This window comes from Malurus melanocephalus, unplaced genomic scaffold, assembly GCF_030028575.1.
Source record: "Malurus melanocephalus ecotype Western Australia unplaced genomic scaffold, MMel_1.1 scaffold_3, whole genome shotgun sequence".
NCBI classification, from domain to species: domain Eukaryota; kingdom Metazoa; phylum Chordata; class Aves; order Passeriformes; family Maluridae; genus Malurus; species Malurus melanocephalus.
In genome coordinates, this window is record NW_026623235.1 from 3,987,854 (window position 1) to 4,111,402 (window position 123,549).

The 123,549-nt window shown below is 40.5% G+C and overlaps 2 protein-coding genes across 6 annotated transcripts; one reads left to right on the forward strand and one right to left on the reverse strand.

Annotated features, from left to right (window-relative positions):
* Positions 1 to 22,401: 22,401 nt before the first annotated feature.
* On the forward strand, positions 22,402 to 28,708 carry CCN3 (cellular communication network factor 3). The gene is made up of 4 exons (XM_057367923.1): positions 22,402 to 22,938; positions 23,194 to 23,445; positions 25,327 to 25,535; positions 27,542 to 28,708. Exons 1-4 carry the CDS (start codon positions 22,545 to 22,547, stop codon positions 27,836 to 27,838), a joined length of 1,152 nt encoding a protein of 383 aa, XP_057223906.1. The 5' UTR covers positions 22,402 to 22,544; the 3' UTR covers positions 27,839 to 28,708.
* A 36,045-nt stretch (positions 28,709 to 64,753) lies between these two features.
* ENPP2 (ectonucleotide pyrophosphatase/phosphodiesterase 2) lies at positions 64,754 to 121,681 on the reverse strand. 5 transcript variants are annotated; one of them, XM_057367909.1, is made up of 26 exons: positions 121,316 to 121,409; positions 120,916 to 121,018; positions 115,020 to 115,175; positions 112,901 to 113,026; positions 110,826 to 110,886; positions 109,517 to 109,614; positions 108,406 to 108,485; positions 107,103 to 107,222; positions 98,473 to 98,528; positions 96,191 to 96,256; positions 95,357 to 95,429; positions 90,511 to 90,663; positions 87,256 to 87,367; positions 85,806 to 85,931; positions 82,361 to 82,392; positions 81,419 to 81,546; positions 79,330 to 79,417; positions 79,100 to 79,187; positions 78,007 to 78,179; positions 77,689 to 77,737; positions 75,064 to 75,200; positions 74,456 to 74,591; positions 73,572 to 73,649; positions 70,909 to 71,041; positions 70,177 to 70,333; positions 64,756 to 65,375 (listed from the first exon to the last, which is right to left on the reverse strand). In XM_057367909.1, the coding sequence occupies exons 1-26, from the start codon at positions 121,346 to 121,348 to the stop codon at positions 65,205 to 65,207; spliced, it is 2,733 nt and encodes a 910-aa protein (XP_057223892.1). In that variant the 5' UTR covers positions 121,349 to 121,409; the 3' UTR covers positions 64,756 to 65,204. The 5 variants fall into 5 exon arrangements, with proteins under 5 accessions (XP_057223868.1, XP_057223883.1, XP_057223876.1 ...); XM_057367885.1 differs by lacking the exons at positions 90,511 to 90,663; positions 121,316 to 121,409 and adding an exon at positions 121,459 to 121,681 and having other exon boundaries at positions 64,754 to 65,375; positions 77,689 to 77,740; XM_057367900.1 differs by lacking the exons at positions 90,511 to 90,663; positions 121,316 to 121,409 and adding an exon at positions 121,118 to 121,224 and having other exon boundaries at positions 64,754 to 65,375; positions 77,689 to 77,740.
* Between the last annotated feature and the right edge of the window lie 1,868 nt (positions 121,682 to 123,549).

Consider the following 123,549-nt stretch of genomic DNA (forward strand, 5'->3'; position numbering starts at 1 on the left):
AGCAATGAGCTAGAGCTGGGACTTTGCTGGGGTCTTAGGGCAMACTGGACATACTGCCCCTGCCATCCCTGTAGCCTGAGTGTCCTCAGCCAAATTCAGGAAACCACACTGGTCACATCCATAAACCACACATGGCCAAAATGCTGCTGGTTGGCAAGTCCTGGCTAGCACTGGCTTTGAAAGAGGTGGCACAGGTCTAGCCTTAAATTCTTATCATCTCTCTTAGTGTCTCCTGGCCTCCTTYACCTTCCTTTAACTCTCATCCATTCCCCAACTGGCTTCACTTCAGAGGCAGAAACTGAACTGTGATAAATAATTCATTGGTCATTTACTTCTTGTCACACAGGTATTTTTCCTTAGAAATTGAACTAATATTCCGTGTGGGAAGAGATTCATCTCCTACTAAATTTCTGGGTCAAGTTTGATAAGACTCAAATACGCTAAGACATATCACATGACCCCCTAGAAGGAGGGAAAAAAACCCAAAGATTTTGAAGTTTGGTGCTACACACGTGGTCAGAATGGGACTTGGAAATTCTGACAACTTCATTTCAAGCAGTTAAGATGTACTGTGATTGCAATTTGAAGGTAAACTTCATGGTGAACATCCATAAATGAATTTGGATATCAATTTAGACATATTTACACACACCTATTTTCAAGGACAAGGATACTGATCTTGGCAAGGCACTAAATTCCAGTAATATCTCTCTGTAGGATAAGGCCAAGACAATTCAAACACAATTATTTTTTGTCTTCACAACATTTTGCCAAAACTATGATATTGTTGGACACATAATTCTGAATTATATTCAACAAGAGTAGTAAAAAGATTTTATTGAGGAGACAGCCAGAGTGACATTTTCCTATAAAGCACAATGMTTTTTACTGCCACAAGATCCCATGGCTCAACTTCAAATACAATTGTGCTGTAAACTGCATGGGTAAAGCTGCATTCCTTATGAATGAGAACCATGTTTCCCTTTCTCAGTGACTCCACATTCCTATCAGTRTCTAGCAAATACTAACAATACCCAAACAAAAGCAGTTTTTAAAGCTGATAGAGCAGTGATGGGAAAACATGTTTGAAGTGGTGTCGCTCTATAGCATATCACTCTTAAAAAGAAAAGAGATAAGCAAGGTGCATACCAGACAGTTCTTTCTGTCATTGTCTGTTTGTTCTCCTCTGGGATAAATTTTCCTGCTGATAGAATATGGAAGACTAAAACTAGAATGAGAGCAGTATTTAACTACTGAACTGCAACATGGTACTCCTGATCTTTTATGTAATCCTCAAGTCACTTGAATCAGGTAAAGGGAATTGGGAAATACCTATATTCACTTCCTAGCCTAACAAAGGAAAATCTGTTAAGGACTGTTGAAAATAGCACTAACCTCTTASATGCTGTTAGATATTCCCCAAGGAAGTCTGGCATTTCTGTTCCACAGTTCTTCTATTTTCTCACTTGAGARCCGTACTCACCAAAGCTATGTGCTTGAAGCAGGATTAAGGGTGCAGTGTTCTGATCTGACTCTGGATTAGATTTAGATAAGATTTCCTAGGCTCAGGATATGCTCTTATTGTTCCAATACCTCACTGAGAGCTGAGATGAGCATGCAGCCAAAACAGAACCTGAAAACTGTTTTATTGCAGACCACCACGTACCCTTTATCTCCTAACTCTCGACATCATCTCAGCTCGGGTGGCAAGGGTTCCTGCTCTTAGATTATTTTTTCCTCAGGACTCCCAGTCACTTCTGAGACCTTACGTTCAACCTGGTCATGACTCTGTCCTGTGCCAGGAGGAGGGCTGGGTACCTSTCCTTACCTCTGCCTCACTTCCAGGATGTGGAAACCAAAGTGACCACTCTCCCTCTGCACCACTAATCCAGGGCCACACAAAGGGCAGCCTCACTCCAGAACTGCAGGCAAACACAATTTTGTCATTGACCTCTTGCTTCATTCCTTCAAGCTGCAGCTTTGGGGACAGCTGGGTCCATGGATCATTTGCTACATGGTATAGTCGAGTGAAAACGTGAATATAAAAGACACAAGTACAAGAAGGCACAGAATAAACATATTTTCTAGTGAGAATACAAAAGCCACTTACATAGTTGGTGGTGCATGGATCATGACTATTCATAATTTAAATCCAGGGGATGGCAGATCTGAATTTCCTCTTCACAAMACACTCTTCATCCCAGGCTTTCTCCAGTGCAGTGGAAGAATGGGAATTGTGTGGGAGTCAAAGCTCAGGATCCTCTGAAAACTTCTGTGCAAATAGAAGTTCAGATTTAAATCTCTAGTCATAGACTATTTTGGGGTGGGGAGGAAATGCACTTATACCAGTGTGCTAATWAAAATATATCAGCTGTAGATTGCTGGCATATGCAGAAACTTGTTTTTCCACAGCTCTTTAAAAGAAAGAGCCCCTTCCCCTGCTCAKGCCAGAGTTATCAACACTAAATATAGACAGGGATAAAAGGCTTTTTATGATTTGCACCTCAGTATGAAAAAAAATCTGCTTTCTCTTTTGAAAGAATTTATTCTCCACTTCTATGACTATAAATGCATCCAGATCAGGAAAATCTTGCAGGGTAAACTACTCTTGTGGGGGCCAAGGAAAAAAAACCTCTTAACTATCGAGCTATGGATAGTGGGCTTGCAGCATGGCCAGGTAAAAAAAGTRCAGCTACCTCAGTCAGCTGTGGGGTGTGCACTGAGCTTCCCATGCAGCCCTGGTATTTCTGGTGTGCTCCAGAAAAATAGCGAGTTACAAATTAATAATGATGGTGGCCATAGAGGAATGTGAAAATGTTCATGTTCAGCTTGTGCAGACCTGCCAAAGAGTAATCACCTCTCACCCCTCAGACCAAACTGTTCTCAGTCAGTTTTCCTCCCTCATTGCTATTCAGGAAAGAGGATTGGTAGAAAATAATGGTCCTCTGCAGCTTAAAAAGACAACAATGACATCAGTGGACTCAATTGTGTTGCTTTTACCTCCACTTACCAAAAACAGCCTTTCTAGAGGGTCTTTGTGATCCAGGGGGCCAATTTAGGATGGGTTGGAGTTGACACTGGAGGAGTCAGTGCTGTGACACAGCCTYGTGGTGTACCCAGCCCATTCCCCTACAGCTGAAATGTTGGGTTCCCTCAAGCCCCCGTGATTTCAGAGAGGTTTTTTCCTTGGGCCCCTTTCCCACAATGTTCCTTGCAAGCTGCCTGCCCTTTCCTGCGTGAGTGCAGTTGAGAGACACTGAGATGGTAAATGCAGGAGCAGATCCTTGCAGAGGGGCTGGCTCAGTCTGGAGAAGGGAWGGCTTTGAGGGGAGGTAACAGCAGCCCCCACCAGGGCCAGGAGACTGCAAGGACACAGAGAGCCAGGCCCTTCACTGCTGTTCCTGGTGGGTGGATGAGAAGCTCCGGGCATAAGCTGAAGGAGGAGAGGTTCAGATCTCTGGAATTTTCCCCCTGAGGGCAGTGAGGCACTAAAGCAGATGACCCAGAGGCTGCTTGGTCTCCATCCTGGGGCTTGGGGAGTCAGGCTCGGCTGGGCTTGCTCAGAGCCTTCTGGTCTGACCCCCCGGCTGAGCAGGAGGTTGGCATAGAGACATCCTAAATATCCATCCAATATGAGCTTTTTCATGATTCAATGATTTATTTTTCCCAAACTATACATAAAAGAAAGGAGATAATAGTTTTGCCTAATCTTTCAAAACTCTATTTCATCTAAAGTGTCCAGCAAATTCCTTCCTTTGACCGCTGAAATTTGTTGATAAGCATGTCATTTATCGGCGAATTTTTATGATTTGGCACCACCTTCACAACAACCATTCAGAAGCCATTTTATATCAAAGCAGGCAGSCATACACAGTCATTTCAAATGGAAACCACAGGTCATGGTGAACTGGACTGTTCTCTGACTTYTGTGAATGAGAAATGAAAATTTAAATCATCACCACCAAGAATTTAGTCTCCACATTAAATCAATCAGCACTTCTGTTTTCTGTTTTATTGAATAAATAGCTYGCTTGTCTGTCTTAAAGAGTTTTAGTCTAACTTTTTAAAGACTAGCAAACTAGCAAATTTATGACTAGAAATAAGGACAAGGACTCTGATGCCAAGAAATGCTCCCAAAGTATTAAGCTGTTCTGAATAATATTTCAATACAATTGAAGCTGCTGTTTTCATGTCCCTGAAACAGCAAAACCAGAAATATTTGGAAGCTGTTTTGACATTCTTGAACATAACATTAAGCAACAATAAAAGAGGTTGTCATAGCTGCTGTGTCATAACGGAATGAGTTYGTCTCTCTTCAAACTGCTAGTGGCATTTTGCTAGTCAGAACATCAGGAAAAAATGTTAAAATCAGAGCTGGGGAAAAAAATATTCACAAGACAGTATAAATCACTATTGTTTTATATTCATTCAAGACTTACTCCTTTTTTCTTTCAATCTTCTAATCCTTCTTTGAAATAAAAAGCAGAGATGTCAAGTCTAAACCAACYAAGATTAGTCACACAGATAAAAGAAAATATCTGTAGTTATTATTTCTATGTCTTGTACAGCTTGTCAAGAGAAAGCTGGTAAAGCAAAGTTTGGTTTCTGTACTTTACARCTGGGTTTGCATCCTGTGCATTACCTGCTGCTGTTTCCAGGCCCCACCAGAAGCACCTCACATGATTTGCCCTTAAATTGCATGTACCTCATGTYCCACTCTCTTTACAGATTACACAGAATATCTAAATATTAAATACTCAGAACTAAAATATAAACATTTAGCAGGGAGTGATTTTGATTACATTATTGATATAATGTTGTATAGCACTGGGTTTTTCATCAGAATTGGCTAAAAACTGTAAATAAATAATAAAATAATAAATAAAAAGCTAATCCCAAGAACAACATTATGTCTGCTATGAATAAGTAGTGATATGGAAACAACTACAAATATGCACCCTTCGCATCTTTGATTACATTCACCTACAACACTAAGATGYTTATTTCACTGCCATGATTTTCATTGTCATTGTTCTATAACCAAAGTGGAATGAAACACTTTTGCAGAACTTACAGTGCACTGAAGGCAGCACCTTTCCAGAAATAGGTTTTCCAGGAAAACAACAYCTGATACCCATAATATTCATGCACACCTGTAAGCACAGCTGTTACTAGAGAGGTGTCARACAGGACAGAAATGGGCACAAGATTTATCTGTTAGCTGTACCACAGGACAGGTTTTAAGACATTATATATATAACAAGTGAGGTCAATTTGAGCTATTAGGCTTTTCAAGATCTTGGTAATGTATAAAATATAATCTATGCATTCTCAGAACTGTACAAGCACAGACAAAAGTGTCCCTGTCCTGATCATTCCTGCTTGTGGATGGATCATAGGAAGCAGTGAGCAGAAACAGCCTTTGAATTCAATTAGCCTATTGATGTGATGAAAATTCTCATAAAAATGCCCTCAAATGGGCATTGGCTCTGTCATCCATCACAATACAGAGTACAGACAAGCCTAGCATGAAATTCTTCAAAAGAATTTGGATTTTGATCTYTGCTTTGATCCAGCTCTAAGATCTACAGCATTTRCAACATTGAGGATGAAGTTATTCAWCAGGCAGCACTTTGGCCAAAACTGGATAGAGAAGCAGAGACTGCAAAAGTTGAGAGCACAGATGTGAGCCCRGAGGGAGAGGCAGTCATGGTGACTKCAGRTGTGAYAGCTGGAGATTACTACTTGCAGGTAGTATCATGTRCTTTTGAGAAAAATCAGCAARTACAATATTTAATAATTTCATCTTATATTTCCAAGTATCTCTGGCACAGAGCATATTTGTGGACAAATATCAATTTCTTATACTTCAGCCCCAAGGGGAAAAAATATATCTCAAGTTCTTTTCTTTTCTTGGATTCTCACTGCAGTGATGCTACCAATTCTCTCTACTTTCGTCTTTGGGCATTAAAAGTGTTAGAAAAATAACCAACAACCTAATATTAATCCTCATTTAACTTCCCTGTATTTCCCTATTTTGCTTTCTGCTGCATTTCTGCATCTAACTAACTTGCCACAACAGTTAAAAAATTCATTGCAGAGAATTTCTTTCTATGGTCACAATTTAAAAAATATTATCAAGCTGTAAGGCAGTGTCTGTCTGGGCACAAGAATGAAAAGGCTGAGGAGACAAATACCTATTATGACTTGTTTCTAAACACCAMCACTGACTGCAATTTCACAGTTTACTCAGGCAATCTGCCCAAATACTTCACAATCATTCCTGTTAAAAAGTTTATACCAATGTTAAGCCAGAACATTTCATGCTGATTTAGACTGATCATTTCTTGCCCTATTCACTACAGATCCTACCTTACATTTTGGAACTAACTCCTACATACTTGGAAGTCTGTTAACCTGCCCTCCATGCTCAGCCTTGTCTGTCTCCAATTAAAGAATCCCAAATCAGTTATTCTATCCCTATACATTATTGTAGCTCTCTGATAAATTCTTGCTGCTGTGAACTTCCTCCCATTGCCTATACATTGCTTCAAAGGCAATGCCCAATGCCCGACACTGTCTGCCCCCTGTGAACAGAGCACCTGGATTATTGTATTTTGGAGGCCATCTCACTTGAGGTTTGCCTTCTCCCAACACTGACATGACACCTTCGGGTCAAGTTCATTTTGAATCTCTGTCCCTTTTTTTTTTTTTTAATCAGCCACCTATCCAGCTGTTCCTATATTGGATTTAGATCATCAGTTGCTCCTGGTGCTAATCTGCACTGTTTCCACTGAACTTTGAACCATCATTTGGATGATTTCTCCAATCTTTCACAATTTCTTTGAATCTTTACCTGAGGCCTTTTTTTTCCCTGAAGTCTCTTCCAGTTGCTTGTCTGTGGCAAGCTTAACAGTGCAGGTCTCTGCTTCATCAGTGTAATTTATTCCAGTATTGGAGATTTCACTCAGCATATTGATACTTTCCCTTTGGCTTCTAATCCTATATGTGGGCATAACAGTTTCAGTGAGATTACATCTTCCTAGCTTGCTTGTCATTAATACAATTCAAATTGTCTCAGAGTTAACCTATGTTATCTTTCGCTTCACTCATCCAGAATGACTTTTCCATTGTATAAGGAAATCTGATGAGCTGATAGTGAACCTTCCTTGGAAAAACACATTGCTCATACTTGTGTTATCTTCCAAATGCCTACAGATGGTTTCTTTCATTATCTATTTGTTCTAGAACACTTAACTAGAATTTCCCAGCTCTTTACTTTCCAAGCTAAGTGCTGTATTTGCTATTTTCATAAATCCAGCACTAAACTTGGTCTCTACAAATTCCCAAAGATAACTTAATTTTTTCAAGGCTTTCTTCATCAAGTTCTTTAGGCACTTATGGTTGACTTCTGTCGAGTCCACATGATTTAAAACACTCAGCTCCTAAGGGTTCTCTAATTTGTTTTACCTTTATTCTAAACTGAGGTCTTATCCAGCACTGGATTAGTTACCAATTAGTTACTTTTAAATTACTATGGATGCAGAAAACACTTGTACCTTCTGGGTAACATATTTTGTGGGCTCTCCTCCCCAAGGAACAGCCAATTGGAAATGCCATCCTGCTTCCTCTTAGAGTATACATATCTAAATTAATGTCAATGAGTTAAAACGTTAATAWTAAGGAATAAAATTATAATAAAACATTAATAATGTTAACTTTGAAGAAATCGAATATCAGCRAGTTACTCTGCTGCCCTTAGCCAAATATTTTGGTTAGTGCTATTGGTTTATAATTCATTTATAGCCAACCCTATTTCTATCTGATTTCCTGCATGCTTCTTTCTAGAGTTAACCTTTATGTCCTTAAGTCCCTTTACCTTGKTTTACATATTTATGAAATCTTAACTACAAATCCTGAGTTTATTGTTTCCTGCTCTTGGGACACCTCTCCTCTTCCTAAGAACAGGGAAGTCACTAGCTCCTAGCCACATTTACTGCTTTTCTCCTTCACATTCATAACCAGCTCCTCTGTTTTTGATTAGAATCAAAACCAGAACAGAAACCTCTATTTAATTTATTTCTTTATTTAAGCATTCAAGCAAATATTTAAATGTATTCTGTCATGAGAACCAATTTTTTCAAGCAGTTGTTAACTCTGGATATAACAATGTTGAAGCTTCACTGTTTTCTCTTGCACTGTTAGAGGGAATGTCTAGTCTGGTTATCTATGCACTCCAGATTATGTACTAAAATGTCAGACCAKTGTTATTGTCCTATTTTAAAGGTTTCCATAAAAATAGTGTAATCTAGTTCTTCAGTCATGAGAAAGGGTTTTATTTCTCCAGTGTTTGACTTTCAGAGACCTTTTAAATATTTTGGCAATTGGAACCATCATTACAGATTGGAAGTCTGTTGAAAAGATACCTTAGAGACTTTTGGCTTTACTTTGCATTCTTACAGAAAGAAATCATTCAGAAGGAAAAGAAAAAGGAAAAGAAAAAAAGGAACTTTACTGTCCTGCTGAGAGTCACTTYACCTACTTTTCCCCTGACTAGGCTTCCTATTGGAAAAGCATTGCAATGGATACCTGGACTCCAATGTCAYCTCAAGCAGAAAATGGATTTTGACATTTCTTGTCAAAGTTTTCTTTTCTTTTGCCACCTTCTGATAATATCACAATAGAATGGTCCCTTGCCCAGAACAGTGGGACACCCCATAGTTACCATGCTATGGGACTGTCCTCAGGAGGAGTAATACTGTCCACAAGCTTTATACCTTTTTATCATTAAGATCTTAATTGCTTGATTTTGGAGAGTATCATCATTAGTATGAGAATTGTAGGACATCAGGGTGCCAAGTTTTTAAGTGATTTGCTTAAAAAGAAGTCTGRAAAAGTCAGGATTTTTCCCCTTGGTCTAAGAGTTGTGCTTCATACATGTGCCTCCTACCTACCGTTATTTCATATCCTAGAGAACAAGCCTGCCCCAAATCTGCTGATTTTGATGGAATTTTTCTCTGTTAACATCACTGGGTATTGGATAAGACTCAGAGTGGTGTGGAGACAGGACTGCTATGAAGCAAAAAAAGCAGAAAGTTAAAAAATTTGGGAATGTATTATTTTTGAATTAAATATGAAATAACTGAAATGTCAATTAGGAAAGAGAGAGGAAAACATAAAGAGATGTCCTGAAGTTAATAAATGAATAACAAAATGACTGAATTCTAAGAAGTAAAAAACTAATTAAGAGATTTRTAATCCTAATTACCTTAAATTACTTAAGCAACAAATATGGCCACAGACTATGAACTATACTCTACATGGTTGCTGGGAGGAGAGGCTGATTTTCTCCAGATGAGYAGATGAACCGGGCCTGCCATCTGTCAGGTAAGAACGAGCATCAAAGCCCAAACCAGCCATTATTTATAAATGGTTTGGGATGTTTTTGTTTTAAGTCTGTGACCTTCCTTTGGAAAATGGATTGGGTTTTACAAAATATGTAGATCTCTATTTTGCTGACTTTTGTATGGAAAACTCAGACAGCTGCATCCCAGTATTTGGCCTCTCCATCTCTTTCCCTCATCTACACTTCAGTGGTTTGGCTCACACCAAAGCAAGTCAGCCAAGGATATGCTTGATGGAGCTCTGAGCTGGAGTTCGTTTTCAGACTCTAGGAAAGGATTTCCCAACTGCATCCACAAGTAAAAAAACTGATAAACTAGGTTAATTCTCCTCACTGCCCTTCTTTCTGTCCTCCCTTATTTTTAACCTACTTACTTTCCTCMTTCTCCTTCCTCTAGGCTCAAGTATTTTATTCTTTTGTTTTCAAAAAGGCTTTTGTCTCCCCTGAGTGCAGAGATCTCCTTGTTAATGTGGGTGACCAAGATGTTAAGCTCCACAGGTCAGGGTAATTCTGAATGTATTGGCTGAGCACTCACACTGAAACTGGGAACAGGACCAGYACTGACTTCATTGGGAGAAGCATTAAATCCTGGGGACAGCTATAGAGGATTTCCATATCTAAAATTTTCCGGTGACTTTGAAACTTACAATGAGGTTTGGATAACCAAAACATTCACAGTGAGATATAATAATACTTTATCCATGCCCCCCTGCAATTACTGGAGAAGTACTCTGAGAAAAATACCTACTTGGGTAAAGATAAAATCTGAAAAGAACAAAGAATAAAATAGGTTGTGAAAAATTTTGATTGAGAACCTTGCAACCTGAGCACCTTAAAACTACTGGTCTTTAAAGCAGACTGTTCTGTGTTTTGGAAATGATATGGGAAAAAAATAGAAATTTGTATTATTAAAAATAAAATACTTTCCTCAATCACTGCATGATACTGAAACAATGTCAATTATGATTATTTATATYTGTTATTGTAACTGTTAAAAACTAGCAGTTGTTATTAGATGAGACACTTTAATGCTAATTCAATTTTAACTCACAKAATAATATTGTAGAATCATAGAATGGTTTGGGTTGGAAGAGATTAAAGATTATCTATTTCCAGGGTTTTTTGTAGTAGGGCTGTACCCTACTACAACAGCTTCATCAGGTCATGCTACTGGAAATGAAGGTTCTTTAATTTCACAGAAAGATTTTCTTTTTTATTAAATCAAGCCTCTGAATCTTTTAAAACTACCAAATATTCAAGCCATCACATACTTTGTGTGAGAAAAAAGCACATTTTTACTTGGAGGAAAAAAACACAATGGTTTTGGGCTCTGTTCAATGCAGAATCAAAACTGACCTGAGAGAATAAAATCAAGACACTGGTCATATAACTGCATTACATTATAATAAAAAAAATCCTTCAATAAAAGTATATTTATGGGAAACCATTTCTCTTGTCCTGGGATTCCTAGGCAGCTGGGCTGCCAGGGCAGCATCCCCTCTGGGGCAATGAGAATGCTCAGGTGAATCTAGTTTTGGATCACTCYGTATGTTTAAACAAAGCCACAAAACATTGGCATCTTAACCCATTCTTCTAGATTTGGCRAGATGGAGACAGGTTACCAATATTTCTGGACTAAAACCCAGCCCAGATTTACTASTCCAGGCCTCATCTTTCATTTTATTATAGCAAAGCTAAGCAAAATAAAATGTGTTTCTTTGATTTGACATTTAAAAGCAGAAAAACTACCTAAAGTACAAGAGATAGGAGTACATTTTGAAGTAGAATTATGACACCTATCTGAGTGTAGTGGGAGCTTTTTTCAATAGTTTAAATGAACCTTACATACAAACCTTATATTATATTGAATGCATGTACTAGGACTAAAAATGTATATTCTCCAGTGTCTTCTCTYTGTCTCCAAGTGCAAATTTTTCTTGTTCCAGTGATGGAACATGGTGTATTTACTAAACAAAAGCTGTCTTTCCAGTGTAGTGAACTGTTGAAATCTGGACAGGTATTTCAGGCTTTGCCTGCACTGCTTTCTTCCTTGTCTTGTCTCCTCTAATTGTTTCTTTGACATATTCAAAGMTTCCTTACCAGGTACTAAAGACCAAGATGACCCAAGAAGGACTGTAACTGGCAAAATCTGACAGTAAGAAAAATCTGCCTAAATTGATGAAGAGGTGCTATAGCAGATTAACACTTCTGCTCGTGGGTTGTTCAGTTAAGCTGTGGATCTTTGAAGCTTTGTGAACTTTGTCAACTTTTCACCCAGACCACAGCACAGAAGCATCTGGATGAGCTTACTCACTATGAAAATACACAGCTGAACACTCATGTACCTTCTTCCTCATGTCCGTGGCTGAAAGTTGAGCTGAAGTGTGAAACAGATTAAGCAAGCCACTGGTTTTTAACCTCTCTGGAAAGCTGATTTTCATTCTTTCTGCAAGACAGAATCCTTATTGCTTGATGATACATTTCTCCATTCGCATTTAACGTGTTCATAAATATTTTCATACCTTGTTTCCAAAGATTTTAATAAAAACAGTGCACAGAGAACCCATGAGATGAGCTTTTCCACCTTCCTTAAGATAAATCATAATTTGAATGTTTCTGAAAAATCACTGTATCAGAGGAGCAGAGAATTTTCACTGCTGCTCAGCCTATGTACTTCCCTGTGCCAGCTGCCTCCCACTCCTTTGAGCCCTGTTCTGCCACTGCTGGTCACCACACCATTTCTTATAACAGTGGCTGTGATATCATTACTTGTTCCATGGGTGATGAATGAGAGATGTGTCTATTGTAATGTATTTCCATATCATTATTATTATCAACTAAGATAGATCATCAAACACCACCAAAACTTACTTTTGAATTACATCTGCTACTCCTGCATAAAAAAGTTAATGCCTATATTTTTCTCTTAAACATTAAGAGCATAAAAATGATTACAGTTTTTCTGACAAATTGCTGCTCCATTAAGCCTTTTTACAAGTTACATGTTTAATTGCTAATAGAATCCTTATTTACTAAAGRAGATATTTTATTTAGTAATTTGCTTGTTAATTTTTAAATGTAATGTTTACATAATCTAGGCTACTAATTTTTATACAACCTAGCACCTTTCCACTTATTTACTGGAAGTAGCACTATCTCTGCAGTTTTAGTTTCATTGGCCATTTTTGACTAATTTTGATGTTTCAGAGAAAAAGAATTTTCTGATAATGCTATCAGTTTCTCCTATTCACTAGAAAGGTTTTAAAGGTTTAATTGGACTTTTTATTTAAAATTGTCACTCTTACATACATATTAAATGTTCTGAATTATGCAACAGGAGATGTAATTAAATTACTCAAATGAAAACATTTTAATTCATAAAAACTGAATCAGAGTAGAAAAGCAGGAAAACATGTTATGCAGGGAAGAGGACATATTTTGTCAAAAAGAGGAAAATAGGTCATCTACTCAATAAAGAACTCACATTTGTTTAAAAGGAGGTGATATTGCTGAGACAATGTTTGGATGAACAATATTTGGAGATGAACTAAACACATTTTTTAATCTTATACTGTGAAAGAGTTATGAATGGAACAATCTAAGAATGCTTTGCCAAAAGTATTTAACATAGTCAACATCTGGTTCCAGCTTCCACTAATATGATAAAATAGGCTTCTTAATTTTATTTAGGTCAAAGCTGTCAGGATCAGGGTTTGTGTCTTTTTCTATATCTGTATTGTGCATACCAGATAGTATTCCAGGAATCTACAATATTATCTATTACAAAAAATATAATTATTAGTTAATAATTATAATATATACCATATCACTGAATTACTTCTGCCAAGAACTGAGGTTTAAAGTCAGCTTTCTTGAAYTTATTAAGATCCCTGCATTAACCTCCAGTTTCATCATTACTGTTTTTGGACATAAGGTTTGAATTTCWTAGCAATTGATTTAAAAGTTGCATTATCAATATAATACATGTCTCTTTTTCTACTTGTATTTCTGAAGCTTTTCTTTTCTTTTTTTTCTGGTTTGTTCCTGACTTCCTTTCATTTCTTTTTCCAGTTCATAAATTTTTCCTCTTTTCTTGGCAACAAGAACAAACTTGTGGCCTGGAGACTTTAGAACATACTCCTGTAGCCATGGATTTCACATACCTAGCCTKCTGTCTGCACCACATTTCAACTGAAAAACTATACTGAAGGAAATATTTCTGGAAATTTTTATGAACTAAAAGAACTTTGCAGCCATTTCCAATTGCCTGGCACTGGTACTGAAAGATGAATGGGTGTCAGTAGGCAGGACACACCAACAAGCTGTGGCCAGTCTTGTGAACACCTGCATGAGCCACTGCAGAGACTCGAGCAGAGAAATCAGATGAAAAGAAACAGGTCAAAGCACAGSTCTGCTTTGCTTTACTATCCCCCCCTTTTTTTTTTTTTCTCTCATTGTCAAACAAAGGGAAAGCAGCCTGAAAGACTGTGCTTTCCCTTTCAGTAAACAAACAACTGAATAGCTTTTTGTTGGCCAAATGTTTGAGTCTTCCTCACCAGGCAGAGCTCCCCTAACTCGRGGCCAGCCGCCTTCACAGGGTGCTGGTGCTGCACTACAGGAGCACCCAGCAGCAGCWGCTGCACTTGCTSCACAGAGAATCATCCATTCATGGATCTGAAGTGCCACACTCCTCTAAAGGAAATCTGCATTCAGGTGGATTGGCTACATCCCTACGGATCGAGTAATGGATTACTATTTCATTGCAGCAGTGCAGTGGTAAAGAATGCAGTCCCTGACGATCTGATTTGATATATAGGGTATGATTTTACACCGTTAGATCTTGTGACCCCATCTACACTTCAGAATTCCTCATTTCTTCCAACAAAACTGCCACCTAATCTTGCCTGTTAGAGATGTACAAAGTCATCAAACTACTGTCTTGCCAATATTTATTTGGATTTTCCTCCTTTTTTTTTTTGGCTTTCAATTTAGATTTCATGATAAACTAGGCACTAAACAGCCAGACACTGAAATTCACAGTGAAACCCCTGTTCTGCAGTTTTTGAAGCATTGTTTGCCCATCACCACGGAAGTTTTAGATTTTTGTATTTTGCAGGACTAGCCAAGAGATCTCTACAATGTGGCAGAAGGAGACAATTATACTGCAAATGCCCTGAGTACAGCTGTATATGAATACTACTGAAGGGTGCTCCAGAAGCTGAGGTAATGTGAAAGTCAGGAATTAAGTAWTTTGCTACATTATCAGAATGCTTTTCAATCTACTTCCTCAGCTGTGTGGACTCACAGAAGATAATGGGTGATAACACTTCCAGCACATTACAAAATTTACTTCTATATGCAGTAAATCTAGAAAATTTAMCATTCATATTTGCTTAGTATTTGATTTAATTTAACTTTGTGCTAAAAAACTCTTTAAATAAATTAGATTATGCTTGATTTCAGAAATGTTGTATCTTACTGAATGTTTTTATGCAAAAAATTTGAGGTTATAGTGTTCCATACTAGATGGTTAGTCTGTTAGGATATCAGTTTTTTCAAGGCTGGAAGAAGTAGGTAGATTTCACAGACCCAGTATTAGCACCAGATCAGATGGCTACCACATCTCCAGGCCTTTCACCTTGGTGAATTCCCTCCAGTGCTCTCTCCAGCTCTGGCAGAAGCAGCARTTTGAGGTTAGGAACACTGCCCTGGAGCTTCTTGTCACACCACTAATAAAACAACCAGCTGGTTGATTTTTGTTCCTGGTAGCAACACCATCATTGTTGCATTTGCTCTGCAGCTGAACAAGCTGCAGTGGTGCATGGTACTTACTGTCAGGTTGAGCCATGAATGGAGTTTCACTTTCCAGTGGAACAGRACCACTTTTACTCCAGGACATCCTGCATCCCTCCTAAATCTCTTCTTTGAAAAAAGACTAAAAATTAATCTCAAATTACACCCATGGATTTCTAAACCTGTCAATTCCTGGTAACTTGCACAGGGCAAACGAGGGCCATGCTTCAGTGAATATTTGCACTGTTTATTTTCAACTTACAAGTACATACATCATATCTTATCACGGAAGGAGTATGAGGGGGTAAAAGTAGCATTAATATCCATCTTCCATCTCCACAAAAGAGAAAACAGAGGGAGTCTGCCCTGGAAGCCTTTTAGAAGGACCAAAAAAGGAACATGGAAGAGGGCATGAACTGTKTTAAAGCACTCTTCATGAACAAGCCCCCGAATCTGATTTAGAAAAAAACGTAATGCTTATCTAAATAGACTTCTCCTATAGGGATATCTGTAGGAAAATTTGGATTGAATTTTCTGAGAGAAACTCAGAAAAAAGCCTGAACAGATAATTTACAATAAATATTGAAAGTATTAAATTGTTTGAGCTTGGCTAAACAACGACACAATAATATTTTCAGTTCACAAGTATTTTTAAACTTTATTTTTAAATGCTGTTTTTACGACGAAATGAAGCTAATATGTGGACCACTCCTTTTAATACAGTATCTCCTTGGCAACCAGACCAGCAAAAACAGAAAAAGAGATTAAATGACCAATCATTCCTTCCATCTCTCATGTCTTCGATTTCTTTGCTGGATGGCTGATAAAGTGCTCAGACTCTGTGCTTCCTCTGGGTGAAGCCCAATGCAGTGTTTCCTTTGGCAAGACTGTGTGCAGTTAGATGTGTGCTGTGCTGGTATCACATGGCTGTCTGAAAGGAGAAAAAAACTCTTTGGAGTGCCAGCAATAAAGGCTTGGCTATTTGAAGGCCAAAACTGCACTATTTCCCTAAGAGTATTCTTAAACTCTAACTTTCAGAAACATCAAGGAGATTTTGGGAAGGTCAGACAACTGGTCCAGGAACTATGGATGGGAAGAGTTCCCTGGACGGGCATCCACCTTGCCGGCCCAACATGAGTTACTCACAGCAATGCAGGAACTCAGAACAGATGATGGAGAAAATGCAGATGTGTTAATGRCAGAGAAAAATGAGAGATCCTCAAACTCATATACAGCTGAACTGAAATGCGTGGTCTTCAAAATTATTCCAGGCAGAAGAAGAAACACCTTTGCCAGGCATGTCCCTGATGCAGTCCCCTTTGTGTCTACTCAGTGTCCCTGCCCTTCTCAGTCTGAGACAGGATAGCTCAGGCACTCTTGAGATCCCTTGCAGTGTGCAGCTGCCTCTGTCAGGAAGGTATTGCTGCTACACTTCTCAGTCTTTTCTGGCTATTCATTTGCTTGATGAGCAAAAACTAGTTTTAACCTTAAAAACTTAACTCATAGGATTTACTTCTGAGACTGCCTTCATACCTGCAGTGCAAAGAACAACAGAGACAATGAAACCTGCTCAATCTAACAGGATCCTGTTTATTTGTACTTCATTTGTTTTCCTCACCTCACATTCTCAGAAGTTTACAGTTTCTAATTCAGAGCTCTCATGATTCAAAAGCCTCTGGAGCTGCTCATTCCCAGGACAAGTTCTTTCTTATTCAGTTACAACAAAAAAAAAAAGACAAAAACATATTGGAAAATGAAATGAAAACTATAAAGTATGTTCTTGGTACTTATGGCCAGATTATTCAGCACTTGGCAAAGACCAATGAGGATATGGGAAACAGGCACAGAGAACAGCCCTAAATTTGGTAATAAAACTTACTTGGAAATGTTTGGAACTCTCAGTTAGCTGAATTAGGACCTCATTAGCCATACCCCTTTCTGTCACACATGCTCTGAAAAATTAYTGTTCTTTAGTGAAGGAAAAAAGATATGGAAATCCCACTCAGCTGAACTTTCTGATTGCAGAACACCCATTTTAATACCATAAGTTCTTCAGTTTGTCAGTATTTTCTTCCTGCCTGTGYTCACTCAGAAAGGTCTTATTCTCAAAAGCAATCTGTGAGGCAACTATTTAACAGTTGTTTCATCCAGGAAACCCCACATGGTTAACATGGGTCTCTCACTGAAGCTCTTGAAAGAGAAATTAGGTGACACATTCCTCAAGGACCTTATTGACTCTCTGCACCAAGTTAGTTTCACTCAGTGAATAAAGAAATGAAAACTTCCTCCATTCTGTTTATCCATTATGATCTCATGCAGCAAAATGGGCCCGTTTARGATTCTCAGTAATGTTAATCTTGTAATTTTAGATAAAAAGCATAATTATAAATTGAGACTTAAAAAAAAATTAAAATCAAATTAAGCAAACAAGTAAAGACTATCTTATTTATTTTAAGAGCAAATATTCGTGACCTTTCTCTGGCACAAGTGTCATCCCTTTGCTTCCCAACAGAGCAGAAATTGTCACTAGGGAAAGTGAGTTAATGTTCCTGAATATAAACACCTATTTCCATCCTGAACAGAAGCAAGCATTCATACCACAGCAACACCTACCCTCARGTTCCTTGTAGAAAAACATCATTTTGGAGAGCTGTAGCATAGCTCTTRTATGGCTTCAAGCCACATAAGTTGGCTTTGAACTTATGTTCAGTTATCCCACCCTTACTAAATAATAATGGTTTATGGCCATAAGGGTACAGAGATTTCCTGGGGTATAAAAACCAAAAGCTAATTAGTGTGTACAGAGTTATCTGCTCTAAAGAACGCTAGCTCTGAGCATTGTGCACTTGACCCATTCCTCCCCTACTATTTGTACTGTGTCTAACAGGATGGACATCATGTGTCTGCTTCCCGTCTTTGTTCTAAAGTCTCAGCCTGAACAAAATCACAGCAAACACTTCCATCTGCCATTTTCTGACTAAAATGGCAAAAAATCTCTTGCCATGCACCATGACATTTTGACATAAGAATCAATTAAAAATGAGCAAATAATAACAGCTTTCTTTAAAAATCTACTTTTCTTCTTATCTTCCCCAAAATAATAAAGTCATAACAAAGACATATGTAATAACTTCACCTGCTGAATGCGCTATAAGTGTTACCAGAAGGCTTTATAGCTAAAACAGATGTGGAGGAAAGAAACTTTTTTGGTGGAACATGCAGATTAAAATAAACTGGAACTTGTGAATTTCTTTTGAGCACATAGAATTGTCTGACTCMTAGATAGTGATGCAACTCCCCATCCCCACATAAATCCTCACTTTCAAAATTTTTTATTTTAAATGCAATGCTATTTCATTCCAAAGTTTTCTTCAATTCTATGCAAAATATTAAAAAAAWAATGCTTTAGAGTACTTTACTTTCAACAATGTTTTTCCAAATTTCTTATTTGCTAAAGCGTTCTTTCTTTTACAGACAACACGGGAAGCATATTTCATAAAAGTAAAATCCAAATCACTGTCATTTGCACAACTCTTAGGTATTGCTAAACTGACAGTAACACAGCATAAGTTCAGTGGAATTGCAGAACACCACACAAAGTACTGTAGAAAATAAAAAGCTGTAGAATTCTTCTATCAGCAAAAGGATAATTCTTTTTTAATCTCATTGCAAAAGAATGAAAGTCTGTGGGATTAATTCTGATAATGACATTAAAAATAATTACAACATAAATCCTACTTAAAATAACGGTAGAGTTACAGAGTTAATCATTGAATAAACCAGTTGCTTTCCTGGAATATCCATCTCTCAGCTGATGCAGAATGTCTTTTGAAGAGGGAAGACGCTGGGTTCASTACATGCACTGTGGAGAGAACTCAGTGGCCTGGATTATTCAGCAAGAATGGACCCGCCCATATGTAACCCCAGTGGCCAGCGATAACTTGGTGTCCCTGTTCACACAACAGGAGTACCAATCGCCGGTCTCTGCTTTTCACAGAGCCGTGTCTCGGGCTCATCGCTGCTGTCCTTCAGCACTGGGTCCTGGAGCCGCAGCTCAGAGGAGCAGAAAAAGGACCAGAAAAAGGATCAGAAAAAGGACCAGTGATGGAGGGACARGGGCAAGGTCCACAGGGGCTGATCCCGACACCTTCCCGCTGGAGGACGCAGGACAGACGGAGCACTCCCTCTTCTTCTCCCTGGCCTTTCCTGACAAAACCACACCCCCAGAAGTGACGGGGGTGGTGTGGAATAAACAATTTGGTCACACCACACAATGACAAAACTCGACTCCTTTTCTCTGTAACCAGCGCAATTCTCCGTGTAGCTCATGCACAATATTAATAATAACAAAAGATGTTAGGATTTTGGAGCTGTCACCTAGGCTGAGAAGGGATGGCTAAAAATCAAAACCTGCAATATTTTCTAGAAAAATATTGCCATTTACTAGGTGAACTACTCAGAGAGGGCATTGTTTATGAGACGGTGCAGAACAAGTGCTGAATCATACACTTTATATTTGTGTCAGTAAAGTACTGTAAGACAAAAGAGAAGGGAAGGATATCGTGTTTATGACAATTTTGCTCTTTAAAAATAGCATCACTTGTCATMCATGAAGAATGGAAGATAATTTTGTGGGGCTACACATTGTGAAGCAGTGACTTTCACAGGCAGCTAGCTTTAAAGAGAGGGATATTACCATGAATGCTTGAATTTTTGTAATGTTCGATATATACTCTGACACCTCTGCATAGGTAAAGAATCTACAACCAGAAACACTCTAATAGTTGAGGCAGTTTTATTTGTAATCTCTGTTTCCAAGCTTTTAGAAACAGCTTTCTTCAGCATTTTAGTGGTGCAGAAAAACCTTTAAGTATATCCTTAATCCTGGGATTCTGCTGCTGGGCTCTGTTCCTGAACTTACACCTCTCAACATTAYTCTCCAACTGTGTTTCCCTGCAGAGCGCAGAACAGAGGTTAATTTCTTTACATCTTAGGAGGGATTACTCCTTGCAACAGCTACAGCCAAGGTGGCAACGCAAATATTAACTCACTTAAGTACAGTTCTTTTAAAAAARCAAACACAGAGAAACTAAAATATTTATTTGTACTTGCTAATTTTATATCATGAATAAATGCTATTCATTGCCAGCTGAGCCAGCATGAAACCCCTCCACTGATCATTATTTTACTTTATGAGAAGTAACAAAGGCTACTTTGATATGATAAGGACTGTATGGCGCAATTTAAAAAGTGGTAAAACAAGTACAAACAAAAAGATTCACAGTTAGAAAAATCCAAGAACTGGTAGTTCAATGGACTCCAAATTCTGCATGGAGGAGCTGAAGTGTCAGGGAAAGGATATTTGGTCCTACTATACCAAAGTATATTATAATCTCATTTTCATAAATAGGATTTCATAAACAAATATAGCTTTAATAACTCTATTAAATGCATATAAAATAGGGGCTTTTCCAAAATTAAGYATGTTGGCAATTTTATTTCTCATTTCTTTGATTTTTTTTTTCTGCAGTTTTATATGGTGAAACCTTTTTTAGACACCAGAAGATATTTAMGAGTGGTGTGAAGTAACCTCATTGAAAGGTAAGGAAACTTTCAGTGACTGTGAATGATTATTGGCACTGAAAACCTCACCAGATTCACATAAAGCAGGATGGGCAAAAACAAGCCTTGTATGTGCCCTCTGCCTTACAGCCTTGCTTCTGGGAAAACTACAGGAACAGCCTTGCTTCTTTTTAGCAAATMTTCATGGCTGGCCAAGAGCATTGATTATTCTGTTCACAAGAAAAGTGCTGTAAAAAGTGGCTGCACTGAGTGCCTGGGATGAAGAAACAAGGCAGGAAAAAAAGGAGATAAGGAAGGCAAAATGACCTGTCAGGCAGTGGATGACTTAAATAACCTCAAACCCATGCCCAAGCTGCTAATCATGTTTGAACAACCCAGTGTTCCCCTTGGCTGGTCATGCTGTTTGTGATTGAGAAAATGAAGGGCTGCTACATGTCCAGAGATTGCCTGTTCCTGCACCAGTGAAGTCTGCTTTCCCCAGAATGACAGGCTTTTCCAGAAATCCTGCTCTTGTCACTCAGCATCAAGAAAGGAATGGTCACTTTCATCAAAACCAGAACTTCTATCTTGCCATTTCTGGGTTTTGTGTTGACTTTTGCTTTGGCATAGAGCTATAATAGCCTTGTAAATTCATGAGTACCACTTATGTCATGTCTTAAACTTAAAACACACCTTGTTTTCACTAGTCTGTCGACAAGTTTTGTTTATTTTTCAAATATTTTCTCTTTAACAAGCCATAACAGAATCCAGTGTGYATTATCTGCTTCAGATAGCTGAAAATAGAGAATATCTGTATCCCAGCACGACCCAAGGAGGCCTGCCTCAGGCAGAGGGCAATTCCTTATGRGCAAAACCCATCAACCGATTTAGTCTCCCTTACACTTGGCCTAAATCTGTCCTGCACATGCTAAAATAACAGCACAGACTACTAGAGTTACTTCTACAAAGCATTCCTGAGGCCTGGCYCGCTGTCTCTGTATCCCCTGCGGTTGCACACACCATGCAGGCTCTGAATAGTCTGTGACCGCTCCAACACACTGCTGCACAGAGCAGGGAGGACTCCCTATGCAACTCCCTATGCAACTTGGGTTTCCCATCAGCTGATACACCTGTACCGCTCTATAAAGAACAGTGCCTGTCACTTGAAACTGGAGAGTTCATTGCCTACCAAACCCAAAACGCTTGAACGCCAGGGCCAGAAGCAGTGTAGCCCCGAGAGGTGTTTGGCTTTGGGGCAGCGGGTCTCCAGCGCCAAGCATTGCCCAGCGGTGCCAGGGAGCGCGGAGGAGCCGCCCAGAGCCGCGGGCCAGCAGCGCGCCCTCCCTACGGCGTGAGGCCTCAGCACGGCCCGTGTGGGGATGGACACCGCGGGCACACGGGGCGAGACAGGAGCCGTAAGGGCTGCAGCCCCCTCGGGGGTCGCTTCTCTCCTTCAAGCACTGGGCCAGGCCCGCGGGGCCCTCGGGGCTCCGGTCCCCGCTGCATGTGCCGCCCCCGGGCAGAGGAGTCGCGCCCGGCGCCGGGCAGGGCAGGGCAGAGCAGCGGCTCGGCGCCGCCGGGGCAGGTGCAGGGGGGAGCGGGGGAGCGGGTGAGGGGAGCGCCCGGCCCGGCCCCGGCTCCCCCGCTCCAGCTCCCCGCCCCGGCCCCCGCTGCCCGCCGTGAGGGGGTGGTGGCGGAGGGGGGACCCCGACCGCCTCTATAAAAGCGGCTGCAATGGCTCTGCCGGCACAGCCGAGCGGGCGGCGGGCAGGCGGTGGCGAAGACCATGGCGATGGGCGGCGGGCAGCACCTGCCCGCCTTAGTGCTGCTGTTGCTCCTCCTCCGGCCGTGCGAGGCCAGTGCGGGGCGCCCGGCGGGGCCGGCGGCCGGGGGGAGCCGGAGGCCGGTCCGGCCCCGTGAGCCGGCCCCCGGGGCCGCTGTGTCCCCGCAGGTGAGCGGCCGGGAGCCGGCGTGTCCCCGTTCGTGCGACGGGCGCTGCCCGGCCGAGCCGCCGCGCTGCGCCCCGGGCGTGCCCGCCGTGCTGGACGGCTGCTCCTGCTGCCTGGTGTGCGCCCGGCAGCGCGGCGAGCGCTGCTCCGCGCTGCTGCCCTGCGACGAGAGCGGCGGCCTCTACTGCGACCGCGRCCCCGAGGACGGCGCGGCCGCCGGCATCTGCATGGGTAGGTGGTCCGCATCTGCTTCGGCCCTCGGGGGACGGCGGGGACATCTCCCGGGCCGGGCCCGCTGCGRGTGCCGCTGCCCCGCGCTTGTCCCGCCTGCCCTCCGGCGGAGCGGCCGATCCTCAGCATCGCCAGCGCCAGAGGGGACCGGGGCTGCCSCTGATGCTGCGGGAGTGCGGCCGCCGAGGGGTGGGAGGGCCGGGGAGTGTCCGAGTGCCCACTGTCTCAGCGAAATGCCTCCCCTTTCCCCACTAGTGCTGGAGGGAGACAACTGCGTGTTTGATGGGATAATTTATCGCAATGGGGAGACGTTCCAGCCCAGCTGCAAGTACCAGTGCACCTGCCGCGACGGCCAGATCGGCTGCCTGCCCCGCTGCAACCTGGACCTGCTGCTCCCCGGCCCCGACTGCCCCTTCCCCAGAAAAGTCGAAGTCCCTGGAGAGTGCTGTGAGAAGTGGGTCTGCGACCCTGACGATGAAATGATTTTGGGAGGYTTTGCTATGGCTGGTGAGGAAACTAAAATTAATTATCATAGTGATAGTGAGGAGGAGGTGATAATCATACTGGAAATATCCACAGGGGTGCCAGATTTAAGGCACTTTGCTTGCACGGTCGAGTTTTTTTCCCAATCTTTTTTCTCACCTGGAGTGACTAGTAGGTATACCAGTAGTTACGAATAAAGGCAGAGCTCAACAGGTAAAAGGAAAGGGATCCAGAAAAATGAATGTGCATAGCAATTATAAAAGTTAAGTTAGTTCCAAATTTTTAAATTTCTGTTTATCTAGTACACATTAGTTCTGTGACCAAAATAAAACAGGGACAAGATCCTAATCCTCTAAATATTCCCACGTACAAAAAAAGCCCACAAACAAACAAACAAAACAACAAAAAAAAACCACAAAAATCAAAGCTGCAGTCTTCCTAGTCGCTCTGCAAGAAAATGTTACAACATAAATGTGATTATAACAGTTTAGTCTACAAGAGACTTTCCCCCTGAATTCTGCAGCTTGTACAAGTGGTCAGCATGGTAGCTAAAATGCCAATGAATTTCAACCTGTCTGTGCTAGAGCACTCATGTTTATTGTCAGCATTAAAAACATTAGAGTACTTGGAGAGGCAGTGGTTCTAAACAGTGGATGAATTATTATAGTGAATGAATTTGTAAGAAAGCCCAACCCATTCCAAAGTGCAGAACTCAGGCTTTAAAAAAAGCTACGTAATATTTTCCCCATTTTTTTACTGAATTATTACTCCATCCCCTTTAAATTATACTATTAGTTCAACATGGATTTTCATGACTTTCTACTGTGAGTAGAGGGCGATGCATTCTCTTCCAGTCACTGCTCTTTGTGATCTTAGGGAGTTAGTTTTGCCAAAAYTCAGCTAATCCATTTGAAAAACAAGTGAGGAAGGATTTAGGAAGAAAAGTTCTAATAGCTTTTCAGTGTGCTATGAAGTGTCAGTTGTAAAGCACATAAGGTATAAACAAAAAGATTGATACCTTTCTATTACCTTTTCTTTTCTTGATTTGTCTGACAGTRGCAGGCTAATCCATGAAATGCCTACAGACAAACTGTCTGCATTCTTTCCAGCAATGGCCATCCCTCTTGGGGGGCCCCCTTTTTTGGATCTTTGCCATTCAAAAGGCAGAAAGGCCATTGTAGAGGAGCTTAAAAACAAGAGCTGAGACTGAGGSCTCAGTTGTGTTGTCTCCTTCTGTTTGTTTCTGTGCTAATCAATGAACCAAACTATGCCTTAGCAATATTTGCATAGTGCAGCTTAACACTGCCAGGAGGGCAGGACTTGACTGTGGCTTTAAGTACCTGTGATAGCTCCTGGAAACGACTTCTCACCATCATTCTGGCTATAGTCTGTCAATAATTGACAAGATGGGGTGACTTTATGACTCTCAGGAGTAAAAGGATTTTAGTTCCACCCTGTTTATTAGTGTAGATAATTCTGCCTCTCAATTCATGCCTAATATAAATATTTTATGACACAGCTTTAGAACAGAGTTGTGATATATTTCCATTAGAAAGAGTGAGGAATGAAAATCTTATTAGGTTTTTAAAGTTAAACTGGTTTAAAAGTTGGTAGCAATTCTTCCAGCTGTGGACTTGAGTGAACTGAATGTAAATGCTTTGCTGATTACACAGACACACACCTTCCTGATTTGGGTTTGTTTTTTTTTTTTAGATGTAGGAAGTTGCCATTCAGGATTCCTAAAATGATAGCTTTTAAAATTTCGAAGTCCTTCAAAAGCATGGATTTTGAACTTTGATTTGACTCACATATCTGTTCCTTCCCAGATATGATAGAGTTCTATTAGATACTGAGGTTTCACGTGAGTTTTTCTTGTAATAAACTTCTATGGGGTTTTGTCTCCAGCCTACAGACAAGAGGCCACACTTGGGATYGATGTGTCAGATTCAAGTGCCAATTGTATTGAGCAGACAACAGAATGGAGTGCTTGTTCCAAAAGCTGCGGAATGGGTTTTTCGACCCGCGTTACCAACAGGAATCAGCAGTGTGAAATGGTGAAGCAGACACGGCTTTGCACRATAAGACCTTGTGAAAATGAAGAGTCATCTGATAAGGTACACTGCAGAGGGTGAGGCAAGGCAGCAGAATCTCTCCAGCTCTAGTTCCAAGGTTGTGATATTACAGTCTGCAGTGCTCCAGATGCAACTGTACATGAATACACCTTTTAGCACATGGGCAGCAAGCTGAGTGGTTTTGGTAAAGCATTAGACTTGTCATGTTTGCTCAGTAGCTTGAACTCCACCTCCAGGTCAAGGGAGGTGATTCTGCCCCTCTGCTCCATTCTGGTGAGACCCCATCTGGAGCACTGTGTCCAACTCTGGGGCCCTCAGGAAAGACATGGACTAATTTGAGTTAATCCAGAGGAGAGCCACCAAGGTGATCAGAGGACTGGAGTACCTCCGCTATGAGGTAAAGCTGAGAGAGTTGGGATTGTTCAACTCTCTGGAGGAGAGGAGGCTTTGGGGAGACCTTACAGCACCTTCCAGTACTCAAAGAGGGCTGACAAAAAAGATAGGAACAGACTTTTAGTAGGGTCTGTTGGTTTAGGACAAGGGGTAGTGGTTTTAAACTAAAATAGGTAGATCCAGACTAGATATAAGGAAGAAATTTTATACCATAAGGGTGGTGAGATACTGGAACAGATTGTGCAGGGAGGTGGTGGATGCCCCATTCCTTGAAGATTCAAGGTCAGATTGGACGCTGCTCTGAATAATCTGATCTAGAGGAAGATGTCCCTGCTTATTGCAGGGGAGCTGGACTGGATGACCTTTAAAGGTCCTTTTCAACCCAAGCTAGTCTATAAATCTATAATAATTTAAGTCATCCCAAAGAGACCACATATATTGCATATTCAGGTTATTTTGACAGTTCACACAATCTAACTTCTTCCACAAATGCAACTGTACTACCTGTACATATACATCAGAGTTGCTTCAGTAATGCAGAATGGATCGATCATATTTTTAGTCTGTTGGAGCATCTGCATCGGCAGAGAAATGTGTGAAATATCTGCTTGGGAAATTAAACCTTATCCTAATTTTTATGATGCTTTTCTTCCAAAAGCAAACCCACTACTGACATTTCTGATGTAAAGAAATATTGTATCTAAGGGAGACAACTTTTTAGCTGCTTTTACACATTATACAAGTGTTTTATATMGGGAGAGTAACATGTAGCTAGGTAAAAGGCCCGTCCATTTGTGTAATGTTCTTAGTGTTGCTAAGCATTTCTAGGGCCTTTGCTGAACCGTCTACAGTTTTAAATACAGTTTTGTAAAGGAGATGAAACATGGAAGGAGATGGGGAGATTAACAAAAATGATCGGAGGTCTAGAAAACATGTTCATCTAGGGAAAAACAGACAGGACTGAACATCTGAATGCATGAGAAGAGAGAGATGCTCTTGTGACTGTGTTCAGATACTGCAGCTTGTTTTGGGTCCATGGAGAATATAATAAGTAATGGTGAGTTTAGACTATGTGAAAACTAAGACATGAGTGAAAACATTCCAAGCAGTAAGAATAGTGAACTCACAGAGCTGTCTGGGGCAGTTGTGCAGTCTCTGTCATGAAAGACTTTCAAGAGCAATTTAGTCCATCATTTGCTAAAAGTTATATGRCTAAAGCTGGTTCTACCTTGAGTCACAGGAATGGGTGATAACTTTGTAGTTCATTTTACTCCTCTTTTTCCCCCAGAATCTAATTCTGTAGCTTGCTCATTTGATTTCCTGATTCTCTGATGGAACTACACTAGCCTGAGAAGTTTTGCAGTAGACTATACTTTCTCAATGAATGTAGACCGGGTTTGTCTGGGATGACAAGAGTGGACTTTAATTATTTGCCTTTTATCACTGATCCAGTAACACACTGATGCTGAAGGGCAGATCTTGCAGGTGTTACCTGTAAGTTACTATTGAAGCAGTTTCTGAGTTTTCTTGCAGTTGAATGAATAAAGACAACAAATTTAATTTTTCACAGTAAACCTACATCTTTGCACGTCAATTGTTAAATGCTGTCTGTCTTGTGCAATGATATATCTGTTGTCTGTTCATGTTTCTCTTAGAAAGGGAAGAAATGTATCCGCACCAAGAAGTCGGTGAGAGCTGTTCGCTTTGAGTACCAGAACTGCACGAGTGTGCAGACGTACAGACCCCGTTACTGCGGCCTCTGCAGCGACGGGCGCTGCTGCACCCCACACAACACCAAAACCATCCAGGTTGAGTTCCGCTGCCCCCAGGGCAAAGTCCTAAAAAAGCCAATGATGTTGATCAACACCTGTGTCTGTCATAACAACTGTCCTCAGAGTAACATTGTTTTCTTCCAGCCATTAGATCCCACATCTAGCGAAGCAAAAATATGAAAAGCGTGAATTAGATAGGATAAAAAGTATAAGCAGTTGATACAAAACTTGACCCACAATCAGAGGAATGTAACAATGGCATATATGAAACATCTAAAATAAATGTTTTTCAGAATGGTCTTTCAAACTAGGTGCTTTTTTATCCCCATAGTTTATTAAATACCTCATTTTACATTTGYCCCTTCTGAATGTCTTTTATCCGCTTGAAGGAAATTTTGTACCTTGGACAGAGCCTTTTTTTTTCTTGATGGCGGCATAAAGATTTCAAAGCCAGCTAGACTTTCCCCTTGAGTTAAGGGGATCATGCTGCAAATATCAGTAGGTGCAAGACTGGGCTCTTTGAGGCTAAATGTGTTCCTTGTGGAATGCATGATACTGTATCGCATAAGCTTCCAGGCTCTTAACTTCACTTTCCATATTGCATATGAACGCTTCAGAGGGTTCTTTTTCCTTTTAGTGAAACTCTGTTTTTTGATGAGAGTAAAAATCTTACTGATGAAAGTGTTGCATTGTTGTGGCTTGTAAAATACATTCTGTCAATACCTCTGACTGAGGATTAACTTTGCACATAACCCCTGAAATGACATAGGTAAGATCTCTTACCCTGAAGCACAGCAGGCTGATAGCTGACAGCAATTAAATTTCTCTTTGGTAACTTCACTAGCAGTCTAATTCAAAACCAGCTGAAGTCAGTGTTGTATAAGAATTTGGTTCTAATACATGTGTGTCTATAGATATAACTATTTGGATGCAAAAATAATGTATCTGTAAAGTCCTCTAAAATACTAACTGTATCATATGGTGCTTCATTTCTTASGTATATATGTAAATAGCAACTGTACATATTGTAATATAACTTTACTAAGTAAATAAACTTTATGTGATTCAAAATATTTTTTTCTACAGTGTTTTTTCTTAAACTACCAGCTTTTAACAGCTAAAAGCAATGGAAAGAAAAAGGGTCTCCAGACTCCTAAAAACAAAAGGTGCTACCTTGAGTTATTCTTAATGTATCTCATCCTAATCGCTACCTTAAAAGTCATGCAGTGTCTTTCTACCAAGAAGGATGAATATTTTGTGAGGCACAAATTAGAAAGGAGGTTTCTTTCAGAGTAAGTTAGCATGGGAGATAGTAATATGTAAATGAAGTTAGTGTGCCCTGAAACACAGTTGTAGTGAAGAATATTTTACATGATTCAGAGTTCCCATTTGGGTCTGAACAACTAACAAAGTATTTCATTTGAGTGGTGCAACACTTCAGCCTCACAAAATCAGCCTGTGACCATGTTTGTGTTAAATACAGTATGGCCATACCCTCAAGGAATATAGAGCCTGAGGGTGGCAGTTCCATGTATATTAAATTATATATGTAGCAGAATTGTGCCAATCAGTTGCAAGTACAATTGTGGAGATATTCAGCTGCTTTGATGAGAGACCAGGTTTATTATCTCAGTGCCTGTCCGTCCCTGTTAGTGACAGCAGAGCTGCATTTGCACCACAACTGTTCCATTACCACATGGTTGGAAATACTCTGTCTTGACAAAAAAAGCAGAAACCCAAGTCTTAACATATATGGCCTAGTGTAGTTCTCCTCCTCTGAAGGGGCTATCAAACTCTGATTTGGCAATTCCTGGAACACAGGGTAAACACAGCTGGGGGTTAAGACTCCTCATTTTAGCCAATGAAGCGTAAGGTGAAGATAGCTATGAGCAAGCATCAACAGCTGATAGGTTTTTTAGTAACTTTTAGGTTATCCCTGAAATTATGAGGCCCTTGTCCTAAACCCATGCTGATTCAGTTAAGGTTTAGATAGACTGGGTCCTCACCTGGGCTCTTGCATGTCTTTCTCCACTAACTGCACCAATGATAAATTTCTCTGCAGTCATTGCCATTGTTACCAGTGTGTTCCTGCCTGCCTCATGCTTTTCAAACAGCTGGAACAGGAATTGTCTTGCCCCTCATCAGGAGCATGTTTGTGCATACATGCAACACTGCCTGCCCTTGCACTGTTCCTAATCATAGAACCRTGGAATAGTTTGGGTYGGAAAGGACSTTTAGGGGTCATCTGGTCCAASCACTCTGAAATGAGCAGGGACATCATCCACTGCTTCAGGTTGTTCAGAGTCCTGTAATGTGACCTTGAATGTTTCCAGGGATGGGAATCTACCACCTCCCTGGATAACATGTTCCAGTGTCTCACTACCTTCATTATACCAAATTTCTTCCTTATATCCAGTTTGAATCTACCGTTTTAGTTTAAAACTCCTCTCTCTCAGCCTTTCTTCAGAGGAGTGGTACTCCATCCTTCTGACCATCCTTCTGTGGTCTCCTCTAGACCTGGTCCCAAAGATCCTTATCTTTCTAATGTAACACTTTCTGTGCTAGGAAATGCCAAGACTTAGACAGGACATGGCCAGGACCCCTTGAAGCAGCAGAGAAATGGTTAAGGAACAGATCAGAATACGGGAGGGATGGAAGAAGGGGTCTTTTTAAACCACTTTCACCCCACATCTCCTCTTGCTTCCCACTTCCACCCCAAAAATCAGGCTGCTTTATACAATGCTTCTCTAATATAATGCAAGCCATCGAGTATTTCTCAGGATCACCTTGCAAATTACAGGCATCTTGATTTACAAGAGATGCATCAACTACTGAGCAATGCAGCAATAATGTCTGGACAAATTTAAGATTGTTTTTGGATTCATAAAACCCAGCTAATCCTGAGCCAAATGAAATTAAAGAGGAATGCAGTCAACCACTAATTTCCTGTGAAGTAAAATGGTTCATTTGCTTCATCTTGACACTTCCTCTATTCCATTCACACCCAAAGTAATTTTTACTTGTACATCAGGTTATCACTGTTGCATTGCTTCTCCTCTATCTCTCTGCTTTCCCTTAATGTTTTCTGGATTTTCATGTTATTCCTTAAGTTTTCCTTTTATTGGATCATACAAGCAAAGCAGAGGCACCAGGGAGAAGCAGTTCAATAAGTAGCTTCCACTTTGCAGGCAAGTTAAAAAGCTCATCTGGGATATCAACCCACCACCCTTTGTATGTTAGGATCAACCACTTCTCTTAAGTTTGTGTCTTTTCTTCCCCTCCAAAGGCAGGACTTTTATTTCTGATATTTTTGAAGAGATATAAATGCAGCTTCCTACTGGTATTCGTCTTGTGGATGGTCCATCACTTCCTCTGAAAAAAGAGGAATATGTGCACTATGACATACGAGTTCAAGTGCAACTTCAGTAACTCCTTTTGCCTGTACAATTTCCTCAGCACTTTAAACTACAGTCTGTACTTCAGTAAACCAGTGCCACATTGCCCCCATAACCTTTCTTAGTGCTGCTCTAGSTGATTTCTAAATCTTTAACCCATTGTATGTAAAGGGTTGTATTGTTATGAGCACTGCAACCTCCACAAAAGAGAAGTGYTACAGTGTTCAAATCCTTAGTGGCCATCTTTACAGATACCAGAACTACAACAGCCCCAATGTCTCCTTACGTTACTATAGCATCTCAGCAGGGAAGAATATCCTTTGGAACAGATCAKAAATGTTTCCTCTGGACAAAAAGAGCCAAAGATCTGATACAGTTTTACTGTCTTTTAGACTATACATATAATACCAGTTCAGTGGCTATTTTTACCTCAGCTCAGTTGCTATAGCTTTTCATCTGCTATCAGTTTGATCATATGCATTTAGATTCATTTTACTTTAATATGGACAGTTACTACCTTAATCTTTGGGCTAATTTCAGCCTATTCCTGAAAAAGCTCTTGACACTGATTTAATTAAAACAAAACAATGGTGTGTCAAACCTGTGACATTTATACAAGTAAACTTCAGTGGTAAAATCCTGAACATTTCTCATGTAGAGCTGTTATTTCCTAAAGAAACAAAGTTAAATTACTCAGATTGAGAAAAATTAAATTATTCAGATGTCAGCAATTGCTTTTCATGTCTCCAAGGATTTATATCTGAGCATTTCAGGGAACATCGCGCAATATTCTATGTGTGGGTCCATACAGCTATGTGTACTGAGTACTGTGTTGATGAAACAAGCACAAAATACACTGGCTGACTTTTTCATCCCATGTTCTCTGAATAAATGTACCTTTCATTTGCTAATACCAGTGAAGGACTGCCCCAAAAATAAGTAATTGAATGTTTTTTGGTATTAACAGTTGGTAGACTGAGTGCACCTTCAATAACTGATGTTGGTGATACCCAGTGTTACACCCTACAGCACAGGTGGCCTGAGAGATGTTTATAGCTACTTCCAGGACCCTTTCATCTCTAGGCCTTCATCAAAGCAGCACACTTCTTGCATTTAATCTGCTTTGAATTTCTCTAGGGCAGCAAAGACATTGAAAAGATGTCTTTTTTTGCCTTCACTGACTATGTAAGGAGACCAGCTGACAGCCTCTTCAACTGAAGCCTGACACCAGAGTGAAAACCTCAGAATGAGTAGAATTCCACAACTGATTTCACTGAGATAATAATCTCCCCATTTCTGTTTTCTAGTATAATTCTGGGARTAGTATCATRTATAAAAAAATCTTCAGGAAAAATRGAAWKKTKSYWWTTTTWTTCTTTCTAGTCCAAGCTATAATTTTCCTTCACTCTATTTTCAATAATTTCCAGGTGTGTGGGAAGATGGATGGAAAAAATTTATTTACTGTTTCTAGTCCTATTATTTACATATTATGACAACTGTGAACTTCATGAAATAACATTTTATTTTTCTCCTCTGAGAACTCACTACACTGAAATTTACATTTCTTCTTTTTTTAAAGCAATAATAAAATAATTCTTTTGTACCAAAGCTTTCTGTATTGACTCTTGTTTCAAACAATCATTCTCCACCATGCTATACTCCACCATACTTATGTCCACCATGCTAAATTTTGTAACATGAGCTGTCTATTGCAGGCACGAAATTTAGTGTGACCTGAGGGAAAATTGTGCTGTGATTTTYCCATTATCATTCCCAGTTTATGCATTACACCTGTTCTATGACCAGATATACTACACTGATATCAGTCCAGAGGCCTACCAYGCAACTGCAACAGGAGGAGTTTAGTTGCAAATAGCTAGTAAATATTTTTAATATTTGTTTAAATCCCARATGTTACAATTTTTATTTCTATGAATGTATAACATTACAGCTAATTCTGTTTCTTTATCATTAAACATGTTTAGAATCTCATGTCTTCCATGGGCTGTAGAGRGAGCCCAGCAGATTGCCTGCCAGTGAGCTTGCTGGAGAACACCAAATTCATCTCATACTGAACCTCTCCACTCAGAGAAACAGCACTGAATGGTCATTGCTGGTCAATTGATTTAATTGGATCATTCGTATATGAGCAAACAGGCAACCCCCAYCACTTTTTTGTATCCCAAGAAGATTTCTTCTGCCTTGGACATACAAATGGTCACACTAAAATAGTGAAGAAAAGTGCTCCACTGTCCTAAAATTCTTCAGTGTTCATGGATGTTAATCTGGTTGTTGTTTTGCTCAGTGTTAGAATTGAGTATTTCCCTCACAATACAGCATTTCAGTTCACACAGGGGGACTTGGATCTCTGGTCACATGTGTTGTTTCTCCTCTTCGTTAGCCCCTCATGCAATCACCATTTGCCAGGACTGTTTCCCACCCTCTTCCACATTTTTCCCATGCTTTCCTTATCCTACTCCTTATTATTTCCTTCCCCTGTGCCCTCAAGAGGCAAATCATGGGTGTTCCTGCATGTCCCATTGCCAGAGGCCTTCCCCATGCACCCCATGTGCACCCCAAGCACCTTCTGCCTCCTCCCCTTCTCCACGAGATTTGCAGCCTTCAGGATGTGTTGCATCCATTGCAGCCCATTCTCTTGGAGCTAATTGGAGCGTTTTTTAAAGCATGTCAACTTTAATTTTTCTGAAGGTTAAAGATAAAGGATACTGAGAAGTATATAATAAATTACATAGAAAAGAGAGGACAATGTGTTAACTGAAGGAGATTTGCTCTCCAACACCTCTGGGTCTGGCTCATGAAAGATCCAGGCTCAGCACCTCCCATTGCTTGATTCATAGAAATTCAGAAAGAAAATATCCATTAACCAACAAAGACTTGAGGCTGCACATACCCAGGATTGTGCCCTGATCATCAGGAAAGAAAAATAAACATGTTAGACCCTGTGGGAGGATTGCTAGTTTGGGTTGGTTTGGCGTTTTTTCCTCTCTCTTTTTACTTAAAGAATTGCACTTTATAAAGTTGAGAGGTGGTGCAAAGAGGAACAACCCAGAAATCYTTATCTAGATTGAGGATAGATTCTTTGAACTGCCTTCATATACAAGTGTAATCCTTGAAACGCTTGGAAAGTTGTACCCTCACTGCTTTGYAAAAACTGAATTTTTTAGACTGTCACATGTTAGACTGCCTGCGTCAGAAACAAAATGCACCTTCTTGGGGAAAAGAATCAGAATTTTAACATATGAAGGTATATACCGTTAGCATTCTGCAGCTTATGTTCTCACTCTGGGCTGTGAGTTTGCAATTGTACATTAAATTCTGCTGTTCTCATAACAGGACTGTCTGCCTTTGTCACCGCTGCATTGCTTAGAGGAAAGACAACAGAGTCTATCACTTGGGGCCAGAATTACAAGCACTATTTCACTTCAAATTTACAATGAAAAACGGATTTCAGCGGCGTGGCTGAGCTCTCCTGCAAACCTTGGCGAAGGGGGACACCTGGCGGCTACGGCCCATTTGGACTTGTCAAGGAAAACCTTGGTGGCTGCTGCTGAAGGCAGCGATGCATCCAGAAAGGATGAGACCAACTGGAGCTGCTTATGAAAAGTGCCACTGGTTAGGGGGACAACAGCAGGGGAGGACAGAAGCCAAGTTTTTTAAGGTATCTAAATTATGACTGGCATTATGGCAGGCTCCAGACTCCTCCAGGACCTTTGTTTGCTTTGTGTAGATACACAATGCAGAAGAAAGTTTCTCATCCCAGACTTTCCAGTTAAGTRGGAAAGGTACAAAGGATGAAGGGAAGAAGAGGCCCTTTTCTCTGGTTAGCACACAAGGCACTAAAAGCTCAGAATMTWTGAGCAKCTTCCTCCCCACCACACACAATTAGTGGCAAACCCAGGAAATGAGCCATTTCTCTTAAGTCACCATCCACAGCCTTACCACAAAGGCTCTCCTCCTGCTCCTCCTCCTGCTCCTCTCAGCTTTACCCTTTCAAGTCCTCTCTGCACTTCAGAGGATCATGTTGCAGAGGAAATGAAGCAATATGCTTTCTTTTCAGGAACAGGAGAGGTCTCAGGCCCTACAAAAGGCCTTTGGAGAATAGAAGGAGCCCAGGGAAAATGATGGTCTCAGGAATGGTGACTGTTTGCTCCACCGAGAAGAGGTTGCTCTCTGTGTCTGATGCAGATGTACTCAAAACAGTCAAACTTAATCTGATTACAAACCACCTTGCTTTGGGTTACACAGGGCCTGGTGGAATATGGCTCTGCATCCCTTGCTTGGGATGTTTGTGAAAGAAATAGCCATCCCCCACTTGCACTAACCATTATTCAATGTGGCTGCCAAATCTTTCCTCTTCCAAGCTGTAGCRAGCATTTTAACTTCCATATCAGAGTGAAAAAACCACAAAGGGATCAGTATCTGCAGCCCATGCAAAGTGACAAGACCCCAATTCCAGGAGACAGGAAAGACCAGGAGCCCTGGGGCTTGGCAGTGAGTCCCTGCACTGCCTCCCTGGCACTTGGCACACAAAAAAAAGTTTTCTCCTGCAGCCTTCAGGCCTGTGGGAAACGGGAGGGGAGAGGAAAGGGCAAGAGCATTGTTTTGAGAAATAGGAAAAGCCTCAAGGCAGCTGCAGCTGTTACACAAAATTATTTGAGGTATCTGTGTTCTTCAATTTAAGCTTATTTGGGCTTTTGGTTCCTGGAATGAACTGATACGTTCTTGCTTTAATTCACATTTGTTCAGCATTTCAAACCCTCTCCTCAACTGAAAAAAAAGAAACCAACCAAAAAACCTCTTGAAATGCAAGTGGTGAGCTTTACCCAGCTTTTCACCGTTTCCATGAAAAGAGGTTTTCTAGAGGTTTACCAGATTTACCACGAGGGGGAGGCAGCTGAAAAATTATAAGACATCTGTTCTTGGAACTCATTTATTTATGAAAAAAACAGTGACATCACTAAAGGAGTGCAAGTGAAACTGTTTTCAGCCTTAARGAAAATATTAACTTTTTATGTCTGTTATCAATTCATATCCTTTTAAGTAAAGTTTATTTTTTGTAGATCTTATTAACTGCAGTTAGAATAAAATTCAGCATTTCCCAGATGAAGAATATGTGCTAATGGAAGTGATGCTCTTGYTTTTATATATAGAGTGAAATAATATAAATTTCTTCTCCAGAACTCAAATCAACCCACAAACACATGCTGCATGATTCATATTAAGTAGATAAAAAAAAATCTTTTAAATTTCAAGTGTCTTATACTCTTATACATCTCATACTTGTGTTGAAAAAGCACAAGTACAGCTCTTTTCTCTTTCTAATAAAATATTGCAAATCTGTTCCTCAAACTAATTAATTTCCTGTGTGTCTGAAGCAGAATTTTTAAGGACATAACTATCAAAACCTAAGAACATGAAAAGTCTCAAAGTGATAACTAAGATCATCAAAAACCTTCTACTGCCCACAGCATGACCAGACAAGGCAGAGAAGAAAGCCAGATGAGGCAGAGAAAGGTCAGGTCTCCAGCAGAGCAGTGGCAGATCCAAAATACAAGGTACTGGTAATGTATCTCTTGGATGACTTTTCTTGTCGAAATGATGCAAATAAAAGGAGGTTTGTCCCTCAGTTTCTCTGATGACTGTATTTCAGCAGCCATAGAGAATTTGAAGTCCAAGGTCAATGTGAGCACAGAGCTATGAAAAGCAGCTGGGGAATCCTTTGGGAACACTAATTATGAGCCTGTGAGAAATGGTGTTTTCCCCTGTGTGACATGAATCTATCAAAGATTGGCATTCAATAGCACGTCTTCAGAATAGGCCACCTTTGAAAGCTAGAATGAATAACCTCGAAAGAAGCCTTTATAAAACCTTAAACATGCACAAGATACTAGCCAAGGGCTTAATAAAATACACAAGCCCCGCATGCAAAAAAAACAGGCAAAACAAACACAAACCTATGGCAACTCCAAACATAACAAGATGGACCTCATAAGGAGGAATTAACAGCAAATCTCTCAATAACTTGCCTTTTGTGGCCAGAGGTCTGCTATCTCCCCAGGGCACAGAGCACACAGAAACCAAATTAAACTGTGGTTATCTGATGTCTCTAGTGAGATTCACTCCGTCSCACGTCAGAGCTCAGTGGGTAGCTGAAGTCCAGGACAGGGAGTCACAAAGTCTGCCTTTGGTTCCCAGCTCTGCCACAGGCTTGCTGTGTAGCACTGCTCTACTTACTCAGCCTCTGTTTGCCTCAGTTTCCATGGCACAAAGAGCCAGGGCTGCCCCAGTTTCCATGGCACAAAGAGCCAGGGCTGCCCCAGTGCTGCAGCTCAGGGAATGCTGCCAGCCCAGAGCGGGGCTGCTCACACACCCACCGTGTCCATGCGAGCTTCTAGAGCTTCAGCAGCACGGATTTTTGAGTTGCTAGGATTCCTGGCAAGGATGGATGGCTTTCAGAGCAGCCTCRCTCACGGACAGTGGATAAAGTGATTGCTGGAAGATGTGGCATTTCTTAATTGCAGGAGGTTAGCGTGCCCCGATGTGGAGCAGTGTGGTGGGGGAGACCACACGGCAGTCCCATGTCCCAGGAGCCCGAGGCCACATTGCACAGCACAGCACTAACAAGGCTGGGGAGGGGCTGTGATCCATCAGAACCCCACTGAGGTGCTGGACTCTGTTTTTCCAGATATTAGTGCCCATGAGTTGCTCAAGCTGTAGCTGTAGGAGCATCTGCTGAGCCAGAGAAATGGGTCCATATCGGATGGCAGTGATGACAGGGAACAACTCTGCAATCTTTGTAACATGTCAGCACTGAAAAGGCATTTTCATCCCCACTGTTATGGGGATGAACATAAAACATCTGGGACAACATCTGCATGTATGTGTCCCAGGCCCAGACAATGCTCATTTGTGGCCTCCTGTGATCCCTGCAGTTCACACATGGTGTACTCATGGCCTGGGACAAACCCAGTTTCATAGAAAAGTAAGCTTGGAAGAAACTCGGAGACCCTGGCACAGATCTATAACATTGCTTGACAAGGTCATTATGGGCAGTCGTTTTCCATATTGCCATGAAACAAGAATCCTGCATCCACCCTGGTTTCTGATGGAGGTGCACCTAACCACAGAGAGAGGAATTTGCAGGAAGTCTGTGGGAAAAGAAGGCTGCAGCCAAAGGCAATGGGMATGCACTTGGCATGTGGGAGCATGGGATAATGGGGAGTTAGATCCTGGCGCAACACTGGGATTTAGCCCAATTTGTATTTACTGCACATGGAAGAAAGACAACAGAGCCTCTCCAATGCCAGGAGATCAGGCAATCAGCCTGCAAAAATTTCTTCTACAAAAGGAAATAACTAATTAAAGATTAAATCCATTTTAAAAGGGAGCAATTAACATTACTGCAAATTCAATCCTTCCCAGCCTAGAAATGTCACTGATAAAGCTGCCTGTGTGGTGGGTGATTCAAACAGGTTCCCTTATCAKTCTCACTCTTTATTTGCTTTAAGAGTTGAATCATCACCATGAAAGGGTCTGTGTTAGAAGAGGCCCTCAATATCATCCAGTTCCAACAACCTTCCATTAGAAGGTGTCTTGATGCCATGAATTATGAATTATATTATTAATCTTGTTACAATCCCCACAGAAGAAAGTAACCAGTACATCACATTTTACCTGGGATCYGTGGTCAAAACAAGTGCTGTGAAACCCAAGAGCCCACCTCTGAAGAGGCTGGGTGTGCTGGTTCCAGCAGCTGGAGGAGGCTCCATGTTGCCAAGGCAGTAGGAGCTGTTCCACTCACAATCACACAGGGAACTAAAATGTTTGAGCCAAACAATCAATGCTAACTCTGAAATAAGGTGAAATCAGCCATGCAGGGGGTGGAATGGCTGCAGTGGAAATGTGTACCTTCTCTACAGASCAAATATGGAAAGGTCAGTGGATGYTACARCCACTWTGGRTCATCATAGGAACACCATCMTGATTCYTCTAGGCATTTCTCTGTGCCAGATCCACACTTTGTGCATCCAAGGTCTTCACTTCCTACTAACCCTTAGAGGAAGGGTTAAAGGAAGCTCATGAGTAACTCATTTACAATGCTCTCCTCATCATCCTCAACACAGGATGTGTACACGGACCTTACCTGGCTCAAAGCACTTCTAGATTCCACAGCTTTGAGAATTATGTTCTCTGAAGGGAATATAAATTAAGGATTGAATTTATCCCTTGGGAAAAAAAATAATGAGTGAAGTAACTTCAGACAGTTTTCTTGCATTTAAATAGCCAAAATTACTTGCAATGATTAATAATAATTAAATAGGCAGTGGTTATATGGACTGTGATTCAACAACTTGTGTCACAGGAACTGCTTTCCTTTTACTTAAAATATCAGCCACCATCTTAGCTTATGATCCCTCAGACCCTCTTTTTCCCCTCTTGTGTTTTTGACATGAGCTGTCATAGAAGCTGCCCTGGGTTTTTGCTTTCACAAGGTCATTTCTAGCTGTTTTTGTATTTCAGATGAAAATGTAATTTACATTTCACTTCTAGGAATACAACAGGACAAGTACTGGAGTACAATAAGACAAAACAATACAATAAGATAATAGGAATACAGTAACACAAGATAAGGAGACTGGGAAGCTGGAAGTGACAGAAATTTATTAGTAAGATATTTGGGTCACGACCCAGCAGAAAAGATCCCAAAGACCAGTGGAATATTATTTTTTTTTCTGTATGCATAATGGAGCTCTGCACAAGCAACAGTTCCCATATATGACTTTGGCAGCTGAGATACAGGCAGTGAGGACCAGTCTTCCAGCCTACAGGTCTTTCTCTGCTGAGTGCCATTTGCAGGTCTGTTTTCCACTGTTTGATTTCATGTTTTTGAAGTTGTTTGAAATTTGCATCCAGAAAATCATTGCAAGAGAATTGTATCAAGATGTGTTTTAATAGTCTTTATTTTTCCAGGCAATCCTTCTATCCACCTCCAAAGTCCCACAGTTGTACTGAATACATAAATAAGAAASAGGGTTGTGAAATCACCTCCAATGWGATGCAGCCCAGGCCAAGGCTCTAAAGACTGTGTTGTTTAGTCTGACCTACATCAGAAGGAAATGTAAAACCTGATTCCTSATGCCCTCACTGTGCTGTGGGCAGAGTCTGACCACAACCTTGTCACTGTACCTTACAATCTCTCTGCAGAATGGTACTGCTTTTGATCTGCTTCTTGTAGGTCTTGAGAGCTCTGAATAAAAATCAGTTTTACCAAAAGTATTTCTTTTTTTTGTGAAAAAAGGGTCAGTATTTTAATTGTGGTAAAGATAAAGACAACAGCATAAAAAACAAAAAATAATCWGTGTTCTCTTAAATTATACCTGCAATACATAGCCAGAAAACGTTCCACAGCATCTCACAGGCTTCAATGAAATTGCCACCAGAAGCCCCTAATATGAACTTGTTGCAGACACTTCTAAACTTGGAACAATTTCAGCTCTGAGTTCTGTTTCCATTCTGAATTTTAATATTTCAGATAGAGAATCAAGAAGTGTCAGATGGCACACACAAAACAGGYGCTTACCTGAAACAAAAATTGTAAGACTTAACAGCAAATGGTTTCTGACTAGGAGAAAGGTTAAAACCTCAGCATAAAYTTTCTCCAGGTATTTATAAAATACTTGTATCACCTCTTGGAAAAAAAAACTGATTACATGATGGTGCCTAGCATGATGGTGCTTGTACTTATAGCTCTGGTACAATACAGATCATGATGAAATATTATAATAATAATGATAATGATAATGATAATGATAATGATAATGATCATGATCATGATAATAATAATAATAATAATAGATACAATGTGTAATTAGCCTCCACACAAACACCTAGCACTCTTGGAAATGGGATAGCACTTGTGCCTAACAAACAGCAGCTGAGATGCCCAACCTCTGGGACTCTGAAAGTTGCAAGGCCATTCAGATCCAGCAAGAAAACCACTGTGTTTTGGCCACCAAAGAGCATTTGGGTTTGGGGCAAATGAAAAAAGATRCTGGTCTACAAGGGGAGTCCATACAAAGTGGTTCCATACTGCTTTGCTTTACTGTCCCTATATGCCAGGACATGCTGCTGGTTTTTTTATGGCAGGAAGGTGCAGATGCTGGAGGAACTGAAACAGGCTGAAACTTTATGGTATTGTGATTTGAGAACAGAAGAGGAAAACGATTGATGTATTCCAGCTGCTACTGTGAGGCAGCCAGGCATACACATGGCCTAGAAGGAGAAATATTCCTGTGAGTGMAGAATATAACTGATATTCCAGGTTTCAATCAGAACAGGTAAAGGATTTTGTTTGGAGGAACAGTATTTGATATGCATTTTTTCTTAAATATCCATTTTCATAGAAGTTGATTTTGAGCTAGAGGAGCTATGAAGGGCACAGGCAACAGGAATGCCTGCCTTACAAGACAATATTGGAAGCATCTGGCTTAGCCTGGAGCAAACACTCATGGAGAAAAACTGTGATTATGCTCTGTGAACACAGAGAAGTAGAAGAGCTCATTCAAGAGCACATGGGCACAGGCTGGCAATGAAGTTTAGGCTGGAGGTTTCCAAAAGGATTCCTAATGGAGGAAGTCACCAATGTATTCCAGTAGGAAAGGAAAAAGCACCAAACCAAACTTATTTCTAGGACAGTGCTTGTTAAGATCTCTGAACCTTCTSTCTTACTGCAGTGGCAAAGGACTTCAGTTTGAAGTTGGATTACTTTACAGACCTAGACATTGTCAGTCCTGGATGTGCAGTCTTACAAATGAAGGTGCTGGACACTTCACTGACACTGCAATYGACTGGGATGCCAAAACTGGGGTTTGCACCTCCTAAACCGTTTCAGAGGTTCAGACTGAGGTGCCAGCTTTGCTGTGGRAGCACCAGACAGCAGATTCAGCCACCTCCACACACACAGTAACAATTCTGCTTTCCTTCAGGTGACAAGAGSAGGGATGCTGCTGCCTCATGAGTTATATCTTAGCAATAAAAACATTTTTCTGGGATGCACAATATCAGGACCTGGTGGGAACTCACCATGTTCAGTGAGGGATAWGTAAATCAAGAGGAGGTCAGAAGTCTCTGGGCAGTCCCTGCTGTCCCTGTTCCTGTCCCTGCTCTGTAACGTTACCAGGCACTGGATAAAATATGAGAACAGCTCTGGAGGAAGAGAGGCCAGGCCACTTCCTTCCCAGCTAAATGCCCTCTGCCCTGAACTGAGAGGTCATGTTTGTGCTCTTCCTCTCCTGCAAGGATTGCTGATATTTTTCCTGCAGTTTTCCCAAGAGCAGTGCAGCTTGCACAGTCAACAACAGTCTAGAGCTGGTCACTAAAAAGCTGCTGTTTGAGGGGAGCCATGGTTTTGATAGATGGACATTGTGGTAATCACCAGGGTGTGGGAGGAGAACCAGCCCTAGCTGGAGGTAAAGCCTTAGGCTGCTCCCTTTTGCTGGATGGCAAAGCTGTAAACAGCTTTCTTCAGGGTTGTAAGCCTCTAGACCAGAGCTCATGAAGATCAAACAAACCTTGCCTTTGCCTAATCTTAAATATCCAGTGTAAACTGTGGTATTTTACCTTTTAAACAATTTTCCAGTATTTAACCTAAGGAACAATAAAAGAGCCAACAAAACTTCCCCAATAAAATAAGAATCATCTCCTTTTTTTACCCAGCTTAACATCTGGGAACAGACTGGAATGACTGTCTCTAAATCTTTCTGCTTCTCAGCTCTATACTCTGCATCTGCCCAATTCCCACTTAACTGAACAAAATGTGAAAAACATCCCTCTTCTTCCCAAAATACTGCAGGTTTTTGAACGAATACTTCTGATATGTGAATACAGTAGTACGTATGAAACCATGAGATAAACAAATCATGAACTGGGAACACAAGACCACARAGAAACATTTGTCATACTTCACGATACTTTTATTTTTCAAACTGACAAGCAGACCAGGCAACGTAGCTCTCAACAATGAAAGGAGAGGACATGCTGTAACATTTAACTTCAAACAACATAACACAAATAGACTGTTGATCTGCATAATTGTTTAAGCCAGTGTTTCAAAACTTTCAGAGTAATGGGACCACCATTAATGTTAAGACCCTCTTGTGGACCACCATGTACCTTGTATCATCAAACTTTTAATTGAAAACACAACTGAAAGCTGTTCAGCCTGGTTCTGCAGCCCAGCTGTGGACCACTTACCATAAGATCATGGACCACCAATGGTCTGCAAACCACAATTTGCTAATTATCGGTCCAACTGACTCAAGACCAGGCATGTGCCAGAAAAAGCAATGGAGGGGTACTTATGCCATTACAAAGATATTACACATGTGAATACAGGGCTCTTCATACCACCCGCAGCTTTCCATGTGGGAACACTATTCCAGTTCCTGATTGTCTTCTTGCTRATGTCTCCCATACAGTGTGATTTTTGCAGCATATTACTTTGTGCCACTGCCAGTAGCTACAATTAAGGCATAATTATAAGTGGTAGGAAAGGGAGGAAAACTTGGCTACCAATAAATTTCACAATCAATGGTTCTCCTGCTACTCATTAAAAAGTTTAATTGCTCGCCTTCTTGTTTGCTTCATTGTTTAACTAGTTATGGGCTGGGCTGCTTTTTCAAAGTCTCTGAGTTTGTGAGTCTGGTTCTCCCCCTCAGAGGAGGTGGAGCAGTGCAAACCAGAGATCTCTAGCCACAAATGACTACTTAGAGTCTTGCCCAAATACAGTTTTCTTATATGTTTTGGGCAYCCTTAAATTCTTGGTTTATGTTTTTAGGTTCATCCAAACTCTAATTACACACTGATCTTTGAATAGCAGATACTTGTTTAATCTGCTGTAATGCATGTACACACACGTACTCACAGACAGAGGGTTTATCTGCAGGACACAGTGAGGTGCTGTGCTAAAATGCCTTAACTATCTATAGATGACCTTGCTGAGGACTACACAGCACTGCACAGAGCCATGCTCAGAAGCYCAGTGCACCTTAAAAGCCAATCCTTTTTTTGGGGTGTAGGTGGATACCACAAGGTAGAGAAGACCAAGCTGTCTCTACACAAGTTTACTCAGTTACTACAAATAGTGCAGCCGTGACCCCATGTAGCAGTGTAGGCACACTGTAAGGGACATATTCTTTAATACTAACAGGCTTGAGGCTTCCATGGTGCCTTTGGAAAGGAAAACYCTCATTCTGTCCTTATTCTCTCATGGAGAAGTAGATAAACACCAGGAAAGTCCGCAAAGCAGCAGCAGGCCTAGAATATGCAAAGACCAAAGAGGCGAGGAAGGAGGATTTCAAGCTGCCAGAAGGAGTAAGTGGGCCTCTTTGGAGCTCCTTGACCATCCCTAAGGTGAACCCTTGCAAATGCATTTAAAAGCTCAGAAGAAATTGTATGTGAAATTCATCTTTGGCACTTTCCAATTTGGACTAGGTAAGGCTCTTGGGACKGCATTTGTGGCTGCTTTGGAAGCAAAATGCACGTTATTGTTTGGATACAGAAAGGTTGGGTCAGTTGCTCTAAATTGTACAGAAAATCAGAGGCAGGGCCAAAAACCGAGGCAAGGAGTGATGATTACAKGTTCTGTTTGCTTGACCCTACGCCTCCAGCCCAGGGCTGCAAAAGGCATCTCACTAAGGAAAACACAGAGAGAGAGGGAGCAAGGAAGAGTAAGATTCAAAACTCTGGAAAAGAGATTGCAGAGAGAAAGATGTTGTATACCACCCCTAAAAAACTGTTTGACACATGGAAACAGCAGTGGTACTCCCAGGCCAAGCCTGTGGAGATAAATTTATCTCTTGTGCAACATCAGTGAAGGAAAGAGACTGTTATTTCAAGAATGGATTTGAGCCAATAAACCAACGCATTTTTGCTGTGTTGTAGCAGAAATTTTTCTTATTCTTCTTTATCTTTGACCTTTCATTGGGGGAAAAAAAATAAAGCTGAGCAAAGCTGTACTTGAGAAAAGAAATGTATCAGTAGCACGTGGTTTCATGAAATAGAAGAGCCATGRATGTTTTTTATTCAAGGAAGATCATGCAGATATATTTGGTTTACACAAACACTATGCTGATGGTAATGCTTGCCCATGGCACTCCACACGATATGCTGTTCCAGCACTGCTCAGCCTCCGTGTCTGAGAAATGAATGTGACATCTGAATGAAAAAACCCTAAGCCCCTCCAGGGCAAAAGAAAAAAAAAAATCTCTCATTTTTGTCCCAGTGCTTCAAAACGTATGTGAATGTAACCATGTCAGAGGCACCCACAGCCCCGCTCCGTGCTCAGAGCCGGGGACAGCAGGGGACACAGAGATGGCCCCCAGGACACACGGAGCTGGCCAACAGGATGCTGCTGGTGCAGGCACAGCTTTGTCACACGTGGGCACAGCTCAGGAGCTCCTGAGCACAGTCCAGCTCCCACAGCGGGGCTGGCACAGCTCTGGGGGGCTGAGGGCACGGCAGCTCAGCTTGCAGGGAGCTGGTGGCTCCGTGTCCTTCTGCAGCCTTGCAGATCTCAAAGAGGAGACAGCCAGTTCTTATCTTCTTGACAGGGGTGCATGTGTGAACAAGGATTTATACTCTTTTTTTTTTTTTTCATGTTTTTCACAGATTGTTTTTGGAATCTGGGAGCTTATGGGTCTGAAATAACACAAAGTCTGTTTTACTCATGATACCTCAAGTCCTGCTTGGAGGAAGTATAGAAAGAAGACCAGAACTAATCTAATTTTATTTCATCCTGGAAGATCCTTAAGGAATTCAGAAAGCCTGTGAAAACCCAAAAACAGAAAGATAAAAACCCACAAACAAAGATACCCAGCTTTATTTGGGTTCCCCCTAGACAAGTTTGTCAACTGCACAGCACTGCTCACTGAGATGGTATTTCATCAGCTATCTTCCTTGTTTCCCTGTGAGGAAATTTCCTCAGGTACCACTGAGCTACATAAACTGTTTGCCAGTCTCTAGGGCACTAAGTGGTGCATATTTAGTTCACCTCTATCCCCTTGCATTCTTCTCCCTACTTACTCTTCCCAGTTTCCTTCCATCTCTGACTATGTCCATCATGACCTCTCAGATAAAGAGACTTAAACTATTTTTTGTACTGTTTTGGGGCAGCTTTTGGATGCAAGTTTCTTTCTCCCAACTTGTCTCAGCAGCTGATTTGGTGTATGGTGGGATTTCCCCACATTTTCTCCCCCACAAACAGTTCCTCTGAGACCTGCCACAAATTTTCATTCTAGTTTCCCCTTGAATTAGTTTTTATCCAGACAAAAAAAAAAAAGTCTATTTCAGAAGAAGCCATGGATTGAACTCCCAAGCTCCACTTAGTTTTCACTCCACTAGAGACCTTAAAAGGAACTCTTATTTTAAAGTTCCTCTGTGGGACCTTCTGTCCCCATCAGTGTAGACAGGGTCTTCAGATACATCTCCAATCCCTAACACTGGGAGGTTAACACACTTCACTGATGTACTGCCTTGCTTGCACTGATCTCCTACTGTATCTGAAATTGCATAAATACCCTTGAACCATGTGTCCAAGAGGTGCTGCAGCTGAAGGACCACTCCAGGGAGTCAACACTTCTGGGACTGAGCCCACCAAACAAAGCTGTGGCCTGGAGCCCCTGGGCACTGCCCCATCACACTGTGCTTGTCCTCACCTCGGGTCTGTGGCAGTCCAAGGCAGCAGGGAGGACCTTGACCAAGGACCCAGTACTCCATGTCTTTCCCAGAAATAGCAGTGGTGGTCTGCCCCTCCATGCCAGACAGAAAAGTTCAGCAACCCCTGACACTGCCAAGGCTTGGTCAGCAGTCAGGGACTCAAGAGCCACAATTCAACCCCTGCAGCTGCTGTGGTTAAACCATCTTCTTAATTACACAGGAAAATGCGCTAGAAATCATGATTTTCCTTGGTTMAGTTCACCCTGCCTGAAACCAGAGTAAACTGGGCAAAAGGAAATCATAGTTCAGAGCCAATTTTGCCTATCTGCACCAGCCTTATCAGGATGTGGGGACATTATGGGACTGGGAGCCAAAGACTTTTTTCTGAAACAGAGAGAGTCATAACCAAGACATTTCTTGAACAATACAGATTTTTTTTTCACAGTATGTTGTGGTTCCTGTCAGTTGTTACTTTTTTACCCCACTCTCTAAGGAGCTACAGCCACTGATATCTGTGTTTAGCAAGCACTGAAGGTTTCTCTATCGTATGCAGAGACGATTAAAAAAAAATTTGTCACAGGTAGCTRTGTCCAGAAATTTGGAACTAAGAACAAACTCTGAGACGGATCGATTTGTAGCTATTAGAACAAGTGCCCTTGCTGTGCAATGATGTTTAAACCACACAAATTAATCTTTGTAAATGTAGGGTACACTGCTTCAGCAGCTGTGCTTATGAAGGTATTGTAGACTTCTAGTGCAAGAAGACTGAAAATTGCTTTCATCATACTGTTTGGAAAAAATAGTCAAACCTCAGGAACTACTAATGGTGTGTAAATAAACCAAAGTTAGCATTCTGGGGAAGGAGTAAACAGCAGCAGTGCTTGAGAATAAACGTGGCAAGCCAGGCAACGATACTGATCAATGCCTTCCCGGAGGAGGAGAAATTAGCGTAGAACTAGAGACACGATTCATTTCAAAATGAATACAGCCTAAAGCAAACAGAAAGAAAGTACCTTATAAGGTTGTAAAGGGGCTTTTTGTTCACCCCATGCCATGCCTCCTTTCATTGTGCAAGGCTCTTATCAACTTTCATAAGTGGCTCTTTTGGCATAAAAATTTTCTCCTATGAAACACGCAGACTTTTATGGACCAAATTAAGATTATTAAATTAAAATCTTGGATGTTTGGCAATGAAATATGGCTGAGAAGTTTGAAAGCACACMAGGAACAATCAAGTTCCTTGGCAAAAAGAGTAACCAAATAAATACTTTGTGGCTGGATAAATGTTACGTTGTGTTAGCTTTCAGGAACATCAGGGACATAAACTCACAACAGACACGGGAGAGCAAACAAATTCTCTTCTAACTCAGGGGCAACCATGTGAAGCTTTAGATTGGGGTCTCATCTTTTCTTTAAAAACATGTCCATTTATTTTACTGAAACATTCACTACATCTGGAACCCAAGACAAGGAGCCCCAACTACTAAGATGGCAAATGCTTATCGCTTCCTCTCACTGCAGGATTCCTGTAGGATCCCTGCAGAGGGAATCAGAATCATCAGGAGCACAGGAGACATCCTACRCTGGTCTGGCCATACCGTGAGAGCAGCTSCATGTGCCTGCAGAGGAGTAACAGAGCTCCTCAAATGGAAGAATGAAGTGAACACGGCTCTTCTCGGCCTCTGCAGTTCTCTCCACACCAATTCRCAGGGACAGGCTCCCACACTGACCCCTTTCCTGCCTTCTGTGGGTGTGTCGTTCCAGACCACACTTCCTGTGGTTCTCCTTTGTGATAGATTATCAAAAGCGAGTAGGAAGAAGGTTCAGCCCCAAAATCAAACCAGGTTAATACAGCAAAACATAATGATAATAATCACTTGGGCAAGTCTCATGGCAGGYCCTGCTCCCCTGCCCCAAAAGGCTGTGCAAAGCTGGAGTTCTGAGAAGCAAAACCTCACAATTTCACAATTTCTCTTCTACTTTGCCCACAATAAAGCAAGGAGAAACAGTAATTTGGCTTTTATCACAGATCATCCACTCTTCTCTCACTACTCCTTACTGATGATGGAAAACAGGCCACCATCATGGCAGAGAGCATCAAGAAACACCTTCAACCTGAGATACAAGAAAGGATATCCTGGTCCAAAGACCAGAAATAAAATACAACATGAAGGCCGAGAGAGCAGACAGTTCTTACAGAAATAGACAGAAACTTACATAAGAAATACAGACCCAACTGGAGGCAGTRGGGACACTGGGGTTGTCTTGACAGTCACAAAGGAAGGAGTTGGAGAGTTTGGTTTGCGCTAATTGCATGCAGACAGAATGAAATCCACACCCCCAATTCTCTGTACTTAGGGCTTTCAAGAAGTCAAATTACACAAAGCTGAAAACAATTAGGAGCCAAATTATTTCAGAGGAAGAATTTAAACAGGAAAAATGTGAGTGATAATTGGGAACTATTTAAACACAATTTACAAAGTGCCCCAAAAGGCACAATCTCACATTGCACARAAGAGGTCAAGTGGAGTTAAAAACAAAAGCAAAACAAAACAAAAGCACAAGCTGGCTTAGAGAGGAAATTAAATCAGCTTTTGCAAAAACTCCACAAACAATCCCCCTCCACAATTCACCCAGCAACAAAATATTAAACAAACAAAACCYACATATATCATTATTAATAAGGAAGGAACTGCTGATAACAACTGTGTATCAGATACCAGCAAAGGCAGATGAAAGGAAACAATGGAATACAAARGGGGGTGTTTGGCCATTGGAATGAYAGTAGGGAAGGCCTCTTTTTTTTCTAAGCATAACAGAGGAAAAAGGCCTCCTAAGAGTAGTAATTGTTCACTGTTAGAAGGCAAAAGTGGAAGAATCATAGAACCACAGTTCTAGGAGTTTCTGTTGTCAATAGAGGTCATAATATTGCCACTGTGTACTTAAATCTCCATAAGGAGAATGGGGAAAAATAATGCAAAAGTAAAAATACACTTGCTTGTTAATCATGTTTAGAAATGCTGACCCAAAGGAACACTACAGTGCCTCTGAGGCAGGCAGCAGGATCCAGGGGACAGTGCATGTCAGGGAAGGCGTTAAAATGGACCTTTCCTGGCTACCTGCACAGCCCTTTCCCACCATAGACCCCAAGYTGGGCATACAGGTCTCCTGGGGTCTCAGAGGATGAGTGTGAAAAGGCCACATCATCAGTTGTGCAGGATGATGGAGATGCTCAGCAGGAGATCCCCCTCCCATGTTGCAGATTTGCCAACCCCTGCACCACACCCACAGCAGCACAGACTTGGTTCCAAAGCTGGACTGTGGGCACCTCCAGAGCCCAGAAAGCAGCACAGGTATGATCTGACTGAGGCCACGTGTGCTGAACCCTGAAYCCAGGCCTCTGGATGGCATCCCAGTGCCTGGACAGCMRCAGATCAGGCAGAGATGGACACATYAGTGGGGCCAGCACAAAGTGGCTTCCACCCTTCATGTCCATCTCCCCCAGTCTCCAAACTGACAGGACCTGGGACCTTACATGGACACCCTGGGGTTTTGTAGGCTTTCTGCCAATTCATTTAGCCTCTAATACAGCCTGATATCCCACCCTTGAAAAATTATTGATATCAGTGCTGGTGCCCCACAAGAGGCATCCTTAAAGTGACTTCCAAGTCCAGACCCCTATGGTAACTTAAACCATGGCATTCATGATGATTTCCAAGAAGTCAGGCCATGAGAACAGTGGTTTTAAATTGCTGCTTGGTATGTGTTTTGCTCACAGCTGGTTTAATGGGAATATGTTACATTCTTCTGAAAGGATTTGGCTGARCAACAGAGAGAAATGCTACCAGTCTGCCTCACATGGCAAACGTCCCTGCTGTGCTGTGGGTCAGGCAGAGTCATTTGTGGGGAAGGCAGATGGGCAGGTGACATTTTCTCTGAAAATCCTGGGAAGGGGAGAAAGCTATAGGCAGAATATGTGGTGAGCAGAGGGAACATCCTCCTCTGGCAAAGCAGGAGCCCTTCAACAGAGCAGAAGGTGGGATGTGCAGCAAGGTGCTGCTCCCAGATGCCCAGAGCAGACTGGAAAGGCTGGATGCAACTGGAGAAACTGGCACGACATGACAGGACTAAGCCTAGGCTTGAAGGAAAGGACCTCTCCATAAAGTCACAATGAGCAGGAGTGAGATTTGTTTACAGATACTTTTGTACCTGTATAATTTGTTACAGATTACTTTTTAAATTTAATCCCAAATTTCCTTGAAGCTTTCTTGTCTTGATTTCTCTTCCAATAAAGCGTGGCCACAGAGTTCACAAGCTCCTCTGGCATCTGGATGCACTGATTTTCAGAAAAAGGCACAGATCCTCCAAGAACACTGGGTATCACCCACTCTTCTCACACCCATCATCACCCCAAGACAAGACTCAAAACCAGACCAAGGGCAATGCTGCAATTCCACCCTCTTCACACAAGTTTTTTGCATTGAATGTCACTCACAAATGAAGAAAAAAAAGAAAATTCCACCTATGAAAAGCCTTGAAATAATATTTTCATGGAACATCCTCCTCAGGCTCAAAAAAAAAAAAACAAACAAAAATTATTAAGATAGTTGCTGGTTAGAAAAGGGAGAAATGGAACCATAGACACATTTCTGTAAAACAGARCTTTGCTGCCTGTTTCTGCCACACTTAAGGGACAGACCAGAGAGAAATAATGGGGAATTGCCATTGTGTTGGACATGATGATCTTAAAGGTCTGTTCCAACCTAAATAATTCTATGATTGTATGACCCCACAAATCAAAGCTGAGGCTGCACTTGAGGCTGTACCAGGCTAAAGCCCTTGCCCTGTTTCTTCACTGCCCCCAGCCAATAATGGCCTGGAACTGTGGATTTCATTGAGGTTGGATGTGAGATTCTTTTTTCCTTTTWGTATAGAAGATGGGATTTCCAAACTGTGGTACAAGCATCTGTAGAGATAATTTTCAAACAGGTACCCAAGCATGCCTTCATCTACCTCCTCCCTGCCCTACTGCCCGRTTGGTCCAGGAGCTGCTCCTGCTGCTGCACCCCAGCTCCCGTGGGGACCCCTGGAAGGTAAAGGGGGAACTTCTCAGGGGGGCATGAAAGCCCTGGAAAGAAGGGGATCTGCATATTTAACCCTATTTCTACAAATTCCTACACAGAAATAAAGACTGGAGAAAAAAGCTCACTGAGCTTTTATTTGAAATTTCTGTGTTGCTCAAGGAGTGATGCTTCTGGTGGGCTCCACTGCAGGGGATTCCCTCACCTCTTGGGATTTTCTTCCTTTCTTGTGACTGGTCCCTTCCGTGAGCTCTCTAATCGCAACCTTGCAGTCTGCCAAGGTGGCTGCAGCAGCTTTTCCCAGAGAAAGACAAAGAGATGTGGGAGCAAAGTAGCTGGGCATCTCTTTGGAAACTGTTCAGACATGTTTCTGGGTTTAAGTCCTATCTAGGAATATTGTTATTTCTCACTCTAAGAATTATTTCAAGCAGCATTACTAATGAAAACTTATTACTTTAAAACATGCCTTGCATCGCTTAATAAAATTTTAGCTGTGAGACTTTCTCTATTAGAAAGTTTAGGAAAAAAAAAAAAAAAAAGGATTTTAATGTCCTGAATTAATCTTTTAAGGTGGGAAACAAAAGGGACTTGATTTGAGCCTCCCCGCTAAGAAAAAAACCCCATGAGCTGCTGCCTGATTTTTCTGATCTTCTGAAGTCATCTTGTTTTCCTAGCACTTCAGCTYTACTGGTACATTTGAACACACCAGGTCAAAAATAGACTGAGCTGTATATGTAAAACAGATTAACAGGTACGTGAAAAGATACCAGCATAATATTTATATCTTTGGCCTAGATGCTACTTAACATTTTACAACTTTAGTAGGTCTCATGAATGTATTTTAACTTTTACCTCATTGAAAAGAGAAATTTTAATTCAATGTTTAAAGATYATTCAAGAACTATTTTAAGTGTTGAATGTTTAAAAATCTTCAAAGGTTCAACATGTAAAGTTTCATTTATACTACGAAAAATCAGCTGAGATGAATGTACCACTTAAAATGCAGGGTAAAACCATATTTTGTAAACTGCTTGCAAGTAAAGTGTGCGGGTTTAAGAGAGATAAAGAGGTTCTTTAATAAACTTTGAAATTTGTGAGTTAAATAAGCACTAGCACAAACACTACAGAGCCCATAACAAGATAGTAATTAAAATGCAAAGATCTATTTTACCCTTTCCTCCCTCCCTCCTTATTTTSCAGAAACATTTTTCTCAGCTTCCAGGACTTCAGACCAAGGCACTTAATCTAATCAAAATAAAAGTAAATTTTGATATTTTTGAACAATTTATAATACCAAACAACCCATCAAGAGACAAAGATTGCTTGCTGTGTTTGTTTCTTACTGRAAGTTCACAACCTGATAGATCATGAAATACTAAATTCACTGAACACCAATCACTGCTAATTTGCAGTCACTCTTAGAGACCCAACACTGTTTTCTCATTTCATTTATATGCTATTTTGGATAATCAGCAAAGGTAAGACTTTATTGCAGGTGACCATACTTCAAGAACAAAATAAACAAACAAGAAGCCCCCTGAACTCAATCATTTTGGAATAAAGCTAATGGAGCAAACAATGACTATTCCAGCAAGCTGAAGTTATACAGAAATGCAATGAGCGAGTACCTTTATACATATAATCGGTAGATGACAGACATAATACATACTTATAAAGATCAAGGTTGCTTTCAATGATACATTACCATTCCTGGAAAATGAATCTACATTATTTTTAGCACAGGTCAGGAACTGGAGTAATGATTAAGGTATTTGCCAAGGACATGGTTAGACAGACTTGGAAAACTGGAAACTGTGATTTCTTTCCAAAGGGAACATGCATTACAGTCACAGMAGGTATCACCATGTAGAAGAGTTCAGTCTTATAATAATTCCTGGTGTAAGAGATCAAACAGATTTTAATACAAAGCCTCCTAGCAGATGGAAGRTGTGGCACGCTCATCCTGTCACCAGGGAGGTTCTGGGGTGCTGCATCGATGGCTTTGGCATGTTCAGAGCATCCAAGAGTCACTGGGTGTGCCACAKCCAGTCTGTCTCTCACTGCACCCATCTTCTCCAGAGAGACTCCAGAGTTTTGAGTAACTGGCYAGGCCAGAAAGAATCAACTGTTATTTAATATGATTCTATCTGTTTTGCTGTCCCAGTGAGAGATCATCTATCCTTGCAAAAAAATTATGCGGATATTAAATACTCATCCTCCCTAGAAAGGTCTGGAGCACTGAAATTCCTTTTGGTTTGAAAGGAACTTCTTKGGGCTGTTTTACATTTATAAATTTACTATTTTGTACAGCTTGGGTAACCAGGACAATGCCAAGTTTAAACCACTGTAAGACCCAGTGTAAAACTAATCATTCTCCCTCAATAAATTTATTTGTAAATGGCTTGACAATGTTTTACCTAGACAGGGAGAGCAAAAAATAATTCACAGTGGAGAGTCATGATCTAACGATGATTCAGCATGAGACCAGGATGAAAGGCAGGAAGAGATTAAGCACCTTTCAGAGGGAAATACTGCATTTTACATTGCAAATAGAGGGTATCAAAGAAACCACACATGAATCAGATGATGGCAGGAGCTTTTTCATTCACATGTTAAAAGCATTTTGAAGAAGAGATCCCGAATACACTGACACTTGCAGTGAAGTGCTGCTAAAAATGGATTCCTCTGTTCTTTCAGCCTTGAAAGTACACCCACTGAAAAGCAAAAAAAGTGAGCAGGAGAAATGGCATTGGGTGAAATGGGCTTTCGAGGTTTCAGTGAGAGGATCTTCAGCTGGAAGCAAGGTGTGAAGCATCAAAGACAATGTCTGATGCAGAAATAAAAGCTCCAAGAAGGAGGCCTTTGGGAGAGGGGAACAAACTCCAGTGAAGTGGGTTAAAACAGCTCTTGGCTCATTTAAAGTGAAGTGAGAACAGCAGATATTTGCAAAGGCAAGAATAAGATCATCTAACATTGCTTTTCCATCAATAGTGTCTGGTGTGATGGAGGATACTGAAAYTGCCTTTCTACCAGGCCCACATCTCCTCAAGGCTGGTTGTTTCCTCTCAGAAAAGTGGCATATATACGACTTACAAAAATGTGTAGATGCCAAAATATACACCCAGTATTTGCAYCTTCTGCTTTCTCCTGATTGGCAGGTCTTTTGATGCATCTGTGAAGGTCCCCTCTGAAGGAAAACACCGGGCAAAGCATCACTTCTATTTACTGCACCTGTTGGGCCCAGATTTTTACACAATGACCTGTATGAGTTGAAATAAGTTCACGGAGTCAAAGTTTGTTGAAGGTAGGAGATCACACAAATGATTCAATCACATCACCAGGTCAGAACTATTTGTCACTCCYGTGAAGAGTGTATTTTTCATGCACACATCATCAGCAGTTGCATTAAACACATACCTGGACTTAGGGAGCACCTCAAATGCTTTGCTGAATAGAGCTGGGCAGTGATAGAAYCTTATTTTCAGGCCTATGAGCAAGTAAGGAATCCTATTGTAGTTCACAGAAATAGTCAGTGCCATTAAAATCAAGTCTTGTGACTAATTGAACAATTAGGTATTCGKGCAACTGCCTTAAAATGATTATTTCAACACATGCAAAGTCCTCTTGCTTTGGACCAAAGCTCACTTAAGCAAGAGGTACTTAGAATCACAGAATCATAGAATCATGAAATCACAGAATGGTTTGGGTTGTAAGGGAACTTTAGAGATCATCCCWCCTGCACAAGCAGGGACAGAGCTATTTAGAAGAAAGCACAGCAAACCAGAAAGTTGCTTAGCTCTGGCCAGCTAATAACACTGCAGCTGACAACACCTATCACAGTTATAGAGTATTTTTCTTCAGAYGCCCTCATTTCTGCTTTTCATGAACAACAGTAGAGGTTCCCTTTGTTAACACCCAACAGCCACTCAGTTGAGCCCCCAGTCACTGCTTTTGGGAGCAGACCCAGGATGAAGTGCCAGGGGATGGAGACACAGGTGCCTAAGTGATAAAGATGTCCTTTTGGGTGGCAATGCATCGTTTAACAGACTCAGCTACCCCATATAGGACAGCTGCCACTACAGGACCTGAACCAATATGGGTAACCGGGTTTGTCTGAAGTGTTAGTAAAGGTATTTAAAATAATCAGGCTGCTTTGTGATTTAAGCAGGTAAAGGCTGTGATGTATCATCTCACCTAATTCCATCTCTCTCCAATGAAAATATCTTTAGTCCCCACTAGATCATCTCAATCACTCCATCATGGATTTCCACTCTTGTTTTCTTGGCATATCCTGTGCTGCTTCCTAACCCCTTGCAAGTAAAATGAGCCACATGAGTAGAACTCCAGTATTTCAACCCTTTAGTGAAAYAAACTATTCCTTCTCCTGGAATGAGTTACAGGCAAGCAATTCTGCAGCCACTGAGGAAACAAAAACCCTTGCCAGGAGAGGAGGCAGTTCCTTCTTCAGCCAGTTCAGTGCAGCTGAGGGTCTGTGCCCAAAGCCCAGSAATATCACATCATCTGCCTTTGCCACAGCAAGAAATTTAACCTTGTGCTGGAGGTGGTGGCTTGTTAAACCACTCTAAGAAGTCCCATAAGAATATATCTTCAGGCAAAAACTAACACTAAATTATGTGGGGATGGACTGAAGGGCTGCTAAAAATCATTATCTTTGTGCAAGCTTTATTTGCTAGTGTACATTTAATTATGAGAATGGAAAATCCTCTCTATGACATCCACATTATGAAACTAGAATTAAATAAGGGTACTCAGGGCATAAATGTAGCCATGTGCTCACATAAATCTAAATCCATAAAATAAATACAAATATTAAATGAGTCTCTTTTTCAGGAATCWGTTGCAACAGCTTCTTTTCTTATTCAGAAGAAATGTGCTTGCAGGTTAAAAAAATAAAACAACACACAAAAAAAGGAAAAAAAAACAACCAGCCAAAAAAATATTTTGGAAAGGAGTGGGTGGATTATTTAAATACCAGTAAGGAAGGCAAGCTTATTAGGATAAGAATGATGTTGACACAGAAGGGATAAGGAGGATAAGATATAATCTGACCATGAACACATTAAGGGTTGCCATTTTTTTATCATTAAAGTTCTGGATTTAGCTTTCACTCAGAGGAGTGAGGCCAAAAGCTTAACCCCAGCTGCCTGTTGCAGTTCTTACTAGAAGTTTCCTAGAGCAGCTACATTCAGCATCAGTTGGGATGCAGTGATCTCAAAAACTCATTACTGAACGTTATTTGTACAGTCCTTTGAGTGAAATTCAGAAATGCAGCCTTTAAGACTGTGGAGTTTAGGGTACTTTTTTTTTTTTTTTTGTCAGGTAAAATTTATGATAAAAACAAAGCTCCAAACTCTGCCCCATCCTAAGCTAGCCTTGTGAGACTTAGTGCATACTTGATGCTGAAATTTTGGGTGGGATTTTCCATGATCCTCTGTATCTTCAAATGTTGTAACTAGTACAAYCTAGAAGCTTCAAATCCTTTTCAAGCCCTTGTGGTGGTATGTGCTGTATTATCTTACAAATGGCAAGCCTTGAAAGTATTTACCCTCATGAATACCCAAGTGCCTTACAAATTCCAGGGCAGAGAGGGAAGAGCTGAGGCTCTCACCCTTCTCTGCAGCCACTGTGGAGTGAATCCAATATCTGTAAGGGACCTGCTGGGATCTGGTGAAGGGTGCGAGACAGCCCAGCTCTGTGGGTGCTCTCCCCTTTAGTTACACAGCAGGAAAGGAACACTCTGTGTCAGCCCCACAAGGCAAAAGCAAAGGGGCTATTTCTCCTCTTGCCCTTCCTCATTTTTACCTCATCCTTTCCCACTCCCTCACAAACCTGCTCAAGATTCCCAGCAGTTTTGCTTCTCATGTGCAATGAAATGCTGTTAAAAAGGAAGCAATTTCCCTTGTGGAAACAGAATTTTCCTGAGGGGCTCTACAAAGGCCACAAAATGACATCTCRGAGGAAATGCAACACTTTTTCTACAACTCCAGCACAACGTTAACATTGAGCACTCCAAAGCCCTCTCAATCATGTATTTCCCCAACCTGCAAGACAGTAAACTTGGAGTTTGTGTGGATTACACTATTTAATGCACAACTGGAAGGTTCTGAGACAGACTGATGGTGAGAACCTAGATCAGAGCAGAGAGAAGCCTACAAAGGACAGCAAGCAGGGAAGAGAAGTATGGAGGGAAGAAAGATGAAGTAATAGGCAGATTGTCAGGCAATATGTCAGTCTTGGAAGAGATGTGGACAGCACCCGACAATGGCCAAGGGGAGTGAGATGTAATGAGATTGACCCTCACAAAACCCCAGGAAASCATCTAAGCTTTTTTGTTCCTGAAGTGGCTGAACTTTTCACAATTAATACTCCAAGGAGGAAGTTTAAAATGGAATTGACTTCATCAGATTTGGGGTAACAGCCAGAAGAATAGCTCATGATTTTGACCACAGGAGGGCTCCMAGGTTTCATGAATGCATATGGAAACCTTTTGAGAAAGGTTAGATTAGATCATGAGGCATAGACTGTGAAAGCCATGAGGTGCACTCTTAGTTCACTCTAGACCTCTGCTGGCCCAGATGATCCCGCTGCATTTGATGGCTTTCTGCATTTTTCTGCAAATTTCTGTTTCTTTACTGCATTTAAAGGATTGTTATAAAAATATCACTTGGTAGATCCCTCAAACAACAGTGTTTCTTTTGGTGTTAGTAAGGAGAATCTTAGAAATTAATTTTTTTTGCTAACAAATAATGTTTGGGGATTCAGTGTTTATCACATGGGAAAAGACTGTTCACATCTGCCCAGGCTGTAGTCCACACAGGTTAGATACACCCCAGGAGATGATAACACATCATCTGTGACCTTCTTCCTACTGTCTTTTCCTCTGGACTCTGCAAAGGGGTACAGTGTTCTACAGTCCTGAGTCCAGCAAGGGGCCCGTGGGGAAGCAGGGACAACTGTTTATGTGGTAGTACAATGGAAGAGGAAGAARAGGTTGTAGTTACTGTTGACCCAGAACACCATGTCCATGAACCCCGAAACACATCCCAAAAGCCAGCTAGAATCATGGAAAAGACTGTAAGTACAAATGACAGAGAGCATCCAGCAGGGAGCAGGTGAAACCTGTCAGAGTCAGTGCTGAGATAAAACCTGAACTCTGGTTCATCTGGATTGGGTCTGAACTTTCTAGTCCCAGAGGAGAAAATATTGACATTATTAATAGCTAATTTTCTCAGTTAGTAATGATCTAGTTRGTCATGGCCTCTGTGGAGAAGTTCTGGTTGATTCATGAGAGCTTTGGCATTCTACCCTCAGTGACTTTAAATGCCTTCAAACAAAGACATGCACCTGGGTAAAGGCCACCAGCTYAAATACACTGAAGAGGGTTTTTATCTGCAAAAACTGCCCCTGGGTTTTAACTGCACTGGAAATGAAAATGGGGATATAACAGGATCATTTCCACATCCTCTTTTCTGCAGAAGAAGTGTGTAAGACCTGACAGAGATAAGAACCAGTTGGCCAGACTAAAGCTATTTGCAGATGATTAACAGATCAAAGCTGAAATAAAACAGGAAAGTCAACAGAAAAAAAGTCTGCTGTGTAAGGACATAAGAGAAGTTTCCGACTTCAGGAGACAGAGGGGTTGAACAGGTTGAAGGTCCAGGAGATGATGCCAGAAGAGGACTGGGGCTGGAGATTTATTTGGCATGTTTACAAAGTTCCTGCTTCCTCTGCATCCAGCCTCTTCTGATAGATCAGTCTTCCACATAGTAAAGATGAAACAATTGTGAACTTGCTGCACACAGGCAGGAAAAACAAAATTGAGGAAAACATCCCCTGAAAAGGATTTAATTTTTTTTTCTGTTGAGGGTTTATGATGTCAAATAATGCCACCTCTTTTCTAGTAAATTCCAGTTTTAGGGTCAATCAGTTACAGCTGTGCTAATCCACAGTTACTAACTTTGCCTGCTGCTGTCTCCATGGTGAAACTGCACATGAAACCTGGGTGACCTCCATCTGCCTCTCCCCACCGGGTTTGGAGAACAGCAGATAAGGTAACGCAGGAAGGTAAGGCTCAAGAACAACTGGAGCACATACCATGGATGCTGCAAGCAGGGCAGGGATTTTCCTTTGCGAGGGCAGGACCTGAATAAGTTACATCCCAAACTTTTGACTTGTAAAGGGAAAGAAACCTGTGGGTTTTTTTTTTTTACCACAGCGACTGCAGCAATGCTGTTTTTTATGTCAACATACATTTTAGTAAATGTTAGTTTGTACTCTGTAGTGACAGGCTGTTTGCAGTAACCTTGGGAATATTGCTCTTATCTTGTATTTACACAACAAGTGCAAAGAAATGAGATTAGGTATTTTTCCACAATGTTTAAAAATGCCTTTTTTGCTCTTCTCTTGAACAAGGGCTGAACTTCAAACATTTCAAACACATTTCCCCCATTTGGAAGATGCACAGTAATGTGGTATTAGTCATTTGCTGGCAGATCTATCGTGGTCAGAGTATACTTGTATTTTCATGGCTATACCCTGTCTCTCAGGTCAAGTGCAACAGAGTTCTGAGATGCAGTAAGGGAAATTGAAGCTGGTCAAAAACTGACCTGGACTAGGACTAGAGACAGAAGGGACTGACAAGTACTGTAGCATCCCTCTGGGACACAGAAGGACTCTGCTAAGGAACAAGGACTACAAAAAGCATTTTGATGCATGGGATTAATAGAAAACCAATTCAGCGTTATTTATTGCCCCCAAATGAAGGGAGTTTTGCTTATTGTCCTGCATTCAAATGCTATTTCAGCCACAATTCTGAAGCTTTTGCATTACAGAACTTACCCTGTGCTGTCCCATCAGTGATAGCACTATCAGAAATTATTTCAAAATGTCACCTATTAAGCCCCACATAGGAGCACCGTGACCAGCTTTACATACTCTATGCATGCCCTTAAACAGACCATCCAACCTCTCCCTGCCACTGTTTCATCCACGCCTGTGGCAAGAGCAGCCTCCCAGGAAGATTGTGAAGTTTCATTTGTCTCTCTCTCTCTGCCAAACCAGCAGAATAAAYGCTGCTGCCATACTGGAGCAGAGAGAAGGTGGCAGCTCTGCAGCACCCACTCTGCCCTGCTCTGAGAAAGCCTGGTTTTATCCCTCTCTCATAGGGCAGAACAAGTGAATTTGCCCCTCTGTTGGGCTTGCATGTTTTTTAAAAAAGTATTTAAAGGAAAAATTTTCTCAATTACACTGCAAGCAGCATCTYCTCTGTCTCCTGCAGAGAGAAGCTGAGGTAATTTGCACACAAATGTAATACAAATTTAAAGGTAATTAAAGGTGTTTGATGTGGATGTGAGACTAAAGGGAAGGATTGCTGGATTATCAGCTCCTGCATAAAAAATTCTTTCTTTCAGGTCAGGTCCTGTACTCTGTCCTCACTGTCCAGGCTGGACACTCCCCAGGTTCCTGTTCTGCTCCTGCAACCAGCAACACCTTCAGAGTGAAACTCCTTCAGCTCTCCTGGAAAGTTATTTGCTTCCTGGCTGTATGCATGAATTAGAGAGCCATTTTCACCTGTTGTGCCAAACAGATTGATGTATAGGAAGAAGCCAAATGCAAGGGGGACACGGGGACTTCATAAACCTGCCAAATAAATCTTCTCCAGCCATGGTTCCCTCCTAGCAGCATCTCCTGGACTGTTTAATCTCTTCTSTCCCCTGAAGTGTCACTTCCTCTCCTATCTCTTCATCACTGGTTTTGTTTTCTGGACTCTCCTACAAGAAACGCATGTGTGTTTTCATTTGTTAAAGTCTTAAATCTTCACACATTCAGTTGACTGACTGCATATAAAGCACTGAGAAGCAAGGGATCATGGCAGGATTGCTTTAGAGCAGCCTCCAGGGGCACAGCAAGACTGGCCTAATTAAGMATAGTTACTACTCACACTACAYATCTGTGAATGCTAGAAAACCTTCACAAGATGGCACAGACCTGACAAACCTTTTCATCTTGYTCATCTGGAGCTGAAACTGCTTTAWAACAYAACACAAACTGMTCTGCTATTACAACAGAACCAATGTTCAAATAAGTGCAGAAACTGTTGAATATTGTACCTAACCCCATAAAGAGGCTAAAGGCTGGACATGGCAAAGAGGGAAACAGCAAGTAGAAAGTACCAATCTGATCAAGCTGTTAACAGAATACAACATAATCATTAGTCATTAAGTACTCTGGTACTGCCAGGACAGGATGGTGACTTGTGCTGTAATTTCACTATCATGACCATTCTGTTGGTGACATTACTTGACCTGCTTCCAGGGCTCATCTATTAAGGATGTGTGACTRTGGAAAAGGGGTTAAAAAAAGTGACAGTTTCCTGTAGCAGGGTTATTCCAGTTGCATAACTGCCTCTGAAGGATTTCTCCCAGAGCAAGAGGACTTTGCTAGGTGTGCAGGACAACTACAGTTTCTGTTGTTGTGGCAATTGCTCAACTGAACTGACTCTAAACCACTGAACATGCCTCAAATTTTCATCACTACTCAAACCCTCAAAAACAGTGTTTGCTCGACAAAAAAATTCAGTGCTTGTTCTTCTCAACAGACCTCTTGCTGAAGCCAGAGWAATATCAAGAAAAGGCAACATCTAACACAAACAAGTGGTATTTCATCTTTCCAAAATGGTCCAACAGGAYTGGAAAGCAGAGGGGCTCCTTCCCTCTGCCCTAGGCTAACATTCACCCTAAAGAATACCAAAGGCAAATTACAAGTTTCCTTTAAAGTATCTGTTATTCCTGCAGAGCTCATGTTGCTTAGAGGGCTTTACAATGCTTTAGCYTTGCATTAGAGCTTTTGTGTTGATAAGGCATCTTTCAATGGGAAAAGTACCCCATGTCATGCACAGAAGTCACCACAAACATTTCTCAGCAGTTATTTCTGCTAACASAGTAAAATAAAACAGCAAAACCATGCAAGAGCACGGAGCCAAAGGCTGAAGAGAGGTAGGCAGGACAGAAGTAAATTACTAGTATTTACTGTCACAGTAACAAACTTCAAAATGTCAAAAAAATGACATTTCCCTCTACATTAATCATCATCCTTTAGTGAAACCAAGAGTTAAACTGTCTTACCCAACAATTTTCAATTCCTAAGTGTATTTCAGAAGCAAACTTCTCTGAATGCAAGATTATTTTCCAGAGCTTAAATGTTCCTTTGGTATAAATTTAATGTTATTTTGGGAGAAAATAAAATAATTACATAATTTGTTCAATTTAATAAAAAGTCCAAACAGAGTGATTAATGTCAAAGCAAAACAGCAGTGGTGGTCTTTACTTTAGTTTATGAACCACCACATTAAATCATCCCTAAAGTTCATGCTGAAGGAACTAGGTCTTAAGAAAAAGCTCTTTTAAATCCAAAGGAAATACCCTTTGTAGTACATGTAAGAACATGAAGTTGATAATGGCAAGAAGCCCTGCTGAAAGCTCACAGGAAAATATTTCCGTGCTACCAGACAACCACAAGAGACAATTTTTTAAGTTACAAGAATAAGATGTTTCCCGTAGCTTTGTGCGGTTATCAGAACTTCCATTCTAACATTTTGGAGGTATTTTAAAACCTTCATCTTTTGTGCTTTTCTAAATTAAATAGAATTTGGCACCTGGAACAAAAAAATTTTTACCTACTGGTCATAAGAACTTTATTATCTATGTTAACATAATTCTAGTTTACTACTTTCTCTCGGATGCTCAGGGATGCAAGTTGCTGAAATTTCACCAGATTAATTTTACTTAAGAGACCTGGCTACTCATCTGTGTACATGGCTGAAATACTTTCCAGCCTCTCTCTCTCCAGCCCCTCCCCTGCAGCAGTTGCAACACTCAAGAAGAAAACAGACACAAACAACTTTCGTGGAGAGAAGGAAATCTACAACCCCAAAAGGCTTTACAATAGCACCATTAGTGGGTTCAGCCTCAAAGGTACTCTAAACAATAACTTCTCTCTTACATCATCTAGCTACTCTAGCGTTCCATAGCACATGTCTTCTGTAAAAGCTGTCCAAGCCATATCAGGCCATTACCCAGATACCAGGACACAACAGTGTCTGCTCCATTCTCCTGGGACTCTGCCCTCAATGACAATTGTAGGGGCTTGTCAAGATGTGAGGAGACTGTTACTGCACTGAAGTAGCAAACAGAGGCTTGACTCATTTGACCATGCGGGTGATGGCTCTAAATCACGTGCACTGTACCAGAAGCTGTATTTGTGCAATCAGGCCAARGGACTTCCTCTGAGGATGAGGTTTGGCATTAAGCCTCAGACTCAGACTTGGGGAACACGTCTCAGACTCTGTTCATGACAACAAGATGACAAAAATTGGATTTTCTCTTCCTAGCTAAAAGCCCACTGCTACATGTTAGCAATGTCACCTCCTTCAGTATCGGTCTTAATTAAATTTCCCCCAAAGTCAAAGCAAAGGATGACAGAGCCAGCCCAGAGCAGCTGCGGTAGAGGAGGGGTGTGACACAGTGACAACAGATGTGACAACATCTACAAGTGACAACAGATGTTATCATCTTGAATCCCCTCCACAGTTTCAGAGCAGGGCCAAGTGGCCTCAAGCATGGGGTAGCTCATGACAGCAAGCATCCTCCCCTCCCAGCTCCCACTGTGTGGCAAAACCAAACCAGTAATGACTGCTGTGAGTGTCTATTTTATGGTCTCGCTGCTGAGTACCAGGGCAGGGCACCTGGGCCCCTGGCAGTCCTCTTACCTAAGCAAACCTAAGCTCCTGAGAAGGGCTCTGCCCAGTAAGAGATCTGTCAGCACTCAGCAAGCCCCTCTGAACATCCCTGTGAAAGGAAATCAAAACACATTAAAAAAACTGAATGTGTGGTTTATTATATTTAAGATGCTATTTGTCTATAGTGTTTAAATATGTCTGTCACACAGTTATCAGTAAATGAATGTAATTTTACATGTTCAGTATTTTGATATACAGTACAGGACTACAAGTGTGGTAAAGGAGCATGAGAAATTAGTATTTCCTTGATGCACGCATCAAACCTTGCAGCACCACTTAAAAGCTCAGAGTAAGGACTCAAACTGCAGTATTACAAGCACTACTAAATCAACCAAGAGACATACCTACATTAAACATTAGAGAAACAAAACAAATGACACAAAGGTTTAATGTTTAAGATTTGATACGGGATTAAAATACTAATATTTTTAATGTCCTGGCTTCAAATTAATAAATATAAAAACAATATAAAAATATACACCAGTTGATAAAAGGATGCACTGAGTAAGGTTAGAAAGCTAAATTTCACTTTCAAACGTATGCAGGTATGTCTTTAGGGAGAGGATTTCTGTGTAGCTGCGACTGGTCTTGCGGAAGAAGTCCAAGCTCGTGAGCTGTTCGATGTCACGCACACGCGCAGTGTGCATCTTAAGAAGATCTTCAACCCACTTTGATTCATCCTCTGAACTCTGAGGAAAAAAAAAGTTTTATAACAAGTCTTGTCAAAAATCATCTCCAAAAGCGAATGCAACTTTTCTACACATTTGTTCCGTTTGAAGAAACTCTGTGCGTTATTCAAGAATGAATAAGGTAAATGAGTTTCAAGATAACAGCTTTGACATTTAAGATGCAAGATGAATTCTAGTTTTATTTTCAGTACTCATTTTAGGAGGGGGTTGGCACAATGACCATAATCATCTAGGAAAAGCTAGCCTAGTGTTTCAGAAGAACAGCTGCACATTTTTAGAAGATCCACTGGTCATTCCATGTTTTTTTAATCTCATATTTTTTTATCTCACAGAAAAGACTCCATATTAATCACTTTGGTATCACCAAAGCCCAAGCTCTAGGCTGTTCGACTTTGAATCCTAAGCCTACACATTTTTCTCAATTGACCACCACATTATCTAACACAGTATTATTTTAATCTTTCCACTCTACTTYTAGGAGACCTTTACAATTCATTACACAGTTGGGACAATGGTCTATTAGGTACCTAGAAACTCTTGTTATTGAAACATACGTTTTATTCACTGACAGAAAAAAGAATTTCACCAAGCATTTCTTGATACCCCCAAAAAAAAATTCAGGAAGGTCATGCTGCCAGAATGATTTGGGTCAGGTTATATTCTCTTAGGGGGTAGCTGCTGCCTCATGCCTTGTGCCAGCACCAGCACATGTTGGAGCCATCCATAAACTAAGGTAACTCACAAACACATSAGAAAATCAGCCCTGCAAAACACTGCAGTGACTGGCTGTTTGTGTGCCATAAGCAGTCCAGCAACATGTGCCACAAGCATTGCCCCTGGCCTGGGGACTGCACGACAGGGAGCAGACGTGGGAAAAGGGCAAAGCAAACAGGACTTTTCCCCCTTTGGCCTCTCTGGCCACTACGTCTCCACCACTGCTACAGAAGCAAGTTAGGAATGAAGGGTTGTAACTCAGGTTACAACCTGATATGTTCACATGTGTGATATGGAAATTGCTGATAAAAATCTCTTCCTGGGCCTRTTCCTGGAAATGAACCCTTTTCTGACTGTCTCAGCAAGGTCCCCCTACAAAGTGATCCTCTCATGGATCAAGACCAAGCTSCAGCACTGCCAGAGCCTGTGCAATGCAGTGGTTGTGCCACAGAGCAGGAAGTGGGTCACCCGACACCRGGAGGGAGGGTGAGCGTGCTGGTTTGCACAGAGAGGACGCCAAGTACCAGACACATCACAGCTGGCTGCTCTAAAGCAAACAGCCATGACCCAGTCAGAGCTTGTTTGGTTCAAAGCTCTCAGCCCCAAACCAGCTTTCTTCTCCATATCTCTAAAAACCTGAGGCCCAAAACCAGGTCTGGAGCAAGAAAAGAAAGAGGCAAATTAAGAGGGAAGAGAAGGAGGTGCGCCCTGTTCACTCCCCTTTGCCTACAGTGCCRTGTTCCAGGAATGTCACCTGGCAGCATGCAGCCACTGGAAGCCCTGCTCAGCCTTCAGCCTGGCAATCAGGAGCTGCAAACAGGCCTCAACAGGGTTGTTAGATCAAATGCAGCCACTGTGACATTTTTSTTTTCTTCAAGCCTTTCTTCTGCACAAGAAATCTGAAGAGCTCAAAAGAAAGTTGTGAGCGAGATACAAAGCTCGCTTTATTTGAATACAAGCAGTTTGCAGTGAATAAATCACTGGACTGTGATGCTTCTTAAACCTAATCCTGCAAGACAGCATTTGCACAGCTCCAGAAATTCAATCAACTGATCTACATTTTGTTTTTTCCTGGCCCATGAAACCACAGGTCCAGCAGCAAGGATTTTAAATACAATGACCAACGAACACAGTAATAGATTGCCACATAACAATGAACAAGGTGTATACATTTAAAATGACAGTTTTCTCCAACTATAGTGCTTAGTCTCACCTCAATAATAAAGAGTTTTAGAAGGAAGAAATAACAATTGAAAACATGGAAATAAATAGACATAGGCAATCAATTAGRATGCTAATCCAAAATCCAGTGAAAAAGTACCAGGACAATAGTATCTCTGAGTATCAAATGGAAAGCTGAATGGAAAGCTGAACATGATGCATGTAGACATCATGGGTGAGGAACTCACTTATGAGAAGAAMTTTAAAGGTTTTGCTGAAAAGGAAAACAATGGCCTGGACGAAGTTTCTAGTAATTTCTAGAGTTCCTTTAATTTTAGTCTTGGAAAGGATTTTGTGTAATATTTTCACATGTGCTTCTTGTGCCAAGGTCATTATTGTGATAGGAAAAAGCACCAACAATCAGAAACTCCTSTCAGTGCAGAGGAGACTGGAATAGCACAGTGGAGGATGCAGACACAGAAGCCTCCAGTAAAGCATGAAATTGGGTTATGTAAATTGACACAGAGAAGGACCTGAGTGTACCAGTTGTGCATGAATGTGAGCCACCATTATGACAACTCTGGAAAAAGCAAATTATTGGTAGCATCAGAGGAATTATGGCCATTGGAAAGAAAACCATTTGCATGTTGAGACCTCAGCTGCAGTACTTATTCATGATCCAGCGGGGGAAAATGTTCAGACTGGATGGAAAAYGTTCAGACTGGATGGAACACATAAGAAGTCTACCAACAGGCTCATCCTCTCTTACAAGAGCAAAAAAGATCCTGGGTGTTCCATGAATAGAGAGAAGTATATGCCTTGAGAATCATCATAAATAATTTTTAGGGTAAAACCCAAAGAAGGGCTATTTAAGCCATAGAAAAATGTTGACAGAAGAATAAACGGGCATAAGCTCACCATGAATAAACACAGTTTAGAAAAAGAACAAATTCAGATGAGAARAGTAGTGGTGTTCTTCAATAGCTGTGTGAAGAGGGAGAATGTCTGTACAGTTAGACCAGAGCAGAGGAAAAGCTAGTATTTCTTAGATTTTTAAAAGAAAACCTTGGAGAGGTTAAGGTAAAATTCCTCTATTATCCCATGCATTTCATCCATGAAGCATGGGGAGGTTTTACACAATCATTTCTTTGAACAAATAAGATGGGAACACCATGTGCAAAAGTAAGACTGGCGCTGGGTTTCAAAGGCAAAAAWTTGCCTGTGTTTTCATTCAAGAGCAACATTTTAATATTTTTGGARTGGTTCTTTGCTATATAAAAAGCATGGACCAATATCTGCTAATGACTTTGCAGTAGCACTTAAGTTCCTCTCAGAACTGTAAATACATACACCATAAGTACCATGACCTATGTGACCTACAGAGAAAAGAAGCGTGGTTTGAAATGTAAGAAATCAAAGACTAAAAGAGGCCATTACTGTAAAGAGCTCATAAAAATTATTTCAGCAGTTTAAGAGGATTAAACATGCAATATAAGGAGGAAAAAATAAGTTATTGYCATAAAATTACATATGGGCAGAGTTACAAGGGCAGAGACACTAATAACTGCCAAAGTAGTAATTTCCAGATCACTAACTGGATCTTGATTCAGAGAAAAACAGTCCAAAGAAAAGCCACAATTAAATATATGTAGGACTTTCCGAGACTTCTGGTGGAAGACATCTCTGCCCAAAGCAGTTGAGAGTCTAAACAGGGAAAGCCAGACCTGCTCAAGAGAGAGGGATACTGCTCCAAAAGCATGGATTTAAAAAGTGGCCCTGAAAGCAGGCAATGTTTGATGAATGAAAAAGAAACAGTGTTCCAGGTCAATTGTGTTCAGAGTTGGAATGACTATTTCTGCTTATAGCTGGAATAGGAGTCTTAACTTTTTCTGCCAATACAAAATTTATAACATTAATGTGTTCATTCAGGAAACCATTGTTTGATGAGTGAGAAAAAAACAGTGTTCCAGGTGAATTGTGTACAGAGTTGGAATGACTATTTCTGCCTGTAGCTGGAACAGGAGTCTTAACTTTTTCTGCCAATACAAAATTCATAACATTAATGCSTTCATTCAGGAAACAGTCTCCTGGCAGCCTGTAGTGAAGTGTCTGTGTGCAGGAATCCACACAGCTGTGTAATGGGAGAACAAGTTCAGGCGGAAGGACAAGTCTAAATACAGCTGCCTGGGAGCTCTGCTGTCCTTGCAGAGAGCTGGAACCCACAGGGGACCCAGSSYCCTTCTGCCACACCATCACCTGCCRAGTGTGCATGYCACTTYCTGCAGTGCTGGCMAAACCAAAGCCTTCATCAAGACTCTCACAGTAGAGGAYCTTGCATCCCAATGGAATATAGGAAAGAAACCAGGAGGGTGTTTGGCCATTTCTGTAATAAGAACCCAAACTCTTCCCTTGAATCAAGGTGTTCTGGAAACAGCAAGWATTGCTATTCTACCATTGGAAGGTTATAGCATATACTTTTAATACAGTGTGGGTTGGATATAAACATGCTGACTGATGCACCCCGACTGCCATAGCAATCAGATTGCACTGTACCTGCATATGGAAACTGCCCTCCATAAAAACATCAGGCTGGCTGCCAGCACAGAATGTCTATGCACACAACCTCCCCCCAGTCTGCTCTGAAGTTAAGACTGACAAATGTAGAATGCTATAGGCAACGGAGAATACTGCCAACCTACTGCACATCAGCTCTTCCAGATAGTTTTAGGTGCAGGAATAGTTCCATATTTTTGCTGGTATCATGGAGGAATGCTTCTGTCTAATGAGCTAATGATACTTAACAGAGGTACTACCTTGTGCTTTCATTCAAGACATATCAGTGAGCACTTGCTTCTAATAGTATTGGGTTTTTACATGTCCCAGGGACGTGTTTACCACAGGGCTGCAGTAGTAAAACAGAACTTACATTGCAGCTCTCATCATTGTCAGGCCTGTGGGGAAGGATGTATGAGAGAACGGAGAGCGGTCCATCACACTTGTCGGCTGGCTGAGTGAAATCCAAGCAGCTGGTTATGATGGCATAGTAATGAGTTGGAACAGGGATTGCACTGCCTTCCACAAACCTGGGGAAATAAAGCAAATATTTATCCACAAAGGATGAACTTGTTTGGAAGGTTACACAAACAACATGGTCTTTCCTCTCCTACGTGTGAGGACACACATACATTGTTGAGATGTGCTTGATTCCYGAACACTATTGAAACTGAGCATCCAATTAGATCATACTGTGCTACAAAAAGACCTCATGCAGTGCTGAAAGGCTTCTTCAGCTCAGACACATGGAGAGAATGCCTTACTGATTTAAACAAAAGACTTGAGCATGTAACTCATAGCACTGCTCTTAGGTTCTGGAGAATTTTAGAGACAATAGACTGTGCAGAACCTAATTCAGCTTTGTCTCAAGGAAGAGCACAATTTCAAAGTCAAAGTGAACAGTTAACTGCTGAATTGTCAATTCCTTATTTTTACCGTTGTCGTTGGTAATACCTACATGGGCATTCAGTCCCAATAATTTAAGAAAAGCTAGAAAATTATATACCCTTCCATAAAATCAAATAATGCACAGATAATTAATMGTTTAAGATAAAGCCACCATTAAGAGAAGCAACAGCAAACCAATTTAAAGACAAACTCTTACTGTTTAATTTTGTCAGGTGTGTCATGTAAACCATCATAGTCATAGTCAAAGAYTGGTCCACTTATTACATTGACTCCATTTCGTTCAGTGGCATATCTCTTCACCAAAACCCTTTGGAAATAGTTCCATACCTCTGTGAGGAAAAATATCAAACCAACCAATCAACTGAAAGTAATAAGAAAATCAAAACCCCAAACAAACAAAAACACCACAATAGACCRAGATTTGGATAAGTCAAAACATGTCAAGATTATAAAGTTTTTCCTTCCTTCCTGAGGATAAAAATTCAGTGGAYATTATTCATATGACRGTGGGGAAATCAAAGACTAAGCATKACAGAGTTACTGTAGCTTCATTCAGTTTTGTCAATAAAGCCTATTCARACTTCTTTGTTCTCTGCTGGTTTTTTTTTTCCCCAACCAGTGATAAAGGATATCCACTGTACCACTCCCTGGCTGGCATTGTCATAGGCCTTGCACAGAGATTAGGCTGTTCCTTCACCAAGCTGTAGAAACATCTATTCACACATTTTTGATATCCCTGTAAACACTGCCTTTGTCTTTGTTATCTGCTTACAGGCARTTGTGCTAGGGTGGTAATGTTTTGCAAAGTTTTTTATTAATTTTAAAAAGGATACAGCGSCATSAKTAAAGCTAAAACCTTTAAAAGAAASGSAAATAGAAAGGTTGCATTTGTTCAGTTAAATTCTCCTATGATACAAAATAACTTTTAAATTAGGTGCTATCAAGGATGACCAAAGTCCCATCATTACAGTAACCTTTGGGAAGAGCACAACACACTTTTTCCTACCATGTTCTCCTCAATCTTGACAAGTTAAGATTCTTGATGGGAAACACACTGGAATCTCCAGTAACACCATTCTTTTAGTTCTTTTTTCTTTTTTATTTTAACTAACAGAAGTGTGTGTAAACAAAACTTCTCAGTCTTGTGARAGTTTAACTCTTGTCTTGCCAGCTCAGACTTTTAAGTCCATGGTTCCCTGGCATGGTGGCAATGTCAGCCTCAGAAAGCTCCCTTAATACCCCTTGTCCTAACCCTGCTCAGTCCCAGCTGGGGTTGATGCCCACCAGCAATGATCTAACAAGAATCTCAGCTGTGGCAATCACGTGGCAATAGCGCTCCTCCAGCTGCTCGCTCCTACAGTGCATATACCTTAACAATAAAAATAGTCCAAAAGGGAAGGATTCCCCCCMTCCCCCCGCTGCCTCGAGTTTTGTATCTAAATCAGATCCCTACTCCACTTCCCACACACTCTGTAAGTGCAACCACATACAGAGCAACACCAGGGCAATGTGGTGCCAGCACAGGGGCATCATTTTGACTGCTTAGCCCAATCTCACTATGGAGAAGATGGACACAGAATTATTGCCTATGGGGATGGGATGGCACAGTGAATTACCAAARCAAAGCAGAGGAGGGGGCCTCTGCAGCCAGCACTGCCACCAAAGCCAGAACAGTAGAAAACTTTTACCATCTATATAACCTGTTGTGGAAAAAGATCCATTTAATGAGCTTATACTTGGCTCTCAGCACTGCAACCTGCACACATGGAGTGGTTTGTAATTCCTCAGAAATTACATTAGTACCAGCATTTTTTTGCAAGGAATCCTTCRCCCACTTGTGATGAAGAGGAAGCCACTCGACAAAATGAGCTGCTAGTGGTGTGTTGTTCTTGTGTGATTAGCATTTCAGTCAAATACTTAGATTAACATTAGCACAAAGAGAAATTTTATGAAGTGATTCAAGAGTGGGAAATCCCCGATAATTTTTTGCTCTGTAATCAGTAAGTGCTTTTGCTCAAATTTCCAGAAACATCACCACTTGGTCCTACACAGAGGTTTCTCAGTTAAAAACACTCTTTTCTGGTTGAAAAGAAAAAGGCTCCCATAGGCTTTGATGTTTATCCAAACCTCTCTGGCCTAAAATCTGAATTGGAAATCTCACAARAACAGGCTCTTGAGATTCTTCCAAGGCTTCTCAATCTCTGCCAAGCCAAAAATGCCACCAGAACAGCCTGATGGTTTTTCTACCTCCTGGCAAGACTAGAGAGAAAAGGGATGTGCAGACAAAAGAAATGTTAATAATATAACCCTGYAGCACTGGAAGTTTCAGACAGGTTTAAATCACCCCTCATTTTCCATAGATTGGTTTTCTCTTCTTTTCAGTGTATAGGTAATAAATATGTTCAGTCTCCTCCTAAGGGCATGGAGGGAAAAATCAAACTTAATCACTTGTTCTTGAACTACAACATGCCAAGGGCACACTCCCAGGCTTGTGCACGCTCTCAGGCTCCAGCTGTTGCCTGAGTACCTTCTGTAGAGTCTTGGCTATAAAGAGAATCTGAATGGTCTTACAGAAAGTGAATTTCTGTGGCATAAAGCAAAACTGCTGATCTACAGCAGGTCTGTGCTCTTACTTTAGCCCAGCACCAAGGAAAAGAAACCTCACTTAAAACTTAATCCTTTCTTGTGGTATTTTGCCTGCCCATACCTAGCACTATACAGGTGACCACTTGTATTCTAGCTACAGGTAACTAAATTTTCTGTTCTGAACTTCTCCCATCAATTCATTTCATAATCCAACACACAGTAAAAAAAAGGCTTGTTGGGAAAGAGATGTATAGTAGTGGAAAAAGCACTTACTTTTGAAGGCAGGATACATTGGAATGATATTYGTTATTAGAAAAGCATCATATTTTGCTTCTGCAGAGGAACTTAATTCTGAAAATTTAAGTGAAACAGAAGAATACTAATAAGATTAAATGTAAGAATTTTAAAAAATTATACCGATGTTTTGAAAATGGATTCAGAGATAATGGATTCCCTTAACCAAAGGGAATAGTGTAATCTAAACAGCAATCTGAATACTATAGTCAGAAGTGCACACTACAGACACATAATTTGTCTTTAATGTGACAGCTGAACATGGAAAGGAAGGCTTTTACCTTTCCTTCAACTGCTAATCAGTTCAAAGTATTTTCATATAGCTCATCTATTTCTGCTGCCTCAAAAGGCAGAGAGCTGCTCTGCAGGCTTTTACAAAAGAGGCAATTTCCTAGGAGAGGAGTATGGGATTACACTCTAGTTCTGAGCAAGCCTCTGTACCAGTAATTCCATTTCACAAATCCACCATAGAATGTTTCAGCCACTGAGTGAGGAAGGAAGGCAGAGCAATGAAGTTCACAACTGTGTAACAGTTGTGCCCCTTCAACATTTACTAATCCCAGAAGATCACTGCTGCAATACTGAAGCAAAGCAACTGCATCAGGAGAATCAAGGACACTCGTTTACACAGGTTTTCTACTATCATTATTTCTATAAGATAGTAGAAGCTTTTATTTTTACAAGCAAGAGTCTAATTTGGACTTATCAATTAAAAATGTGTTTATCTTACTGGTGTTTGAATTCAAAATCAGTTTGTTTATATCTGGTGAGGTTTGCCTGGAGTATGTTCATACCAAAGGTWTTCCCTAACAAAACAAGAAAATTACGAAATCCCTAGATACTAAAAAGCTAYGAAAACTTACGAGGAGGGAAGAGGAACCCATAGGAGAGCTGTCTGTCGCCTCTGTAGGCAGCACAGCTCTGGCTGTTCCCTGGAGAAATGCGGAGGTCAGGCCTCACACAGCTGGCCAGGTGCTCTGGGACACCTGACACCTCTGCCTGCATTGAGGAACAAGGAGACAACAAAAAAAATGTAATTTCAGCTTTTACAGATCAAAGGGAACTGTGTCATACAGTTGGCAGACTACACAGAAGGCCTTGTGTACAGTAAAATAAACCACTTGGCTGTGCAACCAAATCCTGCTCCTGCATTGCTGCACAGCCCCTTCTTCAGGGAGCAGAAATCCCCATGGGAGACAATTCAAACGAAGCTGCTCATAATAAAACAAACCCACATCGAACAAAACTTAAAATTGAAACAGGACAAGAAATATACAACCCTTTGCCTTAAAATTCTTATCTCATGAASGAAATAAAAGAATTTGGGCATTGTTTACAGAGGGGCTTGACATAATTTTTGGTAGGAAAATCTCTGTGGGGGACGGAAATTTCAGGACTTCAAGAATACAGATACCAGAGARATTTCCCCAGGATTTTTTAAACACATTTCAAGAGTAGAGACAGCACTTACCTGTTTGGAAATAGTGTAGGATGTCCAGAGAGGCATCAGGAATGTTTCACTGTAGCCACTTTCAAAGTCATGGTGATGCAAGATATTGTATTTTGTGCGGTACAGTACTGCAGGGCGTCCATATAAAAGATGCTTCTCTAAAGATCAAAAGAAATTTGATCAAAAGAAATTACATTTATTACTGAAAATCTTAAAGGTGAAAAAAAAGGGGGTTGGCTTTCCATCCTGTGCTGATTTTTCAATGATCATTAATAGGATACTRACCCTGAATAACTACTAAGGAAATCTTTTGACAGAGAGAACAACAGATCTTCAGCTATTCTGGTTGCGATCCCCATTCCAGGCTCACAACACCCTTTGGGATTAAAAGTCCTTTCTACACTTGAAAGCTTGTCGGTGCCACAACATRGAGAGAAAGTGTTTTTCCAAACACAGGAGACTCTTCAACGATCTTTGTGTCCACAGCTCAGTCACACATGAGCTGATAAGCACTTTTTTTCCAGTTTTAATGCAGTCCCTATTCCATCAGTCCTGTCACTCTTCTCTGGACTTTCACACATTCCTAAGYTCTCTGTAAAGTCCCTCTCCAAAGGGAGGCTAAAGTGGTCACTCACTAGAAGAGTAGTTTTTTCCCACTTGGCTGATACAGGTCTGTTCTGAAGACTGATGAGCTATTTTTTGCCAGTAGTACGAAAGAAACAAACYACGAATAAAACCTTTTCCTAACTTTGGCTACAAAAAGACACCTCCAGCTCTGTAAAAACTGCCCTTCTTCTGTCTTGGCAATACATTATGGTTAAATGTCCTTAGATAACTCTGACAAGCTTGCTTATAAACAGACAAAAACATTGAAAGAGATAAAAGAAAAATAAATTTCCTGGATAATCTTGCATTACCCTGTACCGTTCATTGAATTTGATAACCTTTTGGCAAACACACTTGGCTTGCTTTTGGAAATTAAAACACAGAAACAYGGAAAGTGGCCTAACACAGTTCTCAAGACAGGCATTTAACCTGAAAGAAAAGGGCATGTTTTATTAGGGCATGAGTACAAACAGAGGATGTTTTCGTAGGGCAAAAGAAAAAAAGTAGGAAAAGCCTGGTCTAAGGACAAAGATGATAAACTTGCTTTATTCAAGAGAAGCTGAAGTCATCTTTTCCTTCTGCCTGTGAATAACAACATGGTGCACCGTGTGGGAGAAGCGAATTAAATAAATGCAGGAAGATCTGTGAACAGGTGCTACAACTTGTCATGAAGTAAAACAAAACTTGCATGCAGCAGAACTACTTATTTAAATAAGGACACATCATGCAATTTAACAGAAAACTGACAAATGAGCAAGTGCAATCAGTTTAAATGCTTACATCTTAAAAAAACAGCAGAATACTATTTTTATATTACTATARTGAAGAAGAATGAAAACTGTAAATCAAAGTAAAGATATTGAGATTTGAACTACAACAGTGAGTGTTTTTTTCCTGATGCCAGAAACTGCCACAGTGAGGAGTAGCTCTTCATTAATTGGGAAAATCAGTTTAACAAGATAAAAGCTTAAGAAAGGCGATTTAACTCACAAAGAAGAGGAATAATACAATCTTTAGAAACTAAAGGATAGGCTGCATTGTCTGTTCACAACAGAGAAATTGAAAATACATCTGTAAGTAAATTAAACCAAATCTCCTTAATCATCTGAACAATGCAATTTAACAAAAATTGCAAAAMCCCATGTCTAAATTCAGAAGCTTCAGGATTTGCTAATATGGACAATTGTCACGGTAAGGGAAATGGTGTGAATTGTTATGCTGATCACATCAAGGATCTTCTTCCTTGAGAAGGAAAGCTCTGCTTTGGTTCACCTTTCAGGCAGTAGTGCTGCTTAGAAAAGCAGTTCCCATCCCCTCTCCTCTGCTCCTATTGCTCCWCTTTAACCTGGACCATGGCCCTGAWGCAGCTRAGAGTGCAGCCACACAGAAGACAGTGCTGGCTCACAGCAGAGAGGGTGCAGAATGACTGCCCAGGACAGCTGGGAATGCTTTCTCCTGGCAGCAACATTGACTCAGACACTGAAGAGGAACAGAATTGTGCTGAGCAGCCCTGAACCAGCAGAACACTTGTTTCATTGTGTAACCTGCACCCTAAGAGCCAAGCATTACAACCTGGCCAGAGATTGTCAAAGCAGCTGTAGCATCCCTTCTAGGTGGAACTTAAGCCTGAATTACTGTGGTAAAACACAGCATGCAAACACAGTCTATTTTTTCCCCCATTTACAGCCTGTGGTTGAACAGAGCACAGCCTCATGCACCCTCTCCTTTCCTCATGTCTCTGCCTTCAGATCTGASCTTAAAACTTCCAAAGGTGATGGAATGGAAGAGTTAAAACTCGCATCACTTTGAACAAAGCTTTAGTCCTGGTTACAGCAAAAGGTATTGCTCCCTCATGTGAGGAGCACTTCATCCTGCCCACATATCTCATGTGTGTCTGTGTGCTACTTTGAGAGTTACTCAAAAAGAGTTTACTACACATTAACTAAACCACACCAAGAGTTGCTCTGGTATTAATGATGCAAAGCAATTTACAAAAGAAAATGGAATCAGCTTTTATTAACTGAGGCACCAGGMTCTTACCTTCTGTTCCCTTGACATGAAAACGCTTGTTGAGCTCATCCAACTTGTTCTTCTCAAGAACAGAAAAAAAAGGTACAAAATTAGGACCACTGGAGCACTCTGACATCTCGTTTTACTAGGCATTTAACAAAACAAAACTATAAGACAGTGATGATTTTCTTGTCTCCTCTTCCACAAAAATTGTTCCAAGAGGGCACAAAGACTTCACAGGAGAGATCTGGGGAATTTTTACAGATCAAAAACCCTCTCAAAAGAAAGAAAATGGCTACAGTTTTACCAAAAACTACTGCTTATAGTGGAGGTTTCCTAAAYACCTACCTTATCATCACATGTACATCCTATATCAAAATCTGATGCAGAAGGTAGAGCTACAGGATACAGTGGTTTAGCAACCTCATCTGGAACAGTTGGTTTATAAACATTGGCTCTCAACAGGTGATTCAAACTTCCRTGGGTGCCATTATTGGGAGCAGGCTTTAATCCAAGCAGATCTATGAAAGCACCAAGSAAAAATAAATGGTGTTTAGACTCTAAACATGTATTCAGCATCAACTCTATTGAGCCAAGACATTTATTAGTAATAATGTTTATCCCCACAGCAARTTAATGAAAGCTTTCAATGTAATAAAAACACCGATCTTTCTCCAAATCATAAAATTGCAAAATGCCCCGTGAATAGTATCTTTGCCTTTATGACAAAACGTTAATTTGCATCAAGACACTGGAAAATTAAAAACTGGAGTAAGTTTTATTATAATTACTCYTTCAGCTTCCAGTGCAAACCTACAGTCAGTGTGCTGACCTTACACCGAACATCTGCAACACAGAGATTTATATAACGGCTAACTATCCATTAGATAATATATGTTTGGAGGGGAAAAAAAGTGAATTATATCTTTGAAACACCTTAAAGTTTTATTGTGAATTACACCTTGAAAGCTTTATTGTTCTGGAAAATCAGTACTAAAAAAAAGATCTTAAGGACTATCTGTATACATCATCAGATTCTTCTCCACGGTTTCAGTACGAATTTGGGGAACATAATCATACCAGGAAAAGCCATAGAAAACTAAGTCATCAACCTTAGCTGCTGCATGAGATGTGCAGGTGCASAAGCAGTCTCTGAACAGAGACTGGACAGCTGAGATGTGGATACCACACATTGTAGGGGTGTCCATTTGATCTCTGTCAAGCTGTACACATCAAAACTATAGTAATCCCTTTTTGTGGTCAGTTACAGAGCAAACTGAGACCCCTGAGAAGTGCCTTCAGCCCTCCTGGAAAATGCTTGGGAAAGGGGGACTGGGAGAAAAACACTGGGAGGAARTCAGGGCATGAGCTCATGGGTGCTTAAATGAAGCCCTGTTAAAATAACATGCTGCATTTGCAATTTCTCTAGCAGGCAGCTTACCACACATGACGTTGTAAAGTTCAATGTTTTCAAAAGGAGGCACTTTGGTCTTGTACTTGAAGGTAGGGCCATAACCTATAAAGACAGTCTTTGAAAAAAAAAAAAAAAAGAAAAGAAGAAAGAATATGAAAGAAGAGCATTAAAATGTAGAAGGTTTTCACGGAATGTTTACATTTCAGAGACACTCAGTTTCTTCTGTCTTCAGTGACCCTCCCAGACATTGCTCATACCTGCATGCTGTTTATCTTGTTGTCATAGCCATGGTCTCCATGGAAGAAACATTTTCCTGTTGGTTTCTTGTAAACATCCACAGCTTTCCTAAATTGAAAAAGTATTAGAAAATTTCCTCAAAAGTGGCTGACCTGACAATATCCTYTGGGGGCAGGAAGGATAAGGTTACAGGGCAATGCATTGTTTATCTCTCTTGAATAGCAGTAGTAGGGACTGCAGAGTTAAAGAGGATCACCAGGGTTTCTCCCTCAACTCCCCATCTTATTATTGATAAAAAYCTTAGTATCTACTATTTTCTCAGACATTCTCTTATCACATAAACTCCTGCAGACTGGAGGCACTGGACCATACTCTTCCAGTCCTCAGAAGATCAATAGAGGCTTCTCAGAAAGCCATTTTTGATATGCAAATGTCATACAACGCTATAAAGGGCTTTTGCCTGTTTGCCTTCAGGCCAATAAACAAAAATGGGGAACAGAAACAAAGCTGAAAAGACAAAGATTTTCATAGGGACTAATAGCTGAGATAATAAGTGCTGTACCATAGGAATGRTAATATCAGCTTGTTATTGAGATGGGTTTTTTTTACAAAGTATGTGGAAAACTAAGTATTGCTTCATGGGAACTATAATCACCAGCTTGTATCAGCATACTTTTATACAGTTTTATAGGGCCATGTAAAGGCAATACATGTGCAGAGGATCACATAATACTACCAATTAATTTCTTCACCTGCAATAAAATAATGCTCAAAGTTTGATTTTGGCCTTATAAMTTACGAGAGTTACAGCAATCAGGGCTGCAACTACCGTTTGGCTGTAGCTATCAATTAAAATTACACTAACAAATGAATTAGAATGGTGAATGAGATCTCTGAAAATTAATAAGTAAGGCAAAGAAAGACTGATATAATTAGTAAGAAATTACTAAATGTAAATCAATCTGGGCAATCCCATCAGTTCCAGCAAAATTCTTAAAACTATAGCTTTTACAGGCCCAAAATTCAGACTGTGATTCTTTGAAATATGCATAACCCCAGCCACAAGGCAGCCTGCCAGCATAATTCCAGTGGAGTTATGCAAGAAAGCAAATGGGTTTTCTCATTCACTGCTTCAGCAGAGTGATCCTTGCATAATTCATGGAAAGATAAGCACAGATGTCAAAAGGCACTTACAAAACACTGTGTGTTTGCCTGGCAGCTATATGGGCAAAAAACTCTACCATAATTTAAAGCTCATAACAGACTGCCATGAGCCAAAAGCTGTGTCATCTTCCAAGAACCACTGAGTCAGCTTCATGCAAAAAGACCCTACCACTCTCATAGTGTAATACACAACAYGTGTCAAAGTGTATTCACAGGGAAAGCTGTGCACAATTCAGAAACAAAGGCTACTCCTCTGCTGTTATCTGTACATGTATGTGCCAACTTGGTTTTCCTCATTCAGTTTGTAGCCAACTAATAAACACTGCCCATATTCTATAACCAAAAATTCAGAATCATATGGGTAAGAGCAACCCAAACCAGAGTTTTGCCTGAGCTAAAGCATCCTTGCTTTCTGTGGATTTGTTTTGAAAAACAATACACAGCCAGCACAGCATTTTGATGGCCATCCTGTCATATCCATGTACATGTTCTCAGGCATTCAGCCACTCTACCAATATCTCTGTTTTCTCTCCACTCACCCACTGCACCTACTCAGACTCTTGCTCCCTAACATCCTCTGACCACATAAGCCTACCCCTTCCTCCCATATTCCCTGCTCCCCAGTAGGACTAAGCTTGCACCTCGTTAAAAACTTATCAGCTCCGACATTTGAGCTAATCACTCAAAAACCACAAAGCTGCTTGAGCAAATCACTCTGGGTTTCTCCCTTCCATCCAGCAACTGATTTTCCCTCACTTCAAAATATTTTGTGTTCTAAATCACACTCTCATGCACCAAATGTTATTGAACCTCACTAGGAGTTCAAAACTCSTCTTGCTCACAGGGTACAGGAGCAGGATGCTAAGACACAGGGCAATTCTAAGTGACCCATTTCCTCAGAAAAGAAGAGTGAAAATCAGGATSGAAGCAAAAGCAAGGGTTTACCTTGCCACATGCCATTTGCGATCAACCAATAAATGGACATCCTCAATTCTTCGGTTGTAGGCATAGTGCAAGCGTTTAGGCAGGTGCTGTTTCAGGTAAGGCTTGAAATGCTGGTCAGGCTTTCTACACTGAAAAATAAATGGTTAAAAATAGCACAATGTCAGATAGCTTATGATGGATACAAAATGTTCAACTAAGAAATCAAGCTGTTAAGGTCATCACTGACGGTGTCTGGAAAACAAAGTGTACATCTAGAGTATGCAATCCAATCTTCTCTGTGCAATATTTACATACAGCCAAGGCCCAGGGAGCCATTCAAAGATATATTTGGAAAGTTTCATTCTTGTGACAGTCTTTATGAAACCRTCAACTAAAACATCTCACATACTTAACTCACAGACAAAAGAATTTTACTCTAACTGCACCAAAGGTTAAGTTCCAGAGGAAGCCTGACTGCTCAAAAATATGCCTCATCTGCAGATATATTTAAAGCCATCTGGTTACAAAAATTTGGGTGGGTTTGGTTTTTTAGTTTTAATTTTAAACACTTTTCTTCCATTMAAGGCAGGGTTAGAGTTGAAGGCTATCAAATGCATTTTTCAGCATCTTCAAAGCACTAGTAAAATGTTTACCCTAAAAGATCACTTTCCAGTTCTGAAGCAATGAATAAATAGACTCAATTCAGGGAGTAAAGACATGTCCAGGATATTCTGTCTCTGCACTGCCCAAAAAGGTTATAAAAGCTTCTAGARCAGCAAACAGTGGAAAACATGACAAACATTAATCTGTGCTCATGAAGGGCACCATTTAATATTCTTTATTCATAATAATGGTTGGTTGATTTTCCTGCCTAAAGAATGAGCAAAGRAAGCAGAATAATGTCCCAAACCAAGAAGTGAACGGTGGAGTATAGACAGATACCTCCCAGTTCTAAATACTTACTGTGAGGTTGGCAACAATCATTTTAAGATCATCTGTTAAGAAAAGGTAAAAAAAAAAAAAAAAAAAAAAAAAAAAAAAAAAAAAACCAAGATTAAAAATCTGCAAAAGAAAACACATTTATAGGCATACCTCCTAATACTTCTCTTACCTTTACTTAAAGTGCACTGTATCGATCATGGAATAATTTGGTTTGGAAAAGACCAAAGATCATGCAGTCCAACCCTTAATCCAGCACTGCCAAATCCACCACCAAATTACATCAAGAGAAACATCTGTTAAACACCTGCAGGGATGACCCCACCACTTCCCTGGGTGGCCTGTTCCAGTGCTTGATCACCATTTTTTAAAGAAATTCTTCCTAACACCCAATCTGAACCTCCAATGGCACAACCTGAGGTCATTTCTCCTTTTCCCATCCCTTGTTACCTGGGAAAAGAGATTAACCCTCACCTGGCTAACCCCTCCTCTCAGGGAGCTGTAGAGAGTGGCAAGGTCTCCCCTCAGTCACCTTTTCCCCAGGCTAAACACCCCCAGCTCTCTCAGCTTCTCCTCATCAGCCTTGTGCTCCAGACCCTTCCCCAGCTCCATTCCCCTTCTCTGGACACTCTCCAGCCCCTCAGTGCCCTTCTTTGAACTGAACCCAGGATTCGAGGTGCAGCCTCAGCAGTGCCCAGCACAGGGGGACAAACCCTACCCTGGTCCTGCTGGCCATTCTCTTTGTGATACAGGCCAGGATGCCATTGTCCTTCTTGGCCAGCTGGGCACACACTGGCCCATGTTCAGCTGCTGCTGACCAGCACCTCCAGGTCCTTTTCCAAGGGCAGCTTTCCAGCCACTTTGTCCTCAGCCTGTAGCACTGCCTGTGTTTGTTGTGACCCAAGAGCAGGACCCAGCACTTGYTGAACCTCACACCACCGGCCCCAGACCACTGACCCAGCCTGTCCAGATCCCTCTGCAGAGYTCTCCTACCYGCCAGCAGATCAACATTTATGCCCAGCTTGAACAGGAATCAGACTGCAAACTGATTCAGGGTGCCCTTGATCCTCTCRTTCAGATCRTCAATAAAGACATTAAACAGAACTGCCCTGAYGCTGAGCCCTGGGGAATGCTCTGGGCCCAGCCATCCAGAGAGTTTTTTACCCAGTGAAATGTACACCTGCACAAGCTTCCAGTTTCTCCAAGAGAATGGTGTGGGAGACAGCATCAAAGACTTTACAAAAATCCAGGCAGACARTATCCACAGAAGCAGGTAACTTTGTCATAGGAGATCAGGTAGGTCAAGCAGGACCTACCTTCCTTTAATCCATGCTGGATGGGCCTGATCCCCTGGCTGTCCTGAATGTGCCATGTRAAGGTTTAGTTGCTTAGGTAGTGTSCTCACTGTTTTATGATCTGGGCCTTAGCTTAATACTTTATTTTGTGAAAACACATACTTTCAAGACTTTTGGCTGTTCTACCTTATAATAAAAAATTATCCCAAAACACCATGACTTTCTCTGAAAAATTTTGAAAACACATTTGAATGTGTAACAATACACTGGTAGACGCAACAAGATAAATACGTAGCACTTTTTTTAAGTTTAAGCAACGTCATGGGCTACTGCTGAGTAAATGAAAAGCCACAGTAAAATATTCTGGGTATGTCTTTGGGCAATTAGAGGTACATGCAAAATGTAAAAAGCCCAACCCAGTAATAGTTCATACTAACTCTTTTATTCTGGAGGATGGGGAAAGCATTGTTTGGTCCTGAGAGAAAAAACAGGCTAAAAGAAACTCTTAGGAAGCAAAAATCAGCTGTTTAAATACTTTTATTTTGGTTGCTTAGGGCATGATCTCACTGAGTTTGAAATGGGCTYGGCTGAATCACAAACACAAGCTGCAAGCTTTTGCATTGCAAAGGTGTGTTTGCAGTATTGAGACAATATTACGGAACAATAAAGAATAAAAAAGCTGGTAACTTGCCATTTCAGGGGGTAAACCCCAGTTCTAAAGGTAACTGCTTTGTTCTATGTTCAAACTGCTGATTTATAAGCAGTTGCAAATATTCAAACTAGGAAGCTGCAGACAGAGGCCAAAAGAGGAAAATGCTATTGCGGGAAAACCGGTGGTATGACTCAGAGGTCAGTCAAACAAGCTGATGTTTTTGAAAGATATTGCCATTCATCCTCCAAAGAAAACTTATTTTTCTCAGCAATTTGGGAAGCCAGGGATTGAAAGATCTTTTTAAAAAAAGACTTGTCAGAACTGTTTTCAGTAGACTGTGTAGTGTAGGAATTCAGTCTCACGTTAGTCTATGAAGTTTGAACAACATGCACTATTTTCAACAGATCTTTACACACTCATCATATATTCCTCAAGCATTAATAACCAGATGAAAAAAGTTTGTAGAAAAATAAATGCATACACAAATCAGTATGCAAGAAAATTTTACCATATTCTTATGATTTCTGCTACTATTCTGGAAGTATTTGATCTTCAAAGATCGATCTTTCTATGAAATTACACTCARCCAAAGTCTATCTGAAGTGTTGTGAGGGAACTCTATCCTGGCTATCTGACCTTTCCCTCAGTCAAAAGTTGCCACTCCTAGAAGCATACGGTGCAAAAACCACAGTTTCTTATGATTTATTTACGAATTACACAGTTTGCATAGTAGCTTAAACTGCTGACAAAGCCAGGTTTGCCCTCATATGCTGAACCAAAGCAACTAGGGTGGAACAAGCCCTGTCCTGGTACTGCTGCACTGGGGGGAATAGGTGGGCTGTAGTGCCTGAAATCACAGAGTTAGTTTCACCACAGGATTCCTGCCTGAGCCCTGAGAGCTACTGTGAAAGATCACGTAATCTCAAACACTAAGTCAGGGTAAACTTCTAAAAGCATGGTATAAAGCAGCAAGAAGTTTTATTGACAACATTGGCCCTGAATGTATGCACTAAATTTTCCTTACATCCTTCAAAATCTCCAGTCTGTTGCTGTTTAACAACCCACACTACTTCTCATCTAAGCCAAAAGTATGATAAAACTACCGAATTCAAAATTAAAAAGTCACTTTTTTTCCTGTGAGCTCATAAAATGTACCAGATGCTTTTTTTTTTACATCCAAGACGTCCCCCAAATACAGCTTTTGTTGACTGAGGAAAAAGTGCATGAATAAACTCACAATGACACGTAAACTGGCATGTGAAACTGGCTTGGAGTTCCCATTGCTCCTTGATAAAAGAGTAGCATTTAACCCAGAACATTTAAGCCCTCTCCTTGACAGTTCTGCCACTGAGGGGTCTGTGAACTACAGACCAGAAARGGAGAGAGCAGCTGGTCTTCAGTGGGTTTCCCTCTGAAATTCCTGCCAACACACTGCAAATTTACACCCTTTGGACAGTATTATTTCAAGGAATAAACAGAGTCTACTTCTCAGGAGATAAGAGGTACRATTAAATGAACTTACACTTTAGGTTATTGCTAGACCTAGGGCGAATTCGCCCTAAAGATCCAGGCAGCAAAATTATATCRTCCACATTAGTCAGATAGTTGCTTAAAAATTCAGTTCTTTCACAAGTTGTGTCTTCCATCCCTGCAGCAGGAAAACGCAAAATTAATCCACCATGAAAAATAAACACATTTTCCAGAACAGCAAAAAAAAAGGAGACCCCAAACACCCTATGTATTATTTCCTTTTGGATGACTGATCTTGTTCATTACAACCATCTAATTCCAATATAATACACTGGTAGGTCTCAAACTAGGAGTGTCTGTACAAGAGAAATACCAGYCTCACCATTGTGGCAACAGTTACCACATGTACCATGTGTGCCCTGACTCAACTCCAAATTAAGCTCTTGGAAAAATCAAAGTCTGTTTCTAGTTTAATGTACTACTTTGTGGATTATTTCTTTTTAAACAAATGATTTTAAGGGGAGTAGCAAACAAAAGGTATTGTCTGTTGGTGGTCTGTTCTAAGGCAGCCACAGATAAATAAGTTTCTCTTGCAGACATTTGTGGTGGGAAGGAATGGATTGCCAGCCACAGGAGGTTCTCAGCACAAAACTGCCACCCCTGRAAATTCTTCCTGACCCTTACCCTTCTCTACCCACAGACAGAAAGGAGGCATATGCCATTTTGTTACTGATGCAGTGAGACTGTCAGGAACAAAGATCTAAAAAGAATGAGACCTTTGGTGGCATTGCTAAAAAAGTTAAGCAAACACAAGTTTTTCTTTAATCAAACTTTCTTTTTCTTTTTGTCTTTGTTAATATTTACTACTTTTTCTACTGCAAAGTCTATTCTAATGTTTGGAGGAATAAGACCAACTAAATAATATCTCTGCTGTTAGGTGATTCTACATCTGACCGTGAAACATCTTTATATTTCCTTCCTCCATTATTTTGATGGCTTTTCCATCTAAGCTRGTCACAGTCTCTTACAGATATTCCAGTTTTTCCAGCAGGATAAGTTGGCACACTAATTGCCATGGAAATGTCTCAACCAAAAGTCCTACTTTTYTCCTCATGTACAGAACAGGACTATTAAATTTTTTATTTCATAAAAACTGACAAGAAGATTACTCTAGGCAAATTATAGCCTTCCACTACATGCAAGAAGAGCTACATTTGGATGTGATATCCACATTAAGAAATGCCAAGATTTGAAAAGCTCTAARTGAAGAAGTAAAAATCCAGATCACTCTTAGGAAAGAGTAGTGTCCCTACATGACAACTAACAGGTGAGCTGAGTGGCCAGTCCTTACCAACTGGCTTGTTTGGGAGAGTTAAACTACCAGAAAAAAAGATCAGCACAAAAATACCTTAAATTAAACTTTGATTTAGGTCACCTATTATATGTACTGCTATATTACTTAAGCATTTATTTCCTGATAAATATTATGGTTTAAAATTTACCATGATCACCAACAAATATAACATTGACACATCGGTGTAGTTTCAACTGTTTCAGCCCATCCATTAGTTGTCCTACTGTCTTGTCAATCTCTCTCAGGGGATTCACCATCATCTGTATAAATATTCAGAAGGAAAAAAAATTAATTCTGTCATTGCAATGTTTCTCCTTCTACAAATGGCGGTCCTTTGGCAAAACTCTGATGGGAAAACCATCCAGGTCAAGAGGTGAAGCCTTGGCTGAGCTGTTACTCCCACAATTATTTTACCACTTCCTTTTGTATATCCACACCATGATTTCATCCTGAGAAAGCYCTACTGAGATACTGACACAAGACAGCAGAAGATCTTTATGGCTGATCCTAGGCCTCCCATGAACATGTGCACAGTCGGCAAAACAATGTGCAGACAGTAGAAAAACGCATGTGACTTTGGGGTTCAGTCTGTTTCTTATAGGTAGAGAGCAGTACTTTTAAAAGCTATTTTATGTGAATGGTTTAGCCAAAAAATGAACATGAAATGAAGCTTTGGACTTCGGATCCACACTCCAAGTCACGTAATGAAATTCATTTCAAAGGACATCTGATACTAGGATGACAACATGCACATCACTTGAGTAGCACATGGGGCTCAGAGGAAGTGTTYTTCAGCTTCAAAGCCAAGAGTTTCCAACAGCTCAAATGATAGTTCTGGCAAAATTGTCAGCAGGCCCCAGAGGACAGAGACACCCTGGTGTGATTTCTTCATTTAAGTTTCTTTCTCATTAAGAAAAAAAAATAAATACAGAAAAAAAACAAGACACAGGACTATGTTTTCAGTCTTAAGAAAATGAAACATTTTTTACCAGATGGCACAGAGAAGGGAAAAGCAAAGTTTTAGGCAGAGGACTCAGATTTTGTTTTGATTTTGAGAAGAAAACATTTGTTGTCACTATATGGCAACTTCTTCCTCATTGGTCTGTTTGATTTGGCTGGTTCAAGTATCCAAAATAAAACATCCTCCCAATGACAAACAGAATGATGATAAATTCTGAATGAGAAAAAAAAAACCCTAGATTTTGGCAGAATTTTGTAAAATAAACACTATGTTAGTGTAATCCAGAAAGAGATGGTTCAGAAATTATCCCTCTGCCTGAGTCATTAAGGGATAGATGTTAAATGAATMTGCTAGGTTATGAGACAGGAAACATCAACTCCCATGTGGCACCATAAATACACAGAGAAGGGACTTACAGAAGAAGGAATCACAGTGGGGAACAGGAGGAACAGTTTCTGCAACAYGTGGAAGTGGTTCAGACAAAGGGTGAAATTTTGAAATATTTTAATTCAGGAAAGCCTAARTACTCACTCAAGTTAAAAGTCTGAAATGTCCAAGTTTGGAAAAAAAAGAAAATTGTCTGTTTTGGGATTCTTTCACTCTCCAATACAAAGAATTTCTTCTACAAATGGAAATTCCATTCTTATGAAAGTGTATTTATATTATGTCAATAATATAAGCAAATAAAACTTTTATTCAGACTCCAAAGCTTATTCAAGGAAGCTGGAAATCCAGACAGATTTCCCATTAATGTTTATTTTTGTCAACAAGCTTGAGCCCTGTCTTAAAAAATAATAATGATGGYAAAAAGATAGAGCAACAGTAAGTCATACAATAAGGATTTCAAGTGATGGTAATTTTGTTTAGCTACCGTCCTCATCAACTTGACCTCCTCTTACAGTTCCTTCTCAGACAGAGCTTTCAAAGATTTATTGGCAAACAAATAAAACCCTTGCATATATATTTCTTCACTTAATTGTTGCTATCAAGACTTTGGAAGACTGTACAGAAACATTTTATCTTTCAAGACACATGGAGCTCTACGATGGTGCTACAATAAGGAATTCTGTACCATTGTGAAAGGGCTCAGTATGGGATTTGTGACATACAAGAAAGAGCTGTATTCTCTCACAGGTTTTCTCACAGAAGAAGTCTGACTAGAAGAAAGAAAGAATCTTTAACTTTTTTTTTTTTTTTAAATAATTGGTAGGATCCATCCTGTACTGCATTTCATTGCTCTCAAAACAGCATCGGAAGATTAATTTGCAGATATGATGGCAACGACTGCTTAATAGTAGGGTTTTTTCTGAAATAATGGGGAGAAATTTTTACAGTTGACTTATCAGAACGAGTTCTTTAGGGATAAATTTGGATGACCTCTTCATTTCATTCATAGAAAGGGGAAAAAAAAAAGAGTGGCATATGCTCACATCACTAGGAAAGTTATTTCTACTCTATTTCATGTCAAAAGGGTCTAGCTTGGAATTGCAAATTAATATGAGCAATAGTAGTTATTAGCTCTCCTCGCAGGTAAATCTGTGTTAGAAGTTCTCAGGAAAATTCCTGGGGTTTTATATGTGATTTTCTTTTTGTGTGTCCCTCTCTGCCATGATTTTACACTTAAATAACGTGTCTCAAAACAATTCTTTAAAGCTGAACTGTGCAGCAAGTCAAAAAACATCTCTACCAAAAAAATCAATTGAGAGGAACATTTATAGCCTCTTGCAGTGCACTGTGGAGTGTAAAGGCTATTGTTTCAAGCTTGTTTGTGCAGGTGGAGAAAGACAATATACTGAGGAATACTCTTTTCATCTACTTGCACTTCTTCCTAATAACACAATTTCTATTTGATGTTTCCCTAGCAAAAACAGACTTATGCAACACCATTTGCAAATCCTGAATTCAGAAATCCTGTAATTAGAATCCTCTACCCTTCCAAGTCACAAAATTACTTTAAAATGTATATTTTTAGAATAAATATTCTTTTCCTTTTAATTTTTATGAGTCACATTTTCAGGACTTTTCCACAACCATGATGACTAAACAGGAAATCTCACATAATCACCATGCTCCCGTGAGCTGGGACTTACAGAGGCCACAACATATTGCAGAATTTGCAATAGCTCAGAAGCATTAGGAGCAGTCGTAGTGTCTTCCCAGAGATTTTTCTGACATTGACAACAGCTGATGGCTGGATTTAAAAATATAAAGAGATTATGAAGATAACTTTTCCTAATGCAAATAATCTGAAACGAGAAAAACACAGCTCCCAGGAGGCTTGGTCTGGTTTGGCTGCTTTCCTTTGGGTCCCTTCAGTACATTTATAAAAGTTTTGGCTGCAAAATCCCAACCTGAAGCATGGCGTGAACTCACAAGCTGAAAAAATAAAGATAGTGTAGTGCCTAAAAAGCGGCACTTTCTCCATAAATTTTTGGAACTTACTTTCTTCCGACGAGTTTCCGTAGAATAYTGATCCACTCTATGTACTTTTCTTCTTTTCTTTGGAGCTGCAACTGGTCTTTCCTGTCTCCTCTTAGGAGGAAGCTTTCTCTTAGGTCTCTTAGGCGGAGTAAGAGGGGAGCCATAACTACTCTCCTGTACTGACAGGGAGAGATGTCTGGACTCAGAAAAAAAGCCTGTCTCAACTCACATCAGATAGTAAAGCTACCTGTGCCAATAATCCTGAAGCATAAATGCTAAGGCCTTATCAAATATTTAGGTTTTTGGACAATTTAGGATCTACCCCTTTTTAAGGAGGAATTCACCAAATTGTACCGAAAGCAGAGCAGCAGTTACCAGAACAGGCAGCATAAAAGCAAATTAAATTGGTGTTTTGGAAGATAATTGAGACTTCTGTGTTTGAAAATACATYGTTCTATAGGGGGTTTTWGTTAGCAAATATTAATCCATTAATRTTAACAAGATTTAAGTTAATTTCAATTCCAGCAAAATTCATTGCACACAACTTAATGAGTGTCCAGTGTAGAGTACTGGTGGAAATGCACCATTTCACTTGAATCATGGTTCAGGTATGAGTATTRGAGCCTGTCTAGTCAAAATGATTTCTACAAGGTTTCTCACACCAACTTTTTGACTGAATCAGTGACACCATGTACCCTCATCCATAGTACCAGCAGGTACCACTATTGTGTGCCAGATCCTGCACCTCACTGAAATCAACAGAACCCCATTTGCCACTATTTGGGGTCTACAGATCAGAGCTGTGAGGGTGAGACTCAGCATGGAGCTCATATCCTTCAAATCAGCTGGGTGGGGCACATCAGTGGCAGTGCATGAGAAATTTGTGCTGCTACCTGTCTTATTACCAGATTTATGGACATTTTGAGACTTTAATTTCCCTAGCACTTCCAGTGCAACATCTCATTGGGTGATGTTATCGTTCTAAATGCACAATTACCTAGGCTATATTTATGGAAGAAAAAAAACTATAGAAAGAAAAAAATTAAGAMGATCTAGCTAGAATAAACTACTATCCCACTAATCAGCTTGCTCATAATTTTAAACTGTCCCATTCTCACTGACTTTAACACAAGACTCAAACTCCTGGCACTGCTCGAGGTRGCGTGTGAAGAGCTGACAGGTGACACCTACCAGGAGACAAACTACAGTTTGCTGTGTATAATGGAGCGCGCTAAGTGGGCTGGGGAAGAGTTGGGAGATTTATGATGCTATTTAAGTTCTGTGTACTTAGGCAGCTTCTCCCAGTTGTTGAGTTACAGAGCTCCAYGAACAGGGAAGGGGAGGAAGGGAATGTTACCATCTGCCATGCTGTTTCATTGCTTCCAACGCAAGCAGCTGGAAAGGAGATTCTAGTCCAGTCTCATTCGTCTTTCTCCAGAAAGGCATTTTAATAAAGCAGCGCCAGAGTTTTCTGKTTTTAAAAGGCTTCAAGCTTTGTGCAATCCTGATGAGAGGAGCAGCAGGGAAAGGAAGGATTCTCATTTTRCTGTCTCTGAATCGGCTCAGACAGAGCTCCACAATGCCAGAAACACGCGAGCGCGGGAGACCCAGGTCTGAACACTGAAGTGACTGTCTCAAGACARCATGTTAGAGGTGCAGCAGAAACGGCTTAGCGCTGCCAGATTTCAATGTATTTTAGAGCTCTTATGGTAGCATATTTCTAGAATATTTTATGTAAAATAAAAAAAGTTAGGAAAAAAAAAAAAGCCAAGTTCTTATTAACCAGCCAATTCTTAGTCTTGCTTGAGAAGAGTCAGAACAGTTATGGAGGAGGGAAACGAATCCCTCCCCTCTTACAGAAGGAAACTGTAACATCACAAAGGGTAACTAGCCAGCCAAAGCTCTGCTTCTTGACCTGGATGGACCAACCTAMCAGAGTTCAACTGCAGAAGCACAGAGGGAAAGAAAAAAAAAAGGCAGAAGTAAATCAAAAGCAAGCATATATTTTATAACTCCCATAACTGTTCCTGGAAGTATAATAGAATCCACTGAAATAGTTCCTAAAATCTTTTTAAAGAAAAAAAAAAAAACGAACAAACCAAAATACTCCCATCCCAAAGCAAAAATACCAAACCAAAATAAAAAAACCCACCAAACACCAAATCCTACACAACCAACTCATTTACACCAAAATTCATGTTAGAGGATATGCAAAGTTACACTTGTGGATGCTAGCCATAATATCAATTCCATTTATATAAAAAACACTGTCARTTCACCAATGACGTTTAAGTGTATGTAAGTCCCATTGCTTTTAGCTTTTAAGACACTCTGCACATAGACTGCTGTGCATGTCCTGAGAAGATCTAAGTGCCATCTGCGTGCCATTAGACCTTGAAGATTGTACATTTAAAATAAATTTAGAACATTTTTTTGGTATCATAAGCTCAAATAAAAATTCACTTTATTCTGTTTGTAATTTTTAAGATTTGAAGGTTTTCAAAGTATAAAACTATTTTTCAAACTAYTAACTGCAGAAAGAAAAATTTATGAAATATTCACTCTTCAAAAGAAGGAATAAGAAGCCCATTGTAAATATAACACAGAGGTGTTACAAGCTTGTTTTCAAACATTATTGTTTGGCTGACCTGCCTTTGCATGAAGAAAAATGGTCAGCAATACTCCAAATATCTAACTGCTGCCAGCAGTAAACAAGAAAAAAATGATTTCACAGAGAAGTCATGCTGTTGGTATCAAGGAATTAGCTGAAAGGGATCCTTTTGAGGATTTTCTTCCAGATGATGTATGTAAAATAGCCCCTAAAAGTTATATTGAAAACAKCATCAAAAGGAACAATATAAAACACTTCCTAGCTTTTCTATCCCGAAACCAGGCCCCTAGCAAACCTCAGCATTTGTGTACTTACACAGCTGTATTCATTTACTTATATTTCCATTCACGAAGTCTGGTCCACTGTTTGAACTGCAAACCCATACATGCTCTTTGGCTAACTCATCTGTTCYCAATTTGCTAAAAATCAATTCCATAGTCTTCTTGTGTTTAACACAAATGACATAAAACTTTTTATTTGCAAAACTTTCATAAGCTATTAATTCACACTTATTAAGAGCCTAAGCTTTGTCTTGAAATTACAGATCAGCCTTCAGATAATCATCCAGAAGAACTCCCATACASGAAGAGCCTCAGGGTCCGTTTTGCTTTTATAATGATTTTTCCTATGATRAACACTTTGTTACACTTCACTTTTTAAACTCTTTTAATAAACCTGARACTAGACTGCCACACTGAATGCTGAACAGATTTGTTAAATACCATAATTTGAAGAACATTTTCAATGTCATCATCTTAATATTCCCCTTCTAAGTCCATGGAAAAAGCTTCATAACTCTGTTCAGGAGTTATGATGTTTAAATCATACAAGTGGTTGTCTCCACGTAAATAAAATTAGAGTTTTCAGCCACAAGGCACACATAATAATGGCAACATTTTACTAAGAGGAGCTATAAAGCATTTTTGAGAAATAAATAATTAAATCAGAGAGCTCTCATTACCAATACCTTGCCTGACTAAATCAGACAACTCCTGTTCTGAGCCAAGTGACAACATGGACACATACCCATGTCTGTCAATTTAGCAAGTGTTGGCAGATCTTAACCCCTGCTTATCCAGGAAAAGGACTGCTTCTCTCTGTCCAATATGGTCCTTCAGTGCTGATTTGGAATAATTCCTCCCACYCAACTGCTCTGAGACCATGGCTTAAACTGCTCCAACAGGGCTGCTACTCACAGAAACATCRTAACTCCTGCAAACTATTTAAACAGCCCAAATAACTCAACCATGCAAAAAATTCTAATGCTGCTTCTCTTTGCTCTCTTCTCCAGTCAAGAACAGCCATCAGATGTAAACCATGTAAACAAATAGGAAACTACTTTTGGGTACCTGGCTGCTCAGGGAGATTTGCACTGTCTTCCAGAGGGTAGGCACCTGATACACTCCTCATTTTATGAAGATTTCCAAACATTTGTTTACCCTTTGAAAATCTTACATAAAAACTGCAGGCATGCATTTGCACTGCAACTACAGGAGCTTTGCAAGATATCAGARATCACTGGAAATGCCAGATCCCAGCCACTCAAAGTGGGTTATTTGGGTAGAGAATTTACTTTCTCTCTCCACAAATCCCAGAAAAGTGCATTATCTTTAAGTTCTTGTTACCTGGGCAGTGTTGGCAGGGAAAACAATATCCATCAGTCCCAGCCAGCTACACAAAGTTAAACAAGGGGTTAAACTACTGCAGCATGTTGCACATAATTTTTCATTAAAATGCCTTRTGGTGCTTTAAAACTTTTTCCAAACTCAACGGTATGGTCCTGAGGGAACAGTATTGGAAAAGTTTTCTGAACCCCTGTAGGGCCTATATGAAACTGGAAATAGCAGCTTTTTACATTTCCTGACAGACTGGAATTATTACTTTGGCTACTGCCAGCTGTCAGCTTTAAAGAAAGCTTTTTTCTTCTCTGCATTTTATCTCAATATTTTCTGTATTATATTTTAATTACTTGTAAGAAGGATAAATTGTAAGAGGTAAATTAAATTAAGCTGTTGCACACAAATAAACAGCCTCCTGAAAGACATGGGCAGTTCCTTCTCCTACAAGTGAATYTTACATCATTTACATGATAAATCCTTTAGAAGATAAATTTGTTTTTTCTGGCAGAGGGGAAGCATACTGTAGAAACAGGTGAAAAAACGTTGCTAAACAAGTTACTCCTGAGCAGCATCAATTATTTGGGGAAAAATATTAGAGACACCTTCTTTTTCTGCAGAAAAAGAAATCTGTACTAACCTCTGAATTGAAAGGACCATATCTGTGGCCAGCAGTATCTGGTTGCTCAGAGTAGAAGGCATAAACATAAGGCCTGAAAGAAAGAAAGATCTTGTTCAGGTTGGCTTTCCTTTAACAACACCACAAAGACACAGGCCTGCCACGTCAAGTCAAATCAAGTCAAACTTCCAGTGAGAGTTAGCTCTGTGGAAAAAGAACTGTTTCTTTGTCACAGAATTCTAGAATCATTTAGCAGTTCTTTGTTTCTTTGGGATAATTAGCTGTTTCTCAGCTTTATTAAASCCAAGAATGCACACAGGGAGGCACATGGGACATCTGAGGACACATGCTTCTTCTAAATCTTGCTGGAGAAATCACAACCACAACTCACCTGAGCCTTGCAGCAAGCAGCACGTGGGAACTTGGGTACTAAAACACACTCAAAATGAAAATGTTAACATCTTCCTAGTGCCCAGTGTCCAGTTCTACAACTGCCATTGTTTGTAAGGTGGTTAAACTGTATTAATTAGGCTCAGTAGGATAAGAACAGTCCAAGCTAATTTATGTAACCATACGCTTTTTTGATAGGAAATAAATTCATGCCATACGTTCATTTGGAAGAATAAAACTGCTGATRTTAAGAAAAACAACCAAAAACACAACCCAACCAAACAAAAAACCYGTAYCCCATAGAACTCACACTAAACACAAATCTCTAAACAAATCCTTAAATCAGTGATARCTTGTAATAGACAAAAATAAATTTTAGAATTAAATTTCCCCTTTACTTCCAGCTACTTACAAGGAGAAGACAATCTAGCAGTTATTCAATAGCAGATGACAATCATGAATTACCTTTCATTGTCTGGAAGGGTTAGCCACTGAAGTATTGTTAATATTCTGCGCTCATGGGGGATGACACTGGACCACAAAATACAAAAATATACCTTGTTATCATAGGATACAAAAACCATCAACAATACCATGTTATGAACTGATTCTAACATGAATATAAKGTATCATAATAGCATAATTTGATTTCAGCATGCTGCATCTTCTTTACTGCTTAATACTGCTTCTCATTTTGCAAACAGAATCACACCAGACCTCCTGAATGTCCACATACTCCAAAAAACAGATGATTAAAAGTTTGTGAGCGCATCAGAACTCAGAGCAGTAAATTTAATTCTTCTAAGCAGGAGTGAATAAAAGATCCATTCCGGTAGCTTTAATCCAGATGAAGATTTTGTAGGCAAAATCATGCTGCCGTTGGATAGCTGGCATGAGAAAAATCTACAACACTGCTCACAGCAGTACAGGTTTAAATAACMACCCTGCTCTGGTAGCCTTGCAGACACTGGAAAAGTTTCCATTGCCTCAACAGTAGCCAAACTGAGGGCTAGGTTGTTGTGAATCAGAACAGAGCCACCTGAAACACCAAGCCAGCAGCACCGGGACTTGAACAGCCCTGACAGCTTCTCACTCTGCAGAACAGATCCATCCTACATCACTGTTTGTACAGTGATCACCATTCTCACTTGGCTGCTGAGAGTGATCAACCTTAGAGACTGCTGCTAAAGTTCAAAATATCTCATCTTAGGAAAGCTCTGCAGGTCAGTGACCACACAGTTATTTTAGTACAACAGCACAGTCAGTCCAGATTCCATTGGATCAATAACAGAATCCCAAGGCAGGAATCAAACACCACCACCAGTCACCAGAATGAACTGAATTCAGCACTCTTTGGAAAMCTCTGGCAGAGAAAGAGAGATGGCAACAGCCATTTGGAAACAAAACACCTCAGTTTTTAATGCTTTGTAGACAAACAGTGWTCCTCAGTCTCCATCTATACAGAGAACTTTTGATTGTAAAAAAACCCTAAAAATGAGAATTTATACTAAAATTTGAAAATAAGGCAAAATTTTAAACTGGAATAATTATATYAGGTATTGTCTAATTTTCATATTTTTATTAATTGTGCAATAAAATTGTGCAAAAAGAACCCTCATTATTTCGATCAACAAATATCCGATCAAAATCTTCTGAATAAATCTGTTTTCCTGAAAGAGTCTGCCTGAAAATTCTCCCAAAAGCATTCTGTGCCCCAAACTAAATAGTGCAGTTTTAAGGCATATATATCTCATTCATACACGAAGTGGCTGCCTCACTCCCTTACTAGCATCATTCATACAATCCATCCTTGGCTACCTTCCTTCCATTCTATATCCCCAAGCATGCATTGGCCAGGGTGTTTATGGAGACTMTGTAGCTGTAGAGCTTAGGAATCCCATTTATTTCTTTGGTTTGTAGAGCACCAGAGTGGAGCTCTCTCAGATCTTCATCTTGCAAGCCTAAACCTCTCATCAGCTTGTGATGTGTTTTATTATTCCCTCCACRCACTCTATTATATTTTGAACAGCAAAAAGTAGTATTTGTAACGGAATCACACAAAAAAAAAGTAAAATCCCTTATGACTCCAGTCTTGCAGCCTAAGTATTTTTTTTTTTTGCCCCTACAATTCTGCCACAAGCTGTAATAGAAAGACTGATCCATGTGAATTCATCAGAACTCAAAAAATTACCAAAATTCCTTTACTTTTGGTTATAAAGATACATTTTACTCAGGACAAGGGAAAATAAGTTGGAATCATTAAACAAGAGAACAAACAGCAAAGATCCTCAAGGCTGTCTCTTAGGAAAAGGAAATTGGATATCTTGCTAAAAGGACAGATTGTATTATAAAATGAACGAATCAGACCTTTAAGTTAATTAGACTTGCTRTGTCAACGTAAGAGGACAATAAGAGTCTTGCATACTCAGAGGATTGAGAAACATTGCTAGCAACACTAAGGAAGCAAAAAAAAAAMCACTGTGAAATGAAAGACAGTAACKTTTCACATAGTCACACATCTTTTCTTTAGACAACTGTTAAAAGTCAGTACATGAACCTAATGCAGCAACCTGTAGCACCAGCTTTAGTTATCAGAWACATTGCACAAATGAAACAATGCAGGGTTACAGGTAGAGTGTCCAACSTACCAAATGCTTAGAGAAAGGAAAAAAATAACTTAATTAACACTTATATTGAATTAATTCTGCATTATTAGTTAWAAATCTCTAGAAAACAAAKGTACTTACATAGACCAGAAGAACGTGCCAGCTTTCACCCCTTGCTTGGCTGCAGTAATCCAAATCTAATGAGGAAAATATAAGAGGATTAGAATGTGCTTAAATCTCTAATGACTCTCTGAAATCAAAAGAAAATGTTTTCAAGACACATTCTTCTCCCCCGAGTCTAGAAGTGAAAATTGCAGTTTTCAGCCTTAGCCCTAATTTGAAAACATGGAGTGACAAACCTATGCAAAGTCTGTAGCTGTGGGTCAGAGGCGGTGCTGTAGACTTTCACCCCTAAATCTCTATGTTGTTTTTAATTAAAAGCATTAAGATTCACAGCCAGGAATTCCTCCAGTATTTAATTTAATTTTCAAAATTCAGCCATTACTCACCTGACTTTTTCAGTGTTCAGGTTTTAGAGAACACTCAGTTCGAAAGGAACACACCTTAACACTAATCAGACTCTGCATAAATGTCCCTCTTCCCCAGTATCCCACAATCAGTGGCCATCAGCAGAAAAGGTGTTAGAAGAGAGCACACAAAAGAGGGCACAGAGAATGATGAGGTGTTAATACTGCAGGGACACCTTCCTACACAGATGTTTAAGAACTTCTTGAGCTCACCCGASGGGGTGATTGATGGAACTTATGGGAAAAGTCTCCATGAAATTTTCAAACCCTTTTTTTTCAATTCTTCAAGTCCCTTGTATTTTTCTAGCTATAAATCAGTTTGTAGCAGAAAGTTCCACAATGCAGTCACACATTGCATGAGTGTATTTTTTTATTTTGCTTGGTTTAAAACCTGCAGGTTTCACTGGGGTTAGGGTACTGCTSTCGTACTTTGAAACAGGTTACTAATCCTTTCTCTTCCCACTTCTATACAACATTTATCATATTCCTCTCTATTTATTCCTTTTCAAACCTGAGTTCATTTGATCTTTCTCTGAAGAAAGCCATACTGTATTCCTTGTTATCCTCATCGCCCTCTTTCTCTTTTCTGTCCTATGACTCTGTAGAAGGCAGGGGAATGAGAATGTCCAGACATCAGAAAGGTCCACAATCAAGGAAAGCAAACAATGAGTGTGTAGCTCTACAGAAATACATTTCTCTTGTGGGGAACTATCCAAATGTTCTCAAAATTCATTTCAAAAGTGGCAGTGGCTTAAAGGCCGACATTGTGTGCAGAGCTAGATTATTTCCTCCCATTATTTATGCATACTGCAATGGATACACTTCATGAGGTATTAAAACAAAATGTAGCTTCTTTATATAATACTTACAGTCTTTGGTTTACTTTAAATCAACTCTTTGAAAATACATTCAAAGTCCCTGTACCTTATACAGGACATGTGTCATTCAAATGTCATGCCTGAATTAGTCACACATCAGTCTTAAGTGAAATTGATTTGGTACAGTTTAATGTAAGATCACTTGCACAGCGAGACTATAGTTAATAGCAATTAAATTTGGATATTGTAATGTTATTTATGGGAAAATTGGTCATGTTTSCCTTTCCATTGCCCTGGACACACCCCTTACTTCTCATCTTCTATTCCACCAAATGACTGCAGTCAGTCCAATTAAATTAAAATCACAGCTACAAAAGGTAATTTGTTTTCATTTTATTCTAACTTTTTGATAACATATCTTCTTTTCCAGTGAAGAATACATCAGGAGWAACACTAAAGAAATGGTGTTTTACYAAATATGGGCAGCAAGATCAGGAGTAGAATRGCCACAGGTTTGCAGCCCTCTCTTTGTTTCCAAGTGCTTCTCCTGTCTGATTTCAGGCTTGGCTCATATTTACATCCACTGAGCTGCCACCAAACAGGGAATCTTCCAGACATCTCCCCCAGCCTCTGCAGCCCCAGCCTTCTACCAGCACTACACTCTGTACAGTGACAATGATCATAAGATGATGTCGCTGCATAGTAACTGCCAAAAAAAAAGGCTTTGAATTTATAGATTGATTTGGGGCTTGTGGCTGAAAAACAGGGATATTGTTTTCAGTATCTCAGGATACCATAATTCGAATACCACAGGATGCTAGCTCTGACAGGATGGGACAGAAGGATGCAAGTGAACAGGAAAGATGAGGTAGTATTCCTAAAACCCAGTGACTGTGCCACTGAGCCCACACACTGCAGTCAGAGGWGTGACTGCAGTGCAAGGATGCTTGTTCGTACCACGTAAGTCAGCACAGAGTACATAAACATCCTGAAAACTGTGCCTAATTAAGGCAGTTATTCATTACATATTTATTAGCGCATCATGGTATTCCCAGGTGTTAAAGGACTCACACTTAAAGCAATTCCATTTTCYTTTGCATTGCAGATTTATTCGTAGAAAAAAACCCAGTCATGGCAGAGAAAGGAGGTCRAATACACATTCAGCATGAAATGTGTCAGCTCCACTGCTGCTAGGCTCTGTCTTGCTCTGCTCAGAAAACCATTRTCCGCAGAGCAGATTTATTTTTCTTCGAAAAAGTCTGTATTCCTGCAAAGTCTAAATAATTTTGTAGATATCTTTGGGAAGGTACCAACAAACTAAGCCCAGGGAATTCCGTATCTGGATTTTACCATCTGCAAACTCTAGTTTGACTTTCTGGTGCTTTGGCCCACACAGGCCCAAACTGTYCAGTCTGCCTGGCTGTCTAAATGAGACCAGCCAAGTTCTCCCCTTGCAGCTGAAGTTGTCCTGTGCTGCTCCGGTCTTAGTACAGCTGAACTCACCCTGACCYGGTGCATTTTAGGCAATGATTTTAAACATGGGCCAAAAGACCCTCTCCCTCCAGCCAGGCAAGTAAAACACCTGTCATCCTGACAAATGAATAACTTGATCATTGGTACATTGCCAAGGTAGCCAGCATGTCTGTGAGAAAGTGGTAGCTATTTTTTATTCTTGTTGAGCATAGGGTTGCTTCATATATGTCACCTGAAAASAGCAGGCACACCTTYCTGCACCAGGGATAATGCACARAAGTGGAGATCACTCCTGSTTGTGCAGTCCTAAGAGCAGTGCARSCAGCCTAAAGGCACCCAGTCTGGCTTCAGAGAGGGGTTAACTGCACCTGCTCTGCTCCCAAGTATTTCACCTCAGGAATGCAKCCATTTACATTGGCATTAGCTGTTTAGATGAGTACATGTGTCTGCTGCACTTCAGCTAAGACAAGGATCTGCTGAAGTCAAACATCAGCAAATCAAAAGGCCTGTATCTGTCTACAACATCTGAGAGAGTCTGAATGACTCCATCCTGACTTTGGCAGGCAGRGCCTGATTCAACTCAAGCTTACAACAAACCACTACTCAACCTCTGATCTCCATTGTTTTTTAAAGGAAAAAAACCCCAAAACACCTGGTCCTTTGATTTATTTAAACCCAAACTAAGAGAATTCAACACTATCCACCATCTCAGCAAATCATTTGTAAAGGCATCTTTCAGCATGCAGAGAACTCACCAAGGTGGAAGAATTTCTATTTGCATTGGCCAAGCTCTACATAAAATACCCAGCATGTTTTAGAGTTGAGACGGTGCTGATGAATCTAGTGCTAGCTATTTCTACTAGAAATACCCTTTTTTTACCCAGACCCCTTAGTGGACAGGCAAAATTAGACAATAGACTTGAGCAACTGATGGGAGTACACAAGTTTATTTACTACTTTGGCTATAGGATAACGCTTCCAGCAGAAGCACTGGTAGCAAATTCTTACTGCAGCCTAATCACMAGTGAACACCTCTCACTGTCTTTAAGTTAAATTGTCTTTCAAGGCACATTGTAAGTCGTGCAGGAGRGCAGGATARAAAAAAAAGTAACCAGATGCCCTCTCAACCTTGTCCATTCAARACAATTGAAATTAAGAAGTGAGTAAGGATTATTGTTCTGCAAGGTCAGCACCCTTTGTGAGTTTATGTAATGTATCTCCTGCACATAAATACATTGGATTTAACTGTTAATACGTTAGAATTTTAYAGACAGCTGTTTAACCGTGTCAAATGTCCTTTTTTGGCTTACACTGGGGACAAGCCTAATTGTAGTGCAAACTATATAAAGGCCATATTTCTGAATTAATTCACTTAAGCAGAGAGAAGGGGAATAAATATCTGAAAAATAACAAGAGATCAACCACTCTGTCTTCATGCCATGCCACGGGAAATCAACAATATCTAGCTTTGCCATCACAGAAAGACAAATTATGCAATCACAGATTCAAATCTAGGACACTGACAAGTGTCCCAAGAAATTATATACATGCTTTCCTAKATATATATGAAATATATCCTGTGAGTTGAATTACTTTTATTTTTATAYCCTYTGTGTTGAATGACTACAATTKTMCTCCTTTATTTAYGGATGAAAGWAGACAAGGCTAAGCAACAGACTAGGTGTCAATGCCATGTGGAAGTCCCAGGCTCTCCCTTCTTACTGCTAGACACATTTCCACACAGGWACTTCACACAGAGTTATTCAAGAAAGCTGTGGAATTTTCTTTGAAAACCTGCACAGGAAGTGGGACACCTCCCTAGTTTTAATCTTACATGAATAAACAAGAGCCCACAACATCTCAGAGGCTGCTCCACATTTGTAGCACTATTAAAGGGCTGCAGCAGCAGCACATCTTGGGTCAGGGCTGATGGGAGGGACTGCTCTAAAGTCCAACCCTAGGGCCAAGTTGTGTAAGCTCACTCTCACCGACCAAGCAGGGAAGGAGATTCCTGCCAGCAGCAGAGGAAACACACACACCCACAGCAGTGGACAGCTGGTAATGCAAGAATGGGAAATCCCTTCCACATCCAGGCAAAGGTGGGAAGAAGGAAATCACAGCATTTCCTAGTAAAGAAACGTGTACAAGACTAGTGCAAGCATGTAGAATTAATCCCACTCCCGCACTGTCTGCAAATTTTTTCTGCAATGAGGTATAATGGAGTAGCCCCTTCCACAAATCTTACAGGACACAAATGTTCTCACAGACTTGGCAATTAAGCATTGCTTTCTTATCCAGACAGAAGATTTTTGGAACAAGAAGTCTATTAAATAAATAGAGTCCCACTGCTCTTCCATGGCTCAAACTGCATAAAAAGAAATATTGATAAAACAGAATTACAGACACCTYTCCTTCTGCTTTCCCTACCAATCAATAAAGTGATTGCAAAACCTGYTCAGGACAGAAAGACAAATGACAGTTTTCTGAAGCTCCTTCTGTAATCATTAGACAGGCAAAAATCAACAAAACTCCAGAAATGGTTTTATTCTAAATACTGATATATTTACTTGGATAAATCAAGAATACCAAGTTCAGATGCTGGGTGATGATAGCTAATGTCCACAGGCCTACCCTGAAGACTGTAAAGACAGCTTCATGACACACAGTCTCTTACCTAGGAATGTCATGGCCATGTTTACGGATTAATTTAGCATCTCAAGCTGGTCCCTTTCTGAGGGTTGTAGTCTTTACAAGGTTGATAGTGAAATTAAAGCTACATACAAGGCACCCTAAATATTCATCAATACCTCTATATTTCTGAAAATAAAGACATCTTTTGGATCCAAACTCAGATCCAAGCCAGGTTACCTTCTGAAGGAGCTTCTCTATCCCCATTAACCACAGTTTTATACCTTTCATATTCTGACCTTGTAGAGGCAATTGGTTATTTCTAAAGACGTGAAAAATCACTTAAAAAAAGCAATGTATTGTCTGCATTGTAAGCTTAAACTCACTACACCAAACCAAGACATGGAAAACTACTGCTTAACAGAAGCCAAAGACAGCTGGGGCCTAAATTTAGTGCTTGGAATAAAATAAAATTACTTGGGATGAAAACAGAATGTCAGTGTCATGAAAAATGAGCAGTCAACTTTGTTTCCCCCATGGGCCCTGATGCTCACCATTTCTGTGAGATGCTGTTACAGTACAAGGAACTGTTTTATGGTTGTTTCCTATGAAACACTTTTGTTTTGAAAACAAGTTTTAAGTTTATGTAACMAATCAACATTGTATACTAAATCAGGAAGTCCCCTAACCAGCTACAACACTCTGAAACACTTCCAAGCTATTTTCTCCTCCCTTCTCCCCTTCCTAATGCTRTTAATTTCTCATAAATCCTGGAGTAAAACCATTCAGACACTCATATGCCAAATCCCACTGATGTCCATGGTAATCTGGCTGTTCGCCAACAAAAGACTGAGTATTAGAACAACTAAAGAAAGACCACCAAACACCCACATTTTCATAAAGCCAAATACAATAGGTCAATTTCCAGGAGCAGGAAAGTATTTCAGTAAATGACATTCTCTTCTAGGCAGTTTTAAYCATAATACAAGACTGGGAGTCTCAGACACTTTTCCTCCCTTCTTGCACAGAAAAATTGTAATTCCCAATCCTGCACAAACCATATGCTACTCTGCAGTTTTTTGAGTACTTCAGTTTGAGACCCAGGACCTAAAAAGAGCCAGTTGAATATGTGATATRACAGACAGGATTCCTGTGATATGCAGACCAGGTATCCCTTCCTACCCTCTTAATTGTACTGTCTCATCTTTCAACACCCAGATATTTTGGGTAGTCAACGTCAATGACATGTTKAAAGAAAGTTATAAAAAGGAGTTAGAAAGTGACTGTATCAAACCAGTATATAGATTAAGACAACTTCTTGTATAAAAAATTGCTGGTTTTTATCAAATGTATAATTCTGGCACGTGCAAAGAGAGCATAAATTATATAATATTTCTGCAAGAGATCTATCACCTCCTTACCAAGCCATTGTGGCCACTCTATCAGGTTTGCCAAACCTATGGGTTTCCCTCATATCRTGTGTATGGGGGTTGAATTATAGCCCTTCCTCTGTGCATTTGCTTCCWATTTTCCAAAGACATTTCCAATTTATTACATTATTTGTGTGTTTCCTTTTTAACAATTCTTCAGAACAACTGGTTTATTTTATCATCCCTACTTGGGTATGCAACAGCCCCACACACACASCCCCCATCCTCAGAGGATTTCCTCCAGCATAAGGTCACCCACTGTTGTGTAACTTTCTTGAACTCTTCTCAGATTATATTTTTCATCCATGAAGTCTTTTATTCCCTGGAGTAGCATAGGTGTGAGAATTAACAATGTTCCCCACACAACACAGAAGTGATGAAGTATTCATAGACTTACACTTCTAMAATATCACAGTTTGAAAGTGGAGACATTTGTACTTGCCCCAACAGTTAGTTCTCCACTAACTCCTACCTAAGTATGATTAAGGTAAGATACAGAATTAAATTCACAATGCTTAATTTAACTCCAGCTGCTTAATGAGTTATCACACAGCAGTTGAGCCACAGGATGGTCTATGAGCTCGACTCCAGACTGCTGCAGGTTTTAACTGTGTGTGTTTTAACTGTGTGGCCCTGGCTGTAGCTGAGATAAAGAGATTACACACTGCTGCTCTTTCACTGTTCCTAGTTTTGATCCTGATTCTTTGCTCACATCTGGAAAGGTAATAGGTACATTCCTCTCCCTCTCCTCTCCTCACSACCCATGCCAAAAGCCAAGCCAGGTCATAGCTGAACAAGACAGTGCCTACACTGCCCGACAGATTTCACAACAAATGCCTCATTCTGGGTCAGGTACAGCCAGACACATCTGCCTGCAGCTCTAAATTGCCTTGTCTCGCATTTGTTGTGGACTAAATGACATGCAGCCAACACACACACTTGCTAAGCCTGCAACTATCCCAGTAACTTCCTTTAGTCTCTTGGGAYATTTCTGTCTTAAGAGATTTGGGCGATGATACTGATCAATTTAGCAAACAGAAATGACTTAATTAAGGTGTTCCCAAACCCCTTCCRATTTCCTCACCTCTACCATCTCACTTTTTTGTGATGTTAACTGGTCAGAAAGCATTTAAACTGTAGTTCCTAAGCAATCAGTGCAATGAAATGTGTATGCACCCTGGCTTCTTTCACTTAAAATTTTAGTTGTCAAAGCAAGCCACCACAGCATGCACTAGCAGGGGAAAGTGTAGCAGAAAAAAGCAGACTGTCTTAGCTGTAGTAATACAGRATACTTTGAAAGACTCCATTTCCTTGCCCAGAATAAGGATTCAGAGCTAGACAAACCAAATCCAACACTAATCTAAAAGCCTGGACCTAGTTCAGCCTGAGCTGCTGTGCTCAAGGTAGAARTTAATTCTCAAGTTTCCACAGCTTCTGCAGTAAGTCAGGTAACAGTGATTACTTGTGGACTTAACTAATAGTTATGAAATTGTGCCATGCTGACAAAATATTTATACTAAAACTGCTCAAGAACATTACTAGGACAAAAATCTKAGAAACCCATAATGAAAAGGAAACATTATGCCATAGTAACAAAATTATAGTGTTACACTGCTGCCTCAAGTAAGGGTTTTTTTCCTAGCTGCATCTAATTTATACTTATCAGTGCAAGCACCTTTCCATAGTCAATGGATTTATTATTCTGAAAAGCAAAAGCCAACTAAAAACATTACATTAAACTGATAGACACAGGGCCAGCCAGGGTGGGGGGTAGGGATTAGGTACAAATTGTTCACATATGGGTTTTTTAATTATTATTACTGGCTATGTTCCACAGCACAGGGGGAGGGGAGAAGAGGGAGAAAGAAAGAAGGGGGAGGGAATTTGAAACTTACTGGTTGACCTCCCCACCATCTGTGATTGAATTTCTCTCGCCCTCGAAGATTGAAGCTGGCATCAAACACTGGGTCATACATCGAATTGCCAACAATCCCATGTGATTCAGGATAGAGTCCCTTTGTGCAGAAGTAGATTAATTAGTAAAACCCTAATGCACACAAGTGCAGTGCTTTGTAGCTATCTGCAAATACCACTAAATTATTTTAAASTAAGTATCTTTGTAACTACATACCAGAAAAGTTTTTTACTTTCAGGTAAGCACATTTAAACCTGGCTGTAGTCATAAAAGCAGTTGATTGAATTGTGCTAAAGAAGCATAAAAACTCCTGTTATTCAATTCCTTCAAGTTTTTTACACTGTTTAAAAGATAATTTGAGGTCATCAAAGAAAAAACAAAAATGTACGAAAAGAAGATCAATTTGTACTTTCAGTTCCCTTCATGAATGCCCTTTCGGGACACAGTAATTCATTCTCTGATTGCAAGAGTAACACTTAGCATTTCCATTTTACAATATTTATCTTCATGAGCGCTTCTGTGAGATAAGTTATTTCCAAGACAAAAAACTGGGTCAGGTCACCCAAAGCCATGGCTTTATATCAAAATTTGTCTTGCAGTAAAAGCAATCTGGGAGAAGACCAGAAAATTCCTTTCTCTGGGCCCTCTCCCATCCCAACCTATTCTTCCTCCATACTCTCCTGTCTCATCCATTTAAACATTTGTGCAGTAGCTGCACAAAAAAAGGAAGGGGGGAAAAATTGCAGCTGCAGGTGGAAAGTCCCTTTTGCCAGCTTTGGGAGCACTGTTGGTGCAGCACAGCAATGGCTCCCTCTCACTGCAGGGCCAGCACAGCATCCAGACWCACTCAGCAGCTGCACTTTACAAACTGACTGCTAGGTCAGCCCCACTGACTTCAGCTGCTCCAACCAAGGAACAACTGCTGGTTGTGTTCTGGGCAGGATTTCAGGGGTGGCTTTTTTCCCCTAGGAAAACTTTGACCTGTAATTAYGCAGCAGTACAAATAACYGAAAAAGCAGGCATAAGAAAGCACRGGAAAGCTGTGACAGTGTATAATGGTTAGATATACACTCCATTTCAGCATTACAAAATTGAAGAAAATACTTTAAAACTTTTTCTTAAAAAGAAGAAAATACTTAAATAAATACCAAAAATTATGGACAGTAAAGCAGACAGTTAAAAGTAGTTCTATAGATATATTTAAAAAAAAATCTTGCTTCCCATAACCCACATTTCTACTCCACTGCAACACTATCATGAAAAAATTATTTCCAGAGACTTACAGTAGCAAGGGTGTACAAGTTGGGGAAYGTTTTGGTAGGGTACACAGGTCGCATGTAAGGAGAATGTGTTCCACAAGATCCTGAAAAATCAATAGCAAATGCAAACATGAGGAAGCAAAGCTTTCATACATGGAAAACAAAACCAGAGAAAGTAATTTCTGTGACTCAAAATTATGCAGAAACTAGTTRAATTTTAACTAATTTAAATGAAATTTCTGTTGCTTAACAGCAACCGGCAGTGAGTGCAGTAGTAAATCTGCTCACACACTCTTTGTACTTCAYGACAAACAACTGAAATAACGCAGCCAAATGACTACAGAACCTACTACACTCCCATGGAGTGGGTKTGTTTCCTGAGCTAGTCTCCATCCAGAGTTATTGGAAGTATTTTGTTAAGTAAAGCAACATCAGAAAACACAGGTTTATTTGAAGTGATAAATATGCCAGAGCTGCAGTTTCACACTGGGCTTTGTGGCCTCAGCCCCAACATCATAGAATCATTTAGGTTGGAAAATACTTTCAAGATCATTGGTCCCAGTCATAGCTGGCTACACAAATATGAGGGCCAGCACACACATGGGGAGAAAGCCCCAACACCTTTCAAGGGTATGGGCACACACCAACTACCATAAAAAGCAGAGAGGTTCAAATACGCAGTGCATTCTGTACTCCACAAACCCAAGGGGATGCCCATTTTCAGGGAGGTGAGTGCAGGGCATGTACCCAGGCACTGAAGAGCTATACAGCTACAGCTTCTGCAGCCAGTTCTCTATACCTCTGGCATTTCTGAATCAAGTGGAAAATTTCATGGGCGCTGCCCAAGTAGACTGTAAGYGTGCATGATACTTATCATGTACTAAAGATGCCTTTCTTTGCTGACAAAACCACATGAACATCACTGATTCTGAGCAGCATTTCCCAAAGCAGCAGCTGTGTGCTGCATTAATCAGGGTGCTTTCAAGTCACCAGTTGATACCACTTAATTTAAAGGGGATTTCTGCCATTTCATCTCCATGCTRACCCTTCTGTTGCTCAACAGAATGAAAGGAAGAAATAAATTGGGCTGCAAGAAACTGTCTTTCATTTACTGAGAGAAAATAGATGTACTCACTCAGTTTTTCAATGTTGGGCATGACCTTGTTCCCTTTCTTCATATATGATGCACGGAAACCATCAACAGAAAAGATGATCAGAGGAGGACGWACAAAGCTAAAGGCAAAAGCAGCAGGAATATAAGACAACATTTCAAAACTTCAGTTTTTTTAATTTCAGTTTGCACACAGTGCCTCCAGGAAGACTAAAAGTTCAGTTACCATATAAACTATACATCTATAGTGTTTTACATACTTAACAGACCAACAGAAAATGATAATCCTCACACTCAGTAACAGCCAGTGTTCACTCAGTCAGTGGAAGGGCTGATATCCAACATAAAAGACATCTTTCCTGAGCAGCTAAAAACATATAACCCATAAAAGAAGTGTTTATAGAAGGAGATGGAAAATTAGTACTCACAAGTACCCACCCTAACACACAATCTCTAGTTAAAAACCACATGGCTCATGGCAGCTGGTCTTCTTTCTCAAACTGAAGTCTATGTGGCATTTTGAGTGAGCTCTGTGAGGCACAGTTCATTCAAACAAACTAAAGATGACAGAATTTCATATTGTTTTATTACTTTTTTAAAATTTACTTTTACTACTGAGAGTCAAGGCCAAGCAGGCAGATAGATATGTGTCATGGATGAACATACCTGGGTTTTTAAATGTTTGTCACCTGCTGCAGGGATTAGCAGCTGTCACTGTCACCAGGAGCAGCTTCTCCAAACTATCCTAACAGCACAGGCTGAGCTGCATCCCAGCACAGTACCCAAGCAGATGTTTACCATTAGGAATAATAGTGAGACAACTGGTTTCAAAAGTTCTGGCTTTCTCCATGTTACTGATGTCCTCAAATTCCTCACCAAGTCAAGCCTGYACCCCACTGCAATTTAGAAATCCTTTCATTTAAAAACATTACACTAAAAGTGCAAAATTCCACTTAAAAATAGCTTGAACTGTGTTCACATCTGGCTTAACCTGAAATTTATGGAAAGCAGAACAACCTGAGCCTTTCCACTGACTTCAGAGGAATCTGGCTACCTTCCCTATGTGTGCAAGTAAAGTGGACAAATCCAGGAGCAGGTGATTGAAAACCAAGAGGTCAAAYACCACTACTCACCCAGCAGCTCAAAGGCAAATGCATTACAATATTATGAGCCTAACTGTACAAACAGTGAAGCTCAGAAAAGCATCCAATCCACAGTCATTCACCSTGCATGACAGGGCCAGTGCAGAAATGTGGCAAGAGAGGTTCAGGGCAGAGCTGGGGACCACTGGCTTTGCTGCATTTGGCTTTGCAGCTGCAAGCAAAACACTTACCCTGCTGGACATTCAGGAGCCTTTATCTCTTCACAGTCATCATCCACCCAGTGGGTTTCTCCTACCAGAAAAGTCACAGTGGTGTTTAAAAAAATAAAATAAAAATATAAATCTGTGGATACAGCTACAGGTTTCGCAGCAAATAGTTATAAAAAAATAAAGCCTAGCTCCCGTTAACAGACTGACTTGTCATACTTGCCATGAAAAATGAGAACATCTTTTCACAAAGTTGAACAAGTGATCTGGTTATATTCTATTCAACAAAAATATCCAAACTAGCAMTTCTACAAGCAGCTCTTAAAACTCGAGTTAAAAGTGTCCTTTTGACCACAGGAGACAGTGGTAATGCTTTAGGCACAGTGGTCATCTATTTTAATTTTTTTTTTTATTTTTGATCTGTCAAAGACAGGTAGTGCTGTTTCTGGCTGTGAACTCCCACCCTCTCCTCCCATCAGTTCTGATGTCTCCATGAGCTGATTCAGCCAGCTAAAGGCACAAAAAAATTATTCTAGGGAAGGAAAACAACTCTAAATAGTTTCCAGCTGGTTTAGAAAGATGATCAGCTCATGGATCAGGTGAGACTCAAGCTAAAAATAAAAAAGCATTAAATACTCTTCCAGAGCTAGATTAGTTAAAATTACTTCATGTAATCAACTATTTTCTTAAGGTTTTCACTGCTGAATGCTGTCTATAGAGTGGCTCATGACATGTACTTTTACCAGTGAATTAAAAAAACGAACTATTAACTAATAAGCTTGCCTTCTGAACCTGGCACTATTAAAGGAACTGCAGTTCAATTAAARGAACAAAAAAAAAATCATAGAAAAGATCTGCAGGAAATGTGTGCTGCAGCAATTCCAACTGACCATGACAGGAGGTGGAGGGAAAATTTCCAAGAAAAAAAACAAACTACACACTATCCTMAGATAGGCAAAGGCTTGAATAAAAAGGAAACACTGCTCCCACATAAGGCTTAGTCCTGTCAAAGTTCCAGGGTCGYTGAGATAGTTTGCTATTAGCCAATTAAACAAAGATTATGTGCATTAAAGCTGGAGACATAAATTCCTCCCAAAGTCTTGACCTTTGGGAGAGGAAGCTCACAAAAACGGCAGAAACTGGAAACTATACCAATATTTATGTGCTCTCAGCCTCAGGTTTCTTTAGGAAGGTGAAGGACAATCTACAGGGATTTGTTGGAAAATACATATTTCATTTGGATTTCCAACAGCAAAACCCAAGTAAACAAAAAAGCCTATTTTCAGTGTATGGATGGATATGGACTACTATAATTTTGTGAACATATGCATTTGTTCACAATGGTGAAACAATTTCAAACTGTAACCCTTACCCCAGTAAAGCTAACAAATGCAAAAACCTAAGAACTAGCTGAGACACAAAAGCAAAAACCTATAGAGCTCATTACCAAGGATCAGAAGACCTGCTGTGAATGGCAGCCATAATAGACAGGCAGGATACGCTCTAAAAGAGCAGAGCAGTGGATGGAAATTAAAATCACAGACCATCCACCTGCCAAGTAGTGGGGGCTGTTCTGCAGCCATGGTGTGTCATGGACATCTGGTCTTCCGACACCACCCATCTGCAGATAACAGCCCTTAGATTCCTGCAACTCCCACGAGAAACATAGCCTACAGATGTTAGGCCAAGTATGAGCAGAAGCTTTTGTGGTGGGGGTGGAGAGAGATCTTTGGGACAGAGATAACACATCTAGGAATTCTTCGCTCCTTCTGAGACCATCAGATATCCCCTCACTCCYTGTGATGCAGAAAAATTCATCTGAACACTTTGCAGCTTTGCTTTCAACTGTCTTCATCCACCTCCACCTTTCTACCATTATCTCCACGGGCAAAGATAACATGGTTCTACAAATTATGTATTTACCTCTGCAAGTACGCAGAAGACTACAAATACATTCCCCATTTCCCCCACCTCCTAAAAAATAACCAAATCAAAGCAAAACAAGGGGTCCTTTGGATGAAAACTCTAAAACTCTTTACCCTCAGGGCTGCCTTCTACTGGGTTTGGAAAGATAAGAGGTAGAAAGACCAAAGACGTACCTTTGCAAACGACTTGGTAATTAGTACAACAATCTCCTCTACTTAAGCAGTCTTCAGAGCAGTGACAGGCATTGTCATCATTCCTGGTTTCTCCACAGCGGTCTTTGGTGCACTCCCAGCCCCGAGCTAAAATATTCGCAGTGAAAGCAAGAATGAGAGATTGCAATCGAAACAAGAAGTATTCATTCACACCATAATGACAAGATACTCTAGTCGTTAAAGTAGGTATGCCAGCCAGAAAAAAAAAAAAAAAAAGAAAAAAAAAAAGACCCTTGTCACTTGCAAGTGCAGGAGGGCTGCTCCGCAGCACTTGTGAGTATTTCTGCTACCCTCAAGTGTTGCACTCAGTGCTTTGTACAATCTGAATTGTAAAAAGTGTGGAAAAGACAAGAAGCGATCTTGGCAGATAAATGGTGGGACCTGAAGCACAAACTAAGAATTCTGGTATTTCTTGGGTGATCTTTGCTTGTTCTCACAACTACTACAGTTCCCAGTTCAATCGGTAGAAAATAGAGACTATGCTGATGCAAAGCRATGCCTTATTCCCATCACCTCCTCACTCATAGGGTAGATTTAGCACCAGCTGCAAAGATAGARAAAAACAAGAGCCATTCGTCAAGAAAAAACATGGTATGGCTGCTGGGAAAACCCCAGCCTTTCTCATCTTGCAAATGAAGTTAAGATCTGGTCTGTCTAAACCGAGTRCTCTCTCAAGGTAGTACATTGTTCTGGAACAGGGCCGGTCGTTTTAAACATATGGTTTTCCACATTCAGGCCCAACCATGAAACTTTTAAAATCACTTTAGACAGCATGCACCCAGTAAAAAACTACACATCAGAGCAATGTCTTTTTTCATCTTTGGGATTCTTTTTCTCTAAGTTTGTGATATTTACAGATTACACGTGATAATTGCCTGAATAAACGCCTGTGGGAGTATATGGCCATTAGCACAACAGTCCCACAGGTTATACAGGAATCCAGATGCATATGTGAACATAGGCAGCTGTGGACAGGAGGCTGAGAAAATGAAATTCTGCTCTTTGAAAGTCTTCAAAAAAGAGCCTCTCACTCTGCAGCCATCTACACCAGGGATGGAACAGCGTCAGCCTAAAATTCAGAAATTTYTGGCCTGGAACCAAAGTTGTTTTTCATACCAAATTAGTTCACCCTTTKTTGGTACCGATCAATGAAAATTATATAATCATAAACAGAACTGAGGAAGTCAGGACGTTCAAGCATGGCACATGCATGGGCAATTATATTTTTAATCATTAGACTTTTCTTCTRGCTGTTTAGTAAGTGTAATACTTCAATAAAGCAAGGATAAGTTCAATGGTAAAAATAAAAGGCACCTGTGTCAACTCTGACCGCTGTGCAAACACCGAAGGAGATGAGTACAACTAATAATTTAAATACACTTTGCTAAGAAGTAAAATATAATTCATGTCTCTCTTTGAAGTTTTCCTTGCCTCTGACTCATGGAAAAAAAACCACCATCCAAAAAAAAAGAAAGTGAACCCATTGCTATATTTCCATCTCCCAGAGTTCAGTGAATTGAAGTTAAATGTTTCTACCAGTGCGTTATATGCATCCTTACACCTGGAAATCAGGATATGGGGCACGGGTAGCAAGTCCAGGCTGTCCCCTGCTCCAAGAGGACCCACACTCCTTCAATGCTCCCAGTTTCCAAGGCACCCTCAAAGTGAGCATGCATTGCTCCAATATTAAGTTATCAGTTGGGATGAAAAAGGRTGGCTGACACAAAATGACCAACATCCAGTTTTTACCATGGCTTTTGATTTTGAACTAAAGGTCAGATTGGTGCCTGAACAATGATTATTGCTTTTAATTCAGTGTCAGAAGATCTACTTTTCTATGTGGTATGAATAGTACCCTGCTTTTTTTGCGCCTGCAGCAAGGAGCAATAGGTTCACATTCCTACTGCTCCTTGCAAGGAAACACGGGCTGCATTTTGGGCTGAGCTGAGCCTGCCCAGCCAAGGCAGAGTGAGGAGGAGATGCAGGTGATGGCACGGAGATTTATCAAGCAGGTCCTGACCACGGGCAGAACTCAGGCGTCAGCAGCACCCGGCAATGCACGACAGCAGAGCCAGCATACCTGTCTTTAAGCACAGCTCATCGAAGTCCAAGCAGCAGCTGCTGTAGCTCTTGCATAGGTTGTCACAGCGGCAGTCAGGAGGCTCTGCCTCTTCAAGTTCAAAGCATCTGTTTTTGCAGGAGCCAGAGGTATCGATCCAGGGGGAATCTGACAGGACTGTGTGGAACAAGAAACAGGGCAACATCTGTCAGGCTGGCAGCGGTGGGACAGGCAGCTCAGCCCTGAGTCACTCGAATGAGAAACACCTTGGATACTTGCTCTGGGAAGGGAAAGGAAGCAGGGAGAGAAGAGTTGCTTGAAGAAACTAAACTAAAAAAGAACAAACTCCAAAAAAGTTGTTCTTTTGGTGGAGAGAGAGAAAAAAAAAAAAAAAAAAAAAAAAAAAAAAGGAAGCAGCATGCTGTGATAACATCCTGCAAAGAAACAGCCCCGGCTTTACCTCTGCAACAATCAAGAGATCATTAGCAGAAATGTATTGAAGTCTCCAAGGCCCCATTCCAGGAGCTGCAGCTATTCCACAGAAGCGGGCCTTTGTTTCCAGAAACCAAGTGACATTTTCATGGYTGGCTGGGCAGTTTACATAGGAAAGGACTCCAATTAATCTACATGCACAGAGCAGGACTTACTTTGCTACACTGGAAGGTGTCAAATCAATGTGAAGTGTGAAAGAAAACTTTAAMATACTCTATAAATTAACAGAGAAATAAAGCGAGGCTTTTTGGTGGGCTTTGCAGAGCACTAAGTTATAAAAACTTTAAAAATACAGAAACATTTAAGAAATTAGTAATTATTTGTGCATAAGTAAATGGAAGACTGCCAGTCTGAAAACCATGAATAATGTATTAGACTTCAATAATCTATTTATTAGTAAGGGCCCTTAATGTCAAAGCWGATATATGTCTGCTCTTTTCTCAAAACTTACTATTTTACACACTTTATATATTTTAAAAGGTTTTCTTATAAGAAACTCCAACGTAAGTGCTTATATGAAGCAGGAAAATTGTGTGCTGTTCTTTAGGGTTAATTGTATTTTATGAAATAAAGTAAGGAATTAATGTTCTCCTTTAAATACAGAGGTGTTCCAAGGAAAATTTCACAATGCCTTTTGTTCCTTGAGAGACCTATTAAAATTAAGTATTTGAAACTGTCTTGTGTGTTGTTTTCTTTTGGGCCATGGTTTGGTTTTGGGTTTGGCAAACTTCACCRTGATTAGCAGCATGACTTTTAGAGGACTGACGCAATGGCACTTTTGGGAAATACTTGCTCTGATATTTTTTATGTGTTTTTCCCCTTCCACTTCAGCCCAGCTGAAAGTTCAGTTTCCATATAAACTGAAGGGAGATCTCTTCTCAAGTAAGATGGCATTAACYGAACACTGAGAATGGATGGAAAAGTTGATGAAGGGGGAGTTTGGAGGACACGTTGCAGCAGCTGATGCCTCACCAGCTCCCATCCCAAGCACTACTGCTCCACCACTTCTCTTGTAGTGGCACTGGCTGGACACCAGCATAAACCACTTCAGTGAGTAAACCTGCCAGAAAATCAGTGCTACAGCAAGATCACAGGTACGAAACCCAAACATACCATGGCTACAGTTGTGGGTCATTGCAATGTCAAGGCACACTCACATGACTGCTGGAAAAGGCAATGGCAGACATCTCTGTCTCTGTTTTTATGAGATTTCTTCCAATCAGGTCAGCAACACACAGGGGGAGTAACATCATCCACACAGTGAAGTTTCACTCTACAGGTACCTACCCTGCAAGCATGCTCTTAGTGAGCCGTCAGTATTGTGGCTATCTGAAATTCCAAAGACCTAAAGATTGAGCATCTGGCAATACACAGATCAGTATTTTCTTCRCTCACRTAARTAGGTTACAAAGCTATGCTAGAAAKTAGCCACATAAGAATTGTTTTCAATCATGTTAACACTCAAATTTTCAGAGCTATGAAGCTTTGGTCCTTATTTTTAATGACAGGTGCTTCCTGACAAATGCTTCTGAAAATCTATTACCAAAAACACATTAATGTTATTTAGCCTTTTCCACTACTTTCTCGTTTGGAAGCTAGGTAATATATAATCACAGATCCAGTAAGCTGCAAATCAAAGCTATTAGGAGCTCGAAGGTGTTACATACCAGCATACAACCCTCCCACTACGCATTACCCTTTTCATTTCAAAGGGCTGAGAGGGAGATCTTTTCAGAGTTTAAAAAAAAAAAAAAACCCCACAAACAAAACAAACCCAACATATCATCATGTCTTTAGGAAAGAGAAGGTGTAAATCTGACTGCAGATTACGTAAGAGTCGGTTAACTGCAGCTCAAGGAGTGACTACCTATTGTGAAGAGCAYCTCACTTATATCAGGAAACCACTGCAACAAACTGCCCACAGAAGCTGTGTAATCTCTGAGCTTGGAGGTTTTGAAGAAGAGCTAGGCCAAGATCTGTCAGAAGCACTTCTGTAACAACAGACCAGGTCTTGGGATAGGGAGGTCCGACGGCTGTTCAAGGTCCCTTCTAGCTCCATCTTCTATAACTGCAAGTAGAGTTTCCATTTCATGTAAGAAAGGTTTAACCCGCCTATCTTGTCTTATCTTTTTGTACGTCTCTTGACAGCCATCTCGCTACTGATGTAGCAAATTATCACAAATCACTTAACAAATTCAAGTCACACCTCCTGAGTCAATGTAGGACACTTTCCATATCACAGCACAAAATTGAACGTGGTTAATTTCTCTGAATACATTAAGATMGCTCCTTTGTTTCTCATGCTTGACCTTGCCTGTGCAGCCAGACCATGGTTTTCAGGTCGTGCACAATGCCATGGCACAGGTACTGGCATATGCAAAACAGTTTGAAAATATATCACCAGGAGTTCTATCCCTGGTGAGCATTTTCAAATTAACAGAAACCCTTGTACAGAACAAACTTCATTTAAAATCCTCTTCAAAATTCCTGCATCCCTCCACAGCTCCCACAAACTGTGCAGCAGGCACAAGGACCTCAGCATGAAGATCCTTCCTTCCTTATTTYATATATAAAGCTTTTCACATTGCTTTCCATACATTCCCTTTATTGCCACTAAGGTCATTCTTCTATGTCATACATTAGAGGGCAAAGTTAAATAGGGCAATAGTGCCTCTGTGATTCAGTTCGTGGGAGCTGTAACATTTACATTTTACAGGTATTATATTTATTTTAGGAAGTGCCATATCAAACTATTTCCTTTGACTCCATCTGATTACAAGGTTTTAAAATAATAAAATCAATTTATTTGCAGTAGTGTTTAAAACAGGACTACACAATATAGACCTGCTTACAGAGTCATTATAGGAAGGAGACTACCTGGTAACAATTTGCCATTTTGGAACCTATGGATCCCATATGGAACCAATATGGAACTACCAAATACTAATACAAAACATCTGGAGCACTAGTTCTGCTAGATAATATTCATATTATGAACTTGCATTTCATTTCTGCAACGAGTTACACGCAAATGAAAGGTCAGACAAGGGAAAAAATAYATTTTAAATATTCCAACAGAAGAAAGGTGTGACTCCATTTTTAATGGAGCTTAAAACCCCAGTGAGATTGGACAGAAAAACTTCAGAGTTTCTTCTTCCAAAGTGTAAGTTATCCTACTGTGATCAAGAATCATGCTTCAAGAGATTATTAAGGCTATTTTCCATGAAAGTGCTTAAAAAGRCAGCTAGAAAATTCACAAAGCAAATAACTTACAAAGGCAACGTTATGAAGAAATGTGAGCTTTGGTTCTCTAATGTCTGTTAGAAATTTTAACTAAAAAAATTTATTTCAATTAAATAATTTGTTGGGTACAAATATTAAAAAGACAACAAGAAGGGGTGTTTTAGGCATTATGGTGGTACTTTGGCATGAATTTACAAGGGACTAGGAAAAAAAACTGGTTTTGGCTCATAGCAAAGTTCTACACTAGATGAGAACTAATTTGCTTGCAATCATGGTACACCTCTGGAGAAGTAAATTGGTCTCTACAATAATKCTTAGTAAAGAAAGTATTTTGTCAATATAAAATAGTCTCAACACCAAGACACTTGAAAGCAAAAAAGCTAAAGAAGAGGGAAATTGAAAATGGATTTTTACTATTTTTGTTTCTGTATATTTCATTGGACTGCTCTTCTGATGAAGTATAATCTGAAGTCATGCAATTAAGAGTGACTAAAAAGGATCTCTGGTCACAGTTCTTTTTATTTGCTAAAAATAAAAATGCACATCTCCAGTGTAAGTTTTTATTGTCTATACTTTACTGTGATTTTACTCTTTTATTCTTTGCTATCACTTTTTTTTTCCCCTGCAATAAAAGTAACCAAGCCACATAAACATGCAAAATTTCATTTGTTTTKTCTCTCATTATTGCACCGTCARCTGGACTATTTTAATGCCAGGTGCYGGGCCAATCCCACCTGTAAGCAAGTTTTCAGTAGACTTCCAAAAGTACSCCATCTCTTTTGCAAGAGATCCTGCATTTCTTCCTACTTTTCTGGAATGCTGAGCTAATCCTCCTGCTATTGAAAGGAGCACACAGCTACTGTACCCAGCCCTGCTGRCGTTGAACAGGACTGGCTGGCTCAGCAGAGTTGGCACCGATCAGCTGCAAYGGGACCCCAATATCAAACCTTTGGGATTTCAGCAAAACCCACGTGAGCCCTGCCCCAGACAGTCACCACTGAAAGCAAACTGGCACTCAGGTGTGGAACACCTGAAAGGCAAATCCTTCCCATCACTATTACACACACTACACATCTGTTCTACAGTTAACATCCAAGAAGATTTTTAAAAAAATTATGTCAGTGAAAAGGTTTGCTTGAAAAATAAAGATCAAAAGCAACAGCCACTATTTTTCTGATTATCTRAAATGCCCCTACTCAGTGATCAGCAGCCCTGATTGCGGCTATGATTAGACATCAATTCCTCAAAGACAAGAACAGGAGGACACAGATACATTACCAGAACACAACAAACTCTGGCCACAGTAAATTAAAATTCATAAGCTATCATTACAGATGGGTATTGCAAATTAAACCGTTTCATTTCAGTTACGTTAACCAGCCCTAAGTCAATGACCGCAAGTTTCCTTTCTCCCGCCAAAGGAACAGAGGCACAAGTCAAGCCTGCTCTTTTTTTTTTTTTTTTTTTTAAAAAAAAGGCTTTTTTTTTGTTTTATACATTTTTCCATTTGGACTATGCTTGAGCTCAGAGAACTCTATTCTGCCCCACAACACAAATAACAGCTCTGCGGCATGCTCGCGCTGTCTTCCAAAGAAAAAAGTAGAAGCATATGAAAAACACGGGACTCAGTGACAGCACATCTGCACGAACACCTGCTCTCCTCTCCCGGCCCTCTCCGCCGTCAGATGTCTGCCGTCTACTGTTCACAAACCAGCATGACCTCAGGAGCCACAGAAATCCCAAAAGCTTTTCTCACCAGTGCCTCTTGAAAGCATTAATCAAGTTTCTAGAAACCGCTTCAGTAGCTACCAAAATAAACCCAACACCGTTAAAGCCATCAGGGAGTTTCTCTTAGCGCTAGAAGGAAACCGTGCAGAGTACAAAACACTGCAAACACTTCAGAGAAGCTGATGAGACTCTGTGAGACTGACAATGCTCAGTCCTAAAATAAGCTAAATTTTCCATAGTCACATGCACACAGAGCAAAAGTTTAAGTAAATAGGAGACCTATAGGTGAGTCCCAAAGGTCAACTGACTCGGGCTCAGAGAGTTATTTATTCTTCTCTATATCCTAGAGGGAAAAGGAACAAGYGAACTACTGTTACGGAGTAGGAATGGTTTCTAACCACAGTCTATACCATAAGGGAATATGGTGATGTACAATTTATGTCCGTTACTGTACCTGAGACCGGGCCCTCATCCCATTCTTCAGCTCTCCTAAATCGATGTGTTGTAAATCCCATGCAGACATTTACTCCAAAAGCAAAAGCAAATAAGGATATAACCTGCAAAAGTAAAACAGCAAAGTAAGCAAACTGTGCAAAAAGCAGACTTTTGCACTAAGAGCATTATGCACAAAGAGATGCAGAGATAGTCCTCAGTACATTCGAGCTCCCCAGCACGGCAGTTCTCATCACTGAAGCAGCGGCTGACAGCGTCAGCGTTGGAGARTAACACAAACCAGAAGGGGTTTATGAATAAAACATGTTTCTGAAGCTGAAACGCTCCTTTTTGTAGGAACTTATTCAGGAGAGACGGGCTACTCCTCCTCTAAAAGCAAACACGCTCCTCTCCTCCCCTACCTGGTGCGAGTGGACGCAGCCCTGCTTAGCCATACCAGGGAATTCTTGAAAAGTCTGCGCTGCACCGTCGCCTTTTTTTATAGTGAGAGCAGAGCTCTGTGTTTGCTCGGGGAGTTCGGGCTGTTAGCTACGAGTAATCCCACCTGGTGAGGTTGACAGGCTCGTGTGATTTGTCCAGGGGGTGATTTCATCATGTTTCACTCACAAATCGCAGCTCCGAGTGCAAGAAGCTTCAGGCATCATCCCTCGCTACGCCCTCCCCCCAAACGCAGAGCCGCGCGCTTTTATGTGGTTTCGTCTGGCGGAGCAGGGCTCGCTTGTGCCGCTGCGGCCAGTAGCTGTTCCTGCTCCTTGTATTCTCCTCGCTGAAGTAACATGCTTAAAAGAGAAACCAAATGCGTCTCCATCTGGCTCAGAGAATCGCTGGGGGCTGTGAAATGCAAATGTGGCGATGCCACCCCCAGAAGTGACCCCGGCTGGTGTCAGGTGTGGCCGCCCGGGGGCCRCTGACCCCGCTCGGCCGCGGGGGTTTGGGGAGCACCCGACTCCTTCTCCGCGGGGGATCCCCGAGTTTGTCACTGGGCTGCAAAGCGAGAGATTCTCAAAACTGGAGATATTTTCAGAGAGGGGGTGGAGGTTTTGGGTATTTTTCAATGCTCTTCTCCCATGCTGCTGTGGCAGGGCAAGGCTTGTATCGATAGAAACACARGCAGTTTCATCTGAATAGCTGGAAACCCCAGACTTCCAGAAAGGAAGGGAAGTGACACGTTCCCTCTGCCCCACATTTCCCCATTTTCATCAACAACAGAAAGCTTGGCTGTTTGGATAAGCACTTCTATTTACAAAGCAAATGATAATGGTGAACAGAATTACGGTTCAAATCACTGGCTTAAATATTATTTGCCAAGGCAAATTATTTACCACCGTAGTTTGCCACTTTTTTTCTCTGCTGAAAGCGTCTTTCATGAAAGTGTTTACTAACAATTACATTTAAAGGGACAGAGTCAAGGCTTGTAAGCCTTTGGATGGACTGAGCTTCCCTTGGGATCTGTCCCATATTCTATACTGGCATTGAGACACAGGACAGTTTTCTTTAAAATATCTTGCAGTATTAAACACACACAATTTTTAACTTTGTTTAGAGGTAACTTTTACCTGCTGAAATAACTGCCCTTCCACACTGTGTAGCCTTACAGGACAGAGTCTAAAAAACCCTTCTTTGCTGCCCAAATCTCAGCCTGCCAGCCTTTGCTAGGACCTGACCCTTTTTTTATGCAGTTTCTTAACCGAAAGTGGCTCCATTGTGCAGTTGCAACTTTGCATTGCAAGGCTCAAGGCAAGGTAATTAGCTTGAAAATTCCTCCACCAGGACACTGTATTCCTTTTCCTTGTACAAAGTGAGTCTGTGAATTCAGACCCTTCTTCCAACGCTCCCTTTATCACTAGCTGCTACTAGGTTGCAATAGGCAGTACTTTTCTAGCAAAAAGCTGTGCATAGAGGTTTAGAGAAAAGTAATCATCAAAAGTAATCATCAAAAAAACTAACTGTTCCTATAAAATTCTTCGCCTTTAGCCTCTGGTATATTTCCTGTGGCTAAACAATTTCATCCCCAAGCACTAGGTAAGTACAGCAGTGTGTGACCACAGCAGAAGGGAAACCTAAAGTGTCACAAATAAAATTGGTGTTGCCTATGTATCTTAACTACTGCAGTTCATGATTTCAGAGGCAAAATATGGGAATCAGGAGCCCAAGCTCTCCTCCAGGCTAGGATCTTTTGCTCTTCAAGGGACTCAGGCAAAACAACTGAATTTTCAAATCAGGTGGCCAATTCTGAGTACCCATACCAGTATATGAAGCCTTAATTTCAGAGATGCTCTCAATTTCAGAGCCTTTGCTGTTCCTGCATATCTTCCTAATGCACAGGTTCTCAGTTCTTTTGAAAGAAAGTTCCTACATGTGTTAAAAATTCCATTCAGAAAATCCCAGCAAACAAAACCAAAACATACAGCATTATTAATGACTTCTACTGATTTTAAACATACATATTTCATTTTTCCATTCATGTAACCTCTCTAAAGCTTGTAAATGTTACAATTTACATAAATGGAAGAGCTTATTTGATGTTTCATAGTCCATATTATGAGTATATCAAATTAATTAACTTCTTTTTTAATGTCCTTTAGAACCATAGATGATGACTCTGAAACTGCTAATCTTTTTCATCTGTGTTATG